The sequence below is a fragment of the Notamacropus eugenii genome, chromosome 1 (assembly GCF_028372415.1).
Source record: "Notamacropus eugenii isolate mMacEug1 chromosome 1, mMacEug1.pri_v2, whole genome shotgun sequence".
NCBI lineage: Eukaryota > Metazoa > Chordata > Mammalia > Diprotodontia > Macropodidae > Notamacropus > Notamacropus eugenii.
The window spans coordinates 741,757,657-741,892,785 of record NC_092872.1 but is presented as its reverse complement, the minus strand read 5'-3'; the positions used below and the strand labels follow the sequence as shown (position 1 = coordinate 741,892,785).

At 38.3% G+C, this 135,129-nt stretch overlaps 1 protein-coding gene across 3 annotated transcripts; it reads right to left on the bottom strand.

Moving 5' to 3' along the window:
- Positions 1–15,012: 15,012 nt before the first annotated feature.
- Positions 15,013–131,953, bottom strand: ADAM28 (ADAM metallopeptidase domain 28). 3 transcript variants are annotated; one of them, XM_072635878.1, is made up of 23 exons: positions 131,655–131,953; positions 115,323–115,435; positions 104,176–104,252; positions 99,600–99,678; positions 96,589–96,665; positions 83,869–84,064; positions 76,171–76,233; positions 73,460–73,531; positions 70,917–71,086; positions 66,805–66,889; positions 62,603–62,733; positions 61,886–62,063; positions 58,392–58,481; positions 56,524–56,719; positions 46,827–46,929; positions 45,003–45,162; positions 43,825–43,905; positions 40,917–40,995; positions 24,051–24,156; positions 22,585–22,663; positions 19,363–19,428; positions 18,375–18,440; positions 15,013–16,316 (listed from the first exon to the last, which is right to left on the bottom strand). In XM_072635878.1, exons 1-23 carry the CDS (start codon positions 131,704–131,706, stop codon positions 16,296–16,298), a joined length of 2,340 nt encoding a protein of 779 aa, XP_072491979.1. In that variant the 5' UTR covers positions 131,707–131,953; the 3' UTR covers positions 15,013–16,295. The 3 variants fall into 3 exon arrangements, with proteins under 3 accessions (XP_072491979.1, XP_072492037.1, XP_072492126.1); XM_072635936.1 differs by lacking the exon at positions 18,375–18,440 and having other exon boundaries at positions 131,655–131,952; XM_072636025.1 differs by lacking the exons at positions 18,375–18,440; positions 19,363–19,428.
- Between the last annotated feature and the right edge of the window lie 3,176 nt (positions 131,954–135,129).

The window sequence follows — 135,129 nt, the reverse complement described above, 5'->3', positions numbered from 1 at the left end:
CCCTTTTTGTTAAGGGGAGAATAGATAATCAGAGTGGTGAAGTAACCTAACCATCTCACCTTTAGTCGGTGTCATTGGCAAGATTTGAATACAGGTCCCTTTTGATCTTCAATTCAGGACTCCATCCACTATACCATACTCCATTCACTAGAAAATAATGCTATGCTATATAGTGATCTAAAGATGATGATCAGAGGATCAAAGAGCTGGACTTCAAAGGGGTTTCCTTTAAAGATTATCACATCTACTAGAACCAGAGGGTAAAATACATATTGAAAGAATGCACTAATCACCTCCTAAATGAGATCCCAAAAGGAAAACTCTTAGGAATATTGTAGCCAAAGTCCAGAGCTCCCAGATCAAGCAGAAAATATGGCAAGCAACCAAAAAGAAACTTGGAGTATTGGGGTGATAAAATCAGGATAACACAACATCTAAGCACCTTCTACATTAAGGAATTGGAGGGCTTGGAATATGAAATTCAATAGGTCAAAGGAGTTAGGATTAAAACCAAGAATCGCCTACCCAGGAAAACTGGGTATAATACTTCAGGGGATAAAATGGTCATTCAATGAAAAGAGAACTTTCAAGCATTCTTGGGGAAAGAATTGAGCTGAATAGAAAATTTGACTTTCCAACATAAGAACCAAGAGAAGCATGAAAAAGTAAACAGGAAAGAGAAATCATAAGTGACTGACTAAAGTTGAATTGTTTGCATTCCTACATGGAAAGATCATATTTGTAACTTTTGAGGCTTTTCTCAGTATTTGGGTAGTTAGAGGGATTCTATATGTATAGACAGAGGGCACAGGTTTAGTTGAATAGGTAGGGATCATATCTAAAAAAATAAAATTAATGTTTAAGAGAGAAATATATTGGGAAGAGAAAGGAAGAAATAGAATTGGATAAATTATCTCTTATAAAAGAGGCAAGAAAAAGCTCCTTCAATGGATGGCAAGAGGCAGTAGGTAAGAGGGAAAGAGTGAACCTTACTCTCACCACATTTGGCTTAAGGATGGAATAGCGTGAATACTCAATTTTGTATGAAAATCTATCTTACACTACAGAAATGTAGGGGAGAGGGAGATAAGCAGGAGAAGGGGTTATGATAGAAGGGAGGGCAGATGGGAGGAGGAGAATTAGAAGTAAACAATTTTGAAGAGGGATAGGATCAAAAGAGGGAATAAAATAAATGGGGAGATGGATAGGATGGAGGGAAATGTAGTCTTTCATAATATGACTATTATGGAAGAGTTTTGCATAACCACACATGTATAACCTATATTGAATTTCTTGCCTTCTCTTTGGGGATGGGTGGGGAGAGAAGTAGATACCTTGGAACTCATAGTTTTAAAAACAAATGTTAACAATTGTTTTTACATGCAACTGAGGAATAAGATATACAGGCAATGGGAAATAGAAATCTATCTTGCCCTACAAGAAAATGGGATGGAGATGAGTGAAGGGAGGGGTGTGATAGAAGGGAGGGCAGATTGGGGGGAGTGGTAATCAGAATGCCCACTGTCTTGAGGTAGGCAAAGGGGAGATGGGGGAGACTTGGAACTCAATATCATGTAGAAGTGTCTGTTGGAAACTAAAAATGAATAAATTTTTAAAAAGGGAGATCACATAACCTCAAAAAAAAAAAAAAAGAAAATTCAGAAAAACCTGGAAAGACTTATATGAACTAATGCTGAGTGAAATGAGCAGAACGAGGAGAACATATACATAGTAACAGCCACAGTGTGTGAAGCATTTCTCTGGCACACTTAGCCCTTCACAGAAATTCAAGGACCTAAAACAATCCCAAAGGACTCGTGAGACAAAATGCCATTCATATACAGAGAAAGAATTATGGAATCAGAATGCAGAATGAAGCAAACCATTTTCTCTCGTGTTTTGTTTTGTTTAGTTTGGTTTTTCTCTTGTTCTCTTCTATTTGTTTCAATTCTTCTATACAATATGGCTAACGTGAATACGTGTTTAATAAGAATGTAAGTGTAGAACCAATGTAAAATTACATATTGTCTGTGAGGGGAGTTGAGGGAAAAAATTTAAAACTTATGGAAGTGATTGTTGATAACTTAAAACAAATAAATGAATTAAATTTTAAAAACCTGGGAGCTCTGAATTTTGGGTACAAGGTTTTTTTTTAAAAAAAAGAATTTTATCATATCTAGAGATGTAATATCCGTGATTGAGGGAGTTGCATTACGAGTGAATGAATGCAATAAAAATTTATAAAAATGTTTCCTATGTGTCAAGCACTGTGCTGAGTGCTGGAGATACAGAAAAGCAGTAGGAAAAATAAAATAGCTCCTTCCCTCAGAGAAGTCACAATCTAATAAGAAAAAATAACATATGTAGGAAGTTTCAGCTGTAGGGATTTTGGAGATATTTGGAAATCCTCAATGGCAGAGTTAGCGAAACCCAGGGATCCTCAAAATGAAAGGGAGCAGTGTGAAATGAGACTTGAAAATATGCCATTGTATATGAACTACAATAAATGGAATTTGCAATTGATTTCATAGGTAGTGGAGCACCACTGAAGAGATAGAAGTCTATGGATATAGATACATAGATGATTTAGAGAAGGAAATGTCTGTCTAATAGGCGTATATTTTACGTATGTTTATATTTAAAGAGAAATCTAGGCAGAGAATAGATATGTGGATGGATGGCTAGATAGATAGTCAGGCAGACAGGGAGGTAGCTAGTAGAGAGGTAGGTCTGTAGATAGATGATAGATAGATAGATAGATAGATAGATAGATAGATAGATAGATAGATGGACAGATAGATAAACAATAGGTGATAGATGAGCCACTGGGGGGAGGGAGAGAGAGAGACAGAGACAGAGAGACAGAGAGAGACAGAGACAGAGAAGAGAAGAGAAAAGGAGAGGAGAGGAGAGGAGAGGAGGGGGAGGGAGGGGAGGGGAGGGGAAAGAAGGGAAGGGAAAGGAAGGGAAGAGAAGGGAAGGGAAGGGAAGGGAAGAGAGGAGAGGAGGGGAGGGGAGGGGAAAGAAGGGAAAGGAAAGGAAGGGAAGAGAAGGGAAGGGAAGGGAAGGGAAAGGAAGGGAAGGGAAGGGAAGAGACGAGAGGAGGGGAGGGGAGGGGAGGGGAGCAGAGGGGAGAAGAGGAGAAATAGAGTAGAGATGGGTTGCCGATAGATGAGATAGATAGATAGGTAGAATATAAAGCAATGTTTTGCTTCTTAACAAGGAAGACACATGTTTGAAACCCACTTCACAGCCATTCCAGTGGTGACACCACAAACAAGTCACTTTACCTTCCTCAGCCTCCTTATTTGTGAGATGAGGACAATAATTCTTGTGGTACATGACTCATACACAGTCTTGGGAGTGATTCAAGTGAGATTAAGTGCTTTGTAAAACTTAAACAGATGTGTACTCATATGTGAAAATGCTCTTTCATTTCTCCTTGGTGTACAAAGTTGACCTTGGATTCTTGAAATATCCCTGGAACATGTGGTTTGATAGCTCCTACCTGTGCCAAATATAGGAGCACCAATGGGCTATGAGTAGACCGCAGAGAGCCAAGCTAGCTAGCCAACCTACACCTAGCTATGGTCACATCACCAAGTTAGTTGCAGGATTATGAATAATTTGGCCACAGACTCTTCTGATAAACTACACTTCTCCTGAAGTAGAGATGGGAGGGATTTGAACCCAAGTCCTCCAACTTTGGAGCCAATGGTATTTCCAAGAATGCTTAGAAAAATCTTTTCTTCTACTGAGTTATGCAACCATGGTGTTTATCTCACTTGAAATAAAGTCCCCACCATTACCAGGGTCATTGTTCCTCAAACTATTGAAGATTTGAAGGTGGGATGTCTAACAGGAATTCTAGTTTGGCCCTTTAGATTTGTTTTTTGTTTGTTTGTTTGTTTGTTTTTGTTTTTTTGTGAGGAGGGGAAGGCAAGGCAGTTAGGGCTAAGTGACTTGACCAAGGTTGCACAGGTAGTAAGTGTATCAAGTATCTGAGACCAAATTTGAGCTCAGGTCCTCTTGACTCCAGCACCAGCACTCTATTCACTATACCACTTAGCTGCCCCCAGCCCTGTAGATTTAGCGTAATGGGAACTAGGTTAATTTTTTAAAAATGTTTTTAGTATTACTTATGTTTATTTATGGAATAAAACAAGCATTTCTATAACATAGTATAATAAAAATGATGATTGTACATGAAACAGAAAATTGTTTATGGACAATTTGCTATTCATTTTAAATCTATAATAAAGTTATCATGTAAATTTATTTTTTCTTCCCTCCCACACTAGAGATTAGATGCAAGTAGGTTTATATATATCCATCTATGTGTATGTATACACACACGTACACATATATGCGTGTGTATATGTATACATGTATGTTTATGTATATATGTGTGTGTGTAAAATTATTCTATGCATAATACTATTTATCAGTTCATTCTCTAGAATACAAGCAAAGACCCAAGAATCAAGACATGAAGCAACCTGGATGGAAAGAAAAATATGCAGCTCATTCAATATGTAAAGACCTTTCTTTCAGCTAATCTAATATTTAGATTACAGAGAGAAGTCACCTTCCTGCATGCTAGCTCTCTACCATTGTTCTGTGGCTTTGAATTATCTCTACTTCCATAGCTCAGTTTCCACAATTGCTAGGCTGACTCTTACCTCATGAAGATTGTGTAAGATGTCTAGAAAAGACTCAGAAAGCAGAACTGGACTTGGGGCCCGTGAAAAAACAGTAGAAAATCAGATCTGACCTTGAAAGGATCAGAGATGTTGCCACCCCACAAATTCAAGGATATTCATTTCACTCTAAAAGGTCACCTGCATTTTTGCCGCTTCCCCAAACCCAGGGTGCATTTTAGGCACATTGCTGATATGAAACCTTTATTCAAGGATAACACTGGTCAAAAGTCCTTAGGAAATTGAAAAAACTGCAGTCATATTAGTTTGAAATCTCACCATTCAGTAACAAGCATTTATGAAGTATCTCTTGGAGCCAGTCTAGCTCCTGGAGAAAAAAAGCCCCACTTTGTCTGCAAGGGGAGAGGGAGATGCAACATGAAAACAGAGAAGTAAATGCAAAATAATATGAAGAGGGGTAAGACAGCAGGAGACCCAGATTCTAGTCCTCTTCTGTCCCCCATTTACCCTATAGCTTGGGCAAGACAGTTCAATTCTCTGCTACTTAATTTACTCATCTGAAAAAAAATTATAAAAATAACAATTGGATTGGATGAATTGACTCTAAAATAATCAGCCTTAGAGTGACACCATCATAGTCAGAGTACTTGACTTGAAGTCAAGGAACCATGGGTTCAAATTTGGCCTCAGATACTTATTAGCTGTGTGACTCTAGGAAAGTCTCTTGACTCATATTTGCCTCAGTTTTCCCATATGTAAATTGAGAGTAGTGAGAATCATATTGCTTACCTCGTACACTGGTTGTGTGTATGACAAATGCTTGGCAAGCTAGGAAGTTCAGTATTTTCTTGGTTCTGATTTGTTATTCATCAGAGCACATGGTTCAGCAACTTCCAATAATTAGTATGACAGGTATCATGAATATAGCACTTTAGGATTTACAAAGCACTTTACATTTATTATACCATTTGATCCTCACAGCAACCCTACTAGGAAAGTGTTGTTGTCATCCCCATTTAACAGATGAGGAAAACGAAACAAACAAAGGTTAAGTTACGTGCCCAGATTCACACACCTGTGTCTGAGGTCAGATTCACTCAAATCTTTTATTAAATGTATTTATTTTTAATTTTCAACATTCATTTTCACAAGATTTCAACTTCCAAATTTTCTCTGCATCACTCCCCTTCCCCCACCACAAAACACCGTGCATTCTGATTACCCCTTCCACCAATCTGCCCTCCCTTATAACACCCCTCCCTTTCCTTATCCCCATCTTCTCTCTTGTCCTATAGAGCAAGATAAATTTCTTACCCCGTTATTTGTATTTCTTATTTCCCAGTTGCATGTAAAATCAATTCTCAATATTCGCTCCTAAAACTTTGAGTTCAAAGTTCTCTCCCTTCCTCCCTCCCCACCCATCCCCTCTGAGAAAGCAAGCAAAAGACTTCCATAATAGTCATGTTGTGAAAGACTAACTGTATTTCCCTCCATCCTTTCCTGCCACCCCCCTTTATTCTATTCCCTCCTTTGACCTTGTCCCTCCCCAAAAGTGTTTGCTTCTAATTGCTCCCTCCTTCCATTTGCCCTCCTCCTTATCATCCCTCCCCACCCCACTCATCCCCTTCTCCCCTACTTTCCCACAGGGTAAGATAGATTTTCATACCAAATTGAGTGTGTACGTTGTTCCCTCCTTAAGTCAAACGTAATGCGAGTAAGTTTCACTTTTTGTCTCTTACCATCCTCCTTTTCCTCTCCATTCAACCTCTTTTATGAGAGATAATTTGCCCCACTCCATTTTTCCCTTTCTACTCCCAATATATTCCTCTCTCACTCCCTAATTATATATTTTAAATATCATCCCTTCTTGTTCAACTCAACCTGTGCCCTCTGTATATATATACATATATGTGTGTGTGTATCTGTATGTATGCATAAGCCCTCCAACTACCCAAATATTGAGAAAAGTTTCAAGAGTTACAAATATTATCTTTCCATGTAGGAATATAAACAGTTCAGCTTTAATAAGTTCCATATGATTTCTTTTTCCCATTTACCTTTTCATGCTTCTCTTGATTCTTGTGTTTGAAAGTCAAATTTTCTATTCAGCTCTGGTCTTTGCCTCAAAATGCTTGAAAGTTCTCAATTTTATTGAATAACCATTTATTCCCCTGAAGGATTATACTCAGTTTTGCTGGATAGGTGATTCGTGGTTTTAATCCTAGTTCCTTTGACTTCTGGAACATCATATTACAAGCCCTTCAGTCCCTTAATGTAGATGCTGCTAAATCTTGTGTTATACTGATTGTATTTCCACAATACTCAGATTGTTTCTTTTCAGCTTCTTACAATATTTTCTCCTTGACCTGGGAACTCTGTATTTTGGCCACAATATTAGTAAAAGTTTTTCCTTTTGGGTCTCTTTCAGGAGGTGATCGGTGGATTCTTTCAATATTTATTTTACCTCTAGTTCTAGAGTATCAGGGCAGTTTCCTTGATAATTTCATGAAATATGATGTCTAGGCTCATTTTTTCATTGTGGTTTTCAGGCAGTTCTAAAATTGTTAAGTTTTCTCTCCTGAATCCATTTTTCAGGTCAGTTGTTTTTCCAATGAGATATTTCACATTGTCTTTTTCTTCATTCTTTTGATTTGTTTTGTAATTTCTTGGTTTCTCATAAAGTCATTAGTTTCCATCTGCTCCATTCTAATTTTTTTTAAAAAAAACTATTTTCTTCAATGAGATTTTGAACCTCCTTTTCCATTTGGCTAATTCTGTTTTATAAAGCATTCTTCTCATTGACTTTTTGAATCTCTCTTGATACTTGAGTTAGTCTAATTTTAGAGGTGTTATTTTCTTCAGCATTTTTTGTGGTCTCCTTTAACAAGCTGTTGACTCACTTTTCATGATTTTCTTGCCTGGCTCTCATTTCTCTTCCCAATTTTCCCTCTACCTCTCTTACTTGATTTTCAAAATCTTTTTTGAGCTCTTTCATGGCCTGAGACCACTGAGTATTTATTTTGGAGGTTTTGCATGCAGAAACTTTGACTTTTGTGTCTTTCTCTGATGGTATGCATTATTCTTCCCCATCTGAAAGGATGGAAAAAAATACCTGTTCACCAAGAAAGTAACCTTCTATAGTCTTATTCCCCCCCCCTTTCTTTGGCATTTTTCCCAGCCAGTTTCTTGACTTCTGAGTCCTTTGCAAGAGGAGAGTATACTCTAGGGACCCATAAGTTCTCAGTTCTTCCAAGGTGGCACAAACAAGGCAGAGGAGTTTACTCCTCTTCTGACCTGTGCTCTAGTCTGGGAACAACCACAAGCTTTTATGACCAGCATCTGTGAGTAGAATTCCCTCTCCAAAGTTCCACCAGCTCCAATAGCCAGTGCTCCCCTTCACCCTAGTACTGTCATTCAGGATTGAGATCCAGTTCATCTGCATGATTCCCCCAGGGTCTTTAGGCTGAGGGCTCCAAAAATGGATGCTGCTGCCACCAGGAGCCATGGTTAGGGCAGGTCCTTGCTCCCTTCTCATTCAGGTGAAAGCACTTTCTCATTGACCTTTGAAGTTGTATTTGGTATTTGTGGGTTGAGTAATCTGGGAACTGCAGCTGCTACCTGGGATTCTGTGCCCTGAAACCTGCTCCAGTCCTGTCTGAGCCACATTGCCAAGGTTTGACTGCACTCCGTGGGCTGCACTCTGCTCCAGTATAGGTGCTATAGACCTTTCTTGTTGGCCTTTCAGGCTGTCTTGGGCTGGAAATCTCTTTCACTCTGTTGTTTTGTGACTTCTGCTGCTCTAAAATTTGTTTAGAGTCATTTTTACAGGTATTTTATGGGATGTGGGGGGAGAGCTACTACCAATCCATCCTTCTTCTCTGCCATCTTGGCTCTACCCCTTCACTAAAATCTTGCTGACACCATTCTCAGAATTATGTCCCTTACACCACCTAGTTTTCCCTGTAGCTTTTACTCTATAAATTTAAGCTATAATCCTTAGCCATCAGTTCCATTACACTCATCGTACATACATAGAGAACATAAGGTCCTGTGATATGGGAAGACTTGCTCAAGCTTTTATAGCTAAAAAGTAACAAAGTTGGAATTTGAATTAAGACCCATGACTCCAATTTTGTATTCTTTCCGGTAGAAAATGTTGGGGTCTGTGATCTTTTCATAGAATATATTTTCATGTCTAGGAAATAGGAATTGACCTTCAAGAAGGAAACTTCAGTTTCTAGCCTCTCTACTAAGAAAGAAAGAAATGGAAAGGAAAGAAGGAAATGTGGGAGGGAAGAAGGAAGGAAGGGAGAGAAGGAAGAAGAAAGGGAGAAAGAGAAAGGGGGAAAGAAGGAAAGGTGAGAGACAGAGAAACAGAAACATAGAAAAGCAGCAGTTTTTGCTCCCCCAGATCTTACCTTCTAATGTTCTTTCAGTGTTCCCCATGTCTACAATAACTCTTTATCATGCCCACCTACTGAAATCCTAATCATCCTCAAAGATCTAATTCAGAAGTTCTATCTCCCTTGAAATGTATAGCATAATGAAAAATCTGAAGAGTTAGAGCCAGAGTACACCTAGATCATGCAGTTCAGTGGTTCAGTGGACAGAGCACTGTGCCTGAAGTCAGGAAGACTCACTTTCCTGAGTGCAAATCTGGCCTCAGACACTTACTGGATCAGTTTTCTCATCTGTAAAGTGAGCTGGAGAAGCAAATGGCAAAAAGCACTCCAGTATCTCTGCCCTGAAAACCCCAAATGAAATGATAAAGAGTCAGTAGGACTGAACAATTGCAACAAAGCTCACCTACATCATGTGGTATAATGGCAAGAGCTTTGTATTTATAGTCAGAGGACTTTTGAATTCCAGGGCTCAGAGTTCTAGCACGTGGGTTCAAATCCCACCTCTGATGCTTCCTATCTGTGGGGGTTTGAGTAAGATGTTTCACTAACAAGGGCCTCCATCTACTAACCAATAAATAGAAAAGACCAGACTAAATGGCCTCTGTCATTCCTTTCAGCTCCAGATGCATGAGTAATTCATGAGTAATTCATTTTAGTAACTCCCTAATTCATTCATGCAACAGTAGGTAAGTTGCCTACCCTGTCTAGCCTTCATTTTTTTCCTCAAATATTTAGAGCTGTTCCCTCCCAACTCTAAATCTACCATCTAGGTCTCAATAAATCTTGGCTTTGCCACTTACTCTCAGTGTGACACTGGCCAAGTCATAATTTCCCTAGATATAGGCCTCCTGCTTCAGATAATGAGGGGGTAGAGTAGATTAAGGGTTTTTAACTTGTGTGTGTATATTTGTGTGAGATATAGCCTTTTGGAGGTCTACTGAATGCTGTGATGCCCATCTTGGACAAATATTTCTAAGTGTATAAGATAAAGTACAACTGATTATAAAGGAAAACAGTTATTTGCAATAACAACAATGAAAGCTAGTGTTTTACCCTTCCAAGTTTATTCATTCCTGACACAGATCCATGGTCCCTTAGGGAGTCTGTGGTTCCCTTTAAAAGGACCCACAAACTATGTTCTGTAAAGCATCAGAGAACCTTAGAGGTACTGAGTCCAAATGACCTCATTATGTTAATGTTGAAACTGGAGGGCAGGAGAGTTACCTGACTTGTCCAAAGTCATGCAAGCAGTGAGTGTCTGAGATGGGATTTGAACTCAAGTCCTGTGAGTCTGAAGCCAATGCTCTTTCTACTATATAGGAGAGCAGTTTATGGCATTTTCCATCCCTGCCAATGACTCTATTTTCTGTAGTGCACTCGAAAGAATTCTGCCCTCCCCTGAACTCACCAAGCAAATTCCTGTCCAACTGAGGACCAGGAAGGAAGGGACAGTGGATTCCTCAGCCTTGTCTACACCATCCAGCAGAGACCCTGGAGGAAAGGAAGGTGACTGAATAATATACCTCACTGTCCCTGGACTTGGAGTCAGGAAGATCTGAGTTCAAATTCAACCTCATCTACTTACCACCTTTGAGACCTCAGGGAAAGTATAATTTCGTTTGTCTCGGTTTCCTCATTTAATAAAAATGGAGCACCTACCTACTCAGACTGTTGTGAGAATCACATGAGATAATAATTATACACTGTCTGGCACATAGTAATTATTATATGCATGTTTGTATCGTTATTATATGTGGGTTTTCACAGCCGTGTGGAGACAAAAGAATCTAACTATCCCCGAACTGCCAGAGGAGCTTGCTTAGAGCTGTGATGCCGACCCCAGAACTATCCTAAATCACAAATTCCATTATCTCTTACATGTAGCCAAGAAGAATAAATAAGGATTAGTTCCTCTGAGTTCCTCAGCTTTTCATAATCATCAAAGCCAAGTTTTTCCAGGCACAAATACACCACAAGTACCTACTAAGTACTTCAGTGTTTTACAAAATCTTTTAAACTCAAGGCACAGTTCACTTGCCATTTAGATTACTAATATAATCTCCTTCCCATTTAAAAAGGGAGGTGATTTAAAAAAAAATTGTTGTTGTTCAGTTGTGTCAGATTCTGTGTGACACTATTGGGGATTTTCTTGGCAAAGATACTGGAATGGTTTGCTATTTCCTTCTCCAGGTCATTTTACAAATGAGAAAACTGAGATAAAAAGGGTTAAGTAACTTTCCCAAGGTCACACATCTAGTAAGTGTCTGAGGCTGGATTTAAACTCAGAAATATGAGTCTTTCTGAATCCAGGCCCATCATGCTATCCACTGCACCCTTTAACAAAAAAATGCTGATTCTCACTGCCAAATGATGAGAAGCAATTGGGTTTAGCAGACAGAAGGACAGCATAGTGTACATGAGAGAAGAGCAATTACATTCAATTCTGGATATATTTTCTCTGTCCAACCAAGAGTCCCAGTTATAATTGGACAATAGGCAGATCATGAGAATTTTAGATGCTGAACCTAGGGGTTTTTATTTTATCCTCAAAGCAATTGGGAGTCGATGAAGCTTCTCAGGAAAAGGAGTGAAAAGATACACATGCTTTAGGAATATCAATTTGATTAGCTCTATGGAGGACGAGAGGAAAGACTAAATTCACTGAGACCACTTAGGAAGACATTTCAACACTCCAGACCAAAAGTGTGACAGTCATGTAAGTGAGGAGAAGGGACAGTGTGAGGGATATCATGGAGGTAGATGTGGCAAACCTTGGTGATTGACTGGATGTGGAAACTGCTGGGAGAGTGAGGAATCACAGACTCTGAGAACCAGAATTCCTGCTTGCTACTGTCATTGGTCCAGGACAAACATAAGTACCAGCAACTGGCCAATGGGAGGTGCGGCAGTGATAGAAAAGAAAGAGATAACAGCAGAGGGGGCTAGGCGAGCCTGTACAATCTGTCCATGACTGTTTTATTGATCTGAGGGTCAAGATTATATGTTCCCTTAAGCAAGAAAGCAAGCAAAATTATTCCCATGAGAACACTTTTAGCTTACCTCTTTTACTTCCTTATCTTAACTCCTTCTGCGTAATGACTGACCAGGGTGCACAATCAGGGTCACGATGTTCTTATCCTTGCATAAGTGGGATGGTCCTGAGAATGTCAGTCTTTATGCTAGCACAAGTCTCAAGTACCTCACACATAAGGGAACCTCCATAGCTGGCCAGTGGTTCTCTTCTCTCACCTTGAAGTCTCCACCAACTTCTGAGACAGTCCAATCCACTTTGGGACAGCTCTAATGGTTAAGAAATTATTGCTTGTTCTATCTTGTCTTGTGCTCCCCCTGGCACCCAGATTCAATTTCTCTCATGACAACTTTTACTCACTGTGTTTGTACTACCATACAGGGCCAAATTGAACACCACCTGATATTTCCTCTCAGTGAGAGTCCCTCAAAGGCCCCTTCTTCGGCTCTCAGCTCCACTCACACTATGTGTCTTTTATTCAGGTTGAACATCTCACTTCTCCAACTAACCCTTGCGTAAGAGAATTGGTATTTCATAGACCTTATCGCAGAAAATAAGCTCAGGAAAACATCCAGCTATACCAGGAAAGTTCTTTTATGCAGCTGGTGCATAGAAGGCTTACAATGGAACAAACGTGTGCTCTACCACATGAGTTAGACCAGCCCCTCCTCCTTGCGTCCTGTGACAGGTTTTAGATTTTGCCAAAAGAAGAAAAAAGGATCCCAGGACGTGATGGTTCCATTTTCTTGGCAGCTTCCTGGACCCCTAAGGAGGAAGATAGGTGGTATAATGGATGCTATGCTGGACTGGGAATCAGAAAGACCTGAGTTCAAATCAAGCCTCCTAACTGTGTGACATTGGGCAAGTTATCTAAACCTCAGTTTGTCTCTCAGTCTCCTCGCCTCCAAAATGCAGATACTAATAGCACCACAACCTCCTTTGCAAATGAGATATTTGCAAAATACTTTGCAAATTACAAAGGGATATATAAATGTTAGTTATTATAACTACTGTCATTATTATCAATGCTATCAAGGGCATAAGCCCCACCCTCATAAAGTTGGAGTCCCTTCTTCTTGGTGAATTTCTGAAGACCATGGAAGTCATCATCTCTTTGTGACATCCTGTCATGATAATCTATTTCAGCAAAGCTTCAATGTCCTACTGGGCTTTCTCCAATGCCATCCAGTCATGGGATAAGACCCTTTATTCCTCCTACTCCTAAGAGTTCCTTCTTTCAGGAGCATCTGCAACCACAACATCCAAACTTCTCTCCATGCCCTTTCCCTGTGTGGTCCCTATCCTCAAAATTCTTCATGGCCTCACCATCACCCTCTGCCTTCCCTGGCCTCTTTCACAACTTATCTCTAAACCCTCTTTCTGCAAGATGTGTTTCCCCTTCTCCAACCCCCCGAAGCTAATATAGCTCTTCTAAATAACCCTCCAACCACTCAATATTTCTCTTGAATATACTCAGTTTTCTAAGTTCTCCCCCTTATCAGACTATGAGCACTTTGAGGAGAAAGGCTATATCCATATTTTTTACTTCCCTGATACTTAACATGGGGCCTGAAACCTAGTATGTTTATTAATATTTGTTGATTTAGCTAGTTTGTAACAGCACCAATAGTAGCATTCTTAATACTACTAATTATGTATTAATAAAATACCAAATTATGTAGCATTTTAGCAATTTCACTTAATATGATTGTGTAAATAATATAATTCTATACTAATTTTATTTGATATTTAATATGTATTTATGAATAATGGTAATTTACATGAAAATGTGTTTTAAATGAGTATGCACTTTTAGACTCTGTCACTCCTCTGCCTCTGTGTCTCCATATCTTGGTCTCTGTCTATCTCTCACCTTTAAGAAAGAGATATGCACTGAAGAAATATAGCCAAGAAGTGAAGGTGATGCACTGGACAGAGTGCTAGGCCTAAAGTCAGAAAGACTCATCTTCCTGAGTTCAAATGTAACCTCAGACACTTATTAACTGTGTGACATTGAGCAAGTCATTCAGCACTATTCGCCTCAGTTTCCTCACCTGTAAAATGAGCTGGAGAAGGAAATGACAAACCACTTTAGTGTCTCTGCCAAGGAAACCTCAATGGGCTCTTGAAGAGTTGGACATAAATGAACAGCAATGAAGAAATATAGTCATTTCTCCCCAGTACCTGGAGTATGAGGACACACATGCTTGTCAATACCCCTAGGTTGCTGGCTTAAAATTGTCCTTATGTAGCACTCTCTGAAGTGAACTTACAAATGGCAATAGATGGATAGATGACTTCATGTATTTTACTGTTCAACTGGATCGGGCAGGTTTACTTAGGGCTTCACAGTTCACTATCTAGCTTATAACAAATTCCAGCACAGATTTCAACTGTGAGATATAAGGTGGGCTCATTCTCTTACCTTTCAAAGCTCATCTTCAATCTCTTGCTTAAAGCAGAAAAAATGAAACAAAACATAAAAAAAGAGACAAGGACCTAGGCCCATATTCACTGTCCACATGTTGGTCCTGGAAAGCGAGGGAAGGCCCAAGCCCTGTTCCCTCACAGACTGTTCCATTCACCTGAACAGTAGCCTCCTCCCATGGGCAGAAAAGAGCTAAAGCAGGATCCCTCCTTCCTCCTCACCCATTATAGGTAACTATAATAAAGCCAGATGTAGAAAAAAAGAGACTCATTGGTATATTGAAAAGCTGTCATTCAGTAAGATAACAGAGGTGAATATTTTGAAAACAATTTTAACACAAGGCAGAATAGAGTTGACTATTTGGGACATTAACATTTTGCTCTCCTGTAACCTTTCATACCCATTACTCCATATAAAAATGTAATTATTATGAGTAGTGTCAGTCTGAAATTAGAATTATAATGTAAAAATCTCACTAATTCACATTAATTGAAAGGATAGCTGATTTAATGAAATGTTGACTTGACATTCTTGAGTGTACATAAGGATTGAGAGACAATATGGATTAATGCAAAGAAGACTGGATTTTGAATCAGAAGACACAGGTTTGAATTTGATTCACCTCATCACTCACAAAGGTCAGCTTGGACAAGTGAATTCATTGGGATCAATTCAGTAAACATTTATTAAGTGCGTATTATGAAACAGGCATTGTACTAGGTGCTGAAAATACAAAGTCAAAAAAGAAACTCTTCCTACCCTCAGGGGGTTCACACTCTATGCTAGGGAAATCACATCGGTAAGAGTAAATATAAAATACGTACAAAGTAACTTCAAGAGAGAGAAAGGGCCAATGAGAAATGGGGGAAAGCCTCACGTAGGACATAGCACCTGAGGTAAGCTTTGGAGGAAGTCAGAGATTCTTTAAGGTGGCAATCGGAGGTATAAATCCATTAAATGCTCTGTGCCTCAGTTTACTCTACTCCAAAAAGAGAGAGCCAGAATAAAAGGGCTTCCCCCTCATTTGCTCCTGGAAAAGAAAATATCTAACATTTTTGGTAACATCATCAGGTCTGAAACATTGTCACCAGATAACAAATGGGTAGGACCCCATGGCACTCAACCCAAGTTAGGGAGTGATGTGCAAAAGTCACCATTAAGGAAAATGGGGATATTTTATGGTTTGGTTTGGTTTCATTTTGTATTTAAATTCAGTGTAGTATAGTGGGGAGAGATCTGTCTTTGAAACAAGAAAATCTGGATTCAATTTCCACTTCTGGCACATCCTAGATGTGTGACCCTGGGTAAGTCACATTACTTCTGTGTTCTAGGAAACTCTTTAAGATTTTAAATTGCAGAGAAGATGCTAGCCTGTATTCATGGAGGGATTTTACTCACCTAGGAATTCACTATACCAATGAAAACACAGGTTCGCACTCCATCCCTAATTCTGCATTAAAGCTTTGAACTTTTACCCATCCCCTTCTCTGGTGAGCCAGGGAGCCAACCAGTTCCTTAAATCAGCAGTCCACTCTACGCCAGGTTCTTCTATTTTGCCCGAGCTTCTTCACCAAAAGATGGCATTGTGGAGCGCTAAGACAGTCTCACCATTGTTCCATGAGGGCATATTTCTCTTTGAGACTGAAGTTTTAATCTACTAAGATCTACCAGAACCGTGGTCCTCAAAAATTAATGGAGGAATTTTCTTCTGTCCAGATTCCTGTCCTATCTGGTGGATTTCTGGATTGTTCATTCATCCTTGTGTAGATGCTTCAAACTTGGGGATGTGTGCCCTAAAAAGATAAACATTTGGCATGGATCAATTCCCAAGAAATAACCATCATGTGGATGTTTTAACTAGAAATGAATGAATTTGAGATGCTCATAAGAATAATGGTAGTCAGTTTCACTGAATCACTTTGCACACTACATTTGGTAAAGACTCATTCATGAGGAAAGAGACAAGATTCACATTATCAATAAAGTTCATGAGGGGTGGGATAGAGATGTAAGGCTAGAGTCCAATAGTAGGGAATATTGGAAAGACAGACAGAGGAAGATATCTTGGCAAAGTGGACAGCAGGCTAGACTTTGTGTCAAGAAAATATGATTCAAATCCCATTTCTGACATGCACTTAACTTTGTGACCCTGAATAATACGTTTTAAAAGACTCCATCTCTTTGAGCTTATGTTTTGCCATCTGTAAAATGGGCATGGTATTACTGCTGTGAGTACTTAACAGTACAAGTTGAAAGATTCAAAGAAGAGTGTACGTAAAGTGCCTCAAAAAGTTGAAAGGTCAATATGTATATTGAACACAGTTATTAGAGCGTATTACTAGAGAAAAAGGCCAGGTCTTTCCTCCTCCGACTCTCACATTCTACCTCCCTGCTTAGCCTCTAGAAGTACAATGTCATGGGGAGAGTTCACCCAGGCTTCTGTTATCTGGGATGCAGCCAGGGTTGGTGCTTGAAAACAGGAAAGGGAAATGCCACCACTTCCTCATTGATTGCTCCTGGGAAACTTAAATGGTTTATATCCAAGAGTGTGAAATGTAAACCCATTGCTGTCTTTAAGATATAAATTTTGCTACAGCCCTCTTAGACTGTAAATGTGACAATACAGATGTGTGCTCTGGGCCTCATATAAAACTGGGGTGATCTTTGTTACAGTTGGGGTCATTCAAAGTTGTCAGAAGATGGGAAGAACTGAATCCAACAGAGAAGAAAAAAGCAGTTTTTTAAAAAAGCATGTGAATTAGAGATGGAAAGCCTCTGAGACATAATCTAGTTCAATCTCTTAATTTTCTAGGCTGTGAAAGTAAGACAGGAGAAGAACCATAGAGGTAGTCAGTTTAAATCTAGATCTCTTCTCAGTACAGTTACTGTCTCAAGTGAGTAGAGAGAATATTGGCCTAGGTTCAAACCTTTCTCTTCTGCATGCCTACGACCAGTGCTGCTCCTTGGGCATGTTAACTAATCACCAGGCCTCAGTTTCCTCATCTGTTAAAAAATGGGATCTTGGAGAAGGAAATGGCAAATTGCTCCAGTATCTTTGCCAAGAAAACCCCAAATGGGGTCACATGACTGAAAATAGCCAACAAAACAGCAGCAACAGCTTGTAGAAGAGGGATTCCCTTTGTCCTATTTGTCCCCAGAGGCAGAACCAGGAGCAGTAGGTAGAAATTATAAATGGGCTAAGTTTACACTTGATGTCAGGGGAAAGAAGGTCATAATGACTTCTGTTGTTCACTCGAGTCTAACTTGTCATGACCCTGTGGACCACACATGCCAACACTGTTCACAGGGTTTTCTCGGTGAAGGTACTGGAGTTTGCTATTTGCTTCTTCAGTAGAATAAGGTAAGCAGAGTCAAGTGACTTGCCCAGGGTCATATAGCTAGTAAGTGCCTGAGACTGGATTTGAACTCAGGTCTTCCTGATTCCTGACTTCACACCCAGCACTAAGCCAACTAGCTACCTTTTTGACTAGAACTGTCCAAAAGTGAAATAGTTTGTGAGAGATGGTAGCTTCTTCCTCTCAGAGATCTTTAATCAGAGGTCAGACAATCACTTTTCAGGTATATTATCATTGGGATTCCTTTGGTCTATGTGTTAGACTAGGGGGTCACTGAAGCTCCTTTCAGCTCTCAAAATTTGTGATTCTATGGTTCTTCTCTGTATGCCAGGGCATACATAGCACATGTACATGGGTAAATATGATACATAACACAATGTGGAAAGACCATGTGGAGGGGGAAAGAGTGCCTTTGTTCGAAGCTGGGAATACACTTCTTATATGGTCCTCAAAAGAGAACATGAATCATTCAGAATCACTTGGTCAGTTACTTACTGAGTGGAAAAATGAGGACCTCATTGTAGGAATAAGAGGAAGTGGAAGAGTTGGCTTCGTAATTAGCTGGAGATAAAAGAAGAGTTTATTAGTTGAAGGATGTGCTGTTGTTGCTGTGGTTGTCCTTCATTGCCAAAGAATACCATGCCATCAGAGAAATGATGACATGACTTGGATTTAACTTTGTTTTGAGTGAGGGAGGACTGTGCAAGGTCACCAGCCTCACTTCTCCTCTGGAGCCATCTGAATCCAGTGACCAGATATTCACCAGGATGACTGGAGGTGACCCAGGTTGCACTGGGAGACCTTGGTCCCTTTAGGCCAAGGTCTATTCAGGTACTGACAGGGTGAGGTAATGCCCGTTCATTGAATAGGCCTGTTTAAGGGTAAACGATTAAGATGGCCCCTTTAATGAAGCAAAGAAAAATAAAGACATCAGACTGGGAGAGAAACAGCAACAGCTAATACTGATAATCACTCTGAAGCCAAGGGGGTCCAGAAGAGAAACATTAGGCAGGTGCCTAGTGTCCAATGTACGAGCTTCAGAGTGCAGTAGGTTTAAGGTTTTGGCAAGGAAAAGGAATGGAAGGGAAGGGAACGGAAAGGATTCGTTGAAGGATGTGACTATATACCTGGACATACTGAGTGAGGAACATGAATTTTCCAAATAGTTTCGTCCTCAAAGGCGGATGGCTTCAAATATGAGTCTGTCCTTTGAAAAGCTCCAGACCTCAAGGTTTCATTGCTTTCATGAATATCCACACTTTGATGGAAAGTTTAAGACTTAAGCCTGCCTATTTCCTGACAAGGAAGCAATGGACTCAAGATGAAGGATGAGACCTACAGCTTTGGAAATGGCCAAAGAGCTTACAGTCTAATGAGTGAGACAACAGGTACATACATAGGCCAAAAAATGATATTAGGGAAATTATAAGGAAAGAAAGTTGAGAGGAGAGGAAAAGGGAAGGAGGGCTTTTGTTACACTTACAAGAGAAAGAGGTGGTTTATTACTTTCCACTGCAGGTGCAGACACAGGTGGACTCATTGGACCCATCTAAATTTTAAAAAAATCGGTTTGTCAAAAAAGGGAAACAAAAGTAACATAGCACCAGATGCATATGGTGCTTCAGAAGCAAAACCTGAAAAGCCTGAAAGCTCTGGGACCAAAAAGGCTCTGAGATAAACCTATAATTCATATTAATTAAAGTGCCTTCTGTGTGTTAGGAGCTTAGTTTACAAACACAAACATTGAAACAATCTCTCCTTTGAAGATACACTTCTCTCTCTCTCTCTCTTCTCTCTCTCTCTCTCTCTCTCTCTCTCTCTCTCTCCCCTCTCATTCTCTCTTCATTCTCTCTTTCTCTTTCTTTCTTTTTCTTGCTTTCTTTCTTCCTTCCTTTCTTTCTTTCTTTCTTTCTTTCTTTCTTTCTTTCTTTCTTTCTTTCTTTCTTTCTTTCTTTCTTTCTTTCTTTCTTTCTTTCTTTCTTTCTTTCTTTCTTTCACTGCCAACCACAGCCTTGTTCCAATTCACTCCTCCTATCTCTCCTCTTCATAAGTCCTACATCTTAGCTGAAATAAATATAGACAACTATGTGTATCCTTTCATCTATGTTTTCCTGTCTGTGTGTCTTTGACTATTCTTTTCTTTCTTCTGAGAATATTTCCTCACCAAGCTTTAACCAGTAACAATCTTCATCTTTAAAGATAATGGCAAATATCACCTCCCTCAGGAAGCTATTGACTACCCAACTCAAAAGATTTGATCTCTCCTCTCTTTTTCTAGCCCTTTAGCAGGTTGTATCTGTCCTGTAGTTCAGCTTTCAATTTTCCTTTTTTACCATCCTCCTTATATAAATACATATATACACATATACATTCATATATATATATATATATATACATATAAATTATACATATGTATCCACAGGATTTACCAGCAGGATAACTCATCCACCTATAAGAAGGCAGCATTTATTCCATCAAAAGCAAAGTACAAGCAAAGCTTGGAGAGATGAAGGATTCCTGGCTCAGTAAGAAGGCAGATGAAATTTATTTTTCTGCTGATAGTAACAATCCAAAGTGTTTTTATGATTCCCTGCAAGCTATTTATGAACCAAAAACCTATGGTGCATCAGAAATACTCAGTGCTGATGGAGCCACATTGGTTAGTAATAAGGACTTGTTTCTAGAGAGATGGCCTGAACACTTCCATAGTGTTCTCAACAGACCATCATCAATCAATGCTGAGGCCATTGATTGTTTACCTTAGGCTGAAGTCAGTCCCTCCTTAGCTGAACTTCCAACTGAAGAAAAGGTTTTGAGGGCCATTAGGCTCCTTTCATGTGGCAAAGCACCTAGTGCTGATTCTATTCCAGTTGAGATTTACTAGGTAAAGGGACAACTGCTTCTACAAAAGCTGACTGAAATTTTCCAGGTTATATGGAAAGAGGAGGTTATCCCCTAGGAGTTCAAGGATGCCTCCATTGTCCATCTCTATAAGGGTAAAGGGAATAGGTTGTCCTGCGACAATCACAGGGGGATCTCTCTCTTAGTCATTGCTGGCAAAATTCTTGAAAGAGTCCTTCTTAATAGGCTGATCCCTCACCTGGAAGATGGTCATACAACTGAGAGCCAGTGTGACTTCAGAAAGGGCTGAGGAACAGTTGATATGGTGTTTGCTGCCTGACAACTCCAGGAGAAATGCCAAGAGCAGAACAGAGGTCTATACACAATGTTTGTAGATCTGACCAAGGCCTGACTGTTAGTCGTGAGGGCTTATGGAAAATTAGGTCAAAATTTGGCTACCTGGAGAAGTTCATCAATATTTTATGTCAATTTCATGATGGCATGTTTTCTCAGGTTCTGGATAACAGACAAAGCTCTCATGCCTTCCCAGTCACCAAGGGAGTGAAATAGGGCTGTGTGCTTACTCCCATGCTTTTTAACATGATGTTTTCAGCCATGTTGACAAATGCTTTCAAGGAGGATGAACACAGCATCAAGGTCAACTACTGTACTGATGGTAAGTTCTTCAACTTGAAAAGTCTACAAGCCAAGACAAAAGTGGAGGGAGTGCTGGTGCATAATTTTCTGTTTGCAGATGATTGTGCACTCAACGCAGCCTCTGAAGCTGAGATGCCACAAAGTATGGATCAATTCTCTATTGCCTGTGCTAATTTTGGCCTAATAATTAACACCAAAAAAAAAAAACACAGGTGCTCCATCAGCCACTACTACACCATCCATATGTGGAACCATCAGTTACAACAAATGGAGAAGTTCTGAATGCTGTGGATAAATTCACTTACCTTGGTAGTGTACTTTCCAGGGATGTACACATTGACAATGAGATTGATGCATTCGTTGCCAGAGCTAGCTCAGTGTTTGGGGGGCTCCAAAGAAAAGTTTGGGAGAGAAGAGATATTAGACTGACTACCAAATTGAAGATCTACAGAGCCATTGTGCTGATCTCATTGTTGTGTGCTTGTGAAGCATGGATATTCTACCAGCACCAAGTCAGAAAACTGAATTGTTTCCATTTGACCTGTCTTAGAAAGATTCTGAGGATCGTCTGGCAGGATAAGGTACCAGACACTGAAGTTCTTGTTCAAGCTGAACTGCTAAGTATTCAAACTATGCTTCACAGAGCACAACTCTGATGGGTAAGCCACACTGGGGCAGGCGATCACATGGTGACCAGAAGAAATGATAAAAGGACACTCTCATGGTCTCTCTCAAGAATTTTAGATTTGACTGTGCAGCATGGGAGACATTGGCACAGGACCACTCTGCATGGCATGCCCACATAAGAAAAGGTGCTGTGCTGTTTGAGCAATGCAGAATTGAGACAGCACAAAGTAAGCAAAGGATGGGCAAATTTGGGATATCCACCCCAAATATTCACATGGATTATCTGTGCCCAACCTGTGGTAGAGCATTCTGAGTTTGTATTGGTCTGATCAGCCACAGTTTGACACACTGAAATTTCACTTTACAATGGTGAAGTCATTTTGGCCCTCTTGAAAGAAGAAGGACAACAACCTAACCACATATGTTTGTATGCTTAACACAGAGTAATTTGATCATTGCTTTTAACTGATTCATGATTTGGATCAAAAACATCCAAGCAATGAAGGGGCAGGCTTAAGGAAGTATGAAGTGGAGAAAATTCAGGAAGCATAAAGGAATGATAGTACAAAAGAAGCCTTACCTCATGAGAATGAGTATTTTTCACATCCCGTTGTCTCTTCATCGGTCTCCATTGTCTTGGTTTGGAGGTTGAGGACTGGCTATGGTTAAAAGTGGTCTTTATTAAACCTATGTCAGCCATTGTATTGTGCATGATAGAATATAAGGTCCTGGGAACCAGGATGAGCTTTTCTTTCTATCTGTATATTTCCAGCACTTGGCAAAATGCCTAGTATTAGGAATTAAGAACTGGGCTTGTGATTTCATTGATAGACATTTCACTGACATAGACAGTTAGATGATGCAGTGTGTAGAGTGACAGACCTGGAGTTAGAACGACCTGAGTTCAAATTAATCCTCACCACTAGCTGTGCGACTCTCATCAAGTCATTTAACCACAATCTGACCCAATTTCCTTATTGGCAAAATAAGATTAATAACAGCACCTATCTCTCAGAGTTGTGAAGATGAAAGGAAATAATAATCATAAAGTATTTTACAAACCTACTATTAATGCAGGGAACTGATGCCTGAGGGATCTTCTATCAATGCAGATTGGTACCTTTTCTATAATGCAAAATCTTAGTTGCTTAGAATCCTGAGTAATTAAATGACAAGCATAGAATCGGAGCCAGGAGTCTAAGAGATGGAACTTGGATCCAGGTCTTACTGAGTGCTAAGCCAGCTCTCTCCACACTACCTCTTTCCAGTACCCAATACATATTTGAAAAATACTCTCTGTATTCTGTCATTCTGGTGTCCAGAGATGACTAAACGAGGGAAATGGAAAAATACATCAACAAGAACGCTAAGTAAGAAGCGTCTGAGTGGGTTGGGTTTTTCTTCATCAAAGAAGACCTGAATTCCATTCTTCAGTGTGTGATTCTGGGGAAGTCAATTAATAAGTTTTTGCTTTACTTTTCTTATCTATAAAATGGTGATAATAACACCAGTCCTGTCCATCTCTCAGTGCCATTGGGAGAAGATAAGGAAAAATATAAGGACAATATAAAGTATTTTATTATTTTTATAATTCTCTGCTCCTTATTTGTCATTTAAAAATTTTAAACCACTTAGTTTCTCTGTGATTCAATTTCTATAAAATTGGGATTATAGTACCAGGACTGATCCCTTGAAGGAGCGCTTTAAGAATTGAGTAAAATAATAACTGAGAAAAGCCTGGTAAATCATAAAATGCTGTATCGACCTTACCAGCTCTTTTGGTAATATTATTTTCCTCCTGACTCTATACATGATAATTCAGTCTTTTGGAATTTAACTTGCTACTATGGTATGATTTTGTGACATTCTCTTTCTCCTCCAATACCCAAAGTACTTTTGGGTACATTTATTTTGTTATTAAAAATGAACTAATATTAATTTTGCTTGGAGAATTTTGGGACTGCTCTCAATTTAGATCACATTTGGGAGCATCACAAAACTGCAGGGGCGGGGGGTGGATCTCCAGCATACGAGAAGAAGGCTTACCTCATAACTTTTCTCCTCTTAGCTGTGCTCTGATATCGGACAACAACTACAGCAATGATAATTATCATGGAGAGTGCAACCAGTATACCCGTCACAATGGAAAATTCTGTAATGTTAAGAATATAAGGGAGAGACTTGAGAAAATATGATGGAGAAATCCATAATGTTGAGGACAAAATTAACAGATTTATAACATTAAGAACACACTGGATAAATCTACAACATTGAAAAAAAACATGAGAGGGAAATCTACAGTGTACAGAAAATAATGAAATCTATAACCTTGATGATACAATAGAAAAATCTACAATTTCGAACACAGAATGAAGAAACGTATGACTTTCAGATTACAATGGAGAAACCTACATTCTTGAGGACACAATGGGAAAATTGACAACACTGAGAATGCAGTGCATGAATCTGAGATACTGAGAACATGATGGAAAATTCTCTACTGAGAGCAAACACTACAGAAATTCAGGGCACAGCTGAAATGCAACAAAAAATGCCCAAGTTTTTTAGGAAGGTATTTAATCATCCCTACAAGTATCCTTTGGGGGACATAGGGGTATGAATTTAAACCAAGAAGTGTCTCTGAAGGTCATTTAATCTCATTTTGTAAATAGGAAATCTCATGATAAGGGTGAAAAAGTGCCCTTTCCAGGGTGAAACATCTAGAACTGAATCCAAATTCGGATTTGTTTTTATTGCCACCACTGGCCCTGCATCATTCAAAAAGGTGAGTCTATTTGTGGCTATTGTCTGTCTCTAGTATGATATTCTCTTTGCTTCCCCCTCTTTTATATTCTACCCTTAATTGATCAAATATTTTTATAGATGTTTCTATAGATGCCCTTCTCTAGGAAAGAAGTCCAGTTCCCTGGAAAAAATGCTTGAACTGGAGTCTCAATATTTTTTAAATCACTCTATCTATATATGGATACATCCCCTTCTTAAAATTTCTTTTTTTTATCTGTAAAATGAGGAGAATAATGTATACACTGACTAACAGGGTACATAGAAGATACAGTCTTTTTTCTGGAATTAGAAATAACTGAATACAAGTTTTTCATCCAGCACATACTATTTTACAACCCTTTACCTCTCAGTGTCCCCAAAGTGACCTTCTAAGATTATGTTACAGAGGGGTCATCAGTTCTGCACGGGGAGAGTTTTCATGCTAGCAATTCGTAGGATCAATAAATTGTAATTCCCTGAAGGAGGAAAGAGGATGAACAGAAGAAGAAGGACAAGGAGGATGATGATGAGTAGGAGGACAAAGAGCAGGCCCTTTTGTGTATATTGGGATGTTCGCTATTAGAACGTAGAAACCAATTATACAAATTAATTTCGAAAGAACATTCATTGATCACCTTCTCCATGCTAGGCATATATCCAGGGATTCCAAAACAAAAGCAAATGTCTCTCTTCTCCTGTTTTTGTTTTCTTTACATGCCCAAAGGTTAGCAAAGTGCTCAACTCATAAGAAGATTATTGACTGATGGTCCTAAGGAAAGTACTTGGCAAATTTTAGAGTATTATAAAAGTATATATTTAGAATGCCAGGGCCCTGAGGATAAGAGCTGGTATCTGGCATTGGACTTGCCCTTCATTATGTTGGGGCTGAAAAAAATGTTTATTGAATTAGATCGAATTACAAACCGAAATGGGTTAAAACAAGGAACAAAGCCCACAGGCTCTCATCCCTGATAGAAAACAGTCATCTTGGTCATGGAGACACAGAAGAAGAAGTGACAAAGATGAACTGAGCAGAACTGATTAATCACCATGTGACCTAAGTTGGGGAAGCCAGACAGAGGGTTGGGCATCAGGCTCAACAAAGCAATATAACTGAGATGTTCTCCCCACCTCCCAACCTCAGAAAAAGAGAAAAAAGTGTAGAGACTCCTAGACCTTGACATGAGAAACACATGAGTTACCAAGCGAATATATGAGATTCAAAGACCCCAGAATTCAGAGAAAGCATACAGTGCCTGACCCATAGTAAGTGCTTAGTAAATGCTTGTTTTCTTCCTTTTTTCTCACTCCTTACTAGAAGATTTTCATCCTTACACCTTTAATACCAAGTAGTGTGCTTTGTTTAGAGTAAGAACATACTGAATGTTGGATCATGTACCTACGGAAGGGTCTATATTGGCTAGGGAAGTAAGGAGGTGGTGTGGTCACATCAAGGCCTAGGTGCTAGGCTCATCATTCATCATACTTCTAAGGGGGAGGGGTGTTCATGGCATGCACACAAAAAAAGATTATGAGGTTGTGTTGTAGTCCAACTTCCTCATTTCCCAGAGGTGGAAACAGAGAGCTAAGGACGGTTAGCTAACCAGATCAAGTTTACACAGGCAGTAATTGTCAGGGCCAGCATCTGAACTCCAATCCTTTCACTCCATAAGGGATTACTCTTCCATGGTAGCATGCTACCTTCCTTTTGTTGCAACATGTTAGAAGGACAGGGAAGTGATTATTATCTGTGTAACCTTTGACAAATCACTTTACTACCCTAGAGATCATTTTCCTTTTCTATGAAATTAGAAGGTTAAGTTGGATGGCCTCTGAGGTCCTGTCCAGCTCTAAATTTATGAGTCTATGATTTTATGAACTCCCTGTGCCTCAGTTTCCTCATCTGTAAAATGTCTGTTGGAACAGAAGACTTTTGGGTTGGGTCCCTTTAGGATCTAAAACTGTGATCCTTTGATCATATGACTGAGTTCACTACTGTCAGGCTAGACCATAACATTCATGAATTTACTACAGGGGGCATCTGAGCCATCTAGAAGTACCCATGGGAGAAGGCAGGAGAAATTTAAAGTTCTTGCTTGTTTACTAACCACAAGGCAACTCAAAAAAACAGAAAATGGTATGAAAGATCATCAACATAGGACTCCTATATTGCTGAGCTTGGAAACCAGGAGTGACTACAGGGAGATTACTAAGATTATTTAACTGCTGGGAGCTTACAACTCTGAACTTTTACCGGGGGAAATGCTGGTCCATCACTGTGTGGCACTTTGAGGCACTTTGATCACAAGAGAACAGGCCAGCTCAGGAAAGGTAGAGCTCCCACAAACGACCCTCTGGAAGCTCAGAAGGAACTCTCCAGAATACAAGAATGTGAAGGACAAGAGAGAATCTAGGGAAAATTGGAAGACAGAGGTCAGGATATTAGTAGAAAGAGACACAACACACCTTGTACCACTGCCAATATTGGTGACTGTCCTAGGCATATATAAAATGTAAGAGAAGTGTTTGTGTGTTTGTGTGTAGCTATTTGATTATTTTTTTAGCCTGTTTACTTGTTTTCTTTTCTACTGGTAACAGGAAAAGATATCCAAAATGCACTTGGCTATTAAGGACACTATCTCTGAAGATTAGTGAAGTTAGCAACTAACAATTATTAAGCACCTACTATATGCAAGATACTGTGTGAAGAACGTAGGACATTTGCTCAGTCATTTTTTAGTCTTATCCAACTCTTTATGGTAACACTTGGGTTTTTCTTGGCAAAAATATTTAAAAGATTTGCTATTTCCTTCTCCAGTTCATTATATAGAAGAGGAAATTTATGCAAACAGGATAAAGTAGCTTGCCCAGGGTCATAGAGCTGGCAAATATCTGTGGCCAGATTTGAACTCAGGAAAATGAATCTTCCTGACTCCAGGCCCAGTTTAATAAATACTTGTTGATTGATTGCAGAGCTGGCCCTTCCCTGAAGAATCAAAGAAATGGTTAAGACTTTTTAGGCTAAATTTTCCAGCAGTAGACTTGGGGGGGGCGGGGAAAGGGTAACTGTAATCGCCCCATTTGCAAGTTGAACTAGAATGATTTGACTGTGAAACTTTGAATTCCTAGTACTCCTACTGTCATGGATTGATATGATTTTAAATAGGATGTATATTTTCATGCTGTTATTACACATACAAAAGTCTGATATTGCCAACTCAAACTAGCTTATGAGTTAATTGTTATATTTTCAATGTCACTATTTACATCTTAGAAGTTGGTAAACAGTATTAATTGAGACTTGTTTACTTATTTTGTTGATAGAGTAGAATTAAAAAAGTCACGTTTCAAAATGTTAATAACCTTGCCTAGCATCTTGCTTGTCATATATTATTTTTTCCATACATATTTTTGAGGCTTAGTTGTTAAATATTTATCAGGCTAACCTTGCATGTGAAGGAGTTTTCGATTTAGAAGACAATGTATTTTTATTTTAAGAGTTAGTTTGTTTAAGAATGTACTGTTCCTCTTTTTAGTTAGCTGCCAAGTGCAGCAGACCTTGAAAGACTTCTACTTGATGGTGTTTACGAAGTAAAGCCAACCACTTCAATGAAGGGAATATTACATGAAGTCCTTCAAACCAGAACTGGGACCTTAGAGACTAGAGATGAATAGGGAAGTGATGCTACTTTCAGTGGAGTATTTACTTGGCAAAGTCCCAGTTTCCTGCTCCACTGTCTATCTTCAGTGGTCAATGTATGTATGTATGTATGTATGTGCGTGTGTGTGTGTGTATATACACATACACCTATAAAGTGCTTTGAAAATGCCAGAAAATAACGTTATCATTTTGCTTATGTATTTCACTTGATTTATTTAAGAATACTTTTATTAAAATTATATTGGATTACAAGAAGTTAAGTCTAGAAGATGCACTGGGTATCCAGTGTATAGAATATGCAGATATGAGGCAAAGAATGATTTTTTCTTTAAAGGACCACAGCCAAAGGCAAGGCTGAATGATAATAAAGTTCCAACTTCAAAGACATCATTTGCCAACTTTCATTTTAGAAGGAAGTTTCCTCACCATAAGTTCCTATACCAAGGAAAGAAAAGAAGGAAGAAAGAAAAAAATGAAAGGAAAGAAGGAAGAAAGGAAGGAAAAAAGGAGAGAGGGAGGAAGGAGGGAAAGAAAGAATGAAGGACCCAACTGTATGCCCATAAATTTGACAATATAAGTGAAATGGATGAATATATAAAATATATATAAATTGCCCAGATTAACAGAAGAGGAATTTAAATACTTTAATAATCCCATCTCAGAAAAAGAAATTGAATAGGCCATCCATATCCAGATGGATTTACAAGTGAATTCTATCAAACATTTAAAGAACAGTTAATTCCAATACTATATAGACCATTTGGGAAAATTTGCTAAGAAGGAGTCCTACCAAATTCTTTTTATGATTCAAATATGGTTCTAATACCTAAACCAGAAAGATCAAAAACAGAGAAAGAAAGTTATAGACCAATTTTCCTATTGAATATAGATGCAAAAATTTTAAAAAAAGATATTAGCAAAAAGATTACAGCAATTTTCTCAAGAACAATACATTATTATCAGGCAGAATTTATACCAGGAACTCTGGACTGGTTCAAAATCAGGAAAACTATCAGCATTATTGATAATATCAACAACAAAACTAATAGAAACCATGTGATTATCTCAACAGATGCAGAAAATGCTTTTTGACAAAATACGACACCCATTCCTATTGAATTGAAAACATTGGAGAGTATAGGAATAAATGGGCTCTATTGCTATAGCAATAACAGAAGAAAAAGAAATTGAAAGAATTAGAATAAGCAAAGAAAAAACTAAGTTATCACTCTTTGCAAATGATACGATGATATATGTAGAGAATCCTAGAGAATCAAGTAAAAAAAAACTTTTTTGAAATAATAAACAACTTTGGCAAAATTACAGGTTACAAAATAAACCCACATTAAATCATCTGCATTTCTCTATATTATTTTAAAAAGCTCAACATCAAAAGATAGAAAGAGAAATCCCATTTAAAGTTGTAGTAGACACTATAAAATATTTGGGAGTCTACCTGTCAAAACAAATTTGATTCTATAAACACAATTTCAAAACACTTTTCACACAAATAAAGTCAGATCTAAGTAAATGGAAAAACATCAGTTGCTAATGGGTAGTCCAAGCTAATGTAGTAAAAATGATAATTCAGCTTAAATTAATTTATTTATTCAGTGCCGTACCAACCCAACTAACAGAAAATTATTTCTAGAGCTAGAAAAATTAATATCAAAATTCATCTGGAAAAACAAAAGGTCCAGAATATCAGGAGAATTAATGAAAAGAAATGCTAAGAAGGTAGCCTAGCCATACCAGATCTCAAACTTTATTATAAAGTAGAAATCATCAAAACCACTTGGTAATGACTAAGAAATAAAAGGGTAGATCAGTGAAATAGGTTAGGTACTCAAAACAAAGTAGTCAATGAATATAGCAGTCTACTCTTTAATAAACCCAAGCACTCCAGCTTCTGAGATAAAAACTCACTGTTTGACAAAACCTGCTGGGAAAACTGTATAATAGAGTGGCAGAAACTGGGCATAGACCAATGCCTGACACCATATACAAGAATAAAATCCAAATGGATACATGATCTTGGTATGAAGTCTGATACTATAAACAAATTGGGGAAGCAAGATATAATGTATTTGTTAGATTTAGGGAGAATGGAGAAATTTATCATTAAACAAGAGATAGAGAACATTATGAAGTGCAAATTGGATAATTTTGATTACTGTAAATTAAAATTTTTTTTCACAAACAAACCTAGCGCAACCAAGATTAGGAGGGAAAAAGAAAACTGGGAAAGATATTTTACAACTAATGTCAGTGATAAAGGCCTCATTTCTAAAACATATAGAGAACTGAGTCAAATTTAAAAGAATACAAGTCATCCCCCAATTGATAAATGGTCAAATGATATGAACAGTTTAAAGAGGAAGAAATTAATGCTATCTATAGTTATATGAAAAAAACACTTTAAATCACTACTGATTAAAGAAATGCAAATGAAAACTACTTTGAGGTATCACATCACACTTATCAGATTGACTAACATGACAAAAGAGGAAGATGCTAAATATTGGAGAAGATGTGGGAGAACTGGAACACTAATTCGTTGCTGGTGTGGCTGTGGGCTGATACAAACATTCTGGAGAGCAAATTGGAACTATGCCCAAAGGGCTACAAAAATGTGCATACCCTTTAGCCCAATAATATCGATATGATATCTATATCTCAAAGAGATCATAAAAATGGGAAAAGGTTCCACATGTACAAAATATTTATAGCAACTCTCTTTGTGGTGGCCAGGAACTGGAAATCTAGAGGATGTCCATCAATTGGTGAATGGCTGAACAAGTTGTAGCATATGAATGTACTGGAATACTATTGTGCTATAAGAAATGATGAACAGGAGGACTTCAGAGAGGCCTGGAAGGATTTGTATGAACTGATGCTGAGAGAAATGAGCAGAACCAGGAGAATGTACACAGTAACAGCCAGTGTGCAAGGACTGTTTCTGATAGGTTAAGCCATTCACAGCAAATCAAGGTCCCAAAACATTCCCAAAGGACTCTTGAGGCAAAAAGCCATCCACATCCAGAGAAAGAACTATGAAATTGGAGTACAGAATGAAGCAGACTATTTTGTCTTGTGTTTTGTTATGTTTTGGTTTGTCTCATGATTTCTCCCATTCATTTTAATCTTTCTATGTAACATCACTAACGTGAAAATGTGTTTATAGGGAGAAGTCAAGATGGTAAAGAAATAGCATGCACTTTCTAGAGCACTGCCCCCAAGTCCAGTCAAATATTTGTAAAAAATGGCTCTAAACAAATTTTGGAGCTGCAGAACCCACGGAATGATGGAGTGAAGCAAATCTCTAGCCCAAGACAGCCTGGAAGGTCACTGGGAAGAGTGTATCATGCCACAGTGGGGGCAGAGTGCAGTCCAGCCGGAACCGCACCTGCACAGACAGGACCTGAGCAGGCCTTGGGGGGACTGAATCTCCTGAAAGAGATCCAAAAAGAACATCTCCTAGGAATATTGTTGCCAAAGTCCAGAGTTCCCAGATCAAGGAGAAAATATTGCAAGCAGTCAGAAGGAAACAATTCAAGTATTGTGGAAATACAATCAGGATAACACAAGATGTAACAGCTTCTACATTAAGGGATTGAAGGGCTTGGAATATGATGTTCCAGAAGTCGAAGGAACTAGGATTAAAACCAAGAATCACATACCTAGCAAAACTGAGTGTAATACTTCAGGGGAAAAAATGGTAATTCAATGAAATAGATGACTTTCTAGTATTCTTGATGCAAAGACCAGAGCTGAATAGAAAATTTGACTTTCAAACACAAGAATCAAGAAAAGCATGAAAAGGTAAATGGAAACAGAAATCATAAGGAACTTACTAAAGTTGAACTGTTTACATTCTTACTTGAAAAGATAATATTTGTAACTCTTAAACCTTTTCTCAGAATTTGGGTAGTTGGAGGGATTATATACATATAGACCAAGGGCACAGGGTGAGTTGAATAAGAAGGGATGAAATCTAAAAAAATAAATTAAGGAGTGAGAGAGAAATATATTGGGAGGAGAAAGGGATAAATTGAATGGGGAATATCATCTCTCATAAAAAAGGCAAGAAAAAACCTTTTAAAGGAGGGGAAAAGAGGGACATTGAGAGGGTAAAAGTGAAGCTTACTTTCATCACAATTGGCTTAAGGAACAACATTCACACTCAATTTGGTACGAAAATCTATCTTACACTACAGGAAAGTAGGGGAGAAAGGAGTGAGTGAGGTGTGGAGGGATGATAGAAGGGCTGGCAGATTGGGGTAAAGGGTAATCAGAATGCATGATGTCTCTGGGTGTGGTCAGGGAAGAGATGGGGCAAAAATTTGGAACTCAAAATCTTGCGGAAATAAATGTTGAAAACTAAAAATAAATAAAGAAAATTTAAAAAGAAGAAAAGAAAAAGTGCTTAATAAGAACATATGTGTAGAACCCCCTGTAAAAAAAAGAAAGGCGAAAAAAAAAGACAGCTAGGATCTTCGAATGTCCCTATAAAAGGGATTCTCCAATTCAATAAACTTTTTTTCATAAAAAAATAAAGAAGGATGAAAGGAAAGAAGGAAGGAAGGAAAGGAGAAGAGAAGGAAGGAGGGAGAGAAGGAAGAAGGGAAGGATGAAGGCAAGGTTAATGAGGGAAAGGAAAGACAAATAGACATAGAAGTCTGTTAACAGTGATGGAAGGATTGCAAAATACAAATGATCATGGATCTAGAATCTAAAAAGACCATAGAAAATGTTAAGTCCAATCTCCCCATTTTACACTTGAGAAAACAAGGTCTGAGAATGTTAAGTGACTTGCCCTGGGTCTTAGAACCTTTAAGAGTCTCAGTTAATCTAAGTAACTTCTTTTCTCTAACATTTTTGTCCTCATCTGTAAAATGGGGAAAATAATACCTACTTTATAGGCTTTTTACATGGATCAAATGAAATAACATAGAGTGCTTCACCCTAATATACAATATACCTATCATTTGTTATCATTATTATTAATAAAATACAAATAATAGTTGCAGAAGGGACCTAGAAAGCATTGCCAAGACGTTTTGGGAAATAAACTAGAGAATCAGTGAGTACAAGTGTTATTTTTACTGAGTCTATAGAAAGCAAGGGATGCCAAATAGAAAAAACTTACTGATGAAGTAAAAAAGCAGCTTGGTAATTCAGTGAATAGAATTCCAGGCCTGGATTCAGGAAGACATGAGTTCAAATGTGACCTCAGACACTTATTAACTAGTTGAACCTGGCCAAGTCATTTAACCCTGTTTTCCTCAGTTTCCTCATTTGTAAAATGAGCTAAAGAAGGAAATAGCAAACCATTCTGGAATCCTGCCAAGAAAACCCCAAATAGGCTCATGAGGAGTTGGCTATGACTGAAAATACTGAAAAAAAAAACAAATGAAAGTGAACAACTGGCTAAGGAGATTGTGCCCAAGAATATGATTAGTGTTTCTGAAACAACATTTGAAAACTAAGAATGATAGATTCCTGGCAAAGGACAGTGTCCCTTACAAAAACCACTAAGAATGTATTTTCTTTGTGTCTTTAAAATACAATCACAAGTGCCCCTCCAAGCAAGCACAAAGTACATAGTGAACACTTTGGAGCTGAAAATATATAACACATAGCGATAACGATGAACTAAAATCTCTTTTCTGACTTCCCATCATTCTTCAAGTCTCAACTCAAATCTCACCTTCTGCAGGAGACCCTTCCTGGTCTTCCAGCTTCATTTCTCAGATTACCATTTCCCCACTCTAAGTATTTCTTAAATCTGCATAATTCTTTGACTGTTGTCTCTCTCATTAGAATACAAGCTACTTGAGAAAAGGGAGTGTGTGTGTTTTTTTTTTTTGCTTGTGTTCTAGCACCTTGCATAATAATTGGCATATAATAATTGCTTAATAAATATTTGTTGACTTGCATCAGGTACCATGGAAATCCACCTATGTCCTACTTAATGAAACTATTTCTTCATATTAAATGTCAGCACCAACTCTTCTAAAATAACATATACTGAGAACACATCTCCTTCCTAAGATCATTGGACTACTTGGTTTTAGAATGGGAAATAGAGGAACCTATCCAAGAGGATTAAATCCACCTATGTTGTGAATGGGGAGGACCAAGAACTAGGAGGTATGTCCAAAGGACCGTGGTGTTGTCTAGACAACACACTTTTCCTGGAAACTTCTTCTCTTCCTTTCCTCCCTATTGTTCATGAAGAATTCATAATCACCTTCACGGTACAACTGCATAGACTTGTAAGAATTGTAGCCCTAAGAGATAACACAGATTCCTAGTACCTTGAAGAGAACTGCTTTCCTTTTTATCTGAGCATGTGTGTCCTTTTTCTCAGCACTAGCACAAAAATTCAGGAAACTTGCATGGGGAAAATGTATTTCACTGATTAACTCAGTCCAACATGACCAAGAAACCAGACATATAGCTAGAGATAGACATGTTTAACCCTTAACTCAGGACCTAAACTATGCTGACCAAAAGCTCAGTCAGATCCAAAGACTGATGTAAGGAATGTGAGGAGTTTTCCCCTAATATAGCTTTTAAGCATACAGTCAGACAAGCAAAGAAAGGAAAACTTTTTCATGGTTTGTAGTAATGTGTGGAACTATAAACTAATTAAAAACTATTTGTAATTGAAATGCACTATCTTTGCTGAAAATTTCCAAATTTGGTTTGAAGATTTTTATAAATGATGAAATATTTTAAGGAAAAAGGGAAATGTGAGACTATCATCATAGAGTTTTAGAATGAAATGCCACGTATGGAATCAGAAAGATTCATCTTTCTATTTTCAATCTGGTCTCAGATGCTTACTAGCTATATGACTCTAGGCAATTTGCTTAACTCTGCTTGCTCCAGTTTCCTCATCTGTAAAATGAGCTGTAGAAAAATGAGCCAGAGAAGGAAATGACAAACCACTTCAATAGTCTACCCAAGAGAACTCTAAATGGGGTTATGAAGAGTTAAACATGATTGATGTAACTGAATAACTACAAAAAATTGGAAGCAATCTACTCCGTAATTTGACGTGCTAATAGCTAATGGTAGCTAATGGGAAAAATGAGATTTTGAATGAGATATTTTATTATTTTCAATCCATAATTTATTGAGTTTGTTCTAATGCTAAATTATGATGAGGTCTCATTTAAAATGAGATGTGTTTTCCTATTAGAATAATTGTGATGTTTGACCCTCTATAGGTAGATCAAACCTCAATGTAAAATAGAGTTGACATTTGCCACTAAGGTGATAGGACATGAATAAGAATTAAACATATACATGATTATTTTATGCTGGTGTTTTAAATGCAATTAATATGAATGACAAATTGATAGATGAATGAAGTGGTTTACTATGTAAGATCATTCAACACACATTTAATAGAATTGATGTTCTTTGACTGACAAAAGGTTTTGTCTTATGTTTTAAAAATTCAAGGTGATATTTATGTTTTCCCTAGGCTTCTAATTTTTTCTTTATAATGTGATTTTTGGAAAAATCATTATATGTGAGAAATGTTTTTAATATGAAAATTGATACCTAGGGGGTTATATGATTAATCATTGGAAAATTAACTCTTCTTCAAATGCAGGCTGTTGCGATATTTTTTAAAGGCATAATCCCAAATTAGAATCCCTCATAGTTAAAGGGGCTTATTTTATAGAGTGAGCTTTATTTCATAGATTATTTGTTCATTACTTATCAAAATTATGAACGTGCACCTGGAATTTTATTGAAGTTACATGTGTAAACCAACTTAACATTGACATATCCAAGATTTAAATCTTTTACTTTGACTTTAGGATTAATATGCAATATTTTCAGATATGACTGTCTCTCTCTTTCTCTCTCTCTGTCACTGTCTCTGTCTCTGTCTCTGTCTCTCTACACACACACACACGCACACACACACATATTATCTAAATTGTGATCAGTGATTTGAGGAAAAATCTCTTAGAACTATAATTTGATATGGTTTTGAATTTTGATTTCAGACGTAATTATCCAAATTGTCATTAAGCCAACAATCTACCATTTGAGATAAATACAATGTGGTGCTCAAAGGGAGTATAGTCTGAAAACTGTTCCAGGTGGATGCCTAGGTGTGGGAAGGTTGAGAGGACAATTTGGAAATGTGATGCTAAGATACTCTTGACTTGGTTTCCCTAATGCACTATTTCCTCTCTGAAAAGGAAATTCTACCCAAAATGTCCAGATAAACAGAAGAAGAAATAGACTATCTAGCCCTATTTTAGATAAAGTCATTTTAAAAGCCATAAATGAACTTCCACAAAATTCCAGAACAAGACAGATTTATAATTAAATTATACCACATATTTAAAAATAATCAATTCTAATACTAATCGAAAAAAACAAGGAAAGAAAGAGTGCTATAAAATTTCTACTGTGACATAAATGTGGTCTTGGTATCTAAAATAGGGAAATGAAAAAAAGAGAAAGAAAATTATATGCAAATTTATCTACCTTCATAATAATAAAAATTTTAAATAAAATACTAACGAGAAACATTACTAATGATATCGATAACAAAAACAATAAAAATCATATGATTGATGCAGAAAAAAGCAATTTTTAACAAAATACAACACTCATTCCTATAAAAAGGCATTTTCTAGTATTTTAAACATTAGAATTTATTCTTACGTCTATTTGACAAGGGGATAAATGGGGATAAATCTTAAAATGATAAGTAATATCTATTTGGAATCAAAAGAAAGCATCACTTGAATTGCAGATAAAATAGAAGCCTTTGCAGTAAGATCAGGGGCAACACAAAGGTGTTCATTATCCCCCCTCCTAGACTATACTAGCTATATAGCTAGCTGTAGCAATAAGAAAAGGTGAAAAAATTGAAGGAATGGGAATAGGCAACAAGCAAACAAAAACATTCCTCTTTTTCCAAACAATATGATAATATACTTAAAGAACCCTAGAAAATTTACTAAAAAGCTAGAGAAATCATTAACTTTGGCAAAGTTTCATGGCATTAAAAATTCCTCAGAAATCATTAGCGTTCCTATACATCACCAACAAAATCCAGTAGAAAGAGATAGAAGACGAATTCTATTTATTTGTAGATAATATAAAATACTTGGGAGTCTACTTGACTAGACAAACCCAGGAACCATATGAAAATAATTACAAAACACTTCAGTCAAATGAAGTCAGATCTGAACAAATAGAGAAATGTTAAATGCTCACGGGTACACTGAGCAGTATAACAAAAATGACAATTCTACCTAAATTCATTAACTTATTTAGTGCCTAGCAAATAAACTATCAAAGAACTATCTTTTAGAGCTAGGAAAATAATAAAATTCATCTCATAAAAAAGATCAAGACTATTAAAAGAAGGAAGAAGGCCTAGCAGTTCTAGATTTCAAACAACATTACAAATCATTAATCATCGAACAATCTAGTGTTGGCTAAGAAATAGAGTGGTTCATCAGTGGAATAGATTACGTACACAATATGCCATAGTAAATTAGCATTGATAAATCCAGATATCTAAACTTTAGGGGCAAGAATTCATTATTAAAAAATGTTGAGAAACCTGAAAAACATTTTGGCAGAAACTTAGGCATAGACCATCATCTCACAATGTGCACCAAGATAAGATCAAAATGGGTACATGATTTTGATATAAAGGGTGATAGCAAAAGCAAATTAGAAGAGTATTGAACAATTTGTCTGTCAGATCTATGGAAAAGGAAAGTATTTATGGCCAAGCAACAGACAGAGAAGATCATGGGAAGTAAAATGAATAATATTGATTACATGAAATTAAAAAAAAGTTTTTTGCGCAAACAAGATCAATAGAGCCAAATTGGGGGGGAAACAGAAAACTGGCAAGAGGGGGAGAGACAGCAAGTTTCTCTGATAAATGTCTCATTTCTTATATATGTAGGAAACTATGCCAAATTTAGAAAAAAATTAAAATCACTACCCAATTTATGGTAAAAAAAAGTGCACATTAAAATAAATCTGATGTAAAATCTCATACCTATCAGATTTATTAGCATGACAGAAAAGAAAAGTGAGAAATGCTAGAGGTGTTGTCAAATAATCAGGACACTGATGCAGTGTTGATGGAGCTGTGAACTGGTCCAGCCATCCTGCAAAAGAATTTAGAACTATATCTAAAGGGCTATCAAACTGTGTATACCCTTTGACCCAGCAATACCACTACTATGTCTGTATCCCAAAAAGATCAAAGAAAAAAAAGGAGCTGTATGTGCAAAACTATTTCTAGCAGCTCTTTTTTGTGGTAGCAAAGAATTAAAAATTAATGAGATGCCCATCAATTGTGGAATGACTGGAAAAATTATGGTATATCGATTATGAAGGAGCACTATTTTCCTATAAGAAATGTTAAATGGTATGATTTTAGAAAAAACATGAGAAGACCTATATGAAGTTACCAATACCAGAAGAACATTGTATACCTTAACAGTAATATTGTAATGATGATCAACTGTGAAAGACTTGACTGCTCTGATGAAGACAATGACCTAAAAATGGGTAGGGAACTTACAGCCTTGAAGCCACAAGTGGCCCTCTAGGTCCTTGAGTGTAGCCCTTTGACAGAATTCAAACTTCATAGAACAAATCCCCTTAATAAAAGGATTTGTTCTGCAAAACTTGACCTTAGTCTAAAGGCCACACCTAAGGACCTACAAGATCTCATGCGGCCTAGAGGCCACAGATTCTCCACGCCTAACCTAACACAATGCCAAAGGACTTATGATGGCAAATGCTATTCACCATCAAAGAGAGAACTGCTGAATTCTGAGTGCAGACTGAAACATGCTTTTTTCATTTTCTTAATTTTTCTTGCCTTTTTCTGCAATGTGGAAAATATGGGAAACTGTTTTGATGTCTTCACAAATGTAATGGATATCATATTTCCTTGCCTTCTCAATGGATGAGGGAGAGATTGGATCAACAGAAAAAATAAAAGAAAAAGAATGCTGAAACTAAATAATACATTACAATAAAAGGAAACGTTTCATGTATCAGATAGCCACGTAGGACACCGAAGACTCAAAATGAAATAAGTTGATTAAATGTAGTTTAATTGGTTACTAGAATGAATTTGCCTGTAGAGACTGTTTAACTACATTTGTTTCCTAAGAAGATGCATCAGATTATGAGACTTATTAAGTTTTTTTCAACTTTTATGACACTGAATGAATCATGGGATGGTGATGTCTTTTTTTTAAAACATTTTTTCGCACTTGTGGCCATATGTGTTCTCTCAATGTCTGTATCATGTAGAACACTTATTTCCCAGTACAAATCTAAGTCCCTAACTTATAGCCCTTGATGCTTACCCAGTTTGATAGCCCTAATTATAAGTTGCCACCAGTCTTGTCCCTATCACTTCTTGAAGGAATTCTATAGAGCTCTTGACGAAATGAGCAGTGGGGAAGATGTCTCTACTGACTTGGTTACTTTAATATTCATGCTATCGACCTCTATAATCGCACTTCTGGTGGTACAAGAAAGTTGTATTTAAAGCCCCCAAAGGGGGAAATTATGGGAAAACTTTATTTCATTGTTTGAACTTAGGCTTGTACGGCTAAGAATCAGAACTCTTGCTTAGAGACCAGATTTGTTAAATGCTTGTCTCAGGACGTAAGTCATGCTAACCAGAAAGAAACCTAGTCGGATCTGAAACTTAATTCAAGGCATGTGAGGAGTTTTCCCCTACCACAGATCTCAAGCAACTCATGTGTCTTTTCTAGAAACTGTCTCTTTATTTGTCAGTCAGCAACTGTTTCCTTGTATCTTTGAATTCCATATAATGTGTAACTTGTGGACACTCAGGTGGAATAGGCTGTCCCTTTTCTGACTCTTTCTTCTTACAGACATCTTAATAAACTGTTTTTCAACGTTGTATTTCTAGTTTTTTTCTCTGTCACATTAATAATGGTGTCAGAAGTGGTACACATCCCTTGTTTGCTGCCCTTCACATGGAATAGAGCTGACTGCATTTTGCCCAAAATTGTCAGAGACCAGAGGTTCAGAGAAATACTGAGTAAAACTCATTGTAAACCTAAATATATACATACACACACACACACGTGTATGTGTGTGTGTGTATATATATATATATATATATATATATATATATATATATATATATATATATATATATATATATATATATATATATATATATATATATATATATATATATATATATATATATGAGATGTATCATAATAATTTCTGGAGCTAATTTATTATAAAAGCCAACCAATAAAATTTTTACTTTATCAGTGTGTTTTCCCTGAAGACAGGCATGCACACCCAGCCAAGCATGTATTGCCCAGAAGAAGATACAGAATGGACACAAATCATCACAGGTTAACAACTACAGTAATAGAGTCAAGAATACCCACGGAAAACAGTGCTGGAATTGTCACAGTTGGGAGGTAGCCATCCTTCTTCACATTGACACTGAAGCTCATGATCACAGACCTAGAAGAGCAGCGATATGGTTTATTAACATATCCCATGGTTTCTATCACTTAGAGGTTTTAACAAAAAGAACCAATGTTGGCTGCTGTCCAGTTATACAATATTCCATTACCTTCCCTGGCAGTCAATGGGTGGCCCACATTACTGCTGGCTTCTGAGAGATTGCTATCAACTGAGTGTTAGATCATAGGATCATAGATTTAGACAGAAGAAGAACCTTGAGAGATCATTTAGTCCAACCCCTTCATTTTACATATGGGGAAAATGTGTGAATTTAGGTCATGCAAGAAGTAAGTGCCAGAACTAGCATCTGAACCCAGATGCTAGTCCTTTGACTCCAAAATCCAGCGTTTTTTCTACTGTGCCGTGTTACCTCTCTAAAGAACGGGAATGTGAATAGCCAGACTAATACTAGTCACTCGAGAACTGCCAAAATTTATCGAGTTTATTGCCCTTCTCACTGAATGTCTTTGTTTTCTTCATTCTGATTTTTCTCTGCATCTGTGGTACCACCAATCACCCAGTTTCCAATGTTCAAAACCTTGTGGTTGCCTTTGCTTCTTCTTCCCCACCCCTTATCTGATCAGTGCTCTATTCTGGTGAATTCATCTCTGCAGCATGCCTTTGTGTCCACCCCCTACTTGGAACCCTTTCTACTGCTGCTGTCCAGTACTAATGTAATATCCTCCTAGATGGTCTTCCTGCCACCATCCTCTACTGCCTCCAATCCAATTTTCACATCCTACCACGTCAATCATGACATTATTTCTCCATCAGATTAAAAAAATCTTTAGTAGCTACCCCTCCTCACCTCCACCAGAATGTAAGCTACATGAAGGGAAGGCTGATTTTCATTATTTCTTTTTATGCTCAGGGCCTAGCAGAGGATATCATATGTAGAAGATACTTAATGAACATTGACTTAATTAAATTGGATGTAATTATCTACTGGATAACATTCAAGTCATTCTCAAGGCCCTCTCTAATCTAGCACCACTCTCATTTTGCAGACTCATATTACTCCAATGTAATCATATAACTGCAGAGTCAGAAAGGACCTCAAAGGTCATCTAATCCAGGCCTCTCGATCACACAAGATCACCATTCATTCAGCCTTTGCTTGAAAATCTGAAACAAGAGGGAATCCAGTTTCTCCTGACTCACCTCACCACATTTTTGGAAAACTTTCATTGTCAGAAGCTCTTCCTAACATCATTTTTCTTTTGCCTCTTTTGAATTCTTCTTACACCCAACTGCCCCAAGTTCTGCCCTTTGAGGCCAAGCAGAAAGAAATTTAACCCATCTTTTACATAACAGCAGTTTAACTACTTAGACCAGGATCTTCCCCCTTTCTTCTCTTCTCCAGATTAACCATAGCAGGTTCTTTGATCTCATGATCCTTCACCATTCTGATTATCCTCCTTTAGATACTTTCCAACTCATCAATGTCCTTCCTAAAATGTGCTACCAAATACTGAATCCACTTTCCCAGATGTGTCATTATCAGGGTGGAGGACAATGATATTATCTCCTCCTTCCTCATCATTATAACCTTCTAAATACAGCCTCAAATTGCATTCATTCCTTGTTTCCCATCTCTCATAGTAGGAATCCATATTATGGATTCCTACTAACATGGCAATTCATTAGAATCCCTAGATCTATTTCATACAAAAAGAAGATTGCACAGCTATACTTAGGCATCCATCATTTTAAAATGGATATGAGAATTTATATATATATATATATGTATATATATATATATCCCTATTAAATTCCATATTCTGGAAAACTAGTATAGAAAAACCTAGAAAACTAGTATAGAAAAATCTAGAAGATCTGGGTTCAAATCCTGCCTCACGTGCTTACTAGATTTGTGATCCTGGGACTATCACTTAATCTCTCTCAGGTTGTTTTCTCATATGCAAAATGAATCTAATTGTACAACAGACCTCACAGGATTGTGGTAAGGACTGAATGAAAAAAGAATTTAAAGTGCTATGAAAACCTTACATTTCTATAGTAATCATAACTATTGTTATTACTATTTTGATAACCCAAGCACATAATTCATTTTAGCCAGGTGACATATGTTCTTTATTACTATTCCCTTATTTATTTTCACTCTCAACTCACAGGGTCCCAGGTCTTGGGCTTCAAAGGTCCTCCTTATCCATCTGGGTCAACTCATTTTACAAATAAGGAAACTGAGGTCCAGAGAGGATGAATGATTAGTCCTAAGTTATAAAGTAGTAATCATTAGGGGTGGAATTTCAACTCATGACTCTCGAGAACCAACACTCTTTTCATACTAATTTCCCAAGAGTCATTTTGATTCTACCCTTTCCAATTCAAAAGCCATTCACTCTATTTGACAAAGGAAAAAGAAGCAAAATGACGATTGAGAAACTTTACCTTTTGTACTCAGTCATCGTCCCATGACATCCTTCTGCATCCTTTTCAATTCCTGAATTTCTACCTATCTATTAAGGACAAACTCTAATGCTGCCTCCTTAGGGAAACTTTCCCTGACTCCCCCATGATCAATGATCTTCCCAGGAGCCTACAGTTTCCCCCTCTCTAATCTTCTTTTCATGAAATCTTGTCTATTTCAATCATATGCATTCCTGTCTTATTCCACCACTATCCTACATCTTTGTAAAATATAAGTTCCCCAAGGGCAAGGAGCATATCTTTTTTAGACTGTGTATTCATACCGTGTATTTTCCCCTGTGTTTACACAATGCTCAAAATATTTGTTGAATTTTACAGTTGACTTAAAATTGTTCTGAATTCAGGGAGCTTTAAGAATCAATAATTTGATCTTACTGCATGTCCTTGGCACTTTAAGGAACAATTGGATGACTTGTAGGCACTCTCAATGTCTACACAATCTCCATTGATGCATACCTGGAGAGGCAGGAAAAAAGAAAACAAAATAGTCATAGAACATTACTTTTTCCCTGGTTTCAACTCTGTTCAACATCCCTGAAAAAATTGTTTTCTAAAAGAATCACAACTTTCAGTATGGAGAAACTGAGGCAGAAAGAGGTTAATTTACTGGTCTTGGATCACTTTTCATAGCTTTTAAGTCTCTGAAGTCATATTTGAACTCATGTCTTCCTGATTCTAGGTTGATTAAAGATTGATTGGCTGGGTTTGGGGTATCACACAGGAAAACAAATTAGAGCCAGAGACCTTTAGTGGTCACCCAGTCCAGCTCCCTAATTGTATAGGTAAAGCAATAGATTACAAGAGCATGTAAGTGACACTCCCAAGGTCATACAGCTTTTTTAAAATGTCTAAGGTGGAATGTGAACCCTAAGTCCTCACTCCAAGTCCAGAATTCTATCTACTATGCCATGCTGGCTGTCTCCAAGAAAAGAAGTAGGAGTTGGATTCATAGGTTCACAAAGGTGAAAGGGATTTTAGCAATGCTCTACCCCGTCCTTCAAATATTAAACATGAGATAATTGAAACCAAGGGAAGAGAAGTGACTTGGCCAAGGCAAGGCCAGCCCTTGCCTCCTTTTGCCCTAGGGATTCATTACTTTGGAAAGCTTAGGGAGACTTACTATACTATCTAGGCTTCCTGTTCTTATCTAGGGAAAATAAGACAGTAGAGATTAGACATGAGAGTTAAGTCATATAGAGAACTCCAGGAAGAAGAAAAAGTCTTTACCAATACAAGCAGGCATCTTCTCTGCAAGTTATAACCTTTTAGAGTCATCTAGACTGGAGAAGTCAGAGGATGAGTAATCTACTTAGGGTAACTCAGATAGTATATGATAAAGTCAGACCATACAGCCAGGTGGTCAGTTCCAAGGTTGGCTCTCCATCCATTATGCCAAACTGGCTCATCTAACAGTATTATCATAAAATTTGGACCCCCATACACATACATGCATGTAAACATTATCCCTCTTGAACAAGCCACCCTGCCTGTGGATATAAAACCAGTAACTAGGAATTAAAGATTCCCTGGAGTAAAGACCAATGTCAACATACACTTTCGTTTCCACATTTGGTTCCATTAGCCACCATAGAAACCTCTTGGTTGCTGTCATCTGATGAGAATGCTTTGCAGGTCTGGAAAGACATGATTCTTCCCTTCCAGGGCAAAACATCTGATCCTCCATAACAGTATAATTTGCCACACATAGAACTCCTGGGGGAAAGACAAGAAAGTTTTAACAATAGGGGAATGAAGGTGATAATCTAAAGGTGAAGTATTAAACACATTGGCTATACTACCTCAATACACCTCATTGTGGCCAACCAGATTAAAAGGTAATTTAAAACTAGCTAATAAAATAAACAAAATGCAATAAACCATAGGTAATGCTAATTTGTGGTTTTCTAAAGCAACATTCAGCCCTCAGGGATCCTTATGAATAGTTTAGCTTAGTTCTAATGTGTTTGAGTTCAATGCTACTATTCTACAGAGCTATTTGACCCAAGCTGAATAATCAGAAAAATGCAAACTCCTTTGGAGAAGGAGTTATTCTTTGTTTTACCTTTAAATCCTTAATATTTTGTATATAGGAAGTGCTTGTTAAGTTCACATGGAATGAATGAATGAATGGGTAGCAGGCACTTCCCATGGAGATGAGGCTGTATGTACTCTGGCTCTCCTCCTTTTGGGTCATGCATACAGTGTCTCTGTGCTAAAGAACATACATGACCAAAGTTGTCAATCTCTTTCTCTGAGTTCCAGTCCAATTCTGTTCTCCCCCCTGCCCTTCCCTGAATGGATGAAATCAATATTTATTGATTGATCTTTTGAGTTCTAGTCTAATTCCATCCCTCTCACCTCCCAACCTCTGTGAAAGGATAAAACCAGGATCAATTGTGGCTTAGTAAATATCTGTTGACTGGTTGATTGATGTTCACAATCTTGGTGGCATCTCCTTTTCTTCCTTCTCAGTTACCCCTTCTATCCAGTCAGTTGCTACATCTTCTACTTTCTTTTGCCACAAAATGTCTGTGATATATCTCCTCCTCTTTAAACACACAAATACATCCTAAGTTGGGATCCTCATTATCTCTCATTTCCGCTATTAAAATAGCCTTCTAATTGTGCTCTCTTCCTCAATTTTCTCCCCACTCCAATCCACCTCCTACTCAGCTGTAAAAGTGATCCTCCTAAAGAGCAGGTCTGATCATGTCATCTCTCTACTTGATTCCCCATTATCTTCAATATGAAATTTAAGCTTCTTTGTTTGGCATTTAAAACTTTTCGCAATCTATCCCCTTCCTACCTTTTCAATCTTCTTATATCTAATCCCCATCCAAATACTCATTGGTTCAGTCATGCTTCCCAAATTGTTTTTTATCACATATAATATGCCATCTTCCACCTCTTTGCCTTTGCAGTGATTGTACCCCATGCCTGAACCTTTCTCCTTTCTCCCCATCTGCCTCCCTAGCTTCCTTTAACATTCAGCTAATTCCCAGATTTTGCAAAAGACCTCTACCAGCCCCCTGTTAGTGTTGCTTCAAATACAAATCAACTTGAGGAAATGGTCAGCACGGGTTAAGTAACTTGCTTAAGGACACATGGACAACTGTCATCAGAGGCAGGATTGTAACTCAGTTTCTCTCAGTTAAGATATGGAAAATAGGATACTCTCATAATTCAAAGGATGGAAGATGTAGGTATAGGACAGAGGAAAGTGATGTTGTCTAACCTTGTTCTCCACCTGCCTCCTCTCAATACTATTTGTATGACTGATTTCCAAGTGTATTCTCTCCAAGTAACCAGAGTTATTTTGTCATGCAACCACAACTTTGTCCTTGGAACCCGCACATAGAAAAAGTCAAAGTCCTTACCCCGCTTTACAAGGAATGTACTTGTTATCCACCTTTCGGCAATAGCCATAAATTGAACCAGCTTTGTTCATGTCGAAGCATGACTTTTCAGCAGCTTGAGCTCCTGGCATCACACAGGATCGTGAAACAAGTGTGGAGAAAAAAATGTTTACAAACACATGTTTATATTATACATATAGGTCAAGTAATGTAGCTTCCAAGGTGTTCTAGCCCTAATGCTTTGCAGATAAAAACCACATCTTTGCTTGATTCATGAAATCAATCAGATAAAGACATAAGCAAAGCCTTACTCATTCTGAGGGTAATGAATGTTTTAAACCTTTGGGTTAGACCAAGTTACACTATTCAGGAAATGTATTGGGGTTTTCAGAAAGAATTAATTTTATTTCTTGGCCTGTGTACATAAGTATAGGAGCACTCAAGCAAGAGCTAGACAAGTTTCAAGAGGGCTTTGAGGAGGCGCCGCTTGTGTCTGGACCCAAAGGATGGTGAGAGCAGAGGGGAATTGATGGGTTCTCCCCATCTCTACTATGATTGGGGGCAGGGAGAAAACACCAGTATGTGCACTATTTACATATCATCACTCTCCTTAGAATGTGAATTCCTAGAGAGTAAGGAACATGAGATTTGGGATTTATTTTTCCCCCTTGATTAGTATCCCTGGTACTTAGCATAGTGCCAGGAATATATTAACAAGTATATGCTTATTCATTGTAGACTGCCTTCTCAAAAATCAAAAGATTGGAATTTCACATTGCCAATGGTGGTAGCATTCCCAGAGTATACACAGCAAGAACAAGTAGCCCCAGAAGTCTGTGATGGCACTCACACTCAGAGCTAACAAGGTATTCTATTGGAGGGGAATTTCATTTTCATTTCATGAGGATTTTGCAAAGAGAGATAATGACTCTCTTAAAACAGAAGCTGTGAGTCACTGCTTTAGCATGTCTTCTCCTTGCTTGAGTCCTCTTTTCTCAGAGAACAAGTGTGTGCAGAGCAGGGAGTATGCAGAGGCATAAGGGATGTTTTGTGAGCATCTGTCCTTACTATACCTTCTCAATAAATGTCTCTTTGTAAAAGCTAATTGATATCAACTGTCTGACCACTATTAGGGAACAAATTGGTTGGGGGCTCGTAAACAGTATAAATTTCAACTCCTTTCTGTGCAGAGGAATAGTTACCCACTTTCTGGGAACCTAATGTACCTATGAGAGAAGAAAAAGGAGTCCTAGAGGGGTGATACGTACAGACATATGGATACATACACATGCATATACATACATCTGTATGTGCATATATGCATGTATGTGTATATAAATAAAAATGTATGTATATGTACACCCACATACATAGATATGCATATATATATACATACATGTGTATGTGTGTGAGTGTTTGTGTAGTAGATGTTTTACTAAGAAGGGTCGTGGGGACTAGATTTTTAATTCTATTGGTATGGGGAACTTTCACTTGTGGAAACTCACTCTACAATTGCAGGTCAGCACCTTCTCTGCTTCTGATTATCATTCCATGACTTGACATATACCCAATGGATAATGGAAGTAGGACATGAAGCCTGGTTTTCCTGGCTTTCAGGTCAACTCTCTAGCCATGATTTATGTTGTACTAAATGCAAATAATAACTTACACAACCAGGATGGAGAGAAGTATTAAAAAAAACTCCAAGAATAAGCTGGGTCAGTCACTGGGGCACAACCTATAGTCTGTGTCAGTATTTTACCAATATATGAATTTAAAATAATTCATCAAGATAGTCTTTTAGTGTAATGTTGAGTATTTAAATATTTCTGCCTAGAGTCTTCACTTTTTATATAACTGTAGAAATAGACTCTGAGAGATGGAATTGGTCAGTTACTACTAGAAGCCCACAGAATAGTCTCAAAGAAGTGGGAGGGGGGGCAGACAGTATCCTAGACTGCTTATTTTGGCTATGGGTGGAACTGGGTTCAGCTTACCTGGGAAGAACAGACCTTTGACCTTAGCCTACTTGTTTAATCTGTCTCAGCCTTAATTTCTTAGTCATAAAAAGGAGGGGGTTGTTCCATGTAGTTTATAAGGTCTTTCCTGGTAAGAAATCTGTGATCTTAAGTCCACTCAACTGTAGCCTGGAAAACATTTAAGAAGGCTAGAGTCAACCTGTCAATAGACTATATGAAAACAACTGGCCCATTTGTAAATTCATATTAATTGAAATGAAGAAAGAATTCTAAAATGGCTTACACAGATTACCTCCTTTGGGCATCCCAATAAAAGTATGTAGCAGGTGCTACTATTATTCCCATTTCACATGATTTTTTTGTTTTTATTTTTAAATTTTCTTTTTTTAAATTAAATTGTTTTGTTTTCAGTGTTCTACAATAACTTCCATATATCTTAGATTATTTTCCCCTCCTCTCCACGCCCTCCCTGAGATGGTATATAATCTTATATAGGTCCTACATGCACATTCCTATTAAATACATGCTGCATAGAAAAATTAAAATGTGTGGGAGAAACCATAAAAGGGAACAAAACAAAACATAATACAAAAGAAAATGGTCTGTTTCAATCCACAATCCAATTCCATAATTCTTTCTCTGGATACGAAAGGTATTTTGCCTCAAAAGTCCATTGGAAAGTTTTTAAGTCCATGCATTTCAATAAAATGGACCTCAGAAAAATTCCTCGCACACTGTGGTTGTTGCTGTGTACAAAGTTCTCCTGGTTCTGCTCCTTTCACTTAGCATCAGTTCATATAAGTCTTTTCAGGCTTCTCTGAAGTCTTCCTGTTCATCATTTCCCACAGCACAATAGTATTCCATTATATTCATATAACACAACTTGTTCAGCCATTTCCCAATTGATGGGTATCCCCTTGATTTCCAGTTTTGGCCGCCACAAGGAGAGTTGGTATAAATATTTTTGCACGTGTGGGACACTTTTCCATTTCTATGATCTCTTTGGTACAGAGTCCCAGAAGCAATATTGCTGAGTCAAAAGGTATGTGCATTTTTGTAGTCCTTTGGGAATAGTTCCAAATTGTTCTCCAGAATGGTCGGATCAGCTCACAGCTCCACCAGCAATGAATTAGTGTTCTAGCTCTCTCACATTTCTCCAGCATTTATGATCTTCCTGTTTTGTCATTTTAGCCAATCTGAAAGGTGTTATGTGGTATCTCAGAGTTGTTTTGATCTGAATCTCTCTAATCAATAGAGATTTAGAGCATTTTTTCAAATGATTAGAGATAGCTTTAATTTCTTCCTCTGAAAATCCTCTGTTCATGTCCTTTAACCATTTATCAATTGGAGAATGATTTGTATTCTTGTACATTTGACTCAGTTCTCTATATATGTTAGAAATGAGGTTTTTATCACAGACACCAGTTGCAAAAAATCTTTCCTAGCTTTCTGCTTCCTTCCTAATCATAGTTGCATGGGGTTTGTTTGTGCAAAAATTTTCAATTTAATGTAATCAAAATTATACATTTTGCATTTCATAATGTTCTCTGTTCTCTATCTCTTGTTGAGTCATAAATTTCTCCATTCTCCATAAATCTGACAAATACATTATTCCTTGCTCCCCTAATTTGTTTATAATATCTATCAATTGTTATACCTAGATCATGTATCCATCTGGACTTTATTCTTGTGTATGGTGTCAGGCATTGGTTTATGCCCGGTTTCAGCCACACTGTTATTCAGTTTTCCCAGAAATTTTTGTCAAACAGTAAGTTCTTATTACAGAAACTGGGGTCTTTGGGTTTATGAAACAGTAAATTGCTATATTCATTAACTACTGTTTCTTGAGGACCTAACCTATTCCACTGGTCTCACCCTCTGCTTCTCAGCCAGTACTAAGAAGTTTTGATGATTGTTGTTTTATAATACAATTTGAGATCTGGTAGAACTAGGCCACCTTCCCTAGTATTTCTTTTCATTAGTTCCTTTGATAGTCTGGACCTTTTGTTCTTCCAGTTGAATTTTGTTATTATTTTTTCTAGCTCTAGAAAATAATTATCTGGTAGCTTAATTGATGCGGCACTGCATAAGTAAATTAATTTAGGCAGGATTGACATTTTTATTATTATTAGTTCGGCAGACCAAATGAAGTTTTGCCACTTATTTAGATCTGACTTTTTTTGTGTGAAAAGTGTTTTGTAGTTGTTTTCATATAGTCCCTGGATTTGTTTTGGCAGGTAGATTCCCTATTTTATAGTGTCTAACATAGCTTTAAACAGGATTTCTCTTTCTATTTCTTGCTGTTGGAGTTATTCAATATGATATTAGAAATGCTAGCTGTAGCAATAAAAGAAGAAAAAGAAATTGAAGTAATTAAAATAGACAAAGAAGAAATTAAGTTATCACTTTTTGCCAATGATATGATGATATACTTCCCAGAGAATCAAGTAAAAAACTACTTGAAATAATAAATAACTTTGGCAAAGTTGCAGGTTACAAAACAAACCCGGATAAATCATCTGTATTTCTATATATTACTAAAAAGCAGTGGTGATAATGAACATCCACGTTTCATGCCTGACCTTATTGGAAATGTGTCTAGCTTGTCCCCATTGCATATACTGCTTACTGATGGTTTTAGGTAGATATTGCTTATTATTTTATGGAAAATTCCATTTATTCCTGTGCTTTCCAGTGTTTTCAATAGGAATGGAAGTTGTATTTTGTCAAAAGCTTTTTATGCATCTATTGAGATCATCATGTTGTTTCTGTTAGTTTTGTTGTTGATATGATCAATAATGCTTATAGTTTTTTTCTAGTATTGAACCAGCCCTGCATTCCTGGTATAAATCCTACCTGATCAGAATGTATTATTCTCGTGATAAATTGCTGTATTCTATTTGCTAATATCTTCTTTAAAATTTTTGCCTCTATATTCATTAGAGAAATTGTTCTATAATTTTCTTTCACTGTTTTGACTTTTCCTGGTTTAGGCATCAGAACCATATTTGAATAATAAAAAGAATTTTATAGGACTCCTTCTTTGGCAATTTGCCAAATAGTCTATATATTATTGGAATTAACTGGTCTTTAAATGTTTGACAGACTTCACTTGTAAATCCATCTGGCCCTGGAGATTTTTTCCTAATGAGTTCATTGATGGTTTGTTCAATTTCCTTTTCTGACGTGGGGCTATTTAAGTATTCAACTTCTTCTTCTGTTAATCTGGGCAATTTATATTTTTTAAAATAATCATCTATCTCATTTAGATTGTCAAATTTATGGGTATACAGTTGGACAAAGTAATTACTAATTATTGTTTTAATTTCCTATTCGTTGGAGGTTAGTCACCCTTTTCATTTTTGATATTGGTAATTTGAGTTTTTTCTTTCTTTTTTTTTAGTCAGATTGACCAAAGGTTTAACAATTTCATTGGTTTCTTCATAAAATCAACTTTCAGTTTTATTTATTAGTTCAAGAGTTTTCTGAACTTCAATTTTATTAATCTCTCTTTTGGTTTTCAGTATTTCTAATTTTGTATTTACTTGAGGATTTTCAATTTGTTCTTTTTCTAGCTTTTTTCAGCTGCATGCCTAATTCATTGATCTCCATATTTTATTTATGTAGGCATTCAAAGATATAAAACTTTTCCTAAGAATTGCTTTTGCAGTATCCCATAAGATGTGGTAGGTTGTCTCATTATTGTCATCCTCTTGAATTAAGTTGTTGATTGTTTCTATGATTTGTTGCTTAACCTGCTCATTCTTTAGGGTTAGATTGCCTAGTTGCCAATTACTTTTTGGCATATAATTCCGTGGCCATTGATCACATAATTTTTATTGCATTATGATCTGAGAAGGATGCATTCACTGTCTCTGCCTTTCTGCACTGGATTGCAAGGTTTTATGGCCTGGTACATCATCAGTTTTTGTATATATCCCATGTACCACTGAGTAAAAAGTATATTCCTTTCTATCTCCATTCAATTCTGTCCAGAGATCTATCATATCTACCTTATCCAGAGTTTTATTCACCTCCTCAACTTCTTAACTTCTTTCTTGTGTATTTGGAGGTTAGAATCCCATTAGCATAGTTTTGCTGTCTATTTCTTCCTGTAACTCCCTTACCTTGTCCTCTAAGGATGTGGATGCTATACCACTTGAAGTATATATGTTTAGTAATGAAATTGCTTCATTTTCTATGTTGCCTTTTAGCAGGATATAGTTTCCTTCCTTATCTCTTTTGATTAGATCTTTTTCTGCTTTTGCTTTGTCTGAGATTAGAATTGCTACCCTTGCTTTTTTTACATCAGCTGAAGCGCAATATATTCTGCTCCAACCTTTTATCTTAACCCTGTGTGTATGCCTCCATTTCACAAGTGTTTCTTGTAAACAACATATTATTGGTTTATGGTTTTTAGTCCATTCTGCTATCCGTCTCTGTTTTATGGGAGAGTTCATCCCATGGACATTCATAGTAATGATTACTATCTGTGTCTTTCCCTCCATCCGCTTTCCTTCCTGTTTATGCTTTTAGTTCTCCCTTCTCCCTTCCCCTCCACAATAGAGTTTTAATTCTTGACCACAGCCTCCCTCAGTCTTCCCTCCCTTTTACTCCCCTTTTCCATTACTACTTCTTCCCTCCCTTTTAGCCTCCCTTCTCTTTTCTTTCCCCTTTCCCCTCCTACTGCCTGTAGAGCTAGTTAAATTTCTATACTTAACTGTGTTCTTTGTTCCTTTCTCGAATCCAATCACATGAGAGTCCCTCTCAAACAATACTCATCTCTCTCCCTTCTTTCCTTCTACTGTAATGCATTTTTGTGCCTCTTTCTGTAATGTGATTTACTTTTTTCTTACTCTTCCTTTTCACATCTCTGATTACAATCTCTTTGCATTCTTAAATCATATTTTTATCATAACATCATTTACTTTATACCACTCCCTCTATCTTTGTATATCCCTTTTATATATCATAATAAATATACAATTCTCAAGATTAACAAGTATCATCTTTCCTTATAGAGATATAAACAGTTTGCCCATATTGAGTAATAAGGTTTTTTTCCCCCCTGTTTACCTTTTTATGCCTCTCTTGAGACCTGAGTTTGAAGATTGAATTTTCTATTGAGTTCTGACCTTTTCATTAGGAAGCTCTGGAAATCCCTTATTTTATTGAATGTCCATCTCCTTGCCTGAAATATTACACTCAACTTTTCTGGGTAATTAATCCTTGGTTGTAGTCCCACCTCTTTTGTCTTACAGAATATCATATTCCAATTCCTTCGACCTTTTAATGTAGAAGCTGCAAGGTCCTGTATGATACTGATTGTAGCTCCTCAATATTTGAATGGCTTCTTTCTGGCTGCCTGCAGTATTTTCTCCTTCACTTGATAGTTCTGGAATTTGGCAAGGATATTCATTAGTGTTTTTAGTTTGGGATCCCTTTCAGGAAGGGAATGGCGGATTCTTTCGATGACAATTTTGCCCTCTGGATCTAGGATTTCTGGTCAATTTTCCTTGATGATTTCTTGGATGATATTGTCCAGGCTCTTTTTTTCATCATGGCTTTCTGGTAGACCAATAATCCTTAGATTTTCTCTCCTGGATCTATTTTCCAGGTCAGTTGTTTTTTCAATTAGATATTTTATGCTTTCTTCTATCTTTTCATTGTTTAGTCTCTGTTTGACTGCTTCTTAATGTCTCATAGAGTCATTAGCTTCTACTTGCCTGATTCTAATTTTTATCAAATTGTTTTCTTCAGTTAACTTTTGCATCTCCTTTTCCATGGGTCCAGTCGTTCCTTTTAAGGAGTTATTTTCTCCAGTTAGGATTTGTACTTCCTTTTCCATTTGTCCAGTTTTCCTTTTAAATTCTTCTGTGATTTCTTTTATCATATTTTTAAAATTGGTCAGTTTTTCTTCTATTTCTCTAATTTGGCTTTTAAAATCCTTCCTTAGCTCTTTCCAGAATGCTCTTTGTGCTTCAGACCAGTTCATATGACCTTCTGAAGTTTCAGAGGGAAGTACAGTCTCAATGCTGACCTCTTTGGTATGTGTGTTTTGGACCCTGTCCCCACAGAAAGATTTTATGGTCTTTTCTGCTTTGCTGCTGACTTATGATAATCACATTTTTTTCATGGCTTTTAAAGTAGCTCTCTGCATCTGGGGTACAAGGGGCTCTGTCCCACAGTTCTTGTGCCTACAACTTGAGGCTTTGTGTGCTGTGGCCTCTAGTTCTTTCAGCTAGAAGCTAAAATGCTGCAGCTTACCTGGTGCTGACCTGGCTGGTGTTGGAAAGCAGAGACCAGGTGAGGTTATTTTGGGTTTTCCTGGCGTTACCCCGGAGCTAGCTTGTTAACTGTGGAGGAGGGGTGGTCTGGCCACAGGAGGTCTCCTCTGCTGAGCTAGAGCATAGGCAAGCTCTGTGGTTGCACTAGTGTCTCTTTCAGATTCCCCTGGGGTGCTGAAGCACACCTGGGGTCCTTGTGTTGCCTGTTGTGGGCTTCCTCCCACTGGGGCTCAGGATCTTCTCCTGGTTTGCTGAGGTGGGACTGTCTGGGACAACTCTGGTCCTGAACAGGTCCCCTTCAACCACAGCAAGAGGGACCCTCCTTAGCAATTTTCCTAGCCTCATTAATAGACTGTTTATCCCTTCTGCTGCTCCCACTGTTCCAGGATTTTTTTCCAGGGAGATATTCTCTGGGCTCTTCAAGGTCAACAAGGGGAGGGAGATAACAGTTATCGATCACTCTGCCATCTTGGCTCCCAGTACCAGAAATCCCCATTTCACATGTAAAGAAACTGAGGCTGAGGGAGGTTAAGAGAGCTAGTAGCAGGATTTAAATCCAAATCCTCTGTTCTAGCCACTGGATCAAATTGACCCAAAGTTCTTCCTGATCAATTATCCCTTTCTTCAGATGATTATGGCATCAGATAAGCAGTTTTTGAGCAGGAAAGCAAACTTTAGATACAATAGTAGCAAAATAGATGTGTGATAAAATCTTCAACATTATCAATGACTGTGAACCATGAGGCAATGGATCACTAGGTGTCACCATAGTGCACAGAGCAGTGGGCCTGGGAGTTCGCATCGGAACTCCCACACTTAATAGAGGTGTGATTCTAAGCAAGTTGCTTAAATGCTCTGTGCCTCAGTTTCCTCAGTCCTAAAATGGGAATACAAATAATAGTAACTACCCCCCAGGTCTTTTGTGAGTATCAAATTAGGTAATATTTGTAAAAGTGCTTAGCACAGTTTTTGCTCAGTTGTTTCAGTCATGTCTGACTCGTACTGACAATGGTTGGCATAAGTCACTTAGCAAATATTTGTTCCTTCCCTCTCTAATAAATCAATAAACATATCCATAATAAGAGTAGTTAGTACTATTAAGGTTTGATAAGAACTTTATATATAAATATATTATCTCAAGTAATCCTTTGCAACAATGCCATAAAGGAGGCACTAGAATCATCACCATCTTTTAGATGAGGAAATAGAGGCAGAGAGATTTCAGGTGACTTGCCTAAGATCAAACACCTATCTAGTTAGTGTCTGAGACAAGCTTTGAACTCAGATTTTCTTCATTAGACTCCAGGTCTAATATTCTCTCCAATGCCCCACCTAGCTGCTTATCAGTGTGCTATGCATTGTGTGCCCTATAAGCACTGAGTGTATAAAGACAGAATGAAAATCATCCTTGCCTTCAGAGGTTAAAACCCTAAATGTCTCTTCAGCTCTTACCTTCCCCCCAAAGACTGACACACTGGTCCTGCAGCATTGGGCACTGTCCCATCAAGCAATAACCTTTCCCATTTTGGCAGGGAAATCCATTGACTCGGAATCGGTCCTTGGGACAGCTCCCAGACTTGCCATCACACATTTCTGGCAGGTCACATTCATCTTTTTTTGGCCTGCACAGGGTCCCAGCCTTTTTGATCTAGATGAAAAGGAGAAAAAATGAATAAGAGAAAGTTGTCTCTGTTTCTGACCCTGACCTCAGGCAGCAGTCAGCATGGTGAAATGTCAAGAGTTCTGGAGCCAGAACACCTGAGTTCATATTCTGATTCTGCCATTTTTGGCTTTTTGTACAAATCATTTTAATTTTCTGGGACCCACAATCCTTACATGCGAAGTGAGGAGGAATGGGCTTCTGTGGTCCCTTCCAGTTCTAAATCTATGAGCATATAAACTTTGTAAAGGAAGGAAGGAAGGAAGGAAAGAAGAAAGGATGAGAAAAATGAGGCACATATTATCTCATGTGATCTTCATAACAACTTTTCCAGGTAGGTGCTATTATTATCATCCCCATTTTATAGATGAGGAAGCTGAAGCAGATGGTGCTTAAGTGACTTGCCCAAGGTCACACAGCTAGTAAGTACCTGAGGCTGGATTCAAACTCAGGTCTTCATGACTCCAGGTCCTGCATTGTCTTCACTGTGCTAACACTCTTTAAAAATAAATAAATAAATTGTCGAAGTACTAGGTGCGTGGATAGAGGCAAAAACAGATCTTTTCTTATAATTTTCTTTAGTCCTCGAGTAGACATACAGAGCTAATGGCATCAGTCCAAGCCCTCTGCTTGGAGAGGTTTGTTAGCCCAGTGGCCTCCATGATAGATTCCTATGGATCCACACCTGGAGTGTTCTTTGTCCATTTAGAAAAGGAAGGACAAACTGCACAACAACAGTCCTGGCCTCTTGTCCTCCTTTCATTGTTTGACCCTGAGCTGCCTGTTCTTTCAAGCTCAGTTCCTTTCCCTCCACTCTCAGCCCCTCTAAATCTCCACAGCTCAGGGATGTCTCACCATTTTTGTATGAATTCCATGATTTGTGACCAAGTCCCTCATCTTCCAAGAACAAACCTGGTTCACATTTAGTACTTGATTCAGACAAGAAGCATTCTTATTCAACAAGGTTAAGTTCCTTTTAAATGGGATAGGGGAATCACTGCAAACCATTAATATTTAGACAACTAATAGTGATACAAGCTTTGAATGCTTTGAATAAATATGTGGAAATATGATCAGCTTATCTTTGGAGATCACCTGTGTTCCCTGGATAGTGCTTATGTCTGAAAGGATGCTGATAAGATGCCTTGATGTGAGCCACTTGGGAAGCTATTGAAATAATGATCATGGGCATGAGGAGCCCCACCTTCCTGTCAAGCCCCAATTTCCCCCTTTCTCAGAGTACCTACAGTATCAGTTTGCTCTCTTGACAGAAGCTCCTTAAATCTCATTATGGGAAACACTGGTTTAATTTATAAATGTCACTCACTATATGAAGATGCATATAAATGATACACAAGGGGTATGTATCTCATGTGATCCAGCTTGCATGCTTTTTGTTTGGGGCTGATGTCTGTTTCTCAAGTGTCTGTAGTGATGTTTGTGATTGATGGTGAGTCATGTATTTTGTTCTGTATGCTGCTTTGATGCCTTATACCACCTTAATCCAATGGTTCTTGTTTTTCTTGTTTTCAACAACTGATTAAAGGAATTCAGAATTTTGAACATGATTTCAGTATCATCACATTATCACAATTATCAGCATTGTTAGCATTGTTTCCTTATTATTTTTACTATTGTGGAATATTGATCATCATCTTACCTGGCAGTTTTCACAGCATTCTCCAAAGGCACACTTAAAATTTGGCTTAATTTTACATGTTGTGGCATCGCAGCAAATATTGGTACATTCCTATAAAAAATCATCAAGGGAAAGCATTACAAAGGCTGGGCTTTCTTTAATCCCATCAAAACCCTCTATTAACTCATTCATTCTCAGGTAGGCATGGAGATCCTTGAGATCAGAAACAAGTTATTTATTTATATCTATTATGTATCCATTTCATATAGTATATAATTAATATGTAATATGATATATTGATATAACTATATAATTGAAATGTTATGTTTAAATTAAAATTTGATATGGCATGACATGATATGACATGTGACATTACATTTAATTATTTTATCAAAATATACATATATTTATTTATATCAGTTTATTTTTATTGCTATCCATCTCTTATTTGCCTCATCAGTTATAAACTCTGGCATATTATAGGATAGGAACTGGACCTTTCATTCTGCACATACAGAGAACTCTCAGATGGAGAAACTGCCTCCATCAATGCATGTTGACATCATATCTGCAGCTAATAGGCCTAGGAAGCTGCTGAGAGGTTAAATGACTCACCCACAGTCACACAACCAGTATGTACCGACGTGGTTACACTTGAACTCAAGGTTTTCTGGCTTACAAGCCAGCTCTCTCTCTCCTCTATTCCATACCTTCTTAATATATTGCTGTTGAGTTGAATTGAAATCAACTAAATTACATGAACAGTCTGTTCAATTGCTTAGATATTTCTATTACCAGGATTTAAATTGTATTTAAATAAACCCTCTTCTCCTACCCCATCCTCCTCTCCCCAAATCAGACTCATTCTTTGGCTTATTAATCAAGGACATATTTATTACCAATTACCTCTATATATTACCAATGAAATCAGGTCAAACATTTTGTGGGTCTCAGTTTCCTCAGCTGCAAAATGAAGAGGTTGGATTCAATGATTTCTAAGGTCCCTTCTCCCTCTCTCTGTGTGTTCCTATTCAACCCTCTAATCCTATCCAATCCTATTCAATTCCTTTCAACCAATATTTATTAAGTATCTACAATATGTAACTTAAGGTCCCATGATGTGCTAGGCTACAAAGACACAAATATACAAAAGAAACAGTCCTTACCCTCCAGGGGTTTACATTGTACCACAGGAGGAGATATAAGATGTACACAGATGAGTAAATATGGAGTAACATGAAGGGATTTCAAGAGGGAGGAAGGATGCTAATAACTAAACAGATCAGGGAAAGCCTCTTGGACAAAGAGGTGCCTGAGTTGTGCTTTACAGAAGTCTAGGGATTCTGTGAGGAGGGGAGGGCTCTCCAAATGAATATCACCTTGTGCAAAGACAGAAAGGCAGCAGATGCAATAATTTTGTGACTTTCCGGAAAACAAAAACTTTCATTTATGTAGGTTTGCTCAGGACTTCATAAACATTAGCTCTCTGGATTGTTTAAAATAACCCTGAGAGATAGGTGTTATTATGATCCCCATTTTGTAACTGAGGGAATTGAGGCAGAGAGCAATCTGTCCAGGGTCACACAGTTGGTAAGTGTCCAAGACTGGATACAAACTCAGTCTTCCTTATTCCAGGTTCACTGCTCTAGCCATAGTGCTACCTATTGATAATAAATAAGGGTTTTCGTCTAAACAGCTCTAAATCTTATGAAGTATCATTTCAACCAGGGGACAAGAGTACTTGAATAACATTAATTACCAAACTGTTAAAGGTAACATTGCAGAAAACTTATGTTTCCCCTCCATAATTAATGCATTTTTGTGGGAGAAAAAAAGGAAGGAAATATATGATAAATATGAAATTGTTCTTTCTTTTGTAGTGGCCTCTCACCACCAATTGTGTCCTCTTTGCAGTGACTATGAAGTGAAATGGAGAGATAGTGAGTCATAGAGCCAGGAAGACCTGGCTCTGTGACCTGCTATGCGACCTTGGTCAAGTCATTTAACCTTCCGCAGCCTCAGTTTCTTTATCAATAAAATGGGGAAAATAAAAGCACATTGAACACATACATTTTGGGGGGGAAATCATAGAAGATAAACAATAGAAAGCTGTTTGCAAATCTTCAATTGCTAGGTTAATGTCAGCAATGATCTATTTGCAAACAGGTGAGTTTTTGAAATTCTCCGGTATTATACACTACAGAGAAAGTGCGGCCCTACATTGATAGGAGTGGATTTTAAAGTTCCCTACATGAAAGAAAGCTCATATCCAATCTCTGTCTCTGTCTCTATGTCTCCTTTATTTTTGTGAAGATAAAGCCCCACCGACATCACAATGATTTGGTGATGTGTTTATGTTGGCAGGGGTGGAGGCAGGTGGAGAGGCAGTGTGTGGTTTGGCTGATAGAAGACTGATCATTGAATTATGGAAGGTTTGTGTTCAAATTATGTCTGTGAAACCATCTGTGTGAGTCTGGGCAAGTGCCCTTACACTTATTCCTTGAGTATATATCTTTCCTCCCAGACTGTGTGAAATTGTGGGTTGGAGAAGGAAGTTTATACACTGAGAGTTCCAGGTACGAACAGAATCAAAGGTCCAGTTCATCTTCTAGTATAACAACAATAGTTAACATTTAAATAAGGAATTAAGGTTTGCAAAGCACTTTACATTTGTTATATCACTGATTCTCATAACTCTTGGAGGTAAGGTGCTATTATTTTCATCTCAGTTTTTGCAGATGGGTAAACTGAGGCTGTAAAAAATTAAGTGACTCTGGCATCTGTTATATGCTATATTATATATTGTAGTGTATATGTGACAGTCTTGAATGCTTAATGGGAGGGAGATGATATGGATTTAAGCTTATTCTTCTCTATTGAAATACACATTATTATAATTTATACTGATGATATTTTAGTCAACAATGATAATGAAGGTAGATATTGGTGCTGTGATGAGCCAATGAAGAATTGGATTTGACCAAGGACTCTAAAAATGTGTCAGTGGGGGGATATTATGACAGAGTGGAAGCCTAAAAGGAAGAGAAGGGCTGCATAATATTTTCTCCTTCGTAATTTCATAAAGCAAAAGCCTTGTAAGGAAAATCCAAATGGGGAAACATCGTAAGAGAATCACAACCTAACCCAGATAATGAGTCCAACATTTTCAAGCATCCTCCCATGGTGTGAAAAAAGAATAGTCACAGCTAACAATATCTTTCAGGTTCGAAAAGTACTTTAAAGATATCATCGTAGCAGTCCTCAGAAGTAGATGTTATCATTAACATTTTATATTTTCTAATAACATCTTCCATCTTCCATTAACATCTAACATCTTTCATCTAACAGATGAGGCCAAGAGAGATCAAAAGACTTGCCCAATAGTCATCCAGATAAGTAAGCATTTGAGGCTGCATTTGAACTCAGGTCTTCGTGATTCTAGGGCCAGCACTCTTCTCACTACCCTACTAATCAGAAATGATGTCTGAGTCATGAAATAAAAAGTTTTTTAGTACCTCTGGGGACCCACAGTCACACTCCTCTCCTGATTCTAATAGCATGTTCCCACAGATTGGGGTGGATATTATATCACTAGGTAAAGGGACATTCTTCAGGCAATTTGGTGATGCTATCCTCAGGAATTTTTCAAAGCTGTTGCGACTACAGGAACTGAAGTCCTTGGGTATATAATAGCTGTTGGAATGAGAAATAAAAGTAAGGATTATATAGCCCTTGAGTATGCATCCAACCCTGCAACGCTACAAACAAGGAAAATGAGGCTCAGAGAGTTAAAGTGTCTTGCCCAGAGTCACACAGTCCATAAGAATGTAGCACAAGATTATAGGACGAAACTTCAAAGCTGAAAGGGATACTAGAGGCCATCAAGTCCAACTGCCCTCATTTTATAGGTAAGGAAACCAAGGTCCAAAGGGGGAAATGATTTCCCACAACTAGGTTGCAACTAACTAGAATTGAAACTCAGTTATTCATTCTTCAAACTCCAGCACTATCCTCCACCAAACAAATAAACAAGAAAAAACTCAGAAACACCCTCCCGTTTCCCCACTTCTTATCACAGAAAACATTAGTGTTCCACAGAACATAATTTAAGAATCAAAAACTCTGATCAGACTTCGAAAAATGGGACCAGCCATTGGTGTCTGCCATGTCTATTCCTACTGAGTGAGAGATGTACAAGGTTTGGCGGAATTTATGCTCCAAGGAGGTCTCACCTGAGTGCTCCATCCATCACACATATTGAAGAAGGACACTTGCACAAGTAGGTGTCATGGTACATTCCAAAATTATGGCCCATTTCATGGGCCATTGTTCCTGCAACCCTGAGGAGGTCAAAACTGTGGTCCTAGGGGCAAAGAAATCAGGAAGACAGGTTAATTCTCTTGTTTCCTCAGCTAGGCTGTCTCAGATGAGGAGTAAGGATCAGGTGATGGAGTTATCAATGTATTTCTGGTATCTTGGTCAAGGTCTTTGGGGAACAACCTGAGAGCTCCCAGAGTAGTATTGTATCCCTAGTGCTTAGCACAGTGCCTACGAAATCACAAAGTGATACGATGTGCTAGGTATTATTATTATATTATATTATTTATACATTGTAGTATGGATTCCTCATGATTGGTTCATGAGTATGTCATTGGAGGCGGTATGCCAGTGCAACGAATTTATGAAATCTGAAGACCTGGGTTTAAATTGTACATGTGCTCATTACTACTTGTCTGGTACTTGGTAACCTCGTCTAGAAAGTGAAAAAATTGGACAAAATGGTGTCTAAGGCCACACCGATGGCCCTATGACCTTGTTGAAGGAAGTAAAAGCAGAGAACATGGTCTAATTTGTTCCTCCCCTATTCCTCAGAGCACCAAACATGAGTATTTGTTGTGGTTGCTGTTGCTTTGAGGAGAGTAGTATGAGGCACATTTCAGGGGTCCAACTGCTTTTACCTGTGTTTGAATAACTTGGGTTTTATTTGGGATGCTTTCATTCCTACCTCTACCTAGAATGACCTTAACTAAGACTGGGTGACAGGAGCTTTAGACTCAGAGTGCTGAGATTTAAAGGGTGCCACATTTCAGCCCCCATATTCTTTTAAAGACATAAAAGACACTATCAACTGACTCTGCCTCCCCTCCTCCTCAATGGGATTTGTTTTCACTCCTTTTTAACCCTTATGATTTTCACATACTGAGTTGAAACAAAAGCACCATTTGTGATCCCTGCCCTGGACATGTCTGCTAATGTTACTCTGAATGGCAGGATTATTAAATATAATTTCTCCCTGTGCCCCTAAAATTATTAGGTTATAGCCTTCTCTACATAACTTTCTTTTTAAATGTTTTTTAAATTTAACTTTTCTTTTTTAATAAAAAATATATTTCTAACTTTTTTTAATGTTGAGTTCCAAATTCCTACCTCTTTCTCATCTACTGTGAAGGCAAAAAATGTGATATTAATTCTACATTCTCTACATAACTTCCTTCATTTTCCACTTTGACCACATAACAAATGTTATCAAATGAATCTCCCAGCTGACTGTCTCTCTAAAGCCCTACCTTCACAAGCTTAGTTCTCAGGCTCTCTATCCTCAGGTGTCCATGATAAAACACAATTCACTTGATTCTCCCACGGATTCTAGCTATATGCTCATGGACAGGTCACTTAACTTGTCTGTCTCAATTTCCTCATCTGTAAGATGGGAGGGCTTAACCGAATGGCACTGAAGATCTCATCCAACTCTAAATCTATGTTCCTATGATTCTATGACATTAAATGAAAAAAATTGTTTTTATGTATATATATGCATGTATATACACATACATATATGTATATATATGTGTGTATATACATGTGCATGCATGTGTACACACATATATGTATATATAGGTAGGTAGGTAGGTGTGTGCATATTTGCAAATATGTGTGTGTTACTACTATATGACAGATATTATGATGAGTGCTTTTTACAAATGTTACCTCCATAGATCATCACAATGACCCTGTGACCAAAATACTATGATTATTATCATTTTACAGATGAGGAAACTGAGTCAAACAGAGGCTAGATTGACTTGGTCAGACTCACACAGCTAGTAAGTATCTGAGGCTGGATTATGAATTTGTATCTTCCTGACTCAAGACTCAGTCTTCTAGCCCCTGAACCTCCATTGTACTAAAAGTTGTCTCCAGCTGCACTATCCCGCTGCCTCCATTGCACTAAAAGCTGGTGATACAAGAACTAATTAGTCAGGAGTTCACGTTTGATGGGAGAAGGCAACACATAAAAGAACACTTAGAAAAGCTTAGCTTCAGACTGGGGAAAAGCCTAAGGGTGCTAGAGTCTCAGCACTGGTCAGATGGTCAAAGTCAGAGATGTCAGTTCATTCCACTATGGACTTCACTTCCACTATGTATATCACAGAGCAGTGCCATGGGCCTGAGGGCAGGGAGGCAGGGTAGATAGGAAGGGTTGGCACTCCTCCATCCATCACACTACTGTACAGTGCCCACTCTTTCTATAGGTTACATGAGGGTTTACCCTTTCTACCAAGGATTCCTCACATCATGCAGATGGGCATCTCTCTTGATACCATGGCAAGAACAGGGAATGTAGTGTTAGAGGAGCTGACTTCTCCTGCCAGCCCAGCTCCTTAGCAAGTCATTTCAGCTCTCCATGTTTCTGATTATTTCTTTATAAGTAAGGAGGAGAGCTCAGAGCTCCTATCCAACTCAGAATCTGTGATCCTGCATTGGGATTGTGGTCTGTGATGGGGCTTAAGTAACCAGGACATAATAGGCTTGAGCAGGAGGCAGGTTGGTTTGGGTTTTTGTTTTTAATTTTAATTGATGGAACAAAACAAGTGTTTCCTTAACACAATGCAATAAAAAATTATTGCACATGAAACTTCATTCACAGCTTGCTATTTGCTCCAAATATCCATCAAAGTTATTGTGTAAATTCCCCCCCCCCCCTTTTTAGTGCCTGTTGTTTTCTCACATTTGTCCAGATGGAAGGGGGTGGGGCTTCGAGGAGAGTGAATAAAGGGAGGGGATGCCTTTTTTGTAGTTGTTGTTGTTTGTTTGTGTTTTGGGAAACAGTGGTTTAGAAAAGGGGAAGAAAGAGACTATCAATCTCTCTGATGAACAGAACTGTTACCAGAATTTTATTAGTATGTTCTATCTTATTACAGAGTTTTGCATTTTACTTGGAAATACTATAAATCCTGAGTGGAATGACATGTCAGATATTTTCAGATGCATGGGGAATCATTGTCTGTCTCTTTCTCTTTTTGTATCTTTCTCTGTTTCTGCCTCTCTCTCTCTTTCCTCTTTTCCCTTTCTCCATCCTCTCTCTCCCCTCTCCCTGTCTCTGTTTCTTTCTGTCTCTCCCTCCCTTTTCTTTCTCCCTTCTCTCTCCTTCCCTCCTTGACTCCATCCCTCCCTTCCCTCGCCCTGCTTTGTCTCTCCCTTCTTTCACTCTTTCTCTTCCCTCTCTCTGTCGGTCTCTTTCTCATCAAAGATGTTAGGAATTAGAATTAATTTAATTAATATAAGCTGTCTATGACAGCTCTGTGGCTAAAAAACACAGTAAGATTTTTCTTCCACAGGAAACAAGGGAGTCATGGGCAGATAATTATGGAGGTCTATTCTTTGTCAAGTCAAGTTGAGGTAGTAATGAGGTGTGCAAGCATGAAGTCAAGAATTAAAGGAATGGAAAGCCATGAGGGATAGCATGATATGACTGTAAAATCATAGGTTTGAAGCAAGAGGAGACTTAAAAGGTCATCTAGTCCAACTCTTTATTCTACCAGCAATGATACTAAGTCTGAGAATTTAAAATGAGTTACCCAAGGTCACACAGGATGGAGAGCTGGGATTTGATGTAAGTCTTTTGAACTCCAAACGAAGCACTCTTTAGGTTATGTTTATTACATCACTATTTTATGGGGCCAGTAGATAGTAAGATCATTTGGAAATATTTGAAGAGATAATAAGATATGATTGATAAAGGAAGGGAAGATTGGCAAGGCTTGACTAGGAATGGGATGGGATGGGATTGGCTGAGCTAAGATGGGACAGAACAACACAAGACAGGGTCAGAAAAAGAGAGGACAGGACAGGGCAGGATAGGATAAGCCTTCTCCTGAAGAAAGTAAACAAGAAAATCTAAATGTGTTAACACAATTCAGGCTCTTGTATTCTGGTTTCATTGAAATAACTTTGGTCCTTATATACTGGAGAAACAAATGTACACAACGTCATGGGCTCTATGTACACTTTCTTGATCTCAAGGAAGTTGTCTCTCTTAAAAATAATAACAATGAATATTTATTTATAAATATAAATAAATATAAAAATAAATAATAATAATAAATAAATATAAAAATTTATAATAAAAATGGCAGTTTATCTCCCACCCTACCTGTATAATGCCAACGGAGTGGTATGGCGAACACATTGTTGACATGAATGCCAAACCCACAATGGGTCCATTGAAGTCTATTCCCCTAAAATAAAGGGAAAATTTTAAGTGGAAATGTCTCATTTTCAGTAAGTATATCACCATTAACCTCATGAAATAATGAACCATTTAGAAAGGGTCAGCACAGAGACCAGCAGAAAGAAGCTTCCTTGCTGCTTCCTTTTGTGATTGCCTGTTGGGACAGGACACTTTCCTGAAAAAATCTCTTATTTTTACACCTCAGTGATCTCAATTATCTTTTCAATAACTCAGTTTAATTCTATTCAATGAGTATTAATTAAATGCGTGCTACATTCTACATAATATACTAGGTACTTGAAAGACAAAGACAAACACAAACACTGCCCTGAAGGAACTGACATTGCTTTGGATAATTGGAAATTCTCCCCTTGGACTCTCCCAGAATCTCATTTTTCTTTACTTTTTTTAAAAATTTAATATCACATTTACATTTCCTAGCCATTTCTGAGTGTACCTACCCTACTCCAGGGGGTCTTTAATTTGAAATAATTGAATAAATATAGAAACCGATCAAGATATCTAATTTTATCCAGTAGCATGTACAACATTCCATACCCATTAACCTCCATCTCTACAAGGAAAGAAATGAATCATCATCGTCATCTTCTTCTTCTTTCATCATCATTCGTATAGCATTTTTAAAGCTTACAAAGGGCTTTAAATATGTACATATATACACATACACATACACACATATGTGTGTGCCTGTAATCTCATTTGAAACTTGCATCTACCCTATGAGGGGAGCATTTTTAGTATCCTTACTTTGCAAAAGTTCAATGACTTGCCCACCTATCCATGGTTCCGCTAGCTGCTTCAATGATAATCACATTTCTGTAGCTAAAAGCATCTACAATTGGAAGACTTTTTTTCAGTAATTTCATTTCTGAATCCTGCACAATAGTGGATATGTGTGTGTGTGCATGTGTGTATGTTTAATGTTTACAAGTTTACAAATGTTTCATTAGCTATTATTACCTCTCTCCCCTCTGTTTTGTGGCTAATCTCTTTGAGAAGAACATTATAATAGTTGTCTCGACTTCCTTTTCTCTCACTCACTTCTTACCTCTGAAATATGACTTCCCACCTCATCATTCAACTGAAAGTGCTTTGGATTCAGTATTACTACCAACCTCTTCATTGTCAAGTTCAATAAATAGCCTTTTCTCAGTTCTCTTCCATGTTGGCATCTCTAAGATCTCTAACACTACCAGTCACCCTGTTTTCCTTGATACTCTCTTCTTTCTAGGTTTTCATGAAACTTTTATCATCTTCTCCTACCTATCAAACCCTTCTCAGTCCCCTTTGCTTTTCATTATCCAGTTTACATCAGCTATCTGTGAGGGTCCATCAGGGCTTTGTTCTGGGACTTCTCTTTTTCCTCTATACTATTTCACTTAGTAAAGGGCAGCTAGGTGGTGCAGTGGATAGAGCACCAGTGCAGGAGTCAGGAGGACCTGAGTTCAAATCTCACCTCAGACACTTGACACTCACTAGCTGTGTGAGCTTGGGCAAGTCACTTAACCCCAATTTCCTCAAGCTGGGTCATCTCCAGTCATCCTGATGAATATCTGGTCACTGGATTCAGATGGCTCTGGAGAAGAAGTGAGGCTGGTGATCTGCACAGCCCGCCCTCTCTCAAAACAAAGTCAAATGCAAGTCATGTCATTATTTCTCTGATGGCATGGTCTTCTTTGGAACGAAGGATGAACACACACACCCCTGATATATTTCTCTTAGTGATCTCTTCACTTCCCATGGATTCAATTATTTTCAAGTCTACTTATCAGGTCTTAAACTCTCTGCTGACCTCAGGTATTTCATCTCTAACAGCATTTCAGACATCTTAAACTAGAAGCTCAGTAGACATCTTAATCTCAACTGGCCCCAAATTGAACTCATCTTTCGTTCAAATCTCTTCTCTTTTCCTAACTTTTTTTTTATTACTGTCCAAGGTACCACCATGGTCCTCATCACACAGGCACACAACCTGCATGTTATCCTTGGCTTAATGTACTCCATATCCAATATGTAGCAAAGGTCTATCAATTTTACCTTCATGGCATTTCTTATAAATGTTTCCTTCTCCCCTCAGACATTGTCACCACCCTCATTCAGGCATTCATTTCCTCTTGCCTGGATTATGGCAAATAGCCAGCAGGTTGGTTTCCCTGCCACAAGTCTCTCCCCACTCCAATCCACCTCTACTCATTTTTCAAAGTGATCTTCCTAAAGCACAAGTCTGAATATACACTGTCCCTATTCAACAAATGGCCAGTAACTCCCTGTCAGCTTGAGAACCAAATAGAAAATTCTCTGGCATTCAAATCCCGTCATAATCTGCCCTTCAGCATGCTTCCAGTCTTCTGACAGCTTACACTCCTGCCCCACTCCCACACTCTGTGAGACAAGGACACTGTCTTCTCTGTTTTTCCTCCAACAAGAAACTCCATCTTCTGACTCCAGGCATTTTCACTGGCTGTCACATGGCTGGAATGTTCTTCCTCTTCATGTCTGCCTCCTTATCTTCCTTTGAGTCCCAATTAAGACTCTATTTTCCCTAGGATACCTTTTTTGATTCACCTTTATTTCTGATGCCTCCCTTCTGCAGATTATTTCCAACTTATCCTATAGGTATGTTTCAGTAATGTTCCACTCTTTGTTACCCCATTTTGGGGTTTTTTTTGACTGAGGTACTGGAGTAGTTTTCCATTTTATCCTCCATCTCATTTTACAGGTAATGAAAATGAAACAAACAGGTTTACATGGCTTGTCCAGGTTCACACAGCTAGTATGTGTCAGGCCAGATTTGAATTCAAGAAAGTGAGTCTCCTTGACTCCAGGCTCAGCACTCTATCCACTGTACCACCTTGCTGCCCATTTGTGTATTGTCCCTATCATTAGACTGTGAGATCATTGAAAGGATATCCTTTTTGTGTATCTCCAGTACTTAGCACAATATCTGACACATATTAAGTGCTTAATGAGTGTTTATTTATGGATTGCTTAGATATTGCTTGTCGTATTTTATATTTACTCACATAAAAATAAAGATTTAGAACTAGAAAGTACATCAGAGATCAAAATCTTTGCTGTTGCAGATAAGGCAATCCAGGCCCAAAAAGATCAAGCAATTTTCCCAGAGTCACATAGGTATTAATCACCTACCCACTCTGCCATGAGGCAGCTAGGTGGCCCAGAGGACAGAGCACTAGAGTTGGAGTCAAGAAGACCTAGATTTAAATCCAGTATCCCTCACTCTGAGCAAGTTGGTTGATGGCTATTTGTCTCAGTTTCTTGATCAATATAGATAACAGTAATTCCTGACTTTAAGAGTTGTAAAGAGAAAATGAGAAAATATTTTCGAAGTACTTTGCAAACCTCAAAACCCTATAGAAATACTATCCATTTTTACAGCACCCTCTTATAAACTTGAAGGCCTTAACAGGCTATGTTTGTATAGGGTCTGCACAATAGAATGGTCTAATATTGGTGCTAGAGTGTTGAATTTGGGTTCAAATCACGTTTCTTATATTCACTAAGTGTCTGAGCTAGGAAAGTTATTTAACTTTTCTGGGACTCCACTTCCTCATTTGTCAAGTGGAAATGATAATAATAATGACAACAACAGCAAAATCTCTATTATAGGATTATTTTGAGACTCAAATGAGATTATATACACATATATGTGTATGTACATAGACACATATTATGTATACATATATTATATATACATATATAATGCTTTGTAAAAGTTAGCTATATAAAATTGTTAATGTTTATTATATAATTATTATCAAAAGTGAAAACTCTGTTAAATTATCCAGATACTTCCAAAATTTTCAAGTACCAAAGAACTAGCTGACTATTGTTCAATGTACTTGTTACTTCCCTTTCAAACTGAGCTGAAGAAGACATTAAATGCTGTTTGTACTCATTAAGCACAATCTCCTTGGAAAAAGATTTTTTTCAAGCACCTTTTCTATAGGCTTTGGGGAGCCAGATTTATGCATAGCATGGTTGAAACTTACGTGATTAATTGGGCAACATCATGGCGCTTCATTTTGGGGAGAATACCCCCTCGCCAATTTGAGAAATTCTCCAAAGTCACATTTGCCCTGGGGCTTATTTTTATCTGATTTCCATGTGTCCATATTTCCATTCCCACCAAGGCCACTTGGATATGGAGCTTTTTATACAACTGTCAGAAGAAAACACACTTTAGGACTAAGCAATTTCAACTTCCAATAACAGAGTAGCTATTTAGATTTGCAAAATTATGTAAAAGCTATTATAAGATTGTGTATATTTCTTTACATCCCTGTAACATAGATATCAGGGCAATTATTTTGTAGATAAGACATCTGAGCAATAGTGAAGTAGGAATGTAGGGTGATACTTCTCAGATTCTTTGGTCTTTTGACCACCTCGTTGGGGCAAAAAGAAAAGACCTTAAGGAAAACTCCCAGACTTTCTGAAAGAATTTGCATGTTGAATCTATGGAAAGATATGAACAAAAGTCACAAAGAATGGGCAGGAATAATTAGTTAATCATTGACAGCATTAAAGAGAATGCCTATAATGAGAAGAAAAAAGGAGAAATAAATGGAAGGAAGGAAGAGGAGGAAGAAAAGAAGTAGAAGAAGAAGATGAAGAAGAGGAGAAGAAGAGGAAAAACAAGAAGATGTAAAGGAGGAAGAAGGAGAGGAGGAGGAGGAGGAGAAGGAGAAGATGAGGAGGAGGATGAGGAGGAAGAGAAGGAAGAAGAAGGAGAAGGAGGAGGAAGAGGAGAAGGAGAGAGATTTTCAATTTATTGGTGGGCCATACAATGTCTCTTTATCACATTTGAATCCAAATAAATCATTTAATCTTTCTGATCCTCTATTTCTTCATTTGTCAAATCAGATTGTTGGACTATTTGTCTTCTGCCACCTCTTCCAGCTCTGTCTACTTCTCTGGATCACTAGATCTTATGTGCCAGTTGAGGGAATGTGTGAAGTCCAGACATTCCACTTCCATGAGCATCATTCAGGAGACTAGTTGACCACTTATTGAGGAAGCTTGGTTTGTGGGTGGAAGGATGCTCCTATTTTGGTTAAGAATTGCACATAAGTTCTGAAGATTGTTTGGACTCTTAGAATTTTTTCTGGCCATATTGATGGAAGAATTCTGTAGCAACATTGGAGTCTTAGCAAACAACTCATGTGGGGGACAGGCAGGACCTTCAATCGGTAATGTCCTTTGTGGGTCTACACTTCTGATATGTGCTGATGTCAGCTTCTTTTCCAAGGACAACTTATTTTTATCAATAGTATCAAGCAAATGAGGGTACTTCAGTGAGTTTTATCCTTACTAGAATAAATTCAAGCTAAAAAGCAAAGCTTGGAATCATGACTTCACCTCTCATGAATCTCTGTTCCTATATCTGCAGGATGATAAATTCACACACATATTTCCAGTCTTATGCCAGGATTAGCATGGACCTTCCAGGTAGAAAAAAGAGTCATAGAATTTAATTTTCACCGGATCTTCAGAGTTCATTAATTCCAAGCCACCCATTTTGCAGAATGAGAAAATCAAGGCTCAGAAAAGGAATAAATGGTGCTGATCAGATACTAGGTTGTAGGTGTAGACTTCAGATTTCATCTTGTCTAACCATTTTATTAGAGGAAATTGAAGACTAAAATTTTTGCCTGAATCAGGCTGGTAATGAGAGGCCAAGGCAGGTTTTGAACCAAAGTCATGATATTTTAAAGCTGAAATAGACCTTCGAGAATGTTTCATCCAATCCTTAATTTATAGATGCAGACACTAAGGCCTATGGAAGTTATGTGACCTGCCCAGGGTCGTGCAGGTGTCAGAGGCAGGATTTGAATCCAGCTCCACTGTCTCCCGAGACAGCGTTCGTTTATTGTACCTCTTTGACTCCAAATTCAGTGCAATATCAAAATATCTGTTTAAGACTTAGGACCAGAGACTGAGAATTTTAAAAACTCATACTCTCCCTTCCTCCTTCAGATACAGAAACTGAGGCCTGAGGAAATAGCAAGTTGTTGAGGTAGAAAAGGCCAACCTTGGATTCAAACCCCTATATCTGACTTTAAATTGCAGTTTTCTCACTCCTGTGCTATTCTGCCTTGGACAGTTAAGTACAGAGAACCTAGTGATATTCCAATAGAAGATTTTTAAGGTAATCTGATAGTAGAGTCAGGTTTAAGAATAAGATCACAAACAGCCTGGGACTTTTTGTTTGTTCGTTTGATTGTTTTTTTTGGGGGGGGGCACATCTTGCTAATTGAACTTTGAAAAACAGTACTGAATTTATAGGTTAGATTAACTCCCAAGTCACAGTGACATTTAACTGGAAATGTCCCCCAGAGGCAACAGGTCTGAGGTATACCAGACATTCTCTCCCTATGATTGTTCATATAGTGGTGAAAATGTTCATTCTGCTCTCCTTAGCTGAACAAAGTCACACATGTTTGCAACACTGGGTACTCCTAGCCTTCCTGAGAAGCCCCAGAAAATGTCTTGACAAACGGCTTTCATTTTGACTTACTAACACAAATCATACCATGTGGACAAAGTTGACCATATTGAAAACCCTCTGTCTTATTTCCTCCGGATTTCGGTTGTACTTTTGGAACTGCAAAAAAAGTAATAAACAGGAGTATCAATTTAAACAGATATCAAATGGTGCCATTATAGGGGAAAGGGGATTCCTGTAGCTCAAATAAAATTCAACTGAACTATATAGGGATAAATAAGGAGACTACATTATGAGACTGGAGAAGATTGCTGATTTCAGGTTTTATTCCTGTCGTCTTATCTTTATCATTAGCATAGAACTATGATTTCAATATTTAGGGAATTTCTAACTCTCAACCCAGAGAAGAATTTTTTCATAATTTATATTCTTAGAAAGTTGTCTTAGGCCCTCAAAGTTTACATGACTTCAGGAGGATCATATGGCCAATCTACGTCAAAGGCAGGTCTTGAACACAGGTCATCCTCCCTCCTAGTATAGTTCTTTATCAGTTGTAAAAAATAGCCAATAAACATTTAATAATAAATTATTATGAGTTAGGCACTGTACTAAGGACTCAAGATACAAATAAAGGTAAAAGATGGCCTCTGCCTTTCAGGAGCTCACAGTCAAATGATGGAGATAAAATGTGAAAAATTAGTATATACAAGATACATAAATAATAAATTGGAAATAATCAACAAAGGGAAAGTTAGGAGGCAGAGATAAAGTTCTGTGCATAGGAGAGAGTCAGCAAAAATGCTCAGAGTCTGAAGATGTAGTGTCTGATTAGAAATTCAGTGACACTGAATTTCAGAGTATAAGTCTAGGGGAAGTGCGGTGGAAAGGGAAAGTGAAAGAAGATTCTTTATTTAATTGCTTACTTTACATTCAGAAATTAACACAGTCTAAAACTCAACAGTCAATACCTGTGTTCTCCCTCTTCTGTGTTATTCTTTGGGCTATCCCCCCATGCTTCAAGGGTACTCCCTTCCCTTTTCTGAATGTTAATATCTTTTTTCTTTCTTTTCAAGTTTCCTTCCACCTGTGTACTATTTTCTCTGAGATGTCTTCCATGATTTTCTATGTGATTTCTCTCCTGCCTCAAATTTTGCTAGAGAATTTAATCTGAATCTTTCCTTTGGGCTCCTCACACTACAATTAACTGCATGTATTTGTATCTATCTATCTATCTATCTATCTATCTATCTATCTATCTATCTATCTATCTAGGGACAGATAGGTGGTGCAATGGATAGAGACTAATCTTCATAAGTTCAAATTTGGCCTGGGACACTAGCTGTGTGGCCACGGGCAAGTAATGTAATCCTGTTTGCCTCAGTTTTCACATCTGTAACATGAGTTAGAGAAGAAAATGGCAGATCACTCCAGCATCTTTGCTAAGAAAGTTTAAATGGAGTCACTAAGAGTAAGATATGACTAAAGTGACTCAAAAACAACAAAAATCTATCCATTCATCTGTCTATCTATCTATCTATGGATCTATCTGTCTGTCTGTCTATCTATCTAACTATGCCTCATCTTCTAATAGAAGTAAGTAGCTTCAGGTCAGGGACAATATCATTTTTGTCTTTATATCTCTAGCTCCTGTCATAGGATCTGCAATTTAGTCAGCTTGGTAAACATGTGCCATGGCACTGCCTTCTGCTCATTCAGATGGAAAGCAGTCTGAGATTTAGTAGATAATCTCAGTCCAATGGCTTGCCAGAATCATCCAAGTAGGAGGTGTCAGAGAGAAGACTAAAACCCATGTCATTCAGTTTCTATCACACCCTGTTCTACCAGCTTAAGACTACTTTGAACACTCTGCTCATTTTAGGTATTTAATAAAACTTTGTTGAATTAATTGAATTTACCCTGTTCAGATTTATTTCATTACCTTTAAACTTGTCTCAAGAAATGTAATTAAAAGCCCCCAATATGGGGCAGTGAGAAAAGTATTGACTCTAAAGTCCAAAATTCTACATATCCACATTGTCTTTCTTACCTATTCCTCTTTATTCCTGGCCAAGGCACCTTTGAGCTTCAGGTGCTCCAACTACGACATCTATGACTTGGATGAGCTGAGAGGGGAAGAGTCAGGGTGGAGGGAGAGAGGGAGAAAAAGTGAGAGAGAGATAGAGAGACAGAGACAGAGAGGCAGAGAGAGACAGTCAGAAAGACAGAGAGTCAGAGACAGAGTCAGAAGAGGAGAAAGAGAAAAAGTATATGAGAATGTATATGTGTATATGAGAGAGTGTATGTATCATATAACATGTGTTTTGTATACATGTGTTATATTTTATGTGTAGTATATTAATCATATATATGTATGCATTTATATTTACACACATATTGGATAATTTAAGTATGTAAGAGAAAATTCAAATCTACTGCACTGGAAGCTATTGTCAACTGAAAAATCAAACAAGAGAAAATAAGAATGTGTATCTGTCATTATAACAGCAGTGGGGAGTATAAAATCAACGTGAAAATAAAATGAGAGCTTGAAAAAACACAGCCACCAGTTTTCGCTAATATATAGATGATGTAATGGGAAGTACACTGACTCCAGGTTATCAGCTTATTGTTCAAGTTCACTTTTATCTCCTTAGAACAACTGGTACCTGAATGGCACGGAACCATTGCTCCTTTCAACTAAGGCAAACAAGACTTTTCCCCTTGTTCTGTCAGGAGCTGTGTAAATCACTTTCTCTAAAGAGGCATTAACTAGAACGCTGCCTTATCTGAATACTCACCACTTTATTATCTAGGACCAAATAATACTCGATATATTTCTTTTCATTCTTGTCTTCTTGTTTCTAACAAGAGATATAAGGAGGAAGTTATTAATATGTCATCTATTATTCCAGGGTTCTGACAGCAACACCTTCACCTGTTTATAATTCAACAATACAGTTCAACAAGCATCTTTTTTGTTGTTTTTTATAAGTATCTACAAGCTGTTCACACTAGATATTTTCTCTTATCCTCTGACCTCTCAAACCTCTTCAAATAAGAAATTGTGCACCAAAGATAAAGCAACATCAGTTGTTTCCATGGTCTAGGACACCCAGAATCCAAAAAGAAAAGTTAAAAAGTAATCATGAACTGATGCTCACTAACACTAAGCTCGTTCAATACCCCACTCCCATATTTTGGTGACAAACAAGGCCAATCTAGAGGGCCCAGGCCTACAATAAACCCAACACACACACATACCCCAGTCTTACCTCCCTCTTTTCTGTACCATGGAAGCCTAAGCCCTAGACTTTGGAAATTTGTCGTGGCCATGATAGACATCTGGTAGTCACACCCCTTCACAAATTTACCAAGGGTGTCAACTTAGAAGCACTAGTGCTGCAAAGCTTCAAAATGCTGGTGCCAAGTTAAAAAACTTAGGAAAAGAGGGAATGGGGCATGTCATCAGCACAGGACACCATGGATGAAGGGGGCTGTGCAGCATTCCACAAGCTGAGGAAAGGGCACAGCATCTAACTAGGGCAAATTTTGACACCACCCCCCCCAAAGTCCCATGGGGCAGAAACCTATGCTGGTGAACTGTGAACTGCTCAGTATAAGAGACAGCTGAGACACTTAGATTCAACCTCCAAAGAAACCAAAATCAGAGGGGCAGTAGTCATGAAGTAAAACAGAAGAAAAAGTAATGGGCAGAGGAGAGAAAGATAGACTCAAATTACGAAATGTTTTAGGAAGAAGAAAACTCAAAAATCCTGAAAACCTCTGGGGTAATGGGGTGGGGAATGGAGAACAAAAAGAAATAAAAAGAAATTTACATGATAACTTCATTATATATTTAAAAGGAATAGCTAGTTGTACACAGTAGATTTACAGTTTCTTGTGCAAATTTTTTTTATTATACTATGTCATGGAAATGTTCATTTTATTCCACAAATTAAAAATAAAATATTTTTAAAAGGACATAAAGGTCAGGGGTGAAACAAGGTTGTCCATTATCACCACTATTCTTCAATATGGTACTAGAAATGTTAGCTGTAGCAATTAGACAAGATAAAGATATTCAAGGAATAAGAATAGCCAAAGAAGAAACTAAGTTATCACTCTTTGCAGACGATATGATGATTTACCTAGAGAATCCCAGAGATTCAAGTAAAAAATTACTTGAATTAATAAACAACTTTGGCAAAGTTACAGGTTACAAAATAAACCCACACAAATCTTCTGCATTCCTATATATTAGCAACAAAGTCCAACAGCAAGAGATAGAAAGAGAAATCCCATTTAAAGCTAGGGTAGACAGTATAAAATACTTAGGAGTCTACCTGCCAAAACAAACCCAGGGATTATATGAACACAATTACAAGACACTTTTTGCACAAATAAAGTCAGATTTAAGTAAGTGGAAAAACATTAGTTGCTCATGGGTAGGCCGTGCTAATATAATAAAAATGACAATTCTACCTAAATTAATATACTTATTTAGTGCCATACCAATTAAACTATCAGACAATTACTTTCTAGAGCTGGATAAAATAATATCAAAATTCATTTGGAAAAACAAAAGGTCCAGAATATCAAAGGGACTAATGAAAAGAAATGCTTGGGAAGGTGGCCTAGCGCTACCAGACCTCAAACTGTACTATAAAGCAGCAATTATCAAAACCACTTGGTACTGGCTAAGAAACAGAGAGGTAGACAAATGGAATAGACTTGGCACTCAAGGTGCAGTAGGCAAGCAATATAGCAACCTTCTGTTTGATAAATCCAAGGACCCCAGCTTCTGGGATAAGAACTCATTGTTTGACAAAAATTGCTGGGAAAACTGGATAACAGTGTGGCGGAAATTAGGCATAGACCCATACCTGACACCGTACAAGAGAATAAAGTCCAAATGGGTACATGATTTAGGTATAAAGATTGATACCATGAATAAACTGGAGAAGCAAGGAATAGTGTGTTTATCAGATCTATGGAGAAGGGAAGAATTCTTTACTAAAGGAGAGATAGAAAGCATTATGAAATGCAAAATGGATAACTTTGATTACATTAAACTGAGAAGTTTTTGCACAACCAAACCCAATGCAACCAAAATCCGGAGGGATGTAGTAAATTGGGAAAGAATTTTTACAGCTAAGCTTGGGGATAAAGGCCTCATTTCTAGAATATATAGAGAACTGACTCAAATGTATAATCATACAAGTCATTCCCCAATTGATAAATGGTCAAAGGATATGAACAGGCAATTTTCAGAGGAAGAAATTAAAGCTATCTATAATCATATAAAAAATGCTCTAAATCACTATTGGTTAGAGAGATGCAAATCAAAACAACTCTGAGGTACCACATCATACTTATAAGATTGGCAAACATGACAGAACAAGAAAATGATAAATGCTGGAGAGGATGTGGGAGAGTTGGAACACTATTTCATTGTTGGTGGAGCTGCGAGCGCATCCAACCATTCTGGAGAGCAATTTGGAACTATGCCCAAAGGGCTACAAAAATGTGCATACCCTTTGACCCAGCAATATCGCTACTAGGACTATATCCCCAAGAGATCATAAAAATGGGAAAGGGTCCCACATGTACAAAAATATTTATAGCAGCACTCTATGTAGTTGCCAAAAACTGGAAGTCAAGGGGATGTCCATCAATTGGGGAATGGCTGAATAAATTATGGTATATGAATGTAATGGAGTACTATTGTGCCATAAGAAATGATGAACAAGAAGACTTCAGAGAGGCCTGGAAGGACTTATATGACCTGATGCTGAGTGAAAGGAGCAGAACCAGGAGAACTTTACGCACAGCAACGACCACAGTGTGTGAGAGTTTTTTCTGGTAGACTTAGATTTTTGTAATAACACAAGAACTTCTTACAAAAAAAAAAAATCCCAGTGGTGGTTCTCAAGGCAAAATGCCTTCCACACTAAGAGAGAGAAATATGGAAGTCACTCACATAATGTAACAGATCATGTTTGTGTATGTGTATGTGTTTGTGTATCATGTTCTGATTTGTTATACGATTTCTTTCATTTATCTTAGTCTGACTACATAGCATGACTATAGTGAAAATATACTCAATAGGAAAGTATATGTAGAATCTATACAGAATTGTAAGCAGTCGTGGGGAGGGAAGGGGGGAGTGGGGGGTAGGTGGGGGGGATAAAATCACAATTGTATGGCAGTGATTGTTAAACATTAAAAAATAAAAAAAAATAAAAAAAAAGAACATAAGATAAATCAAAAGTTGAATCAGTAACAACAGAAGGAACTTGGCCTCCAAATGTAGTGAATAAGCTCAGGTATCAAGAAATAAACACTGAAAAACAAAGGAAAATGATCCAATTCTTTATGAGACAGAAGACCGTATGGAATTTTAGAAGAACATGGAATCATAATATGGTTCCTGAGTGGTTTAAAAGAGAAATAAGAATTATGAGAGCAAAATGTATTGCCTATATAACAAAAATCATGGGCAGAATAGAAAAAAACCTATATTCTGTAATAACAAGCTTCACCAAAAAACAAAAGAGAATAGGTGGAGAATGCAAACACAGGGAAGTAAAGGACAATCTAGAAGAAGAGGAGCATAAAAGAAGAATAAAATTAAAAGAAAACATGTTAATGTAAACAAAACGTACTGATCTCAAAGACAGAATGTCTATACACAAAGTCTCCCGGAAGAACATGACAAAACCAAACAAAAACAACAAACCAACCAAACAAACAAAAACCTTTAACATTATAAAGCAGGAAATAATGAGAATTTCTGGACATAGAAAATGAAATATCAAATAAAAGAATTGACAGATTGCCTCCAGAAGGGGAAAAAAACCTGAGCTTGCAAATTCCAAGACATATAGCGGTCATATTTAATAATTCAATTAAGAAACAAGTTCTGCAAGACATCAGGAGAAATATCTTCAATTACAAAGGAAAACAAAACAAAACAGAACATTCAGGTAATGCAAGACTAGTCAGCATCCACCAGAATAAAAGGAGGAGAGGCTGGAATAATGTGTTCTGAAGAGTACTGGAGCTCCAAATGTGGCCCATGCAGACCCCTCCTTCAAGTTTCAGCTTTCCATAACTGAGGGAAAAAATTATGAATGTTTAGAAACAAAGATGTGTTTGAAATGTTTTTAGAAAGAAAACCAGAGCTTAAGAGAGCATTTATTTTTTAGATACCCCAAATGACAGAAATTCAGGAAAAGTAAATAAAAGCAGTCAAAAAGGATGGCATCAGTAATGGCAGGACAGTGGAAAGACCTCTCTCTAAATGTATGAGAAGAGACTGAGATGAAAGCAGAAATTTAGAAGAGAAAACCGTCATGAGACAGGTGGGAGGCACTGTGGACAGAATCTGGCAACACCCTGCCTACGGGTGAGTCAGTGATTGGCGTGTGTGTGTGTGTGTGTGTGTGTGTCTTGCTATCTTACAATATGGGAATGGATTTGAAAAAGGAGGAGGGGAACAGGGGAATAGAAAGGAGTGTGTGATGTACCAGGGTCAGATCAAGGGCTAGCAGTGAGGATAAGGTGACCCTGTGGTACTACAAAAAGAAGAGTCTACAAGATTTTGGGTGAGGAAAAAGTGAGGGGGAGGATTGAAAAGAAAATTAAAGGAAAGAAGCTTTATTTGGGTGGGGGGAAGGGCTTCCACTAAAGAATGTTCCTATGGGTAAAGAGAGATGGTCTGTGAAGTAAAAATGGGAATCTTATTCTGGCTGTGAACTTTTGGATTTGGTGCCTAAAAATTTTACTCACACTACACTAGGAGTGGCATATTTGGATTGCTTGGGTGCATCTCAGGCACCTCAGGGAATGGAAGAGCACCAACCCAGAATCAAATAGGGAAGGAAAAATAACCAGAAAAGGGTATAGGTCAGTAAGAGGCCATATAATGAGGGATGGGGTGGGGGAATGTGATGATGTCCTACCATCCGGAAGCAGTGTCTTCTCTGAGACCTGCGGTAATTGGCATTGTTTTAGGAGTAAGACAAAAAGGGAAAAGTTTATCCATGGAGCATGTACCACTTGGGAGCTACAGAAACCACCTACATGGGAGAGCCTGGAATGGATGCTTTGGAATCTTTGATTGTACGTGGAATACAGAGAAAAAAAGAGACCAAATAATTATAGGAGGAAGAGGGGTTGAATAATAAAGAGAGGAAAATCATTTTTGGAAAGGTATGCAAAAAATGAAAATTTACAAATAAGCAACACTACCAGAAGGAAACAAGAGGAAGGGAAAATATACTGAGAGGGAAAGGGTGTGGGAGAATTATATAAGTAGATAAAAGAAAGAAAAAAAGGAACTAATAATCAAACTTCCAAATGGGGAAGGAATAACAAATGAGAGGGAGGGATCAAATAGCAGAGGAAGAGAGCTAAAAAGATTAAGGTAAAATAACTAAATGAACATAATACTGTAATTAAAGAAGAGGAGAGGAAAATCATAATTTAATATTAGAGACAGATGGAGGAAAATATAACCTATCATAATTTAAATGTGAATGGATTAACCAATTCAATAACATTTTTAAAAAAGAGAGATTTGAATAAGAAAACAAAGGTCTAAAATTTTTGGCTCACAAGAAACACATTTGAAAAATAAAAACATGCACAAAATAAAGCTGAGAGGCTGGAAAAATATATATTAAACACACTAAAAAAGACAGGAGTTGCAAACGTTCAAAATTATTTAAAAAATAAATAAGAAAAATACCTTGTGCTGAAAGAACTATAGACAACAAAACACTCTCAGTAATAAATTTGTACGTCCCAAACACCTTAGCATCCAAATTCATAAAGAAAACATAGACAGTGGCACAATAGTGACAGAAAATTTCAATATCCCTCTCTCAGTTTTGGATAAGTCTAATAGAAAGATAAACACAAAGGGAAATTTGCAACTGAATGAATTTAACAAGCATTTACTACGTGTCAAGAGCTGAGAATATAAAGACCCAATGAAAACTATCTGACTTCAACAAACTTTGATTCTACTGAGGGAATGAACTGCGTATCTGTGGAAATCTGAGCATCCAATAAATATGGAACACTTAAATGTAAGTAAGAAGGTACAAAAGTAGGTATTTGTTCATTTTCCCATCTCTCTTGAGGCTTTGCATAGTGCAATGCATGTACTTAGGGCTCAAACCAGGGTAAACCTTAGAGCAAATTGAAGTACTGGGAGTATGTCCCATTTTTCTCTTCTGATTCGATGTCCCTCTCAAAAGATGTGTAATGACCTTGTTCCATCTCAATGACTGCCTAAGACTCATCCTCTCTAGGACCATCTTCCCCAGATCCATCCTGCACAGACAGTCTCTAAACCTCCCTTTAACTGTTTTCCTTTCAAAGCTTCCTCCTATTTTGCTTTTCACCAAGGAATCATTCTCAACTAACAGAAATTTAGCAGTGTCCAATGAACTAATCTTTGCCAACGTAGTAAATTAAAATAGTTACTGTATCCAGGGATAACTTCAATTAAATATGAGACAATTGTTGAATCAAAAAGTAGCAAGAGTGGAATTTCAGTCATAATTGACAAGCCATTAGAGTATTAAGAGACAATTTTAGGGGGCTATCGCCATTCCTTGGGCTGAGGTGAGCCCTTTCCAGGTGAAAATATATTCCACAGATCTCCACAAATGAAATGTTAATATAAAGAATTTGTGAGTATATGCACATATGTACCTAGTATGTATGTGCATGTATATATATATGTGTGTGTGTATATATGTTTTTATATATACACATACATACATATGCATCTATGTATATGTATATGTATGTGTATATATACATTCCATATTGATACATGAATAGAATATACTGTTTATATACACTACATATAAGGCATATTATACCATTTAAGTCTTAGATTTATCTATAACCAAGAGTGTATTTGGATAGAACTTCTATATTGTGTATACATCCTCATGTCACACTAAACTAGTCAAGGGGTGTCTCATCATTCTACCTTTTCTTCCTCCATTTCCCTGAGTCCAAAGGGAAAAATAAAATATAAACATATCCTAGAATTAAGGCTGAAAGGAATATCAAAGACACTTTAGTCCAACCAGGTCATTTTTCAGATGAGAGAACTAAAGCCCAGAAAGCTTAAACAACTGGCCCAAGAGCATACATAGAGTAAATGGTCACCTGGGATTTAGAGTAAGGTCCTCCAACCCCCAATGGATCATTCTTTCTTCTTATGTACAATCTGGATCATTTTCTCCGTATCATTATTCTCAGTAATGTCAGCACAGTCATTAGTACCGACTTTATACCTGTTAACCTCAACAGTGATAGTCGTTGGTTGACATTCAAGTTGTCAGTTGTGGAGCCCAGGGCAGCCCAGAAATTTGGCTGAGCTAAGGTGGCCCTGCTGCCTTTCAGCATTGTTTTGACTTGCTCCCTTTCTGAGATAAACAGTAAAGAGTTGGAGGAAGCCCCATACTTACCATGGCATTGTTGCCTGCCCTCGCTGTCTTCTCCAGGAGCGGCTCTTCCCTTTCTACCAAGTCCACTCCGCAGGATGTCTCAGGAAGGTTCTGTTCTTGGCTCTCATATGTGTACAGAGCATGCTCCTGCTCTTCTTGCTCTGCCAGCCCCAATGGTTCAATTAAGTACTTTTGTTTTTGGTGTTCAAAAAATCCCCTGAAAGACATCAGAGCCAAGCCTTCCTCAAACAGTGATCGTTTGGGTTATAAAGAGAGATTCTTAGCCGATAGACTCTCAGAGCAAGAAGTCACCTCAGCATATCCAATTCATAAACAGAAAAGAATTCCTCTATAGCTTAGCCAACAAGTGGGCAGCCAACCTTTGTGAAAACCTTTGATGAAGTACAACTCAGGACCTCCCAAGGAAGCTGAGTCACCTTTAATAATCAGGAAGTTTTTCCTCATACCAAACTTAAGTTTCCCTCTTCAAGCTCCCCCATTGATCTTGGTTCTGGCCTCAGGGCCAAAATAGAATAAAATAACACTTTTGCTATCATAGGATCCTTCAAACATTTAAAAAGCACAGCTGTTAAGTCATGTCCCCACCCCACTACATCTCTTCTTCAGGATAAGTATTCCCAGTTACTTTAAACAAACCTCTTATGCCGTAGTCTCCAGATATCACCAATTCATCAGTGACCTTTTAATGGCTTTGAAAATCAGACAGACCTAAAGAAAGAATTTAAACTAATTCATTGACTTTAGCCAGGCACTTAGGCGGCCCTGTGGACCCAGTTGGGTGGTGACCAAATCTTCATTTTAAGATAGTAGGCCACCAAGGCAGAGTCATAGGCAGTGTCAGATTCACCATAACTCACCAGAAATTGATTTTCGTTATGTGATTTTGAAAAGCCTTGGCAAATTTAATGCCACATCATGAATATCTTGTCTCCCCCTACCTACTACCAAGGGAACAGATCTGTAGATCCCTCTACTGGACAACTAGATGCTTCAGAATCCCTGAGTAGGAGAGGGCTCAGTAATTACTTCTCAACTCTTCCTCCTTGGACCATTCTTGGATTAATACTCTCCTGACAGGCAGTCTCTGGGTGGCCACCCCCCCCCTGATCTTTAAAGTATGTGCACCTGCTTCTGCCTAGAACAGATGGTCTTAACCTGAGATCTATGAAGATGTGTGTGTGTGTGTGTATACATAAACTTATTTCAATAAAACTGCTTTTCTTTGTGATCAAATGTATTCTAAGCATCCGACTTTTTATGCATTATTTCTTGAATCCTTGATGGCACACTAAGCAGCTCATGGATAGAGTGCTGGGCCCAGAGCCAGGAAGACCTGCGTTCAAATTCAGCCTCAGACACTCACTAGCTGCGTGATCCTGGGCAAGTCACTTAACACTGTTTGTTTCAGGTACTTCATCTGTAAAATGAGCTGGAGAAAGAAATGACAAGCCACTCCAGTATCTTTGCCAATAAAGATCCCAAATTGCTTCACAAAGAGTAAGACATGATTGAAATAACTGAACTATAACAACATTGGCACACTGGATAGAGATTGGGGCTTGGAGTCAGGAAAACCTGAGTTCAAATCTGGTCTCAGACACTTCCTAGTTTTGTGATGCTGGGTAAATCATGAAACTACTAGTTGCCTCAGTTTCCTCATTTGTAAAATGGGGATAATTATAACACCCACCCCCCAGGATTGTTATGAAGAGCAAATGAGATAATATTTGTAAGGTATTTAGCCCAATGTCTGGCGCATAGTAAGTGCTAGTAAGTGTTAACTATTATTATAATTTTGAGATGGAGTTCACCAGGCTGCCCAAGAGATCTCTGATACAAGACAAGTGAAGAAAGGCTGACTTAGCTGATCTAACATCCTATTATTTAGGAGAGCCTCTCCATCATTTCTTAACTCCAGGTTCAGAGATCTTTCTTCTTTTTCTCCTTCAGATTACATTCTTCTAGCCTATAAACTCTTGGCATAGGTCATGATTCTCCCTCTGCCACCTTTTTGCCTTCACATTGAAGCTCTTTCTTTCCCCTTCTCTTTTTCTAAAAAAATACCATCACATATGATTATGTGTATGGGCATTCCTCAGGCCTTTTCACTTTCTCTTCAAGGAGAGGAATTGGCCAGGAGTTTTAGCATAGATAACAATTACTTACTCTATGTGGATTATTACAAACTTTCCGCCATGCTTCATTCATAAGAGATCATCAGTCCTATTCTTTCTTGTTATCACTTCTTGTAGCCAACTCTGGCCATCTTTTCTATTTGTCTAATTCCTTTCCATATAATACTGCAAATCCTTGATAAAGAATTCCCTGCATGAATCCTCTTCTGTTAATATTTGAGAGTCATCAATGAAGCACTTTGAGTATTTATCTACATTCCTTTACTTGCACTGTGTGACTGGCTGCACTTCCTTCTCCAAATGTTGTTTTTTTGTTGTTTTTTTTTTTTTTTGTGAGACACTCAGAGTTCAGTGACTTGCCCAGTTTCACACACCTAATAAGTGCCAAATGTCTGAGACTGGATTTTAACACCAATCTTCTTGACTCCAGGGCTGGTGTTCTATCTCCTGCATCACCCACCTGCCCCTTCCAAGTGTAATTTAAATGACTTTTCATATTCCAATCACCAATGGAAATATGTTGTTGCCTACCTACTTTGGCCATACATCTCTCCAGTGCTCTTTGGGTCATCCATGATCACCCATGATGTTAATCATTCTAAAGTAGTACTGTTCATACCTTATTCATGCCTTACACTCCATTACCAGAACATTTATTTAAACACACTAATGTCTTCAATTTTGTTGCTACAGGTACTTCCTCTGCTGACTCAAGTCAAGTGCTTATACATGAATTTCTGAAGACATGATAAGAAATGGGCTGATGACAGGAAATTAAGGACTTTCCCAAGGAATCAATAAGGATGCATAAGGAACTCACTAACCAATAAGGCAAAGGTAGGTGAGGCAGGATGAAAACAAAAGTGTGGCATGCCTCCTTAAAACTAGAATTATGAGCACTTAGGCTAAGACTAACCAAAGCTAGTAAAGAAAACTAAGAACAGCAACACAGAATATGTAGATTTTCCCCAAGTACACTGGGGCAAAAAGAAGATGCCTGAAGAATGGACTAGATGGGGGGAGGTGGAGCCAAGATGGCAGAATAGAAGCAGGGACCTGTTACAGCTCAAAAGCCCTGTGCAAATGACTCTAAGCAAATTCTAGAGCAGTGGAAGTCACAAAATGACAGACTGAAGCAAATTCCCAGCCCAAGACAATATGGAAGGTCAACAGGAAGGGTCTATTGCTCCAGACTGGGAGTGGAGCATAGTTTGGCATGGACCATGTCAGAGAGAGAGAGAGAGAGAGAGAGAGAGAGAGAGAGAGAGAGAGAGAGAGAGAGAGAGAGAGAGAGAGAGAGAGAGAGAATGGGGGGCACAGGGTAAGCTGAACATGGAGGGATGATATCTGATATCTGAAAAAGGAAATTAAGGATTGAGAAGAATGTACTAGGAGAAAGAGAAAAGGAGAGGTAGAATTAGTAAATCATCTCACATAAAAGAGGCAAGGAACAAATAAGCCTTTCTTTCTTCAGATTTGGTTTCAAGAAGGAATAACATACACATTCAATTGAGTATAGAAGTTTCTCCTATCCTTCAGAAAGCAGGGTGGAGAGGGAGAGGAAGGAGATAAGAAAGGAAGGGTAATAGAAGGGAAGGCAGATTGGGGGAAAGGGTAATCAGAAGCAAACATTTTGGTAGAGGGACAGGTCAAAGGAGAGAACTGAATAAATGAAGGGTGGGACGGGATAGAGGAAAAAATAGTTAGTCTTTCACAACATCACCATCATGGAAATTTTTTCATGACTGCACATGTGTAACCCTTATTCAACTGCTTGCCTTCTCAATGAGGGTGGGTGGGGAGTGGGGAAGGGAGAGAATGTGGAAGTCAAAGCTTTAAAAATGAATGTTGGAGATTGTTTTTGTGTGCAACTTGGAAATAACGTGTATATATATATATATGTATATATATATGTATATATATATATATACACACATAAGCATATGTATATAAATGTATATATACACACACATACACATATATACATGTATGTATGCATATATATGTATAGATATGTATGTATGTGTATGTGTGTGAATATATATGTGTATATATATATATATATATATATATATATATATATATATATATATATGAAATGGGATATAGAAATCTGTCTTACCCTACCAGAAAATAGAAAGGAAGAGGATAATGGGATGATGGTGATAGAAAGGAGGGAAGATTGGAAGAAAGGGCAATCAGAATACAAGATTTCCTGGGGTGGGGTAGGGAGATAGGGGGTAAGGGGTAGGGAGGAGATGGGGGAAAATTTGAAATTCAAAATTTTGTGGAAGTTAATGTTGCAAATTAAAAATAAATATATATGAAAAAAAGCTAACTACATGACTTTTTGGAACAAATGCAGAGATGACAAGTATGTTCTTTTGCACCTCCATTTTCTCTGCCCAAAGACAGGGATTTTTGTACTGGAAAGAATGGAACATAAATGCTAACAGAATTTTGTTTGTGAGGCAAATTGGGAGATAGTCAAGGAAATTTTCCCTTCAGCTGATGGACACAAGATGACCTCGAAGATATGATTGCTGAGCCACTGTCATGAATCTTTGAAAACAAATAGAACAACAGAAAAGCTGCAGGATTAGAGAAGGGTCAATACCCAGATTCTCAAACTATGAAAACTGATATTGTGTCAATTATGAACCAGACTTTGATGCCTGGAAAATCATCAGCATTTTTGTTCTGTCTTTTCAAGTTTAAAACTCAATGTCCTTTGCAGAGAAAACAGGATTTGGAAAAAAAAAAAATGAGTCACAGTTCTTTTCCTTCTCCATCCACCTGAAAAAAAAAAAAACTACTTTGTCCCTTATAAATAATCATTAGAGAGAAGTTTAGGGAATATCTAGAAGAGGAAGTGGTGATCACAAACAGCATGGCTTTCCCAAAAAGCAATTCACACTAAAGTAATTGGATTTCCCTATTTAACAAGATTGCCAGATTGGCAATTCTAAGGAATGCTATAGATATACTTTATATCAAATACACAAAGTATTTGATAGTCTCATATACTATTCTTTATTTTTTGAAAATATGGAGAGTTAGATGTGGGCTGAAGTCCAAAGCTTCTTCATTTTTTTCCACTAAGGATACCTTCAACCCTTCTTAAACTGGGTGGGGTAATAAACAATAGTTTAAGAAGCACATGGACCAGTTGGGTGGATCTGGAATTGGTTGAATGGCTAGCTCCCAAGAGGAGCCATTCATGATTGAATAACAACTTGAAAGGAAGTCTCTTTAAAGTGCCCCATGGATCTGAGTTTAGTGCAATAGTGTTTACCATTTATATTTATAAAATCTGTCAGGATAAGGTACCAGACACTGAGGTCCTTGCTCAAACTAAACTGCCAAGCATTCAAACTATGCTTCAGAGAACACAAGTCCAATGGGGTGGTCACATTGTTCAAATGCAAAATGCACGTTCACCAAAAAGACTATTTTATGGAGAACTCTCATGGGGTAGGCATGGTGGCCAGAAGAAGCAATACAAGGACATTCTCAAAGTCTCTCAAGAACTTTGGATTTGATTATGTGACATGGAAGACACTGGCATAGGACCATTTAGTATGGCATGCCCACATCAGAAAAGGTGCTATGCTCTATAAGTAAAGCAAAATTGAAACAACACAAAGGAAACATAGGATGTACAAATTAGGAGTATCCATCCTAAATGTTCTCATGGACTATCTGTGCCTAATCTGTGGTAGAGCATTCTAAGCATATATTAGTCTGATCAGCCATAATCATACACATTGAAACTTCACTTTATCATGGTGATATTATTTTGTTCCTTTTCAAGAATAAAGGACAACAACAAACCAATGAACTGGATGCATACCATTGGTCCAGTTATCAGAAAACATAAAGCTGATGCAAGAAAATCATGAAAAATGAGTCAACTGCTTGCAAAAGGGGACCCAAAAAACTGCTGAAGAAAATAACACTAAAAAACAAACTAACCCAAATGATAAAAGATCCAAAAGGTCGATGAGGAGAAGAATGTCTTAAAAAGCAGAATTGGTCAGATGGAAAATGAAGTCCAAAAGCTCACTGAAGAAAATAATTCATTAAAGATTAGAATGGAGCAGATTGAAGCTAATGACTGTGAAAAATCAAGAAATTATAAAACAAAACTTAAGAATGAAAAAATAGCAGACAATGTGAAAGATCTCATTGGAAAAATGACTGGCCTTGAAAATAGATCCAGGAGAGACAATTTAAAAATTATTGGACTACTTGAAAGCCATGATTAAAAAAAGAGCCTAGATATCATCTTTCAAGATGATTACAGGAGAAATGCCCTGATATTTTAGAACCAGATGATAAAATAAAAGTTGAAAGAATTCAGCAATCACCTCCTGAAAAAGATCCCAAAAGAAAAATTCCTAGGAATATTGTAGTCAAATTCCAGAGTTCCCAGGTCAAGGAGAAAATATTACAAGCAGACAAAAAGAAACACTTGGAGAATTGTGGAAACACAATCAGGATCACACTAAGATCTAGCAACTTCTACATTAAGGGGTTGCAGGGCTTGGAATATGATATTCCAGAGGTCAGAGGGGCTAGGATTAAAACCAAGAATCACCTACCCAGCAAAACTGAGTATAATACTTGAGGGGGGGAATTGATCACTCAATGAAATAGAGGACTTACAAGCATTCTGTTCAAAGATAAGAATCAAGAGAAGCATGAAAAGATAAACAGGAAAGAGAAATCATAAGGAAGCTACTAAAGTTAAACTGTTTACATTCCTACATGGAAAGATCATATTTGTAGTTCTTGAGACTTTTCTCAGTATTATGGTAGGATTGCACATATAGACACAGGGCACAGGGTGAGTTGAATATGAAGGAATGATATTTAAAAAATAAAATTAAGGGGGGGAGAAATATTTTGGGAGGAGAAAAGGAGAAATAGAGTAGGGTAAATTATGTCTCACATAAAAGAGGTCAAAAAAAGTTTTTTCAATGGAGGGGGAGAGAGGGGAGGTGAGAGGGAAAAAGTGAACCTTACTATCATAGTATTTGACTTAAGAAGGGAATAATATACACACTCAATTTGCTATGAAAAGCTATCTTACACTACAGGAAAGTAGGAGGGAAGGGGATAAGAAGGGGTGAGGGGATTATAGAAGGGAATGCAAATGGGAGGAGGGGGTAATTAGAAGTAAACACTTTTGAAGAGAGATAAGGTCAAAGGAGAGAACAGAATAAATAGAGGGATAGGATGGAGGGAACTATAGTCTTTCACAACATGATTGTTATGGAAGGGTTCTGCGTGACTACACATGTATAATCTTTATCTAATTGCTTTCCTTCTCCATGGGGGTGGGGAGGAGGAAGTGAGAGAAGCTGGAACTGAAAGTTTTTAAAACAAATGTCAAAAATTGTTTTTACATGCAACTGGTAAATAAGACTTACAGGCAATGGGGTATAGAAATCTGTCTTGCTCTTCAAGAAAATATAGGGGAAAGGGATAAGAGAAGGGAGGGATGTGATAGAAAGGAGGGCAAATTGGGGGAAAGGGTTATTAGAATGCATAATGTCTTTGGGTGAACAAAAGGGAGAGATAGGTAGAAAATATGATACTCAAAATTTTGTGGAAGAGAATATTGAAAATTATAAATAAATTAATTAATAAAAATGTCATCTCCATATATGCAACTTACTACTAGAAGCTGGTCATAAATAGGCAGTAGCCTTGGAGCTGTTCCTTATACATATCATTCCATCTCCCCCTGTGTGCCTTTATTAGCATGGTCTCCCCTAGCAAAATTCACATCTTTCTCACCTGTGCCTTAAAGAATGCTCAGCTTTTCTTCAAGGCACAGCTTGAGGTCTAGATCTTATGAAGGATTTAGACTAGAAAACCCTGGAGTTATCTGCCATCTCCAAATCTATGGTCCTTTCAGTTGTTCACATTCTCCTCTTACTAAAATTTTCACACAAAAACCGATTTAGAATTAGAAGAGAATCTAAATGTTATCAAGTCCAACCCTCTCATTTCACAGATGAGGAAACTGAGACTAGGAAGGATAAAGAGGCAATAGAAGAATAAAGATCAACTAGTCATTGATCAAGACAGCATTTGAACTCAGATTTTCCTCACTTTAAGCCCAAAGTTCTATTCACTATACGGCATAGCTGCCTCTGTGACTTCACATGTAATCTATATTTACTTCTCCACTTAAATGCTATATTATCTCAATAAAATGCAAACTTCTTGAGGGTAGAGATGACTTCATTCCTTGTATTGAAATCTCCAAAATCCAGTCCAGAAATTCATACATAGTAGATGATTAAGAAATGCTTCCTGGTATGTATTGGTTGCTTGATTGAATATAAAAAAACCATTGAGGCTAGAGCATGTTTAAAATGTTTCTTTTTATTTTCAATGTTTAGCTTATGTTTTCATATGCCAAGTACCTAGCAAATATTTTGTAAGTTGAGTGGAATGAGATGGATCTCTGATCTCATCAATTTAGATACCTCAATCATTGGTGCCTAAATTAGAATTTCTCTGACCTTTCTCATTCTATATCATGGAAAATTCTTTCCTATGTATTTTTGTGAATCCTGAATACGTCTACCCAGTATTTGAGACTTTTCTTTCTGTCTCATGGTTGCCATGAGACCAGCCATCTTTTTCAAACATATGACATCCTAAACTCCTCATCAGTATTGGGACAACCTGATAATTCTCAGATCACAGCCCCAGAAAGCACTATCCTACCATATTGATGAATCACAGAGAATTTACAGGCCTCTCACAACCTCTTATGCCCAGTCCTGGCTTTTTATTGGTTTTTTTTTTTTTACTGCTCAGTTTTTACCTTTCCTTCTACACTTTTTAGAAAGTTCAAATATCTGGGCACGGAGCCAAGATGGCAGAGTAGAAAGACGCAAATACACATAGCTCCGAACCCACAACCCATAGAACAGCTACAGGGAAGTAACTCATGGCGAATTCTGCACCCAGAGGCCATGGAACATTGGAGTGAGGGAGATTTCTGTTCCGGAGAGACCTGCAAACCTCTGGCGGGGGGTCCTTCGCACCGCAGACTGGGCGCCAGGACTGGGAGTTGAGTGCAGCCCTGACGCGGCGGCGGCACCGAGAGGAAAAGATCCGAGCGGGCTTCAGGGACGGGATCTCCAGTGGCCATGTGGGTCCCTCCACCCACAGAGGGAACTGCAAACCTCTCGCAAAAGGTCCGTCGCGCTGCAGACGCGGAGCCCAGCCCAGACCTGCTGTGGCCGCGGCCGCGGCACCGAGAGAAACAGATCCGAGCAGACTTCAGGGACGGGATCTCCAGCAGCTGCACAACTCCCTCCACCCACAGGGGATGGGGGTCGGTGAAAGAGTCTCTTTGGTGGGTCGAGAGGGGAGTGGGGTGCCCCCATAATTCAGGCCCCCCCGGGAGGTAGAAGCTGAGAGGCAGCTGCAGACAGGGGCTCCCCAAGTGGGCGGGAGCCTGGATCCATTGTGGAAGGTCTGTGCATAAACCCCCTGAGGGAACTGAGCCTGAGAGGCAGCCCTGCCCTGACCTGAGCACCTGAACTTAATCTCACACTGAATAGCAGCCCTGCCCCCGCCAAAAGCCCTAAGGCTGGAAGCAGCATTTGAATCTCAGACCCCAAACTTTGGCTGGGAGGATCAGGAGGCAAGGTGGGTGTGAGGAGAATATTCAGAGGTCAAGCCACTGGCTGGGAAAATGCCCAGAAAAGGGAAAAGAAATGACTATAGAAGGTTACTTTCTTGGAGAATGGGCATTTCCTCCCTTCCTTTCTGATGAGGAAGAACAATGCTTACCATCAGGCAAAGACACAGAAATCAAGGCTTCTGTGTCCCAGCCCACCCAATGGGCTCAGGCCATGGAAGAGCTCAAAAAGAATTTTGAAAATCAAGTTAGAGAGGTAGAGGAAAACCTGGGAAGAGAAATGAGAGACATGAAGTCAAAGCATGAACAGCAGATTAGCTCCCTGCGAAAGGAGACCCAAAAAAATGTTGAAGAAATTGACACCTTGAAAACTAGCCTAACTCAATTGGCAAAAGAGGTTCAAAAAGCCAATGAGGAGAAGAATGCTTTCAAAAGCAGAATTAGCCAAATGGAAAAGGAGATTCAAAAGCTCACTGAAGAAAATAGTTCTTTCAAAATTAAAATGGCACAGATGGAGGCTAATGACTTTATGCAAAACCAAGAAATCACAGAACAAAGAGAGAAGAATGGAAAAATGGAAGATAATGTGAAATATCTCACTGGAAAAACAACTGACCTGGAAAATAGATCCAGGAGAGACAATTTCAAAATTATGGGACTACCTGAAAGCCATGATCAAAAGAAGAGCCTAGACATCATCTTTCATGAAATTATCAAGGAAAACCGCCCTGAGATTCTAGAACCAGAGGGCAAAATAAATATTCAAGGAATCCACAGAACACCGCCTGAAAGAGATCCAAAAAGAGAAACTCCTAGGAACATTGTGGCCAAATTCCAGAGTTCCCAGGTCAAGGAGAAAATATTGCAAGCAGCTAGAAAGAAACAATTCAAGTATTGTGGAAATACAATCAGGATAACACAAGATCTAGCTCCCTCTACATTAAGGGATCGAAGGGCATGGAATAGGATATTCCAGAAGTCAAAGGAACTAGGACTAAAACCAAGAATCACTTACCCAGCAAAACTGAGTATAATACTTCAGGGGAAAAATTGGTCTTTCAATGAAATAGAGGATTTTCAAGTATTCTTGATGAAAAGACCAGAGCTGATAAGAAAATTTGACTTTCCAACACAAGAATGAAGAGAACCATGAAAAGGTGAACAGCAAAGAGAAGTCATAAGGGACTTACTAAAGCTAAACTGTTTACATTCCTATATGGAAAGACAATATTTGTAACTCTTGAAACATTTCAGTATCTGGGTACTGGGTGGGAGTACACACACACACATGCACACACGCACACATACATAGAGAGAGAGTGCACAGAGTGAATTGAAGAGGATGGGATCATATCTTTAAAAAAAATGAAATCAAGCAGTGAGAGAGAAATATATTGGGAGGAGAAAGGGAGAAACTGAATGGGGCAAATTATCTCTCATAAAAGGGGCAAGCAAAAGACTCATTAGTGGAGGGATAAAGAGGGGAGGTGAGAGAAAAACATGAAGTCTACTCTCATCACATTCCACTAAAGGAAAGAATAAAATGCACACTCATTTTGGTAGGAAAACCTATCTCACAATACAGGAAAGTGGGGGATAAGGGAACAAGCAGGGTGGGGCGGATGATAGAAGGGAGGGCATGGGGAGGAGAGTGCAATTTGAGGTCGACATTCATGGGGAGGGATAGGATCAAAAGAGAATAGAAGTAATGGGGGACAGGATAGGATGGAGGGAAATATAGTTAGCCTTATACAACACAACTATTATGGAAGTCATTTGCAAAACTACACAGATTTGGCCTATAGTGAATTGCTTGCCTTCCAAAGGGAAGGGGTGGAGAGGGAGGGAGGTAAAGAAAGTGGAACTCAAAGTGTTAGGATCAACTGTAATGTTCTTGCCACTAGGAAATAAGAAATACAGGTAAAGGGGTATAGAAAGCTATCTGGCCCTACAGGACAAAAGAGAAGATGGAGACAAGGGCAGAGAGGGATGATAGAAGAGAGAGCAGATTGGTCATAGGGGCAATTAGAATGCTTGGTGTTTGGGGGGGGAGGGGATAAAAGGGGAGAAAATTTGTAACCCAAAATTTTGTGAAAATGAATGTTAAAAGTTAAATAAATAAATTTAATTAAAAAAATAAATAAAAAAAAGAAAGTTTAAATATCTGAACTTTTGTCTTGTGGAAGAGGGATTAGACTATACTTGGTAGAAGGGGAGGGAGGGAATATTTCTGTTTGATTCAAGGATCCATTTTCTAATTATTTGTGCTGTCCAAAAGCAAAATGACCTACAAGAGATATTAATGAGTTACTCAACCATTATTGTCATATTCAGTCTTGTCTTTGATCAAACTTTCCCAGTTCCAATGATCCTCATATATCTTGGCCACAAGGTCCTTCAGTGTCCTGGCTGTCCTCCAGACACTCTCTAGTTTGTCTATCATTCCTAAATTGAGGCACCAGAAATGAACATGCAACTCCAGTTGAAATCATATGGGGACAGAGAACCATGGGTACTTCAATCTCCCTTTTTGTAGAAGCCATATATTACTTAATGGATCCCCAAATTCCATCAGTTTTTAGGGGGGAAAATTAACAGATCTCACTTTTGAATCATGTTTAGCTTGCAGTCCACTAGGATCTCCTTATCTTCCATCAATATGGGGAATGCCAAATGTGGACCAGTAGCTCCTACATTATACCTCTCTCAGTGACTTAAAGGACTGGGAGTTTGTGTGTCATGCCCAAGACAGCTAGTATATGCCAAAGGAGGGACTTGAACCCAGGTTCTTCTAATTCTAATGCTAATCCACTTACACATGGCACACTACCTCCAAATCCATTTGTCAATGGGATATAGAAAACTTGATTTATCCTATTCAGATTTATCCCTTACCCACAGTAAAGAGCTCACCTTAGACCCTTACAGATGCTAATGCTGGCTGTAGACATCTCCTCATTCAGGATGTGTCCTTGGTAATAGCAGTTTTCCTGGGAAGGAAAAGGAGGAAAACTAATTCTAGTGGTGACCACACATTCTTCCAGATCAAACTACTGAATGTGGATTTAGAAAGGTGAATAACATGAAGAAAACATATTTGCACAACCAAAAATACATATGCAAATAACCCGGGTTCTGCCTCCCTCTCTGCCACCCTCCCACCCCTGACACACCTGTGCCCTGCGCAGCTGCCTAATTTACCTACTCCTCATCCTGAGACTGGGGCTGGATAATTGCTACAAGCATCCAATACTCAACTGTGGGTTACTTCCCTTCTCCACTGAAATGAATTACCTTATGTGAATCACTCAATTAGTTCATCTCCAGACAATAGACAAAACTTCATGGGAATAGGTATTGCTTCATTCTCTGCATCTGCACACTGCTTAGCATATAGCCAGTGCTTAATCAATACTGACTAGTTAACTGACTGACTGATAGAATGTTAGCCTTGAATTTAAAAAGACCTGGTTTCCAGTCCTGTTAATTAGATATATTAACTGAGTGATCTTGGTCAAATAACTTCTTTGAGCCCCAGACATTTCTCTATAACGAAAGTTACAGAGGAAGCATTGATATCTATCAGCTGAGGACTTTCTACAGAGGAAGTTTGTAAGGGGTCTGGAACTCTTGGGTTATCATGGTCACGATGCCCTCGGGAGAAATCTCTTAAGACTAAAATGTTAAGTTCCCAAAGATCTCATGCCTGCATGAGATCTTTCTTCTGGGTGCGAATGAATGAGGCGGGAACAAAGACGGTATGCACTCTGTTTATTCTCAGCTAGCTCAGAGTAGATGTAGGCATTCCACTTCCATACATTCAAGAAGTTAGTAAACACTGTGTGCTGAGCTTATGTGCTTGGCTGTTGTTCTTGCTCAAGATAATTGTGAAGGTTGGTTATTGCATAAGGGTGGTCCATCACGTAAGTCATGCAAGGACGTGTCGTCTCAATGATGATGAGGAATAACCTTTTCTAGCTATGAGATGCTGAGTAGGTCATTTAACTTCTCTCTGCTTCAATTTCCTCAATTGTAGAATGGGGATAATAATAGCACAACATGGTCATTGCAGGTATCAAATGAGAATGTAATTATAAAGCCCTGAAAGGTGCCTAACATACAGTGAACATTATATAAACGTTAGCTATTAGTATTAAACTGCCCATACTGGATGATGACAGAGATGTTTATAAATGCTGAGTCTTAGGCTAGTGTCTTCATAGACATAGAAAAGTAGATTCACAAGGCAAAGGTCAGACACATGATGTCCTCAGCACAGTTTTGTGGGTAGAGCGTTGTCCTGGGAGTCAGATTTCCCTGGGTTCAAATCTTGTTTCTGATTTACACTGGCTATGTCACTCAGTAAACTGTGGAGCTTCTCAGTGCCCTAAGTAACTGTCCAAGTGTACAGTTTATAAAGCAGGTGTTGACCTACATTGATAGAGGGATTTTCCTGACTGGGAGTTCTTCATGCTAGCAATAGGTCTGCTTCAAAGTAAATAAATAACATTGCCCAGGCAAATAAATACATAAGGACGTAAACAGATACATAGACAAGAAAAAAATAAATATTCTGTTTGACTGCTATGTGGGAAATTTCAATATTTGTCTCAGTGCCTTTGTCCAGGATGTGACCCATAATAGAGGGATGACTGCCTTCTCAGAATTCTGGTCCTTTTCCCCAGACTCAGCAGGTAGTCTTTGGGATATCCCTCTCAAAATTGGTAGGACTCTTCTCTGTCCCCATGAAAAATGGTTTGTATTCACTTGGTGTATATTTTATTATCTTGGATAGGGACTGACTTGGGCATCAGCAACACCGGAGTGTGTTCTGGGGTGAATCACTGAAGCTGTCAATACCCTCAGGCAACTCTCTGGGAAGATGTTACAGATGAAGGATTGAAAGAAAGAAGAAGGGAAGGAAGAAAAGAAGGAAGGAAGGAAAGAATGAAGGAAGGAAGGAAGGAAGGAAGGAAGGAAGGAAGGAAGGAAGGAAGGAAGGAAGGAAGGAAGGAAGGAAGGAAGGAAGGAAGGAGGAAAGAAGAAGAAAAGAAGGAAAGAAAGAAAACAAAAAGGAAGGAAGGAAGGAAAGAAAGTGGAAAGGATGGGAAGGGAAGGGAAAGGAAAGGAAAGGAAAGGAAAGGAAAAAAAGCTGGGGAGCAAAGGGAAGCATGGCTCACGCTGATTTAGTCATAGTTGGTCTTGTGAAATATTTTTCTATACTTCCTGTAGGACCATATCAAGAAAGCTCCCAGGGTCACTTCTCTGTGGCCATTTCAGAGTCTCCAGTAGAACACATACTCCTCGATAGCAAAAGCAGTCATTATGTCTTTGTATCCTCAGTGTTTAGGGTTGGGACTAGCATAGAATAAAGGCTAAAAATGCTGATTAGTTGATTAATTGTATACTCAGACCCCAAAGCACTGAGAGGTACTGAGGGGCAACTGTGTAGGCAACTTATAGTCCTACAGAGTTGTCTGGGACATTGAGAGGTTAAACATCTTGCCTAGAATCACTTAGTATGCATCAAAGGCAGGACTGGAACCCAGGTCTTCTAGGTTCCTAGGACAGCTCTCTGATCTCTATGCCATACTATTTCTCACTTGCTGTCTAGCAGATCTTCAATAAATGTTTTTAAAGAAATGAATCAATCTGGAAAGCTAGGTGGCACAATGGACAGAAACCTGTAGTCAGGAGGACCTGAATTCAAATCCAGCCTCAGACACTTGCTAACTGTATGACCTTGAGCAAGTCACTTAATCTCAATTCTCTCCTAAAAACTAAACAAAACAAAAATGAATGAATGAATCACCACCAGCACCATCCTTGATACATCCTCTTGCCCAGTGAGAATCCCTGTTCCCAGCTGTGAAACAGTTTGACTTGACTGAATCCCCATGCAGCAATATATTGTGATACACTACCATGATCTGAGGGCTCGAAGTGACTGATTTGCCTGTGGGTGAATATTGAATTTCCACATAATCTGGGGACAGGAACTCCCTAAAGAAAGAACAGGGACAAAGGTTACTGAGGCTATTAGAAAGAGAAGATGGTAATGATATTAGCCATAAGAAAAATGAATAATAATAAGTTATTTACATTTACTAGTCATTTTCTTCAGGGGAAAATAAAACAAACTTGTGAGGGAATTAATTTGGTTACTGTTTTGCCTAGGCCTGTGATTTTACTGATCTAGGGAACTCCCAGTGAGAAAACTCCCTCCACAAATGCAGATGGACAGCTCTTCTCTGACCCGTAGTCTTAGAGATTAGACTGGGGTCACTTAAGTCAAGGACACAGATAGTAAGTGTTAGAGCTTAAATATGAACCCACTTCACTCAATTTCAAGATCAGTATTCCTTCCATTCATCCTTGGGAATAGACACAGAGAGAACTGAAGATGTTGTCCTATCATGAGGGAAGAAGGATTAGAATGTTTTGCTTGGCCCCAAAGGATAGAGTTCGCACCAGGGAGGGGTCAATTCATCCATCTACCTGTACTGATGTACCACATACCACCCACAAGGAATGGGTAATGAGCACTGGAGAACTGAAATTAAAAAGAAAAAGATACTGTGGTTTCAAGGAACTTAGACTCTAATGGATGTCATAGTGTATATGAAACACTTTGCATAATGAGATGGTCAGAGTAGGTGACCTCTAGAATACTTGATCAATGTAAACCTATGTTCTTCAGATCCTAAATTTCACCAAGCAGCAAATAAATTTAGATTCAATATAAGGTACATTTTCTTAATTAGGTGATCAGTCCAACAGGAGTGCAGGCTGCCTTGGGAGAGAGTGGGCTTCCTCTTACTAGTGGTCTTGAAGTAGAAACTGGTTGTCAGAAATGTCAGTAACCACTTCAGGTGTTAGTTGGACTCTGTGGTCTCTGAGACACCTTACAATGCTGATATTGTATGTGTCCAGAACATCCGTGGATATAAAATCAATGACAAGAAAATTGGGAAGTGTAATCAATGCCCAAAGAAGTTACAGTGACTTACTTGCCCAAGGTCACCAGAGTGCTAAATTGAAGAAATGGCCAGGTAGCATAAAGGATGTGGCCCAGAATCTAGAGTCAGGAAGGCCTGAGATCACATCTGGCCTCAGATGTTTACTACCTATATAAATCCGTCATTCAGCAGGGCAAGTGGCTGCCCCCGTCTGACTCAATTTCCTCATCTGAAAAATGGGATAATTATAGCTCCTGCCTCCCAGGGTTGTTATTAGTATGAATTGAGATGTTTGTAAAGTGCTTGGCACATCTTAACGTATTATATACATATTACTATTATACAAATAAATATTATTATGAGTCTTTACGATACATTAATTATACTCAACACCTCCAACTTCAATTCTCTTTCTAATACACCATCTCTTTGAGCCTACATGTGTGCATGTATACACTGACACAGATATATATGTATATGCAAATTCCTCATATACAAATTTTAAATAAAAATACTAGAATTACCTACCTTATGGGGTTGTTGAATGGAAAGATTTTATCAACCTTAAAAAAACTTTGAGTTATTCCCTTTTGTGAGTTTCAGCTTCTTCATCTAATAACAGTCATAATGGTAATAGCTAACATTTAGCTAGCATTTACTATGTGCCAGGCACGGTGCTAGGCACTATATAATTATTATCTCATTTGCTCTTTATGACAACCCTGAGAAAAAGGTGGTATTATTTGGCCCATTTTACAGATGAGGAAACTGAGGCAAACAGGGTTAAATGACTTGCCCAAGGTGACACAACTAGTAAGGTTCTGAGGCCAGATTTGAACTTGGGTCTTCCTGAATCTAGTCCAATGCTCCATCCACCGAGTCAACTAGCTGCTCCATCTGCTATCTGACTGTCCTTGAAGGGTTGATTTGAAGACTGAGATTCAAAAGCCAACAGTCAGTCAATTAATAAATAAGTACTCATTTGACATTTGCTGTGTGCCAAGCACTACGCTAAGACAACACTCATTGAAGTTGGGTGTGAACCCAGATCTGCTAACATCATTGAAACATCAATGAAAGTTAGAAGGGGAGGGGAAATGGAAAGGAAATAAACATTTATGTATGGACTGCTATGTCTTAGGCACTGGGCCAAATAATTTTTTTTTTTAAATCTCGTTTGATCCTCACCCTGCAAAGCAGATAGTATAATTATGAAAATACTGTAGTTGAGGAGACTGAGGCAAATATGTGAAGTGATTTACTAAGAGTCCCACAGCCAGCAAGTGTCTGAGATCACATTTGAACTCAGGTCTTCATGACTCCGAACAATAAATCATGACCTTGTAGAAAGTCCTTTGGAGGCGTTTACCACATTCCTGGCTGTATCATAACCTAGTTCTCTGACTTTGTGTCAGTCACTCACAATCCAAGTATCTCTAACTGACAAAAGGGAAATTAACAAGGTCTTCCTCTCCTTACCTCATCAGGATGTTGGGAGTATAAAGAGGAATAATATTGGTGAAAGTATTTTAGAATCAAAGCAAAGTACACTTCACCAGTGGAAGCCTCTATTGTGACCATGCTTGATGGCTACAAGATGTGTTTCATCTGCTCTGTTTCTCATAGCGAGATCTTAAAACATCACAGGCAACTTTTTTTTTTTTAGTTCTAATTTGATTGATGAGGAAGTTGAGGTTCAGAAAGATGATGATTTTCCCTCACCCTGAGGGGCTGAGACTTGAACACAAAATGGATGAGAAATAAGATGGGGCTGACTTTGCTCTTAGGAAATAACAATTGTTTTTCAAAGTTACAGACGCAATCAGTGAGTGAACAGGTATTGGATAAGTGTTTGTAATATGTCAGGCACTGTCCTAAGTGTTGAAAATAAAATATAAAATGCTAGTCACTACCCACAAGAGGCTTGTTTTTTGATGGATGAGGCTACGTGCACACATTCAGTTACACTTACCACACGCGTGAAGCAGATACAAAGCACCTATGGGTGGGAAATCACTAAGAGTGGGGAAGAAGGGCATCATGATCTACCATGAAAGGTCTCCTGAATAGGGAACTTTTCACCCCAAATACCTTTTATTATTTCTTTATACTATGATTTCACCCATAAAATAGCCCAGTGCCATGGACTCCAAGGGCAGCGATTCAGCAAATCTCTAGCTTATTGTTATTTGTAATATAGCAGGGAATGTTGATTTTGGAACCTGGTCCAGCTGATAAAATCAATGAAAGGGACAAGTAAAAGATATTATGTTAATGTATTAAGAGAAAGTATACAAATGACTCTTGATTTCTTAAAAATTTTATGAAGAACAAAGTTTTCCTGATAGAACTGAAAAGGTATCAAGCTATTGATTAAGGATTTATCAATTATTGATTAAGTTCATGTCTCTAGTGACCTTTAAAATAAAACTAAGCCCACTAGACTTGGTAGAAACTAAGACACATTTCAGGAAGGAAACAGTTCTGTGTGACTAGTGGGACTCTTCCAAAGGTCAGTTGGGAGGAAAAATTCCTCTCCTCCCTCCTCTGCTAGCTTTGACTTTTGATAAGACACAGAAGCACGGGAAGTAGTTCTTTGAAATTTGAGCTCTGGCATCAGAGAAGAGAGCTAACCATAATTTTAAGGGAGAATTAGCTCTGGAGTTGGGAGCTGAGCTTCAGAGAGGAGCAGAATCAGGGAATCCATAAGAGAAACTTGCCCCCAAAAGATTCTGTACTTAGAGAGAAGTGGTATGAAGAAATCAGTAAAGACATTGGGGTGCTAGAGTACTGGAGGTATGAGTTACTCTGGACATATCTGTTTACGATACATATATCTCATGACTAAATTGTGCCCCCTCTTACCTCAGATGATATGTGTGCTCGTGGAAGAGTGTGCTCTGATTGTGGATTTGTTTGTTGTGTTTTATTTTTTTGGAGGGGAGAATAAGGTATTTTACCAATGGCTCTTGCTGTACCATCTTCATGAATGCCTTTTGTATAAGCTTATTTTGTCTACTGATTGGTTATTAATAATAGCAGCTAACGTTTATAGAGTATTTTAAATTTGCAACATATATTACAGATGTTGTTTTCATCCACACCCTGTGAAGCAGGTGCTTTTAATAACCTCATTTTACAAATGAAGAAACAGAGGGAGACATAAGAGAGGTAGACCCACCTCAGGTAGGATGATGAAGATGATTCTTTTTGACTCCAAGCCCAGTGTCTACCTACTACATCACTTGGATGCCCTGATATATTTACTATATGGTAGATATAAGATTAGCTTCTAGAAACTTAGCATCCCTAGTGCATAGTTTCATTCCTGCTCAATGCTTGTTTGTTGATGGAATGATCATAAAAATTAATCTGAGTTATTCTATTAGAAACCACAAATAAGCATGACTTGCCCAAGCATGTGTCCATGGTAACCACCCCATTTGGGCCCCCATACTTAGAAGCTGGGTTAGAGCTTCCTACAGGAGCCATCCTAGCTTTGGCAGACATCTGAACACAGACATCAAAAGCATTTACTTACTTGTTTTTTTCCAAATGAAGGACCACAGTTTCCTCTTTTAAATTGATTTCATACTGCACCCAGTCTTCATATTTCTCCTGCAAATATTCACAAGCATTAGAAAGTCAAGGAGCAAGCATCTTTCCACAGTCCTTCTACACCAATACTCATTGACTATTACCAGCAACACAGCCCATGCAAGACAAAGTTAATGAGTGGGCAGAGAGTTCCCTGAGTGGCAAATGACATATGTGACATTCAAAGAAAATGAATAAAGGTAAGAGAAGAATGAGCAGATCTGAAAAGTGATTGAGAAGCATAACAGAAGAAAAGAGATGCTCATAGGCAGACAACCATTGAAAAAGTGGACAAACCAGTTTCTCATTCAGAAGAGTGCTGAAGCCCAGGAACGACAAATCACTAAATTTGCAGTGTGGGCATTGACACCTTGGAAATTAACAAACATTGCAAACAGAGACCTGATTTACTATTTTAGTGATCATCTAGACTTAAGAAAGTGGAGAAAATATCAATAATGCGAATTAAACTTAAATGTGTCAGGCATATTTTTTTGGAAAGCCAATTGTTAAACATTTACCAGCATACTCCTGTGCTCATGCCATGCTTATGACATCCTCCAGAGGGAGGATGGAGATGAAGCTGGAAATGGAGATAAAAATGTAGATTGCACCTGTAGTTGCAGGTAGAAATCTAGTTGTAGTGGTAAGTATAGATATGGGTGTAGACATAGTCACAGACATGAATACAGACACAGTCAAGATGAAATGCCAGACCTATGTTAAGACCCTTGTCCTCAGGGACCTCATAGTCTACTGTCATAGACAGAGAGGTAATCAAGGTTATTTTCAAAGTCAAAGAAAATGATTTCTTTAAATCTCTTTGCAAATGTTAAAATGTCTTATCAATGTGAATTCTTACTGCTCTGATGGGGATTTTATTCTAGTACTCATTTTAATTCCATGAGCATTTGTTAAGCACTTACTGTGTAAGCCACTGTCATAGTCAGGCCCTGAAGATACAAAGAGTAAAATGAAAACCAGCACCTGCCCCCAAGAGGCTTATATTCTTCTGGCTGATACACCACATGGACATAGACATAAATACAGCATGCTTTTTGAGAGGAATGGGAACACTAACAGTTGGAATAGGAGAAGTTGTCAGAAACATTTTTCAATAAAGTGGCTGAGGAGTTGAAACTTGGAAGATTCTAAGAGGTAAAGATGGGAGAGAACATTCCAGACCTGGGGTGAGAGAGGAGGAGAGAGAGGAGAGCCTAGGCCAAGTTCAAGGAAGAGGAAGTAGTTGAGTTTGTCTGTAATAGAAAGCGAATGAAGGGGAAGTAGCATGCATTAAGTCTGGAAAGAGGAAGAAAATACAAAGCATTTTAATCACGGACAAATATCATTCACTTAGTTCAGGGGGAAAAGTCACTGCCTTGAACTTCAAAAAAAATACAAACAGAAATAAAGCCCAACAGATAGGGCTGCCCACTGTCTGACCATACATATATGGTTACCAGAGACAGAAACACCAACATCTGGATTTGCAAAGCTGGGGGCTCCTTAGCATTTTCCCAGAGTTTCTTCTGGCCAAATGAACACTTTCAATGAGTAAGCCCTAAAGTAAAACCTGGCCTAGAGTATTTATACCCTTTTCAGAGTCAGAGGGCATCACAATCCTCCAGAACCAGCGCATTAGAAATTAAACATTAGGGCCTTCCCTAATCAAACTTTCCTTAATGGGCAGTCCCCTTAATGGATGGGGAAGATCTTTAACTCTCTAATTAGCAAATATTACACTGATCAAATCAGCACCATCTCAGAAAGCTCTACCACAAGTTGGGCATCAATAATCCATATGGACATCTGGAGTGGAGAGGGTTTTAACTTTGCACATCTCCTATTTCTTTTGAGCTGCTGCAATTCTGCATAGCTCATAGAGCACAGCACCTTCTCTGATGTGGTCATGCCACACTGAGCAGTTCTGTGACAGTGTCTCCCATATCACACAATCAATTTCAAAGTTCTTAAGAGATACCTTGCGAGTGTCCTTGTATCACTTCTTCTGCCTGCCTTGTGTGAGTTCTCCATAAAATAGTCTTATAGGCAAATGTATGTTTGGCATATGAACAACAGCCCATCCATTTGGATGCTAGAATGAACTAATAAATGACTGAGCATCCTGTCAGTGCTTCTGCTGTTCCAAGCCTGGCCTAAGCACAGAGACATACAAATCAAAGTAAGATAGCCCCTGCCCTCAAGGAGCTTACCTTCTAATAGGAGCACTGAACACCTACATAGCAGCCAGAGTTGGAAAGTGTGAGGAGAAGAAGGAAGGGTGGACACTGATGTAGATGGAGCCAGTTTGAAAAAAGATGCACAAAACCAGACAGAAAGAAGCTTAGTCTTGGAAGGAGCAAAAGTAAGGCAGTGCAGATTTTGAAGCAGGGGAATAATTTGATAAAAATAGTGGTATTGGAATTCTAATGTAACAGTATTATAGAACTGGTCTAGTTACAGCGCACCTGCTCATCATACATACCTCCTCATGAAAGTTCCCACTACCTCATCTTTGCACAATAGATCTAGAATGCTTTCCCTCCTTATTTTATAATCTTGGAAATAATAGAGTCCCTCAAAGTATATGTTTACACGTCCCTTTCTAAAAGAGATGTTTTATCCTCACAGCTATTTAAACCCCTCCATACTGAAATTACTCAAAAAAAGTCTTACTGATAATTTTTGTTTTACCTTATAAATATTTGCATTTCACCCTCACTCTGTGAGAGGCATCTCCTAAGATAGTAAATGTTTTTAAAAAACTAACAATTTAGTGACCTCGTGTGAAAACACAAGCAATAATCTGTCTTCCACCTCTTTTTAAAATTAGCTTTATTTTAAAAATTATTAATATAAATTCATTTTCTCTTCCATCTCTCCAATGGATATATGTGTCATTTAACATCTAAACCGATAAACAAATATGTGTGTATATAATGTATGTTTATTTCTCCGTATATCTACTTTCCCTCCTCCCTTCCCTCAGTAGCATATAAGCCCCTTGAAGGTATAAATTGGGTCATTTTTGTTTCTCTATTTCCAGTGCATGGGGAGTCCTTAAAAATGCTTGTGAATTGCAAAACTCTTGGACAACATCATTGTTCTTTAGGACATGAGGGAACACCATCTAAATGCACCATTGCCACCAACAAGGGACTGAGCACAGACCTTCCTTTCCTCCCAAGCTCATGAGTGCGTTGAGATTGCTGTCATTCATGTGGTTTGATTTTCCATTTTAAACCAGCACTTCTCAGCAGAAAATCAAACTGCCCAATACCAAATGTAGAAGCCCAAAGAAGAAGCAGAGAAGATTGGGACCCAGGGCACTTCCTGGCTCTGCCACTTGCGAACCCACAGCCTGCAGACAAGCTCTTCTTCATCCCCCTCCAGGCCTCACATGATGCTGACTCATCTCAGCCTTGTCCCAGAAACTTCTTTAGTCTGGAAGTGCTCTGGCCTGCTCACACTGGAAGTACTCTTCACCCGTGAGGCCTCCCCTTCTGATTGACTAGTTCTCTCCAGAACCTCCAATTTCAGGAGAAGACCCAAGCCAAAGATGTCATCATGCTTCTTCAGGATGCACTCCTGATCATAATCTCCAAGGGACTTTCTCTGTCATGTCATGTGCCACCTGCAGAGGGTCCCTGTCTACCTCCTTTCAGCTCCCTTTTGTGCACTGTCTACACCCATTGTATTGGGAGCTCCTTGGAATGGAGACTGTCTTTTGCATCTTTTTGTGTCCCTAGCTCTTAGTACCGGGTCTCACCTAGTAGGCAGGTAACAAAGGTTTAAGGAAGTGAATTACATTTCCCTCACTTTGTATCCTCATCCCCTACTGCAGTGCCTGGCTCATGGGAAACTTTCAGTAGATGCTTGTTGATTGACTGACTGACTGAAGCTTCATAAGCTCCCCTTTCCTTAGCAAGAAAATGAAGGAATGAGATTGACTCTAATTATTGAACCTTGATGTTCAATAATGCCTAGATTGGAGCTCCTTTCTGGTATCTCGTTATGGCATGAAGAAGAATCATTTTTATTCTTTTAGATTTCAGTTATAATGAAGATTTGTTTTTATATCATATGCATTCTGCTATATATCCCTCTCACCTTGCCATCCTCACTAGAAGACACACATGTATGTATATATGCATGTATGCATACAAACATATGTACATATACACACATATTCATACATTTCCATTTATGCAAATTCATATATTAAATTGATATATGTACACATATTCATGTAGATGTGTATATATGTATATACTAAATAGTAATAGTAATAATATTTCTACAATATACTGCATGCTAGGCATTGTGCTAAGTGCTTTCCAAACACTAACTCATTTTATGCTCACAACAATTCTGAGAGGTAGGTGCTATTTATTACATATTCCCATTTCATAGTTGAGGAAACTGAGGTTAGATGGCTTGCCCAAGGTCACACAGCTAGTGAGTGTCTGTAGCTGGATTTTACTTCACATGTTCCTGACTCTGGTTCCACTGAGCATTCTAGTCACTGACCTACCAGTTATCCTGTACAAGTGTATACATATATGCATGCAGATTCATATATAAATTCATATGCATTTGCATATGTGATGAGATATATATGAATATGCACAATCTAGCCATTTATACATACATACATATCGTGTGATACATACATGTATGTTTTAAGCCTTAAGAACTTAAAATTGCATTGATTTTTGGACACATATATTTCCTTATATAAAAGCATTTAGTCAAAGCAAAAGACACGTTGATCATATGTAACAATATAAGAACATTCCCCAACCTGGGCTCTGTGGCTCCAAATGATGGAACATCACGAGGTTGGAAAAGGGAAAATTGCAAGTAGCACTGAGTCACAGAAAGATGACTGATGGGCAGAGATGTGTGGCCAAAGATGCCAATAACCAAGAATTACTACAAAAGATCATTCCAAGGTTATTTCAAAACAGAAATTAAAATGGATTGTTTATTCAAAAGAGAGGGAGACAAGGAGAGACCAGGAAGGAACTACAACGGCCCGAAAAGTGAAATGAGATCTCCAGTGCCTGAGGGAATCCCTCCTACAGAACTGATATAAAGACAAAGATATAAAAAAAATCACAGGACTATAAGGTATGGGTGGAATAAAATCTTTTGTGTTTTAGAGTGAGCACACCCCCAAAAAAATCTACAGAAAAAAATCAAAGTATTTAATAATTTAAGAAATTAATAAAATTAATAATTTAATAAAGAATACAGCCTGTGACTGTATATAAGTATACATACAACATGTTCATTATATTGCATCTAAATCATTTTGACTAAATCTGAGTTGTTTTTGATATAAATGTTTTGTTGTCATTGTTTATCTACGGCAGTCAGAGTGTCTGAGGCAGCTAGAGTGTTGAACCTACTGTCAGGGAGGCCTGAATTTTAAACCTGTCTCAAATTTTTACTAGCTGTTTGACTACTGGAAAATTACTTCTCTCTCTCTCTCTCTCTCTCTCTCTCTCTCTCTCTCTCTCTCTCTCTCTCTCTCTCTGTCTATCTCTTTCTCTCTCTCTCTCTTTCCTTCAATTCCCTCATCTGTAAAACTAGGGATGGTAATAGTATCTACCTCCCGGGGTTGCTGTGAGATTAAATAATATTTGTCAATCACTTTGCAACTTTAAGGCACAATATAAAAACTACTTTTTGTTGTTACCGTTATTACTGTTCTATATAATAATGAACCATTTTGTGTGTTTGTTTGAGCATCTGCAGAATAAATTAAATCCCCCTCCCAAAACATAAACATCATGATCCTACCCTTAAATATAAAAATAACATAATATAAATATGAAAATAAAAGATTAAATATTCCTAGTTCCTTCAACTGACCCTCATTTGGCAAGAAGTCAGTTCCCCTAGAACATGTATAGAAAGACATGTAAGCCACTTAAGACTTGCCTCAAAAGATGTTCCTTAGCCAAAGTGAAACTATAATCGTATTTGAAACCTGGTTATTGGAACTCGCCATTTTTTAGATGCTATGGGACTATTAAGTGACTGTTCTTCTGAGTCTAACTCCAGGTATGGGAAGCAAGAAAGGCGATCTGAGCCTCCAATACATGATGCCAGTAAGCTGATGAGATCCTGGTATGAACTGCACAGGTGATTTCAAGGGAAGGGTGGGAGAGCGGCTGTTCAGGATGGGCTGAGGTGGGATTCTCCTGACTCAATTTCTCCACTGACATCTGGAAGACTTTAAGCCTGACTAAATGCAAGTGGATAATTTAATCCTGCCTGGAGTTGACATGAAGTTGGGGAGATATTGTATCCCTGCAATGTCCTTACTTTTGGTGGCAATTTCCTATAGTCAAAATGTCTGTAAGCTTAATACCAGATCTAGTCAATTATAGATTATGGATAGGGGACCATCCGAGCTTGTCTAAAATTAAGCTATTAGGCATAGGACTTTAGACCAACAACATTAAGTTAGAGTCCTTTAATGCTTAGTAATACTGTGGAGACAATTAGGTCAAGAGCTTGTGAAGTTAGCAACATAACTATTATCTGTGTCTCAGTTGGTTAATGTTTAAAAAAAAACTTCTTTTGTGGTCCATATTGTAAATGCTTTAAAAAGATGTGTCACCTGAAAAAAAAAAAAACCAATAAACCATGCTGCATCTCAAAAAAAAAAAAAAAAGTTAGTTCCCTTCCCTCATGCCCAAATATGGACAATCTCAAGCTTATCCATCTCCTTACTTATATGTGGTTTATATGTCCTTATATGTCCAGGTTTACAGATTCCAGGGCACAGAACACATTGCACCATAATGGGCATCAATTGCACTAATTCAAATAGTTATTTTCTCTAGAAGGCTAAAGTTACCAGGAATTCACTCAATCTTTTGTCTTCTTTCTTTCCTGTTTACTCAAGAATCTTACTCAACTGGCTTTATGAATAGAAATAAATGAAGTCATGGGAATCCATCAGAAAACAAATACTTATTGAACACAGTATCAGAATGTATTCTAAACCTAGTAGAAATACAGAGGAAGGGAATTGATTAAAACTGCTCAGACTTCCCCCAAAAAGGGAAGTAAGAAATAAGTGGAAGTAGCCAGAACTCTCCAGGAACTGGCTATTAGATATTGGCTTTAACATCAAAGGAATTCTGTGAACCCTAGCATTTACCCTTTTCTGGTCTGCTGGTGGTTAATGCCTTCAAAAGAACCTGGGATCTATTTATTCTAGACTTTAAGAGCCTACAGATACCTTTGTGCTCTGAAGTATTAAACATCACCTTACCACTTCATGTTGTACGGTTAGCTTTTAGGTCTGAGCTAGACATGTCATTTGGAAGGACAGAAATGAAAATGAGATCCAGACTAGCAGTCACTTAGTCAAGTGTTAAATTGATCAACATTTACTAAGGATCTATTCTATGCTAGGTCCAGTACTGACCTCTGGGGATACAAAAGAAAAAAAATTTCTCTGCCCTCAGAGAGCTTATATTCTACTGGAAGATGCAGCCTGTGGCTGTATATGAGTATACATACAACATGTTCAAATCAATACAAGGTCACTTATGGCAGGGGACCTAGCACTAATGGGGTCAGCAATGTAAAAAGTGGTGCTTGAATAGAAATAACAATAATCACAGCTAGGATTGATATAGCCCTTTAAGTTGGGAAATCATTTTTGCAAATATGATGTCATTGTATCTTCACAATGACCCTGGGATTGTGCATGCTTCTCTTATTTGGTTTTTATAGATGAGAAACCTAAGGGAAATGGATATGAAGTAATTTGTCCAGTGTCACATAGCTACTACTGTCTGAAGTAGAATCTGAGCTCATTTCTTCTTGACTCCAGGTCCAGTCTTCTATACACTGTGGCATCTGGCTGTAAGTACAGCATTTTAGTGGGCTGAGCTCATTTCAGGCAGGGGGATGGCCAATGCCAAGGCAGAGACAGGAGATCAAATATTATATACGACATATAACAAGAAGGCAATTTTGGATGGAGTGCAAAATGTTGAAAAGGGATGTGAAATGAGCAACATAGAACTTAGAAGTGTTGAAGATGTTCTTGGCCCCAGAAAAAGAAAGTAAGCATCTGGAAATAAAAGAATCCCAGGTCAGATATTCAGGAGTTAAGAAATATGGAAAATGAGACAGCAGATAGAGACAACTCTCCCCCACCACCACCCCAGGAGTTTTCCTGTGAAAGGGAAGAAAACTATGGGATATTAACTCTTGAAGATGGTAGGATGGAACAAGGATTTTGTCAGGGTATAGGTGATTTGGATGTGGGTTTGTAGGCAGCATTCAAGGAAACACTAGATGGGGAAAGACTGAGAATTATCAGGGAAGGGCTAATTGTGAGTAGGAGTGATCAGCTTGCTAACAAAGCTGCAAGAGGATGTGATCTGTCCAAGGTATTCTAGGAGAAGTTGTCCTTGGAAAAGAGAGGTACCAAGTCTTTTAACTAGAGACTGGAACAAGAAAGGAGAGGAAGAGTGATGGTATCAAAGGATCTGAAGTGGAAGCACATGTATCTTTGTATCCTTTGGCACATAAGTGATTCATTTTGCATATTATTCTATTTGCATATTATTAATTTGCCCCATAGTTATATTGAAGTAGCAGTGATGTCAGAGCGAAAGAAAGCTGTCCTTGGAGTCCAGAAGACCAGGGTCCAACTCCTATCCCTAAAACACAGTGGCTATGTGACCTTGAGCAAGTCTTTACAAAACACTTTTCCCACAAATAAAGTCAGATCCAAACAACTGAAACAAAGTTATTCATGGGTAGGGTAAGCCAATATAATCAAAATGGCAATTCTACTGAAATAAATTTACTTGCTCAGTGCCAGGCCAATCAAACTAATAAATGAGCAATTTAAATAGCTAGAAAAAATAATTTAAAAATTCAGCTAGAAGAGCAAAAGGTTCGTAATAACAAGAGAATAAATGAAAAGTGGAGAGAGAGGAGAAGGTGGCCTGGCCATACCACATTTCAAACTGTATTTGAAAGTGATAATCATCAAAAAAAGGTCTAATACAGACAGGATCAGTGGAATAAATTAGGTACACAATACACAGTGATAAATGCCAAAGTAATCTAGTATTCAATGAATACAAATATCTGAGCTTTGGGGAAAAGAACTTACTATTTCACAAAAACTCCTAGGAAAACTAGAAATTAGTTTGACAGAAAATAGTTACAGATCAACATCTTATACTACATACCAAGATAAAGTCAAAATAGTTGCATGATGTACACAGAAAGGGTGATACTACATACAAATTACAGGAACGTGGAAGAGTTTGCCTGTCAGATCGATGGATAAGGGAAGAATTTATGACCAAACAAAAGATAGAGAGTATTACAGGATACAAAATAAATAATTTTGATTACATTAAATTTAAAAGGTTTTTTTTTTGTACAAGTAAAACCAATGCAGTCAAGATTAGAAGTAAAGCAGAAAACTGGGAGGGGAGAAATTTTATAACAAGTTTCTTTGAAAAAAACAAACTCATTTCTCAAATGTATACAGAACTAAGTCAAATTTGTTTGAATACAGATCATTCTCCAATTGATAAATTGTCAAAGGATATGAATAGGCAGTTTTCAGATAAAGAAATCAAAGATGTCTATAGTCATACGAAAAATGCTCTAAATTACTACTGATTAAGGAAGTGCAAATTAAAACAACTCTGGGGTACTACAACATATTTATCAGATTGGTTAATATGGCAGCAAAGGAAAATGACAAATGTTGGAGGGATGTGGGAAAAGTAGGACACTAATGCACTGCTGGTGGAGTTGTGAACTGCTCCAACCATTCTGGAGAGCAATTTGGAGCTATTTCCAAATGGTTATAAAACTGTGCATGCCCTTTAACCCAAAAATACTAGTACTAGGTCTATATTGCAAAGAGATCAGAAAAAGAGGAAAAATATCTATATGTATAGAAATATTTATAGCAGCTCTTTTTGTAATGGCAACAACTTGGAAACTGAGGGACTGTTCATCAATTGAGGAATGGCTGAATAAGCTGTGGTACATGGATGTAATGGAATGGTTTTGTGTTATAAGAAATGACTAACAGGATTCATTCAGAAAAAAAAAAAAAAAACTAGAAAGACTGATGTAAAGTAAGGCGAGCAAACCCAGGGGAATCTTGTGCACAGCAGTTGGTTGGTTGTTGTCCTTCATTTTCAGAGGACCAAAATGGCATCACTACATTAGAGTCAAATTACAGTGTGTCTAACTGTGGCTGATCAGACCAATATAAGCTCAGAAGGCTCTACTACAGGTCAGGCACAAATAACCCAGGTGAATAGTTGGAGTGGAGTCTCAAAATTTGCACATTTCATGTTTCTTTTCAGCTACTTCAATTCTGCTTTGTTCATAGACCACAGCACGATGCTGATGTGAGCACACAATGCTGGGTGTTTTTTTTGCCATTTTCACCCAATCATTTCCAAAGTTATTCGGAGAAACCTTGAGAGTCTTCCTGTATGCCTTCTTCTAACCAACACGTGAGTACAGTAACAGTAATATTGTATGACGATCAACTGTGAATGATTTAGTTATTTCAGCAATAACACAATTCTGAAGGACTTATGATGAAAAATACTAGCTGCCTCCAGAGAAAGAATTGATGATGGCTGAGTGAGATTGAAGCATCCTTTTTATTAACTCTCTTCGTTTTCTGTTTTTTGTCTTTGACTAATATGGAAATAAGTTTTTCATGACTGCATGTATAACCTATATCAGATTGTTCTGTTTCTTAATGAGGGAGGAGAAGAAAGAGAGAGAAAGAAAATTTGGAACTCAAAATTTTAAAAAATGAATGTTAAAAATTGTTTTGCATATAATTGGAAAAGTAAAATATTTAATTAAAAAAACAAGCATTCCTTGAGTACCTACTATGTTTCAGGCACTGTCTTAAGTACTAGGGATGGAAAGAAAAGTTAGAAACACCCTCCCAGAGTCTGTAACTGATCTGAGCTTTTTTGAGCTAAAAATTTAACACCTAATACACTTAAAAATATAACCCAGTGAAATTTCCCATGAACATATCAAATGTCATACCTGTTTTTTTGACCCTTGGTCTCCTTCTACGTCTCTCTTATGTAGGGAATGCCGTTTCCGTGGATAAATTACATCAAATATCTTTTTCCCAGGAGATTCCTCAACAGCTCTTACTAGGAAAAATAAGAAGGAAGATTATTGAAACATCATTAGAACATCCTAGTTCATAAATAACCTTGTACTAGTCAATCTTCAATGTTTGCCCAGTGCTTGATGTACTTGCTATATTTAATCCTCCGATGACCTTGTGGGGAAGTTACTGCTAATGAAATTATACCCATTTTGCAGATGAGGAAATTGTGGTCCAGATAAAGTAAGAAATTTTGCCCTGGTGCTTATATGGCTATCAAGTGTCAGAAACCAGTGCTCACCTAATTCAGAAATACGATTCTAAACCAGTGCTCACCTAATTCATACTCAAGGTGTTTTCAATTAAGATCAATTCAATTCAAACTTTCTTTAAGAAAAAAAATACATTGTGCCATTTCCTTGGAGATAAAGAGATAGAAATGAAACAATCTTTGTCCTCAGTGAAATAATGTTTTATTCTAGGGAAGCATCATGGAAAGAGAGAAATAAATACCAAGCAAGTACAGACTGGCAGTGGAACAATTCACCATAATATCTCTGGTGACCTTTATCTCCCCAGAGTTGAAATGAGTCAAAGGTGATACCTAGAAAGTATGGAAGGACTTTATTCCTAGTAGGTACTTAAATGAATTAATGAAATAATAAATGCATGAAAGTCAATGTAAGGAGAGGTTACTACATAGGGAAGGCAGTTGGCTGCCAAAGTGGATAGACTGCTTAACTTGGAGTCAGGAAAACCTGAGTTAAAATTCTGATTCAGTTACTAACCATGTCATCTTGGGCAAGTCATAAATTCTCTGTCTCAGGTTTCTAATATGTAAAGTGAGGATAATCATATCACCTACTTCACAGAGTTATGCTGAGGATCAAATGAAAAACCATGTGTAAATATAATCATGAACCTTTAAATCATTGTATAAATATTATCATTCTATAAGAAACAATGGAACTCAAAATAAAGACACATAACTTCACACTCATATTTCATTCTTCTTGTGATGTCCTAATTTTCTTTATAAATTCTGTATAATAACAGGGGAGGCAGACCTGAGAAAGAGGATGGGTATTAGGATGCTAGCAATTGATAGATAGATAGGTAGATAGATAGATAGATACAAAGATAGATAGATAGATAGATAGATAGATAGATAGATAGATAGATAGATAGATAGATAGACAGATGAACCAAAGTCCTGGATTAAAAGCATAAATTTCAACTTAGCTCAATCAGCTTTTTTAAGTATTTCCTATACGAGAGACAATCAGGCTTACTGGATAGAGATGGAATGGCCTGAGAGGGGATGACCTCCATGAAAATTTGACCTCTGACCTATACTGGCTGTTTGACTCAAGTCTTTTAACTTTTTGTTAACTCTGTAAGACTCCAAATAGCAGAGATAGTACTGATCTTCATTGGTAAAGTAAATTTCTACCCTAAGAAGCTCTCAGTATGGAAATGAAATTAGAGGTCTGAGCAAATTTTTAAAAATGCTATAGTCCTTGCCCCTACTTTTTTTTTAACTGGGAATCTAAAGACAAAAGAAAAATGGCACCTTTCCCAAGGAACTTATGCTATATTGGGAAGATATAATGTGTCCAAAGGCAAGAAAATTAAATGTTTATATTCAAGGTAATTGGGGGAGGGGGACAAGTAGTAACTTTAGGTGCATCAGGAAGGGCCTTGTCTTGGAGGTGACATCTAGGTTGAGCCTTAAAAGATTAGGTGAGCTGTTTTTCCCCAAAAAATTAAAAGTGAGAACATAGAGCATTATAAGCATGATGGATAACCTTAGCAATGGTGATCATATGGATGACTAATGGAATACTACCCTTGTGGAAGCAGCAAATTGGCCAATGTGACCAGGAGGCAGAATTGATGAGGGGATGAGGATTGTGAAATCAACAAGGAAAGACAAGCCAGAGAAACTTGATGAGGCCTCTTCAATGTCAGATAAAAAGAGGAGTCTACATTTTATTCAAGAAGGAAAAGAGAACCACAAAAATTTCTTGAAGACTAGAGTAACATATTCAGGCCAATATTTCAATCAAGTCAATTCAAAATATCTTCCTCTGATGGAATTTCTAAGAAACTGATAGACCTTCAAACACTGAAAATCATTGGATAAAGGGGGAAATTACAACATTTTGGGGTTAAGGTCTTTGGATCTTTGTCCTAGATATCATTCAGTATCTATAGAACATCTTGGCTAAGCCATTTTGTCGTAATGTAATGAAAAAAGTGCAGAAATGGTAGCTATAAGATGCTGACCCAAATTGTGTTTCAGCTACTTATGAGGTGTGTGACCTTATTTAAGTCTGTCAGTGAACAATCATTTATTAAACACCTACTGTGTGTCAAACATTGTACTAAGCACTAGGGATAAAAAAAAAAAGACAAAAGCAATCTCTGTCCTCAAGGAACTCACATATTAATGGGAGAAATAACTGGGTACATACTAGATAGATGCATCCCAGAGGGGAAAATACTAGCAACTGGGGATAACATGGAAGGGGAGAGTTAGGACCAAGAAAAGTCTCCTGCAGGAGGTGGTATTGGATCTGATTCTTGAAAGAAGAGAAAGAAATTAAGTGGCAGAGAGGTAAGGGGATAGGGAACTCCAGGCACGGGGAGAGTCAGTACAAAGGCATAACAATGAGTTCATGCATGAAGTTCAGCATATAGGTCAGTATAGCTGAATCATGAAATTTGGGAAGGAATAAATTTAAAAAAAAAAAAAAAGAAAAGGTAGGAAAGGGTCAGCTTCCTACTGGAGTCTTAACTTTCTCTTCCATTAAGTGAAGCAGCCAGCCTAAATGATCTTAAAGGTCACTTCTATTTCTCAATCCTCTAATCTCTCTGGACCTCAGTTTCCTTCTCTGAAATGAGGTTGTGATGGACAAATAGATCTCTAAGGACTTCTCCAACTTTCACATTATATCGTGACTTTATCTTAAAGATATGGGCTTAAATAACCCTCCCAAGTGATTGGACTCAATGGTCTCTCAGGTCCCTTACAGCTATAATCTGTAATCCCACCATCCTATGTGTAAACAGAAGGACAGGAAGAAAGTAACATCTGAAAAGTAGATTCAAAGACAAAAGCTTACAGAGAACTCAATGAAAGAAAGAGGCAGAGAATTATATTATTAGAAAGACCAAAGAGAATAAAAGTGAGTGAAGTCTCATTCAAGATTACCACCAACACCAACACAGAGCAAACAGAGATACAAAAATATCTACTGCTATAGCAATGTCTTGGATGAACATGTGAGAGGTTAAATGTGCCTGACAGAGGAAAAAAAAATCTGTGGGCAAGACAGTAAATCCTAAGGAATTAGCCTTGGAATGGGAGGACAGGGATGGAGCCCACTTTAGACTCTGAAAATAATAGACATGGTCTCATCATTAGTTGGACCACAACAATCCACTACAAGATTGTCTGAATCTAAATACAGAGAAATACAACGTGTACCTATTCTAAATGTAGACCAAATGGCCATTAATGTAATGAAGGCATCTGAGGAGAAAATCATCATTTAGTCACAGAAGCAAATGCTCAAGGAACTAGATCAACAAATGGATAGTAGAATGTGGCCCAATTTTGTTATCAAGAAATAAAAGGACAGTTTGGTTGAAGAATTTGGTGTTGTAAAGATATTGGAGAAATTTGAATGAAAACTAAAGAGACTTGATGAACAGATAGAAAAAAATGTGAATATGAGGAATCAGTGGAAGAAATTTTAAGGTGAAGTAGAGCAAAGGCATTGTAGCGCCAATGCTGTGGCAACTATGAATATGCTGGCCTAGTTCTGAATTGCAAAATATAACAGACTCTCCATATAGAAGGCAGAAGAAAAACATTTATTCAGACACCAAAAAGCCAAATCCCAACACCAGAAAGCGAAATCCATCATAGTAACCAAGAAGTCAATACACATTATCGGACCTTCCCACAAACACTCACAATCCAAGCTACCTGCTTCCTCTGTCCTTCTCATCTCTGCCTGGTCTGACTAACTTCATCTCAGCTCTGATCCAACTCTGCCTCTTCCTGTTCCATTCATTCAGAAAGCTCTTCCAACCACGGGTTTCATATAACTCAAACTCATGTGACTTATGTTGCCAGGCCTAGAGGCCTGAGGGCTACCCGAGTCTTACCTTACCTATCGCAGGTCTTCGACTGTCCAAACCGGATAAACGTATGAGAGAAGAGACTTTCCAGAGTCGAACAAGGGTTAGGCTTTATTCAGGGTCTTGGTTACATGTGCAGGGGGAACTCTTCCTTAGGAGAGAGAGAAATCTCCCAAGGAGGCAAAGATCTTACAGTAAGAGAATGAAAGCAGAAGTGGAAGTGGGGAGAGAGGGGAGAGGGAAGAGCGAAGAAAGGAGAGAAGGAAGAGGGGCCTTCTGTCCTGTAAGGGCCCCTCAGAGCTAAGAGCCCCTTCAGGCTTTCCTGACCCTACTTAAGCTCTCCTGCCGCATAGTTTGCACCTGAATACCATGCCTGTTAGATAACAAGAGGTGTGCTCAGATCCGGGCCAATCTCGAGGGCGGGGATGCTCTCTCCCAGCGTTTCCCACGGGAAGAGGCGGAAATGCACGAGATAGCTCGGTCTCACACCTCAATTCCCTGCTGTTCCCTGGGGGGCCTCATGAGAACTCTAAGGTTTAGAAGTCCTCACTTTTACCTGCCCGAGACTGTCCACATGGAACTGAGTTTACACCCCCAACATTATGTTTCCATGTGACTTAAGCAGGTCACATAGGCCTATTAACAGATGGAAAAGATCTTCCCATTCCATTAAAAATACATTAATTCCATTAAAAATACATTAACATACAGGCAAACATTTATAAGAAGTCATAATTCCAACATTGTAGAGAAAGAGTCAGGGACATTATAGAAAGAGAGTTGACTTCAAAGCCAGGAAAACATGGGTTCCCACCCTACCTCTAACATCAACTGTCTGTTTGACCTTATGCAAATCACTTAATTCTTCATTACGCACATAGTGTCAGACTCAAATACAAAAATAATAGGGGCCACTAACCTATACATAATGATCCCTGTGGACTGCATATTGAATATTTATTCAATCATTTTAGTCATGTTTGATTCTTCATGACCCAATTTGGGATTTTCTTAGCAAAGATCCTGGAGTGACTTGCCATTTCCTTCTCAAGATCATTTTACAGATGAGGAAACTGAGACAAACATGGTTAAGTATCTTTCCTAGGATCTCACAGTGACTGAGACCTGATATGAACTTAGGAAAAGAATTCTTCTCGACTCCAAGACTGCCCATTATTGTGCCTTAGAAAACAACATATTATTATCTTAATCTATTGTATTTTCTTTTATTTTGTTAAATATTTCCCAATCAAATTTTAATTTGCTTTATGTGCTATCAGTGGCTATGAAAGCTGTGTACTTGATGCCTCTGCTCTACAACAGTCTCTAAGACTTGAAGTTCCAGAGAGGGTGAGAGATTTTCCTAATCTAGAAGTTCCACAAACCAATGTAATCATAGGTCCGGTGCCTTACCCTATACTTTATATAACCAGATGTAATTGATGGTTCAATGATAAATAAAGTTACTTGGTACTTTTAGATTTGTACTATAACCAGCATCACAGCTGATAAATTGTAATCAATTTTTTTTGTATTTTACGTTATTATTTGTTACACTATTTGTAAATTGCATATTCAGGAATCTCTAAATTCATTTGGTCCTATGAGATTAGGGGATTAACTTTTGAGAGAGATGAATGACAGCTTATTGCAAAAGAGGCATCTTGCAATTTATTTAATAAATGATATATGATGAATCAAGGCAAGAATTTAGAACCAATTGATTAAATAAAGAGATATTATAATTTTAGTATTTTATTTTAATAAATCAAAACAGATTACTCGATTGTGTTAGAACCTAGGATAAATGAATGTAAATATTTTTCTTAAGCATTTACTAAATGTCAAGGGCAGCTGCATGGCTCAGTGGATAGAATGCCAGACTCTCAGTCAAAAGACTCATCTTCGTGAGCTCAAATCTGATCTCCGACACGTACTTACAAGTTGGTTGACTCTGGATAAACCATTCAACCCCATTAACCTCAGTTTCCTCATCTATAAAATTAGTTAGAGAAGTAAATTGCAAACCACTCCAGTACCTTTGCAAGAAAACCTCAAATGGGGTAAAGGAAGGTCACACGCAACTAAATCAACAGGAACAACATATACCAAGTACTCTGATCAGTATTAGGGACACAAAAGAAAATTAAAACAGTCTCTGTACTCAAGGAGTTGAGATGATTTAGTGGAGACAATAGACATAAGAGGACAGCTTCAGAGCACACTGAAAGTGTTGAAGCCTCTTAGAGTGAACACCAAGATCAAAGGCACAGTTTGGGCACCTCTGGTATGCATCAGCAGATCAGATGACAGTGCCCAGGTGGGTTGTAACACTATATAATCAGAGTATATGTTAAAGTAAAATGGACTTTTGGAAATTATTGCAGGCAGATGATAAGGTCCAGTGGCGAACCTTCTTCCCTAGAGGTTAGTATTCTTTTTTGCTGTTTTTATCTTTTGGTTGTTTAGGGACATGAGCTATTTTTACCTTTTGGTTATTTAAGACATGAGTAATCATGTCCCTTACCCCTACTTGTTGAGAAGAGAGTAGATTTTCTGAGAGTCAGAGCAGCAGGAGCCTTGTGTAACCTCCTACAGGGTTCAGATAATGGTCAACATAGAGCCAGGAGGGGCTGCAACTGCTGAGAACTAGACAATGGGGGCTGGAGGAGAGAGGGAAGAATTCTCTCAGGCCAGTCCCTCACATCCTGTTCTTGGTTGCCCACTGTAATCTGCGTCATCTAGAGGGCTGGAGAGGGAAGAAGAATTCCCCATGCTTGCTTTAGCTGGGCCCTTGGACTTCTCAATGGGATATGGGTGGTAGAGTGGGGATTGGGGGGGCAGAATGTTCTCGAATAAGTGATAAAATAATTAGATTATAAGCCAGTAATAGGTAGAGAGAGGAAATGATACCCCTATCTATGCTACACATGAGGATAGTCAATCAAAAACCCGGTTGCGTAGGAAAAGCAAACCTTCTTCATAGTGTTTCAGGCAGGTAAAGCTAGACCTACCATGCAGGGCTATTTTCCATTTTCATTGAACCAGAGACACATGCACTATTGCAGAACTATACCTGAAAGGAATTTCAGAGACCATCTAAACCAGCTCCCTCATGTTGTAGATGAGGTCATTTGAGGCTCAAGGAGTTTAACTGGAATGCCCCAAGGCAGAAATAATCAAAGGTGGGAGTGGAAGGAGTCCTTCCACTTCATTACATTGTCTTACAGAGAGTGAACAAAACACCTGACTCAGCCGAGTGGAGATTTTGTAGACCATGGAGTCCAACAGACTAATAACACACTCTCCCACTCAGATCTGTAGATTTGAATAAGACTTTGTAAAACTGGAGCCTGGCAATGAATGACAGCACATTTCTTAGGACACTGAGAACTATCATTGTGGCTGAAATTTGGCCAGTCCAGTTAATGAGATTTTCTGATCGTAGGAGGGTCACCAAATGTTTCCTCCATGGTAATTTTTTTTAATAACTGCCTTTTTTCAGTTCTAATGCATAAAACTCCCACATGAGTACTTATGGTTAATACAAATATTAATGATTAGAGGGTAACATGCTATAATGGCAAATGTGCTCCATTTGAAATCATAGAAACAACAATTTAGAGAAGTGAGTTTACTGAGTCCAACCAACTCATTTTACAGGTGAGGAAACCGAGGCCCAGAGCGACTTATTTGCTCAGGATCAAACAGTTGGGAAGTGTCTGTGACAAGATGCCAACCCCCATCTTTTGACACCGAATCCTGGGCTCTACCCACTCAACTATCTTGCTTCTTAAACTAGGTGAGTCCAGTTCAGTTCTCAGGTCTGCCATTAGCTATCTGTGTGACCTTGGGCAAGTCCTTAACCTCCCTGAGTTTCAGTTTCTCCATCTATAAAATGAGGGTGTGAAACTGGTTATCCTGTCAGGACTGAGGTTCCTTCAAGCCCTAGATCTATGAAGCTTTCAGCAGTGTTTACATAGCACTTTGCATTTAGCAAAACACTTTACATTTAGTATCTCATTGAGACATGAAGAAGGGCTTGCAGGAGTTATTATTGTTACCATTTTACGGAGGAGATTGAGGATTAAGTGACTTGTTCACAGTTGCACAATTTGTAGTTATCATAGGTAGGGTGTGAACCCTTTTTCTCCCCTCTCTTAATCTAGTGTTCTTTCCTCTAGAGCACGAAGTCATTGAATTTTCAAGATCAAAGAAAAAAGGGATCTTACAAAAAGCTTGAAGGTTTGGAAAATATTTCCAATGCATTATCTCATCCAATCCTCACAAAGCCCTGTAGATGTAGATGCTAGAATTACCCTGTTTTACAAATGGAGAAACTGAGATTCAGAGAAACTTAATGATGCCCAGGATCATGTAACTTGAATATTTAAGAGGTAGTATTCAAACTCATATCTTCCTGACTCTATGTCTAGCAGAAGTACAATGAAAGAAGACAAACTTATTCTTTTAACCTTTGACAAAGAACCTTTCTTTGATTGGAAAACCTGATTTTATTATTAAATGACATTTTTTTGCAAACAAACCTTGTTAAGTTGCCCTTCAAAGAACTTCAACTTTTTTTTGAATCTGAGGAAAATCCTCAGAAAGGACTTCAGACTTGGGACAATTAGTGCCAATTTCCAGCCTCTCCCCACGCCCTTAAATATTGTTTTGCTATTGCCTCCTTATGCTAGATGACAGCTTAGCTTATTCCCAGCTGGATAGCTCCAGGTTAATTATTTTGAAGGAGGCAGAACAAATACAAGCAAGTGCCATGCTGGGATTATAGAAATCCAGCGTGGAACATAATACTTGTCCCCTAATTCATTTTAATTCTTGCTTTCTCACCCTCTAGAATTTCCCACTAAATTCACATTTGCTGAGTGTGCATTAGAGAAAGTGAGGCAGAGGCCAGTTAAATGGAATATTTAGTAGGTGAGGTTTGATTAACGTTTTTACATGCAATAATACCAACTCATGGTTTCATCACTTTGGGGAACTCCCTGGTGTGGGAATTCCCTTCGCTTATACACATTAGCAACTTTTTCCATGGTTTATAGTCTAAAGAGTTTCTTGGGAGGTCAGGGGACTTGTCCATGGTAATACAGCTTGTCAATGTCAGTAGAAGGACTTGAATCCAATTCCTTATGCCCCTAAAATGCTCCCCCTCTAGTGATGATGCTGAGCTACCTTTCTTGACATTCCACTGTTTTGAAAGTATTTAGAGTTCATTTCTAGTTGTCACTTACTAGATTTAAATGTCCAGCAATGGTTAGGTTTTGTGGATGAAAAATATTCATGTTTGTACATGAGATGCAGAGTTATTCAGTCAAAAAAGAACCTATAATTTGGAGTCAGAGGACCTGAGTTAAATCCAGCACTCCTCCTTGTTTATCTTGTGATCTTGGTGTAATTTATTCAACTAGCTGCACTTCAGCTTTCTCATCTAGGAAATGAGAAGTTTGGATCAGCTGACACTGAAATCTCTTCCTGTTCTGAAACAATGATCAATGGTTCTATGACCTTACATCTCAGTTCAGAATTATAATATATATATATATATATATAATGCTCCATATTAAAGGAAGGCTTAGGCATATCCAAATTGCTGTGCTGAAGAGTTGAGGAATATGAAGAGATCCCTTCTCTCAGGAGAATGTAACGGTGTCCAGGTCAGTGACTCTTCTAATTTGTTTTTGTATTCCCTTCCTTGCTTGGATCCAGCCACTCCCCTGATGCAAATCCTCAAGTCCTCATACTTGAGCTATCAAAAGTTGGTCTGCCTGCCTCCAGTCTCTCCTCTATTCAGCTACCAAAGTGATTTTCCTAGAGGGTAGGTCCAATTATGGTACCCTCTCAGTCAATAAACTCTAGTGGCTCCTTATCACTTCCAGAATTAAATACAAATTTTTCTCTTTGGTGTTCAAAATCCTGCACAACTCAGTCCCTTTCCCACTAAATTTCTAGTATTGTTACTTCTTATACTTCCTCCATATACTGTTTAATTAAGTGATGTTTCCTTCTTTGCTATTCCACTCCATCTACTGACTCCAGGAATTTTCAATGCCTGGAATGCTCTCTCTCCTCATCTCCACCTGTAGGCTGCTCTGGCTTCCTTCATGTCATGGCTAAAGTCCCACTTTCTCCCAGAAGTCTTCCCCAACTGTTCTTAATTCTAGGGTCCTCCCCTGTTGATCATTTCCCATTTATCCTGTATACAGCTTCTTTGTATTTTCATGTTTTCTCACATCGTCCCCATTACATTGCAACATCCTAGAAGTCAGTATCTGCCTTTTCCCTCTCTTTGTATCCCCAGTCATTGGCACCGTGCTGGCACAGGTCAGGTGTTTAATAAACACAGATTGACTGACTGATGGTTGATATCCTCTTCACAGTTGAATTGCTCTTGTAACTTGATACCTTTTGAAGTAACTCAAGGATTTCTAGTTTTTTTCTGGGAAGAACCATGAAGCCTAAGTCATTCATTTATTCAGTAAATGCATTTTTTTCTTCTATGTTCCATATTCCCTCTGGGGTCCAGGATAGATGGAGACCTGGGATCTACTCCCATGGTAACCACTTTCTGTAACTGTGATCTGGGGTAAGGTATTCCATCTCTTGCAGTCTCTGATTCATCCTTGGGAAAATGAGAGAAAACACTTACATTGCCTTCACCCACTCACAGGATTGTCATACACTTTATAAACCTGATACTGCTTTGTGATTGAGTCATTATTATTTTGTTTGGTTTTTTTTTGTTATGGAAAGAAATAGTGCAACGCATAATAATGATAATGATGAACATTATTATTATACAGCACTTTAATTATTTGTATTCATATATCACTTTATTCTATAACATTTTAGAGAGACAGAGACAGTCAGAGATGGAAAGATCAAAGAGAGATAGAGATATACACTATCTCATTTGATTCTCACAATAATACTGTGTGGTGTTACTGTAATTCTCATTTTACATTTAAGGAAAATGAGTCTGAAATGCTAAGACACTTGCCCAGATCACACAACTAGGAAGTATCTACAGCATAATTTGACTTCAGGTCTTCTGAAACCAATGATCTCTACTATGGAATGCAGCTCTTTTGGAGGATTCCCAACCGGCAGACAATATGGCAACATGAACATAGAGCTGGACTTGGCAGCAAGAAGCCCTAAGGTCAGATACTGCTTCAGATGTTTAGTAGCTATGCAACCCTGGAAAAATGACTTCATCTTTCTGAGTCCCAGGTAACAGTGTGAGACCATTAGTCACCATATAGCATCCAGGATGAGATGCTAGAGTTTAATCTAGGGCAACATCAGCTTTGTTTTGTTTCTTTGGAGGGGATTGGGGCCATTTACCTTGTTCACAGTAAGAATGGTTTTATTCTTGAGAGAAATAGAGAAGCTATTGATTGGTTGGAATCTGTTGCCCTGATAAACTCGCAGAGCAAAAAATAAACTATGTGCCAGGCTCTACACCAGGCACTGGGTATATAAAGATAGACAACCAAATATTCTCCTTTCTAAGAAGTATCAAATGATTGTTAGCATGCCATTGATGGACCCATAATGCTAGGATATAATGAATATATTTCTGTGTGTCTCTCTGTCTCTTAGCGTGTCTTGCACTCTTTTCTCTCTCATTTCTCTCTTTCTCCAACTGCCTTTTTTATCCCTCTTTTCTTCATCTATCTTTTACTCTCTTCCTCTGCCCATTCCTTCTCTGTCTCTTCCCTTCAATGTCTCCCTCTCCACCTTCACTTGTCCCTCTCTCTCTGCAGTTATCTTTCAGTCTTCTCATTCTCTGTGTGTGTACCTCTCACTCATCTCCATCTCTATCTCTCTGCTTCTCTCTATCTTCCTTTTGGTGTTTTTCCTGTCTCTGTCTCTATCTTACTGTGTCTGTCTGTCTCTGTCTGTCTGTCTCTGTCTCTGTCTCTGTCTGTCTCTGTCTGTCTGTCTCTGTCTGTCTCTGTGTCTCTGTCTCTGTCTCTGTCTCTCTCTCTCTCTCTCTCTCTCTCTCTCTCTCTCTCTCTCTCTCTCTCTCTCTCTCTCTCCCCATTATGAATGTTTGTTTGTATCTTTTCCTATAATAAAATCCCAAAGGTTGTTTTGTATCTCTGAGGAACACAAAGTACTTTCCAAACATCTGGCCTAATTTTCCTTCCTCAACAGATATGGGAGGAGGCAATGGGGTTGTAGTAAATTTGTCCAATGTTCACAAAGTTTCCACAGTTCCTTTCATTTTTGGCTGGTAGGTATATGGAAGACTTGTCATTTCATTGGATTAGGGGACTCCCAGTATGAAAATTCTTTTCACTAATGAAGATTGGCAATGTGTGTATCACCTAGAGTGTTAGAGGGTCACAAAGAACACTGAGGGGCAGGAAGTGGGGGCAGTGGATGGAGCTCCAGGTACAGATTCAGAAAAGTCTGAATTCAAATCTAGCCCCTGATATTTAATAATTGTACGATGTTGGACAAGTCACTTTACTCCTGTTTCCTCTTCTGTAAAATGAAGACACATTGAAGAAGGAAATCACAAACTACTCTAGTATCTTTGCCAAGAAAGTCATGAAAAAGTTGGACATGACTGAATAACTGAACAAAAGAAGCACTGAGGACTTAAGTGACCCACCCATGGTCATTCAGACTAAGTAGTCATTCAGACAAGTGACTCAGAGACTGGACTTGAACCCAAATCTGCTTGCCTCCCATTCCAACATTCCTCATACTCCACAGCCTCTCAATTGAGCATTCACGAGCTTTATCATTTTGATTTTGTTTAAGTTGGAGCAAGGAGAATTATCTTCCCCTTCATTATGTGAAGAAAAAATGCTTCCAATTGGAATACATGTTAGAATATCTTGGGAAGCTAGAGGAATCCGATGATATCCAAAGACTCCACCAAGGGAAATATGATCAAATAGAAAAAGAACTGAGTGTTTAGTCAGAAGCCCCAGATTCAAAGTCTGGCACTGCTGTTCATGAGTTGGGAAACTATGGGAGAGTAACATAAAGTCCTTGAGCCTCGGTTTCCACATTTGTAGACTGGGCATACAAGTCAATCACAATCTACCTCATGGAGTTGCTGTGAGGAAGGCATTTGGATAATGCTCTAGAAATTTTACGTTTTCTTGTTGTTCTGACCTACATGGTGATTGGATTTGCTCTACTGGGCCTCAAGGGACAGAAGTAGATCTGTGCTTGAGATCAGAAAAAAAAGTGCTAATAATGAGAGCTAACAGATAGTGGAGTGAGTGGCTTTCAGAAGTACAGGGGTCTAGATTTCTCTGAGGGGCGATAGGCCACCTCTTTTCAGGTATGTGATATAAACAATGCCTTTTCAGGTGATGGAAATTTCTAACATGGTTACTCTTCTTTTCTGGGGCAGATAGTGGCTGAGCTTTAATTTCTGGTCTTAGAGAGTTACCAGGGCACTGCCTGAGGTGTCTTGGCCTCAATCATGTGGCCAGTATATGCCAAGAGAGACTTGGGGACTAGGTGTTTTTGACTAGATAATCTCTGGTCTGAGGTCAATCAATCCACAAGCTTTTATAAAACACCAGACACTGGGCTGGTGTGGGCAGCTAGGTAGTGCGTTGGATAGAGCATTGGGCCTGAGCTCAAATCGAACTTCAGACATTTACTAGCTGTATGAAGCTGGGCAAGTCACTTAACCCTGTTTACCTCAGTTTCCTCATCTGTCAAATTAGCTTGAGAAGAAAATGAGAAAATACTCCAGTATCTCTGCCAAGAAAATCCCAAATGGGGTCACAAAAAATTCAGACACAACTGAACAACAACATACAAAGAAAAAGAAAAAAAGTTACTACCCTCAAAGAACTTGTGTTTCAAAGGGGAATACCACATGGATATAAATAAATACATACCTGGTACATATGTGATACACATAGAATAAATGTGCAATAAACTTAGAGAAGTCCCTAATAGCTGGGGTGGAGGGGACAAGGAAAGGGCACCTATAGAAGGTCCAATTTGATATGCATCTTGAAGGAAGTCAAGGGTTCTAAGTGGTTGAGTTGAGGAGACAGATCATGAACGTGTGTGGAGTTAGCAGATAACAGATTATGTGTGAGGAGTATGCTATTGGCATGGAGAAAAGCTTGGCAGGTCATATACATGTGGTGATTCTCAGTGTCATGGAAGAGAACTTGGAAGTCACAAAAATACACCTTTTACTTCTTCAGAGGAGGAATGATTTGGTGGAGGTTACAAAGCTAATTAGAGGTAGACTTTCTTTACCTCTCTTTCCACTACCCACAGTGAATTTCCTTCATTTCTTTTGGATATATTCACATTTTAGACATCCTTACTCATGAAAACACACACACACACACACACGCACACACACGCACACACACACCTTTCACTGAGACAGTCATTCTGAGAGATCCAGAATGGGACAACAGAGGACCAGCCTTGGAGTCAAAATCTAGGCTCGGTGTCCCCAGGCAACTCCCTACAACTATAAGTACAAAAGAAGACATCACCCATACTGGTTTAGGGAGTTTCTTCATTGAGAAGTTTCCTACCCCAATGAAATCTCAGCTTCAACCCCTTCCCTTCAAAAGATATGCAGATAATGCTGAAACACACATAGGTAACCACAACACAAGTGTGTCCCACATTGATTTTTTTTCAAATTTGTGGCAGGACATCAATGATCAGTTGCATATTAATATTGAAATTGCAATAAATGATGCCTCAACATTTTATAAACATGAAATGCTTTAACCAGATAAGTCCCAGGATCTAGAGAGACATTAAATGTTGTCCAGTATTTCATCACTTTTCAGAAGAAATGGGTTAAGAAGTGACATGACTTATTCAAGATCACACAGTAAGTATCAAAATCGACTTTGAACTTTGAACTTGGGGGGTTAACTTGATTACTTTGAGGTCCCTGCCAGCTCTAAACCACATCTAGGGAAGATTTAATTTTCCATCATACACAGTGCCTTCCATTTCTTTAAATAGTCTCATCCCCCTGCTTTTGCTGGTGATTTCTAACTTGTCTAGATGTGTATCAATAATAACACAGGGCTGGTTATAAAGAATTAATGTCTCCATTTTACAGTTGAGGGAAGAGAGGTAAAATGACTTGTTCATCATCAAAGAATTAGTCATTATCAATGCAAATGTTGACCCTGATCTTACTAACCTAAAGTTTACTACTCTATCCCCTGAAATGGTAACATATCCATCATTAGCACAGCAATATTCCTGGCCCCCGGGCTGACCAATCCAAGCATCACAGAGGCAGACCTGTCCTGAATACACACATATCATATAAGAGATAAAGTGGCCTGGAGACATGTTCACTGGAGGTCTTCAGGAAGAGGCTGAGTAGACGACCATTTTCCTGGGATATTGTAGGGAGGGATGAATGGATGACCACTTTCTTGTGATATTGTAGTGGAGATCTTGGAATATACACAGATTCTATGGCTGAAGGTCCTCAGTTAAGCTGAGCTGCTGTGACGGAACCTTTGAGACTTGATCTTGGGAAGTCCTAGCTTCCTACTCTCTGGAGGTCTTCTGGCCTGGCTGGATGACTTCTTGAGGGTGTTACGGAGGGGATTCTCAGTTAGGTATGATTTGAATTCGATGGCCTGAATTAGGCCTGCTAATTAGCAGTCAAGGACAGTGGCTCCTTCCTTCTTGTTAGCTGGCAAGGTTGGTTTGATGAATATTTGTTAGGTAAGTTTTAGAGAGGCCTCTTTCAGCTCCTACCTTGACTTTCCTTCCAGCTCTGCTAATAATATGATTCATGACAGCCTGAATCAGTGTCTTTCAACTTTAAAAAATAGGTGTTATGAACACCAAAATATTGTGATGTAGTGAATAGGGCACTAGATTCAAATTCCACCTCAGACACTCACTGCCTATGTGACCTTGGGGAAGTTTCTTTGCCTTTCTGTGCCTCAGTTTCCACATTTGTAAAATAAGCATTAGGCTTAGCCTTTAAAGCCTCTTCCAGCTCTTGATGTAGTTTCTAAGAACAGGAGGAAAAGATTATGGGAGAAGAAGAATGGTTCCCAGCCATTCCCAAGGACCACAGACCCTGACAATGAGCTTACCTGCCACTTGAAAGAGGATCCCAATTGTGGCCAGCAGTAGTCCAGGGCGCATGCTGCCGTGCTGCCCGGTCCACCCTACTTGACTTGCCTCTGCTTGATTTGGCTCAGCTCAGCTCAGCTCCCCAGGGCACAGCTAGGCCTGCTCCCATGGGGCTCCCGCTGGAGAGAGAAGCGAAGCTCCAACTCTGTCTGCCCCTGCCTCTACATGAGGAAGTGTTTACTCAAGGTGTTGCACAAGCTTCCAGCTGAGCCCTGGTACAGAGAAGCCAGAGTGACTCTGCAGGCGGAAGATCTCATGGCTCACTGCTTCTCTAATTACCCGCCCCACCTTTTGTCTCCTTCTTGAAAGGAGTCTCAGACAATTTAGGGGAGGATGTCAGCACTTGGGAAGGGAAAAATACAGAAAGGAAGGAAAAGGGAAGGAGGAGATGGGAGGGGAAGGAAAGGAAGGGAAGAGGAAAGGATGGAGGGGGAAGAGGGAAGGAAAAGGAAGGGAAGGCAAAGAGAATCTTCAGAGACAGAATTTATATCTCAGAAATGGGCAAGCACAAAACATTCTGGATTGATATCTTCTGGCTGACCCCTATGTCTACAAGGCTCCCTCCCTCCCTCCCATCTCATTCTCTTTCTCCTCTCTCATTCTCTCTGTCTCTCTGTCTCTGTCCCTCCCTCCCTCCCTCCCTCCCTCCCTCCCTCCCTCCCTCTCTCACTCTCTCTCTCTCTCACTCTCTCTCTCCTTATCTCCACCTAGTGCTTTCCTTTGCTTCCTTCAAGTCTTTGGTCAAATCCCACCCACTAAAGGAAGTCTTTCCTTAATTCTTGTGTCTTTCCTTTGTTGACTATGTCCTTTCCATGCTGTCCATAGCTCGTTTATACATAGTTGTTAGCTTCCTCATTAGATTGTGATCTTCTCAAGGGCTGGGACTCTCTCATGTCTTTCTTTGCATCACCACTGTTTAGCACAATACCTGGCACATAGTAAGCATTTAATGAAAGTTTATTGATTAACTTTTAATTAAGAAAGTGATGGAGTGAATGCAAATAAACTTAAATGTGTGAAAGTATATTTTTGAGATCTGGTTGCTAAATATTTATCAGTATAACATTGTCTGAGGACTAGATCCAGCGCCAGGCATGTGTCTCATGAGGTTTTCAGGAAGCACAGGATAATAAGGCTAAAGCTAGACGAGATATTGAGATCCTGGAGATACAGGACCCTATAGGTATACATTTAAGAATGGCTATAAAGGATTACATGACAAAGTCTGTATTTGTTATTGCTAATGTTGTTGAATTGTTTCAGTCCTGTCCAACTCTTCCTGACCCCATTTGGGGTTTTCTTGGCAAAGATACTGGAGAGGTTTGCCATTTCCTTCTCCAGCTTATTTTGCAGATGAGGAAACTGAGGCAAATAGGTTAAGTGATTTGCCCAGGATCACACAGCTAGTAAGTGTCTGAGGCCAGATTTGTACTTAGTTCTTCCTGTCTCCAAGCCTGGCACTCTATCCACTCTACTGCCTAACTGCCCCCATTTGAGAATATTGATTTGTCTTTCTTGAAGATGATGCATTGAGGGTGGGAAAAAATATAGCAAATCCCAAATTCTTGTGCTAAGGACAGATTCCAGCATTGACTAGATGCTCAAGGTATTTTTTTTTAATCAATTGCCTTTTTTTTTAAAAAAATTCTCCAACATTCCCAGGGTCAGAAAGTGTTTTCCCAAGACGGAGTAATCAAAGAAGAAACTGGACACACCCAATGCCATTGAGGATCAAGGAAGGGGAGCAATTTGTCCATTCATTGAGTTACAGGATTCATTATACAACTGGAGTGTGGAAGGAATTTGGGACTTTAGTCAGTTAATCCAACTGGGCCAGAGACCATATCCACCTCCCTTTTCAGAACAGGACAAATCTTATTGTCTCTGTTCATGGTGTGTATAACATAATTAAATGGATCTCTTGGATTCAGTTAGGGCCATTCCCCTGAGGTATTCAGAACTCTTTATACACACAGAGCATGATATCCTAATGGCACCTCTCTGAGATATATGATGGTGCAGGACTGGGGGGGAAGGCAGATAGCATCCTCAAATATACTTCCCAGTCATAAAAAGCCCAAATCTACCAAGTATCCAAATGCAATCCAAGAAGGTATCAAAACTAGATTTCTCAATCTGAAATGTTGTGTGCAAATGCTCACGTCACAAGATCTCCTCAAGAAGAATTTTCAATGAAAATGGAGTGAGGGAGAGAAGATGCTCAGGTGCCATCTTTAGACCACAGTGATGAAAGGTGATAAAAGAGGGAGGAAAATGTTCCTGGTGAGTTTCAGTGATCCTCTCAGCTAATAAGTTAGTCAAGAAACATGTATTAAGCACCTACTATGTGCTTGACACTATATTAAGTACAGAGGATCAAACAAATCTCTAATATTCTCATTCTAATGAAGAACACACAACTATGTGTAAGCAAACTGACTACAGAATAAATTGGAAATAAGAGGGGAAACGTTACCACAATGGGGAGCAGAAAAGTTTCGTTAATTCAAGGTGATATTTAGAAGAAACAAGGGAAGCTGGGTAAAGAGAGAGAATTCTAGGAATAGAGGGATATCCAGTAAAAAACGTCCAGCATCTGGAGAAGGGGTGTCTTATTCTAGGAACAGTAATGGGGCCAGCATTTCCATGTTCCAGATTATATGGAGGGGAAAAAGGAGAAGGAGTGTAGAAAGGTAGGAAGGAGAAAGGTTATAGAGGACTTTCAAAGATAGAGGGTTCAATTTGTTCCTGGAAGTACAGGGAGACACTGGAGTTTATTGATTGGGCAGGGATGAGGTTCTGGGGGACATAGCCTGACCTACACTTTAAGAAGATCCCTTTGACAGCTAAGTAAAGATGGACTGGAGTGGACAGAGACTTGAGGCAGGGAGGCCAAGCAGCAGGCTATTGCAGTAAGACAGGACTGATGTAATGAGGTTGGCACCAGGGCTGTGCCTGAATCAGTGGTTTCACTGAAAGAAAATATTAAAGAAGAATGTTAATAAGAATATTTTTTAAATCATCATCACTATATAACAGTTTTAGAATAACTTTAACAGTTATCTCGTTTTACAGAAAAAAATTAGTCCTTACAAAGTTGAAAAAGAAGAAGAATATTTATATGCTGCTCTAGGGTTTGCAAAGCACTTTATAGATATCATTTCAATTTATTCTTAAAATTGTACTGGTGCTACTGTTATTCCCATTTTACAAATGAAGAAACTGAGGCAGACAGAGATCAAATTACTGTCCCAGGGTCATGTGGCTAATAAGTATTTGAAGCTGGATTTGAAACCCAGGCTTCCAGCCTCCAGTTTTAATACTCTATCCATTGTGCTGCCTAGCTGCTTCAGCGAAATTACTCAAACAATGTCATTGGCAAGTGCCGGATGTGGGATTTGAATCCAAGTCTTCCCTGACTCCAAATTCAGGACC

What these genes read in the sequence shown, in the direction of transcription:
- ADAM28 (XM_072635878.1), bottom strand. Translation starts at nt 131,706, where the DNA reads ATGCGCCCTGGACTACTGCTGGCCACAATTGGGATCCTCTTTCAAGTG. An exon ending in TGGTCCTAGATAATAAAGTG is followed by an intron (nt 73,532 to 76,170) that starts GTGAGTATTCAG and finishes CTTTTTTTGCAG; the next exon opens with TTCCAAAAGTACAACCGAAA. An exon ending in GTGACTGTGGGTCCCCAGAG is followed by an intron (nt 58,482 to 61,885) that starts GTACTAAAAAAC and finishes GATTTTTTATAG; the next exon opens with GAATGTACCAATATTTGCTG.